The 144,179-nt window shown below is 46.1% G+C and overlaps 1 protein-coding gene and 1 long non-coding RNA gene across 4 annotated transcripts; one reads left to right on the forward strand and one right to left on the reverse strand.

Moving 5' to 3' along the window:
* Window positions 1-18,770: 18,770 nt before the first annotated feature.
* On the reverse strand, window positions 18,771-76,210 carry H6PD (hexose-6-phosphate dehydrogenase/glucose 1-dehydrogenase). Of its 3 annotated transcripts, none has more exons than XM_020974431.2 (6): window positions 76,108-76,206; window positions 63,093-63,198; window positions 53,168-53,796; window positions 51,200-51,317; window positions 32,511-32,780; window positions 18,771-29,568 (listed from the first exon to the last, which is right to left on the reverse strand). In XM_020974431.2, the coding sequence occupies exons 3-6, from the start codon at window positions 53,786-53,788 to the stop codon at window positions 28,211-28,213; spliced, it is 2,367 nt and encodes a 788-aa protein (XP_020830090.1). In that variant the 5' UTR covers window positions 53,789-53,796; window positions 63,093-63,198; window positions 76,108-76,206; the 3' UTR covers window positions 18,771-28,210. The 3 variants fall into 3 exon arrangements, with proteins under 3 accessions (XP_020830090.1, XP_078001817.1, XP_020830085.2); XM_078145691.1 differs by lacking the exon at window positions 63,093-63,198 and adding an exon at window positions 72,316-72,416 and having other exon boundaries at window positions 76,108-76,203; XM_020974426.2 differs by lacking the exon at window positions 63,093-63,198 and having other exon boundaries at window positions 76,108-76,210.
* A 45,240-nt stretch (window positions 76,211-121,450) lies between these two features.
* On the forward strand, window positions 121,451-130,429 carry LOC144454501 (uncharacterized). Its single transcript, XR_013482937.1, has 2 exons — window positions 121,451-121,556; window positions 128,612-130,429. It is a non-coding gene; the product is annotated as an uncharacterized LOC144454501 (long non-coding RNA).
* The last annotated feature ends 13,750 nt before the right edge of the window (window positions 130,430-144,179 follow it).

The raw sequence follows: 144,179 nt of genomic DNA on the forward strand, positions 1-144,179 counted from the left end.
TTCCTTCCTTCCTGTCTTCCTTCCTTCCTTCCTTCCTTCCTTCCTTCTTTCTTTCTTTCTTTCTTTCTTCTTTCCTTCCTTCCTTCCTTCCTTCCTTCCTTCCTTCCTTCCTTCCTTCCTTCCTTCTTTCTTTCTTTCTTTCTTTCTTTCTTTCTTTCTTTCTTTCTTTCTTTCTTTCTTTCTTTCTTTCTTTCTTTCTTTCTTTCTTTCTTTCTTTCTTTCTTTCTTTCTTTCTTTCTTTCTTTCTTTCTTTCTTTCCCCAGCATCTAGCACCATGCCTGGCAAACTCTCTCCACCCCAGCCTCAGCAGCTTCCCTGTAACATAGAATGATCTCTTTTGTCCCTCCCCGCCTTCAGAATCAATGACTCTGTGACTTCTGGAACGTTCTGCAAACTTGAAGGCACTACATGAGAGTCATTTCTCATCATCATCATCATCATCATCATTATTCCCCAAGCTACTGCCCTTATTCTTTCTTTGCTGGACGGCCATTTTATGGGGAAATGCTCTCTTTCCCAGGAGCCTAGAGCAAAGCAATATTGAGACTCAGTAAGGGAATTTGGGTTAAAGTGGATGATTCTGAGAGCGATTTTCATCACTCCCCTATTTCCACCTGTCCTCCCTAACAAGTTATCCCAGGATTAGTGGGATAACTCCCTCATCCTGAAAATTTTTTTAAATGAATCAAAGATTCCTTGAGTAATTCTGATATAAGGAAATCCCATTTGTAGGGCTTAATGGCATTTTGAAATGTCAGGGCCACCCAAAGTCAGGAAGTTAGCCACCCACCCAGGTCATCATTCTTTGACCATCTGCTGCTGCTCAGTCAAGGGCAGGGACCAATTTATCCGATCAGCCCTGTCCATTCACTGACCCCTGAGAGTAGATGCTAGTAAATGCAGATTCCCTTCCCTCTTCCTGCCACCTGGGGTAATTATACCTCATTGGCCTGAGTTTCCTCACCTGTAAAATGAGGGGGTTAGACGCACTGACCTCTGAGACCCCTTCCAGCTCTTGATCTATGACCTTGGTTCACAAAATTCTTTTTTTGTGGGTTCACATGTGGACAAACTGTTTATTGTGCTAAGTCAGACTTGTCTCCATTTGGATGAGGAGGAGAGGGGGATGAGGGGAGACAATGAGGGATTTCTCTTCTCCCTAGGCTAGTCTCTGACAGATGCCAACATCTGGCTTTAAGTAAGGGTTCTGTTTTTTGAAACCAACTCACCAGCAGAGCCGCCTGGAGCACCAGAAACAGCTTCCTGAGAGTCATTCAGAGTGGCAATTTGGAGGTTAGCTGCCACTGGCCTTGGGTCCTTTGTTCTAACCACCAGACCACCCAGCCAGCCAAGCATCTGAGGGTTACCAAAGGAGTGAGTTAAATAAGGCTAGTCTGGAAGCTCCATCTGGGAACCATCCTTCCCACCAGCTGCCTGAAGTCAGTGCTTCCCTGTTTTTAATAGGGAATCTTAGATCTGGGAAGCTGGACAAGGATCATGGAGGGCTCTAGCTGGCATCTACAGGTCTTATAGCTAGGGTGGGGGGGTGGCAGGGAAAGAGAAGAGCAGGCAGCTTCAGAACCTTGACCAGTCCCTCCAGAAGAACTCAGCTGTGGGATGATAAGCATCCTAGGTTAGAAGCGGAAGGGACTTTTGGGGCCATCCAGACCAACCCCCTCCTTTACCAATGAAGAAGAAATCCAGGGAAATTCTGCAGTGACTTGTCCAAGGTCACACAGGTCATAAGCAGCGGAGCCAAGATTCCAGTCCAGGTCATTAAGTCTTCAGCTAGCACTCTTGAACTCCTGAGGTAAAGTTACAAAAGAAGAAGTTGCCTACCTGGGATGTCCTCAGAAAGTAACTACTAAAATGTAAGCTTCTTGTGGGCTATTTTTGTCTTTTATTTATATTTCTTTATATGCAACAGATAAGGGCCCAGAGCCAGGAAGGCCTGAGTTCAAATCCAGCCCCAGACACTTTCTAGCCGTGTGACCCCTGGACAAATCATTTAACCACTTTTTGCTTCAGTTTCCTCAGCTATAAAATGAGAATCATAAGTGCAGGATTGTTGAGAGGATCAATTTTTTTTTTTTGCTTTTTAGTGAGCCAATCAGGGTTAAGTGACTTGCCCAGGGTCACACAGCTAGTAAGTATCAAGTGTCTGAGGCCAGATTTGAACTCAGGTCCTCCTGACTCCAAGGCCAGAGCTCTATCCACTGCTCCACCTAGCTGCCCCAAGGATCAAATATTTTTAAAATAATATTTATAAAGCATAGCATAGTGCCTGGCACATAGTAAACACTATATAAATACAGAATTTTAGAACTGGAGGAAACCTATAAGACTGTCCATTGAAACTCCATTATTATCATTATTACTGTCCACTTATTAATAACAAAATAATGAGAGTAATCATCTCCCCACCACCACCACCACACACACACATATTCCTATTGGAGCACGTGTGGAACTGAGCCAGAGCACATGTGGCTTAGGGGAGCCCAACTCAGAGCCACGCGTGGGCCAGTCACAAAGAACCCTTGATCACCCTCATTATAACAGCAACATATTTATCCAGTTTGCAAAGGGCTTTCATTTACATTCTGTCATATTGATTGATTGGTCGTTGTCCTTGGTGCTGGAAGAGGCTCAAAATGGCATCGGGTCAAGATGCAGTGTGTCCAGCTGTGGCTGATCAGACCAATATGAGCTTGGAAGGCTCTACCACAGGTCGGGCACAAATAGTGCACGTGAACATTTGGGGTGGACTCTCTAAATCGTACATGTTACATTTCTTTTGAGCTACTTCGGTTCTGCTTCGCACATAGAACACAGCGCCTTCTCTGATGAGGGCACACCATGCTGGATGGTGCCATTGTCTCCCATGTCTCACAATCGATTCCAAAGTTCTTTGGAGAGATCTTGAGAGTGTCCTTGTATCACTTCTGACCTCCATGTGAGTACTTCCCTTGTGTGAGCTCTTGTCTTTTCGTCAAGCATATTTTTGGCATTCAAGCAATGTGGTCAGCCTATCAGAGCTGCGCTCTCTGAAGTAGCATATTCAGCTTGAGAAAGGAGCTCAGTGTCTGATACCTTATCCTGCCAGGTGATCTTCAGAATCTTCCTAGGACAATTCAAATGGAAGCAATTTGGTTTCCTGGCCTGATCCTGGGAGACTGCCCAGGTTTCATACAACAATGTATGAACTTCAGTCTAATACCCCTTCTCTCCCACACTTTACTTCGGAGCCTCCCAAACACTGAGCTAGCTCTGGCAATGCGTGTGTCAACCTCATCGTCAACGCGTACATCCCTGGAAAATATACTGCCAAGGTAAGTGAACTCATCCACAGCATTCAAAGAGCTCTCCATTTGCTGTAACTGATGGTTCCACATATGGGGTGTGTGGTGCTGGCTGCTGGAGAGCCTGTTTTCTTGTGTTAATTATTAGGCCAAAATTAGCACAAGCAGCAGAGAATTGATCCATACTTTGATACATCTCAGTCTCAGAGGCTACATTGAATGCACAGTCAACTGTAAACAAAAAGTCACTCACCAGCTCTCCCTCCACTTTAGTCTTGGCTTGTAGCCTTTTCAAGTTAAATAATTTCTCTTTGATGTAGTACATTCTATCATGTAAGTATACATAGATAGATGATTATGATAGATGGATAGATAAAGAGGTAATGATAGATAGGGATAGATTATGATGGCTAGATATATACATAATGGATTGTGGATAGTTAGAGATTGGTAGGCAGGTGATAGGTGGATAGAAGATGGATAGATAGATAAATAGATAAATAGAGGTAGTTGAATGTATGGATAGAGATAGAAGAAGGGATAGATAGGTAGATAGATTGTGATGGATAGATTGATAATGAATTATGGATAGAAATTGATAAGCAGGTGAAAGTTGGATAGAGAGATAGATGGATAGATAGAGATCAATAGGCAAATGATAAGTAGATAAAGACATAGATGAGTAGAGGTAGATGGATATATGGATATAGATAGATAGATAGATAGATAGATAGATAGATAGATAGATAGATAGACAGATAGATAGATAGATAGATAGTGATGAATAGATAGAACATTTATTATTCAACTCTTAGAATGTCTGTCTGACACATAGTAGCAAGCTGATAAATATTTGTTAGATTGACATGACTATTCAGTACGTGCCAGGCACTGTGCTAAAGGTTGTAGATACAAATAAAGGCATGCTAGATAGTCCCTGTCCCCAGGAAGCTTACAATCTAATGGGGGAATATAATACATAAGATGTGGGGAAAAGGTTGGGATATGTCCAGAGCTGTCCTAGGAGCGCCAGGCAAGCTTGGAACTGAGCAAGATGAAGCCAAAGCTGGCCTATCAAAGACCAGGGCAGTTCTAGAGGCAGAGTCCAATTTTCTGGTGAGGAGGGAGTGGAGGTCATATCCCAAATGAATGAAAGAGCATTTGTTCAGCAGACCACCGTACTAAGTGCTAAAGATATAAAGAGAAAAGCAAGACAGTCGCTGCTCTCAAGGAGCTCACATTGTAATACAGCACAGAGGAAATTTCAGCTGTAAATTAGATAGGAAGACCCAGTGGTCCTCAGGGTGCAGTGGCAAAGCTGGTAGTATGCATCAGCTTTATTTACATTAATAAAACCATTTTGGTTTCTGGTGCAGAACCATTTGACAGTGGAAAGACTTTTGTGGCAAGAATTTTCTTTTCTTGCTCTTGAGTAGCTGCTGAAGATGTGGGCACCCCCAAAGGACGTTTGGGGTCCTCTTTCACACAGTTGAAGTCATACAACAATTAAGCATAAAGCAGGATTTGAAGCCAGGCCTCCCTTGATCCCAAGCTCTTTCCACTTTGCCAAACTATCCCATGCTGCTTTTTATTCAAATAAAAGGTCTTTAATTAATTAACAAGTGCTCCATGGACACACATTTCCAAGCTTGGCTCTGTCGCGGCATAACCCATAAAGGGAAGGAACTCACCCTCTGGTCATTGGTATAACTGAGCATTCCCAGCTCTCACCTCTGCATTCATTGCTTTTTGACTACACGCTCTGAGGCTCAAGAGGGGAGGAGTTGCATAGGGCAGTAGGATGCCAATCTGGGGCCTACAGGGCACCAAGGGACAGGCAAGGCTCTGACAGTGATTCTCTGATGGTAACACCTGGGCTTCCCCTCCTTGTCTGTAAAATGGGCCTATGCCCTGATGGAATGATCAGGAGGCCTCTCTAAAGTCTGAGAAGGGAGGGCTGCTACTTGTGGGCTAGAAGGTGAGGAGAAAAGCAGGTCTTTGGAAAAAAAAAACCTGATTCTCCCCGTGTGAACGTTCTGCTAGGGGCTGTTCCTGAAATGAAACAAATCCTTGGAACAGACCCTTTCTGAGTCAGGAGCAGCTTGTGGGTGGGTGGGGTGTTTCTCGGAAAGCTTGAGGAGCCTGTCAAAATACTGATGTCAAGGAATGAAACACAGAGGCTGCTGCTGATAAAGGGGAGATGCGAAGCAATCCCTCCGTCTCCTTCCTTCACCCCTCTGCTTTATTGCTGCCTCTTTCAGTTGCAAACGTGCCTGACCAGCTCTCTCCTGGGCCCCCCTGGAGATCCCTCAGCTTTATTTCTGAGGACACCCTTCAGCATTTGGTTCTCTATCTCTCACACTGGGTTTCCCAAGCCCAGGATGGATTGTGTGGCCCTTTGCTTCTTCCTCAGAAAAATGGAGGCATAGAAAGTTCAGATTTCTTAAGCAATATAAGGGTTACCAGGCTCTATAGATTGAGTAATGGAAGTATTTTTATTTTCTTCTGGTAAACCTCCCAGGTCTGACATTCTGTGTTCTAGCTCCTTCCCTCTATGTTCTAGGTGCCCTTCCAGCTCTGACATTCTCCATTCTAAGGGCCTTTCTCAATTCTGACACTCTGTGTTCTAAGACCTTCCCAGCTCTGACATCCTATGTTCTAAGCTCCTTCCCAGCTGGGATATCTTGTGTTCTAAGACCCCTCCCAGCTCTGACAGTCTGTGTTCTCAGGGCCCTCCCAGCTCTGACATCCTGTGTTCTAAGCTCCCTCTCAGCTCTGACATACTATGTTCTAAGGTTTCTCCCAGCTCTGACATTCCATGATAATCTAATTCTATGACTTTACACCTTCCATCTTCATCATAGGAGGCATTTTAAAACTTTTTCCCCTAGTCAAACAACTGACTTGACAGAAACCTGGAGTCTTAATTGTCAAAGTCCCCTCTTTGAGCGATCCTGAGCCTGCTACTTATTTGGGACTGTGACCACACCAGCTGCGCCCTCCAATAGTCCTGACCTCCAGTTTCCAATGGATCCCTTCTGCATTGGCATTAAGCAGGGGAGGGCCTGCTAAGAACAAATAATGTAAAAATGGGGCAGGAGGAGGTTGAGTCACTAGGTTAATCCAAGGTCAATAAGCAAGTTTCTGGAGTCTGGGTGCAGGGGTTTTCCAAACTGGGAAGTCTGCCTATATGTCCAGATAGGTGAAAGGAAGTGAAGGGACTTGCCTGTGTCCCTCCCATTCCTCTGCCTTGTCCCCCTTCTAAAAGAGATCCTGGCCCATCTGTCCCACAGCTGAGTAGCCAGTTTGGTGCCAGGGTTTCTAGCCCCCTATCTGTGTGGTATAACACAGAGGGCTTGTCTACAGACCTTGGGCATTGGGCAATCTGTGGGGCTGGATCCCTCCACTGGGAGAACATAGTGTCCTGGTCTCCAGCACTGGAAGAGTAGAAGAAAGGGGCAAACCAGTGCCATAATGCCAGCCTTGGGGCAGGAACACATCTTGTCCTGGGAGCCACCCTGAGTAAATAAACACATTGGGGAGATTTTAGGTGGGGGAAGCAGTGACCTGCCACTGGTTGAATTTCACCTGCTTTGAGTGTGTCGGCTGGGCAGAGCTTGTGGGAGAGATGGATTGGGGAGAGGCAGAGTGGGGGGAGGGAAGAGAGAGGAGAAAAGGAATGGGTCCCCTTTTAAGGAAAAACTGAGTCCCTCTCTGGTGCAAGAGTCACTGGGGGCATTCCTTCCAAGAAAGTCCTTAGCACCAGAGCCATCCATCAGGAAAGGGCATCCCAGAATGGAACAGAGCAGAGGTGATGCCACCTGGGGCTGGACTGTTTTGGACCGGTGGTATCTTGACCCCCTCCCCTACACTTTACATGGAGTACACCTCCTCCCCCCAACTCCCACCCGAAGAATCAAGCTCAGTCCACAGCAGTCTTCTGGAATGATGTAGGGGTCGGGACACACGTGCGTGGGAGCTCATATGCCTGTGCACATCCTGGATCTGTGCCCTATGGAGCACAGGGACCAGGGACTAGCTTCCTGCCTGCCCTGAACTTTGTGGATTTTAGTGAGAACACACACACACACACACACACACACACACACACACACACACACACACACGATACAGTCAAAATATTTGCATAGCCTCAAACCATCGCTAAGAATGGAGATGCTGTGACTGTGACGCACTGGAGCCCACGACAGTGGGGAAACCGAATGACCCAGCCCCTGGACAAGCTGCTTATTTTTGAGACAAAACAATGATATTTCTCAGGCGTTTGTCGCCTCCTTCTCTCCCTCTCCTCCCCCTTCATTGAAACACTGCTTTAGTACACACAGGGTGGGGTGGGGTGGAGGGCAGGGCAGGGCTCTGGGACGACTGGCTTTTATAAATATACACCACAAGCTGCTTTTTAAATAGCTTTATTACTAAAAGTCATGTTTGGATTGAAGCTATGCTCTCAGGAACGTGACCAACCAAGAGAAGGCTCAGATCTACGTGCAGGAAGGAAGGAAGGAAGGAAGGAAGGAAGGAAGGAAGGAAGGAAGGAAGAAAGAAAGAAAGAAAGGAAGGAGGGAGGGAGGGAGGAAAGGAGAGAGAGAGAGGGAGAGGGATAGGAAGAAGGAAAGAGGAAGGGAAGGAAGGAAGGAAGGAAGGAAGGAAGGAAGGAAGGAAGGAAGGAAGGAAGGAAGGAAAGTAGAGAGGGAAGGAGAGGGATAGGAAGAAGGAAGGGAGGAAGGAAGGGAGGAAGGAAGGGAGGAAGGAAAAGAGGGAGGAATGTAGGAAAAAAAGGAAGGAGGAAGGAAAAGAGGGAGGGACAAGAGGAAGGAACGAATGAAGCAAGGGAGGAAGAGAGGAAAGAAAGGAGGGAGGAAGGAAGGAAAAAACCATTTCCTATTAAGTGCTTACTATATTCTAAGCACTATACCAAGGGCTGGGGATACAAATAGAAAAAAAGAGCTACTCCCTGTCCTCAAGGAGCTTACACTCTAATTGGGGGAGACAGCTCATCATTCCTGTGTTTTGAACAATCAGTGGGCTGTTAGTTGAACCCCAGCTGAAAAGCTTTCATTAACTCAAGTGTTGGCCTAAGGCCCTGAAACTTAAGGGCATTGACTAACCTTTCAGCGCTCCAGCGGGATAGAAATAACTGAGCTTAGCATCTTATTATTAGTAAGACTAATTACTTCTCCCTCTCCCCACCACAAATCCAAGTACGGCTCCACAGTCCAGGATTTCTCCGAGCCCAACCACATAGCTATGGCTTCCTCATTAGCAACCAGCCAGTGTTCTGGAGTCTCTCTCCCACCCTCTATTTCTGCTGAATTGCATTGGTCTTAAAAAGCTGAAGAAAGGGTGTTTTATGTCACTTGCCCCAGAAACATTTTTAATTTTTTCAATTAAGCATTAATTTTCTTTCTCTCCCATCTCCCTGCCTTAATGGGGAATGCAGAACCCAAACCCTTGTTATTAATATGCTTAATCAAGCAAAACAGATTCCCATGTTTTGGTCATGTCCAGAAATACTTACAGGGTGTCCCAAAAGTCTTAGTGTGGCTATGAAAGCTTAACGCTGCACTGAGACTTTTGGAACACCCTGTATCTCATTCTTAATCTTGAGTTCCAGGCACGTTTTATGCTGCTTGTCCCAGACAAAGACCAACATAAAACAGCCCCCACCCCTCTATTCTATTGGCGATATTAGTAAAGTGGAAAAAGCCCTGGACTTGGGAGTCAGAAGAGCATGATCTGCATAATACCTCTTGCTCAGTAAACATGAGCAAGTCCCTTCACTTCCCTGAGACTCAGTTTCCCCATCTGCAAAATGGGGCCACAAATACAGGTCTTACATATATCTTACATATCACAGGGTTATTGGGAAGAAAGTGCTTTGTAAACCTCAAAGTGCTATAGAAATGGACCTAACCTAATTAGCCTGAGATTGAGCAGAAATTCAGGAGTTCAGAAATTTGAACTCTTCCCCTGGAAAACTGACCCACTGCAAACACAGTGCCTGGCAGCTAGGTGGCGCAGTGGATAGAGCACTGGCCCTGGAGTCAGGAGGACCTGAGTTCAAATGCGACCTCAGACATATAACACTCCCTAGTTGTGTGACCCTGGGCAAGTCACTTAATCCCAATTGCCTCACCAAAAAAAAGAAAAGAAAAGAAAAGAAAAAAGAAAGGAAAAGGGAATAAAGTTCCTGACATTGAGAAGGGAGTGAAAGCCACAGGAATCCAGGGGTCCCAGTATTCTAGAGCCTGGGTTCTAGGGCAGGTATTGCAAATAACTCAACATCAGTGCCCCAGGGAGGAAGGAATAATCTTCAGGAGAGTCCTTCCAGACCCATGCCACCAAAAGCTGAAACGAGGACTCATCCAGCTCATTTTACAGATGAGGAAACTGAGGTAAACAGGGTTACGTGACTTTATATACAAAATAAATACAAAGTTATGATGGAAGAAAGGCAATAGCAGCTGAGGGCTCAGAAAAGACACCTGCCAAACTCACGCACATAATCAATACTGTATTTGCCTTCTCAAAGGGGTGGGGAGAGGGCGGAGGAAGAGAATTTGGAACTCAAAATTTTAAAAAATGAACATTAAATTTTTAAAAAACATAGTTGGGAAATATAAGGAAATAAATAAAAATACATTTAAGAAAAAGGAAAAGAAAAGAGAAAGAAAAGACACATGCCTGTTTACTGATTGGTGCCACAGACTTTATTATTCCCATTTTACAAATGAGGAAACTGAGACTCAGGCAGGTTCAGTGACTTTCCCAAGGTCACTGAAACCAGGAAGCCTGAAAGGCAGAATTTAAACCCAGGTCTCTTGACTCTGACTTCATCACTCTATTCCCTGGCCAGAGATAAGACAGGTATGCAAATAAACTTGAACCCAGGGCCTCGGACTTTAAACTCAGTGTTCTTTCCACTGCATCATGTCGCCTCCAGAAGAGAGGTGAACCTCAGTGCATGGACCCTATTACCCAGCTCCCCTCTGGGAATAAACAAGGAGGAACTAAGCCAGCTCAACTATGTTTAAAAAAAGAATGCTCCCTCTGTACGTCTCTGTGTGTGTTTATGTCCTTTCTGCCTTAGTACAGAAGCTCCCCAGGGGCAGGAGTGCTGTTCCCTGGCTCATTCACTGATGAGCCTGGCAGGCTCATCATGAGGGAGACTTTTCCTCTTTTGCCTGGCCTTCTTTCATGACTTTTTACTGCCTAGTCACTCAGTTGTTTTTCTTCAGTCGTTTCAACTGCATCCAACAATTCGTGACCCTATTTGGGGTTTTCTTGGCAGAGATACTGTGGTGGTTTGCCACTTCCTTCTCCAGCTCACTTTTACAGAGGAGGAAACTGAGGCAAACAGAGTGAAGTGACTTGCCCAGGGTCACACAGCTAATAAGTGTCTGAGGCTGGATTCGAACTTAAGACAAGTCTTCCCGACTCCAAGCCCAGCGCTCTATGCACTATGGCGCCACCCAGCTGTCCCAGTCTCTCAGTAGGAACAAGCTTATAACAGTTTCAGGGAGCTCAAGGGCTGTGGAGTAGAAGGGAGCGGGTGAGTGAAGAGGATATGCCCCCGAGAATGATTGGGGCCAGTGAACCACTGTGAAATGTACAGACCTAGGAAATGGCCGCAGAGTTTGGGCCAATGAATGGTGAAGTATACCACTCCAGCATGCCTAGCTTGCCTGGTCAATAGCCATTGGACTTTAAGGAGTCCGTAGTTCTAGCTTTATTAGTGTCAACTGGACCGGAACTGGCCTCTAATCTGGGGGTGGCCGGAGCTGAAACAGAGCAGGCTGGAGACAGGAGAGTCAGGAAACAAACAAGTTTAATTAATTTCAGAGTGAAGAAAATGGCTTTTGCAGGCAGAAGCTCCCCTTCCCTCCCAAGAAGGAGGTGCTTATATATATAAAAACCACAAGTGGACTGGACCATGACATAATCATTTTTAGGTCTTGAGTTACTGTTCTCATGCTCGGCATTTCTTGGGACAGTACAGGCATTCTCGGGTCCTAGGAATAGTTATTGTCTCAAGTCTTGAGTCACGACCGTTCAGTGGGGTACAGAACGAGAGTTCTGTGATGGAAACAGGAATATGGCACAAGGAACAGGGATCGTGAACGTGTGATGGATGGCCCTGGGAAATACGGGAGCTAAATTTCTCAGTGAACACCTTGTGCTAGTCCAAGCAAGACGCTTTGTCAGAGGGTGAGGTCATTCCAGAGTGCAAAGGATTATTGTTATGCCAAGTGCTGGTCCTTAGCTCTGGGAAACCGGGTATCCCCAAAATACTTTGACATTTGAATGGGGTGGAATTATCCCTAAAGGGAATCATTAGCTACCTTGTGAATCCCTTTGATGGGTAATGCCAAAGGAGATTTTGAGAATTTTCAAACTTTAGAGTGGGAAGGGACGACTGAGGTCATCAAATCTAACCTGCCTCATTGGACTATGGGAGGCAACAGCCAGAACCTGGATTTGGGGTCATAGGACCTTGGAGTCAAGTCCTAGCTGTGTGACCTCAGGCAAGTTCCTTCCCCTCCTCTGAAACTTCAGTTTCTTCATCTGCATAACTGAGGCTAATAACCTGCTAACTGTGTCCTCTGGCTGATCATTTAAGATCAATGCACCAGTGGGGGCTCATGAACTATAGTTTTAGAAGTGAAGCCCCACAGAGTACCGTAAGCCTAATCACAGGGTTGGGGTGAGAAAACAGCTTTTTGCAAATATTAAAGCACTATCTGAACGTTAATTGTGAGTAAACCAGGGCTGTGAGAGGCAAACAGGTCTGGCAGCTTTGGCCATCCATCTCTTCTTTCCTTTCCTTCCCCTCTTTCCTCTTCTCCTTTCTTCTTCCTTCCTCCCTCTCTTTCTTTTCTTTCCTTCCTTGCTTCCCTTCTCTTCCTTTCTTCCTTCTTTCCTTCTTTCCATGTCTGTTCTGAACAATGCACCATTCAAGTTGCTGGGAGGGAGCTAAAATTGAATGATGCTGCCCTTATAGAACTTATAATCTACTGTGTAAGATAATAATTCCAACAACAATAAATACCAAATACTTTTATTTAACTATGAAAAGCAGGTATTTCAATAGTCTATAGAACATTAAATATTTTAAAAAATAGCAACTTTTCCTAGGACCATTTCTACCTGAACTCCATCAAAAATTTGAAAATGAGATACTAACAACTGACATCTATGTCACTTTAAAATTTGTAAAGAACTCAACATCTACTGTCCCATTTAAGACTCAAATCAAGCTGGTGAGACAGGTCCTATAGACATTATTATACCCATTTTACAAATGAGGAGGGGCAGCTAGGTGGTGCAGTAGATAGATCTCCAGCTTTGCAGTCAGGAGGACCTGAGTTCAAATCCAGCCTCAGACACTTGACATTTACTAGCTGTGTGACCCTGGGCAAGTCACTTAACCCTGATTGCCTCACCAAAAAGCAAGAAACAAAAACAAATGAGGAAACTAAGGCTCAGAGAGGTTCAGTGACTTTCCCAAGGGCATACAATCAGGAGGCCTCAGAAGCAGAATTCAAACCCAGGTCTCTTAACTCTGAGTTCATCAATTTATTCCCTGGACCAGAGATAAGACAATGAGGTGCCAAAGTCTTAATGAAGTGTAAATGAACATCAGCATTCTGTGACTGTTTTAAGAAGAAGGTCTTGCAGCTAGGTGGCGCAGTGGATAGAGTATTGGCCCTGAAGTCAGGAGGACCTGAGTTCAAATCCGGCCTCAGACCAAACACTTTGACACTTAACTAGCTGTGTGACCCTGGGCAAGTCACTTAACCCCAATTGCCTAAAAATTTACAAAAAAAAAAAAGAAGAGGGTCTTCACCAAACTTGAAGGAATTAAGGGCCGCTTGTTATTGGCTGGTCAAAAGCTCAGCCTTTTGAAAAGCAAGAGACTCTCTTTGAAGTCAGTCAAGAAAGGGGCTCTGGAAGTCCAGAAGAGAGTCCAGCTTCAGAGTCAAATTCAGATGAGACCTAGGGATCCTAACAGAGTGACACGTTCACAGATCCAGTGCACCCAGGCACAGAAGGTCGAGGACACTGAGAAAGTGAAAAATGCCAAGACCCTGCATTACCAGAGGAGTGGGTTGCCTTGGCCACATGTATTACCCATATGTGTACCTTTCTGCTACTGTACACTATGTGTGTGCCCACTCTTCCCATTGGCACTGTGTGTGTTTTGGGGAGGGTATCCCACAGGTTTATGAAAGGGAGGAAATGTTTTGTCATTACTGTCTATACTATGTCATTTCAGTAAATTACTTTGCTCTCTGCTAATTGTGTCCTCTGGCTGATCATTTAAGATCAATGTACCAGTGGGGGCTCATGAACTATAGTCTTAGAAGTGAAGCCCCACAGAGTACCGTAAGCCTAAGCTAACTGCCTGGGGAAGGGAGTGCAAGGTGGGGGATGACTCAAAGTGGACACTACATAGAAATTAGAATGTGAATGCAGACAAGGAATATAACCTGCTATGAGATCCAATGAGGAAGGAATCACTTCTAGAGCTGGGCTTACTTCTTCTGCACCTCTACTCCCCCTCTCCTATTCCACCCCCAGTGCCTAGGACAATGCTGGTAATGGGACAGATTCAATAAGGAAGACTTTGAGCTGGTTCTGTCCTAAAGGACAATCTCTCCTCTTAGATCAGATGATGCCATAGGTATCCCTCCTATGTTACCCCACCTTCTTCTTCCCTCCCCATGCCACTCCCAGTCCCCCAGCCAGGCTGGGTTTTCTCCCCTGCCCTTCCCTCCTCTCCCCAGGGCTGGGAGAGCACCCCTGAAGAAGCTTCGCCCTCACAAGTGTCTCCTCCCTTTTTCTTCCTCTCTCCCACGAGCCCTTTTGCTCCAGGCCCAATGGGGTGGCCTATCTTCCTACTCCCATTGCTTTCCAGTCTCCTTTTTGACTCATTCCAATGCTGCATATCTCAGATAGGCAGGTTCCTAGGGCTCCAACAGGCGTCACTCATTCACCCAGAGAAACACCGTTCTGCATCAGTTTCTCCTTGGGGCAATGCTAATTTTTCTGGGACAGGTGTGTCTATTCAAACTCTTGAAGGTCACCCTGGCTGAGAGGTCTAGGATATTTCTGCTCAAAAATCTTCAGTGGCTCCCCATTGCTTCTAGGGGCAGCTAGGTGGCACCATAGGGGATAGAGTGCCTAGGTGGCACCATAGGGGATAGAGTGCCAGGCCTGGAATCAGGAAGACCTGAGTTCAAATCCAGCTTCAGACACTTACTAGCTGTATGACCCTGGGCAAGTCACTTCACCCTGTTTGCCTCAGTTTCCTTATCTGTAAAATGAGCTGGAGAAGGAAATGGCAAACCACTCCAGTATCTTTGCCAAGAAGGGGGTCATGAAGAGTCAGACACAACTGAAAAGACTGGACAACAAGATAAAGGCATAGGATAGGGAGAAGCATTAGACCTATGGTTTCATTGATCAAAGGGAGCTCCCAGATGAGGAAATTCCCTCTACCAGTTCAGATTGGCACCTCTCTGTAATCTGTAGTCTTACGGAGTTCTGTAGAGCGATTAGAAGTTAGATGACTTGCTGAAGGTCATAGAACCTGCATGCGTCAGAGGCAGGTAGGACTAGAACCCAAATCTGGCTCTGAGATCTCCCATGCTATCTCAGCACACATGATAAGTTCATCAAGTTTGCAAGTGATTACAACCTTGGAGGCATAGCTAATGCACAGGGATGACACAGTCAGGATCCCAAATCAACAGCCTACATCACTGGACCGAATCTAATAAGATGAGATTCAAGTGTGGTCTTAGGCTTGATAGAGTCTTACACTTGGGTTTAAAAAACCAACTTCACATGAAACCAGTCAATAAGCATTGATTAAGTGCCTGTATTCTCTGTTTTCACTGTGCCACCTAGCTGCCCTAAAGGTCAGCCTATTCTTTCTTATTTTAATTTTCCAAAGGCTTCTTTTTAGGTGTGGCTTAAACTACACAGCTGCAGAGGGTCCTTCCAACACTAAATATTCTGTGACCTTCTCCCCACCTGCTTTGGTCTATTCTCCCTAAACCAGAGGATATCAGAATGGGACAGGCTGTCCAAGACCTGACAGTCCCACCTGGTCCTGGATGAGAATCCCCTCTCCACCACTCTTGACAAGTTTTACATTTGGCCTACTGCCGCGAGCGCCTGTATCCGCGGCTGTGTTTCCGGTTGAGTATGAGAGAGATACAGAAATAAGCGGGCCAGGTGGGTAGCAAGTCAAGAACCAGCTCCGTTTATTAATCTGAGGGCTAGGGTTTTTATACCTCATTCATGGGAACAGAACCCAGAGCAGCAAAAGGCAAAGTATCAACAATTATTTTTCTCATGGGAACAGTAACCAGGGGGAGTCCCCCCTGACTAGTTTCCTCGCCTCCTGTACTCTTCAAGGTCCTTCTGTTCTCAAGAGACACAGAGCAAGGGGGGTTGGACAGCCCACGTATCTGACTTAGGCAGCCATTGGACAGAGGACATGCAACAGGTAAAACCTGGCATGGCCTGAATCCTCTGACTCATCAGTGCTGGCCCTCAACAGCCTACATACCTCCAACAAAATGTAAACCCCTCACCCTTCTCCACCCTTCCAGGAGCTCATTCCTCTTTTGGATGACTCTTATTTTGGGGAAGGCTTTCTTTACCTCCCATCTAAATTCAGAGGTGTGTTGGTAAATGTTTAACAACCAGCTCCCCGAAGAGGAAAAAATGTACATATGATGTGCTTTTAAGCTTAATTTGAATTATTAACTTTTCTCCATAACTTTCTTAAGTCTAGACAATCAACAACACAATAAATCCAGCTCTGATCTGCAGCATTGGCCAATTTCCAAATTGTAAATGTTTATGCTGAAAATTTAACAATTGGCTGTCGCAAGCCGGTATGAGCTGCCTCCAGCACACAGCTGGCTTTTTGCAATGTCTGCCCCCTGGGGCCAAGTGAAACAAGGCTGGTCTCCACCACTGAGCCCTTCCACATTTAATCATAGCTAACATGTGTGCCCCCATCCCCAAGTCTTCATGACTTGTTCACAGTCACACAGTTATTAAATGTCTGAGGTAGAATTTGAGCCCAGGTCCTTAAGACTGAGTCCAGCACTCTATTCACTATACCAGACTATTTCTCTCAATGTCTTCCGTAAAATGTTCCACACTACTGAGCATAGTTAATCTGACTAGAACCTGAGTACAGCCCTTGCCTTTTCTACCCCTCCCCCTCATAGTCCCAGACACTATACCCTTCTTTAGGTAGCCTAGGAAAGCACTGGCTCTTATGGCTATCATGGCATGCTATTGATGTTTGGGCTTGTGGTCCACTAAGGTCCCCAGACCTTTTTCCCAGGACCTGTTGTCCTACCCATCCTGTACTTATGAAGCTAATTTTTAAGAACCCAAGTGTAGAACTTTACATTTCTCTTTATTTAATTTCCTCTTACTCAGTTTGGCCCATTGTTCTAACCTGTTTAGGTCTTTTGACCCAATGTCCTAGCTTGTTTAGGTCTTAACCAGTCAACCAATACACTCAATTATCCATCCCAAATTAAGTGCCACCTCATTCAAGCAATTCTTCCTGATTCTATCAGTTGTAAATGCTACCTGTCACTCACTGTATTTTAAATCTATCTATCTATCTATCTCTTGTATTTACTTACCTATAAACATATTGCTTCTTCCGGTAGGATGGAAGGTCCTTGAGGGCTGGGACCATCTTATTTTTTTTATTTCTATTCCAAATCACACAGTAGGTCTTTTTTTGGGTTTGTTTTTGTTTTTGTTTTTTGGTTAGACAATGGGGTTAAGTGACTTGCCCAGAGTCACACAGCTAGTAAGTGTCAAGTGTCTAAGGCCGGATTTGAACTCAGGTCCTCCTAACTCCAGGGCCAGTGCTCTATCCACTGCACCATCTAGCTGCCCCCCACACAGTAGGTCTTTAATAAATGTTTATTTATTGCAACAACCTCACAACAATCCTAAGAATACCACAGGTATTCTTACACCACTTTAAAGATGAGTAAAAGGAAGTTTGGAGACGTGACTTGCCTAGGGTCACACAGGCAATAAATCAAAGAGGAAAGACTTGAACCCAGGCCTTTCTGACTTCAAGTTCAGCCCTCTATCCATTATGCCAGGCACCCTCTTATCCAAAGGACTTTGCTTTTTTTTTTTTTATCTTCATCTTCAGTTACCTACTCTTGCTTCCACCTTCTACACATACCTTTTAAAAGCCAGCGCTGGGTGAGGAGTTCTCTGTGCAGCAACATCGGTCTCTTTAGACAACTCTTTTCTTCCACTATCTTTGAGTGCTATAGTGTATGCCAGTTTCCCATCATTTTTAATTCACCAACTAGTTTCTCCACATCTGTCAGCTCTAGATAGCAGTGTCCTCCCCCCAACCTTTTGTAACAATGAAATTACTATAAAGCAAAAATCACAAATGTCTAAGATGCTCTTTGGGGGACAGAGAACCAGGAGACATCTAGTGGGCTTGAAGGCTCCCATACTATAATATCGTGGCTTCGTGCCAAGTTTGTGATGTTTCCCAAACTCCTCATCCCAAACCCTCTTCTGACCAGGTGGTCTGTAAGACACGGTGATCACCATCGGTCACTTTTCTTTCTCCTTCTGTTGGTCATTACTCAAATGGTCTCCTCCATGCTCCAATCCTTCCTCTGGTTCCTCCACTTCCTCACATGATTATGTCTTCTCAATACCTAGTGCTATATACTACCATCCCTTGGACCTATTGTTTGTTTTGAATATGGGATACGTTTCCATCATTATAATTCCAGTCCTAAGTCATATCATACCAAATCTCAAAGCTACCCCTAAATTCGTTTGTCCCTTGTGTTGGGAGCCAGACCTTGTATATCCTATTAGATTCCCCATACTTTGTGTGCTTGTATCAAGACTTCAGAGCCCATGATGTTTAATCACTGGCCTTCTGGCATATAGTCTCCTTTGAATCGCTAGTCTTCTTCTCTGCTATTTTTTTCTCCTTTGTGTAACATGCCACTCTCAATGGTATCAGGCTTCAAAAATCCATGTGGGAAGTTCTTCCTGCCCCTTCCCTTTTCAGTTTAAATATATATCTCTATCTCTCTCTCTCTCTCTCTCTCTCTCTCTCTCTCTCTCTCTCTCTATCTATCTGTCTGTCTGTCATCTATCTATCTATCTATCTATCTATCTATCTATCTATCTATCTATCTATCTATCTATCTATCTATATGAGTTCCAAATTTCCTCCCTCCCCAATCCATTAAAGCAAGAAATAAGATACTCCAGTTTAAATCTCTCTTGACCACAGGTGGAAAACTAAGACAATAATCTGTCCTGCGCTTCCCTCCTCCCAGAATACCCACAGCAGAAATTAGGACTTTATGCCATTGCTACCAAATACTTTCCATAGAAGCACAAAACTTATTGGCAAAACATCTTTATTGCTTAAAAAATATACATTTTTACACTGAACATATGAAAATGCAGTTTTGCCTAGAAATGTGTCTTACAGCACATAAGATCTTTGAATTTCCAGTGTTTCCCCAGACCTAACAAACCCCAATGGTAAGTCCCTTGACACCTCTCTCCAAATAAGAAAACAAAGCTAATTCAGGTTGCCATAACTATGAAGAGATTGCATGCAGCCTGCCTGAAAGGGGCAGGTTATATGCTGGGGAAGGGAACGCTGATACAGTGTCCCAAAAGTCTGTGGGCAGATTTAAGCTCTTAAACCTTAACTGAAAAGCACTGGGGGACTTTTGGGAACACCCCAGATAGCTTGACCCATTGGGGAAAGTGCCCACTGGTCCCACTCCAGACTTGGAAAGGCATTGGTTTAGATCCTATCTTCCACCTTCTCTCACCCTGCAACCTAGTCAAGCCCTACATCTTGAGTAATCTGGCACGGGGTGGGCAGGGTTAGTATAATACATTATAGGAGCTACATGGCAGCAGGTCTTGGTTTCATGGTATTTTTCTTCTTCAAATCTTAGTACTCGGCAAAAGCCGTATGATACCGAAGAAAGGCTTCTCTCTTCCCCCACCATACTTGACTCTTCTTAGATCACAAACATGGCTTCTTCCACACCAACTTAAGAAGTGAATGAACTTTAGGCCAGTACCATAAGCCCCTCGTGATTATTCTAGCACCCTTCTGTTTTTAGATCTTGCCAAGAATTGGAGAGGATGGACTCCATTGGCCCTCCCACAATGGAAATGTTATTTTTAACTGGTTCCTTAGTTACGGAACTACATAGTTTGGAGAATTTATACATGAGACAACTGTTACTTATAAGGATACACAGTGACAGTCTTATAGATCCATGTGGGAATGGTTAAAGACCAAAGAATTGCAAATTCATGAATGATTCATTTTACACTTCTGTTCTCATAGCTAATGGATAATTTACATAAGCCTTATACAGCCATTAGTTCACGAATGAAGGAATACACTTTAGTAAGTTCCAATATTTCCTACCCAGGAGTCAGATTGTGGAAACACATGTGCCAAAGCTGTGATCCAAGCAGAAGGCCTTAATTAAATAGTTTAACCTTAGAAATAAAAGTATAAAAAGGAGCACAAATAGAAAATTAATTAATTATCCTTTTCTGCTTTACAAAACAGATGTGCTGCTGAAAATTTCAATGGAGTGACTATTTTCCCATTGGACTTAGTGATAATTTGTTATTATAATTATAATTATATGAAGAGATGTGCTTCCCCTTGCTGACAATGCTAGCTATTTGCTTCTTGGTGGCCACTAGCCCCAATCCAGCAGCAAGGAGATGTCCTCAAAGAATGAAATTTGTGTGTATACATATATGTATATATGTTATATACATGTGTGTATATAACATATGTGTGTTTATATGGATACATATGTTTTACGTGTGTATGTATATATGATGGTAAAGCCAGTTTTTTCAAGAGCCTACAGTAACTGTCCCCTATATTTCTAATTCCATAATGGCACATCTTCATAACGTGGGTTGCTATAAAATGAGGGAAGCCCATATACGGGGGGGGGGCGCAGGGAGTTAGAAAATGGAAGCAGTAAGGAGGAAGAAGGTTAAAAGACTGGGATCTTAAGAATTGTACATATAGGGAAGGTCAAGTGGTCAAGAAGAACAGGGAAAGCAAATGGATTGCCCGAGATCACAGAGCTAATTCGTGTTAAAGAAAGTGCTTGAACCCAGGGTTCCTGAATTTTCAGACAACCACCCCTACCCACACCCATATCTACCCATCTACACACACAGACATACACCCATTGGCAAAGGAAACTCCAGGGTCCAGGTCAAGGCTTCAAAACTAAATACACAGGGCAGCTAGATGGCACAGTGGATAGAGCACCAGCCTAGAGTCAAGACCACCTGACTTCAAATCCGGCCTCGGATTCTTACTGTGACCCTGGACAAGTCACTAAAGCCCAACTGCCTGAAAGAAATAAACTAAATACATGCAGCTCTGCAAGGGTTAATGCACAGGTAGCAATATGGAACCCCTGAGGAAATCCAAAGAACAGAAAGAAAGGATATCACCAGGGAAAAGCAGGATACAAAAAGGTGGGGTTGGTCACACAGTGAGGGTGAGGGATGGTGGGCTGGCAGGATGAGTGTTCTCCCCGAGCCATCCTCCATCAAAACATCCAGAGAAAGTGAGGTGGCCAATCCCAATGCCTTGAGGAACTTACAGGAAGAGGGGATCATGCAGGGTGGGGAATCATGGGTGGGTTTCAATCTGCCTCACTGGAAAGAACCAAAAATTTGTATGCATCTATTGAGACACAGCACAGGGATCACATTAACTTTGAGAGGAACATGTTGGATTTATATATATATTTTTAAAAAAACCAACCAACCAGAAGTAGGCTGTATGGAACAGAGATCCCCAGTTTCCTACAAGCAAACAAACAAAAAAAGCCCCAAGACAAAAACTTGCCCCATGTAGGACCAGGAGGTCCAGCTAGGAGGGATGGGTGGCAGCTGGGGATAAAGAGGTTTAAGTTTGCTGTAACAAAGAACTTTCTGCCAATGATCCAACATGGCAGCTCCTTTGAGAGGGAGGGGGCAGGTTCCTCTTCCCTGCTTTGGAGGTCTCCAAGAAGAGGCTGAATGATTCCTAGTTGGCAATGTCATAATATGGATTGTTTTAGTGTCTGTTGGACTAGATGGGGTCTGAGATCCAGTGACTGGTTATTTTGGGAGTGGGTCTGGGTAGCAGAGGAGGGTAAACAGCTCATGTTTACAGGAACCAACTTGGTTTTTTTCAAGACATCTCTTCTAACTGATATTTTCAGGTCTACTGTAGACCGGCCTGCCTTTCCTGAGATATTTTATTAGGTTACCAGTTAAAGCAACAGGTTTAATCAGGTTCTGATAAGCCTCCTGAAATCTTCGCCAAGTCCTGAAAAAACGAGAGGAAATTACTGTAGGGGCCATAGAGATGTCACTTGAATGAAGAATTAGTCCTTAAACGTCCTAAGAAGATAATACACTGTAGTCCCTGCCACTGTGTGGCTATCTGCATCCATCAGGGGCCAGGCTTAATTTGGGAAGGCCACCAAAATGCCCAGGGAGCAAAATCCAGCAGCCTGTTCATTTCCCCAAAGGGCCAGGGTCAACAGAAAGACTCACAGGGCCTTCCCAAACAGGCAGGCAAGAAGGATGGCCCTTGAGTATGAGAGGGGCAGCAGTGTGCCTACTGAAGGCCCCATGCAAAGCACAAGGGTGGATTTCTGGAGCATCCTCAAAGAGTCCTGTAGGCTCCTGGGGACTGTCCCCAAGGACAGAGGGTACTTCGAGTTTACTCAGAAGAGACAGAGCACCTATTTGGGCCAACCCAAGCACTTGCCAGCGTTTGGCGACATCCATCCTCACAGTCATCTCTTGGTACATTTTTTTTTAATGGAATGGCTATGCGCTTCTAATTCTAAACCAGGGACCCTAACAAAGATGCCCATAACTTCCCATCACTCACAAAGCATTTAGTTATTTTTTTCCTTCTATTTATTATTTTTTTTTTGGTGAGGCAATGGGGGTTAAGTGACCTTCGCAGGGTCACACAGCTAGTAAGTGTCAAATGTCTGAGGCTGGATTTGAACTCAGGTCCTCCTGACTCCAAGGCCAGCGTTCTATCCACTGCGCCACCTAGGTGCCCCTTAGCAAGCATTTATTAACCATGTGCCAGGCCCTGTGCTGGGAAAACATAAAAGCAAAACTCTCATGAAGCACCCTGCCAACTCCATTCCAATGAGTTATCACCTCAAGGTCGTGGTACCAAATACAGTAATATTCCAGTTTTTCTATTCGTCTACTGGTTGGTTTTGACTTACATAGGATCACAGATTTAGAGCAGAAAGTCATCACCTACCAGCTAAAATTCTGCCTTCTACAGGAAGCCATCTTAATTCTAGTGCCTTCCCCCTGCTGATTATTTCCAGTTTATTCTGTTTATATCTTGTTTGTACACATTTGTTTTCTTGTCTCCCCTGCTAGACTGTGAGCCCCTCAAGGGCAGAGAATGCTTTTCCCTTTCTTTAAAAATCCATCACTTAGCACAGTGCCTGGCATGCAGTAGGCTCTTAATAAATGCTAATTGACCGATGCCTCCCTAACTGATCCAGACACTAGAGGTCCATCAATCAGTCAATCAATACCCATTTATTAAGTACCTCCTGTGTGCCGAGTACAGGGGACCTCCCCACCTCAAAAAAAGCTACCTCCCTCTGGCTCCACAGCTATCTCACCACATAAGCCTCCATCTATTTCCATTTGTGGTTGCCTCTGAATCCACTTCCAGCCCCAACATTAGAATTCAGCTTGGAGCAGCTCGGAAAGTCCCTCGGTTCTTGCCACATAGCAGCAGTCTCTGCCCTTTATCCCAACAGCCTTACAGATGCTAATCACTTCACCCCAGCCTGGGAGTGGCATGGGTTGGGAAACACATTCCCCCTTTGTTTTCTGATAGGACATAGATTCGGGCAGAATTCAACTCCAGGGCACCCTGCTAGGCACAGGGGGCTGATGTAATGAGCCATGTCCTCAAGGGGCTGATGGTAGGTGACAGAGCTAGGCTCTCCAGCTTCTAGGGCAGCCCTCTTTCCACTGCCCCGTGGTGCCTCCCTTCTTCATGGCGGAAACAATGTGCTGGGGTCAAGAAACCAGGTTAGAAGAGAAGCAATCTGGTGAGATCTCAGGTTTCCCTGGCCAGGAGTGAGCCAGGCGGGATCTCTGCATTACAGATTAAAAGCCGGAAGATCACCTAGCCAAACCCCAAATATAACAGATTTAAAATAATTCTTAAAAATTTTAAATAATTAAAAAATTAAACCGATACTTTAAAAGCAAGGCCCAGAGAAGAGAAGCAATTTGGCCACCATTACAGGCACAGCTATTAAGTAAGAGGCAGAATCAGAGATTCGAACTCAGGTCCTCTGGCTCAAAGACCCAGCGGGCAGGGAGGGAGGAACACCAAACAGGAGGGTGCCATCCCTCATGATGGTCCACGTGCCCCGTCAGTAGGGAATATGCCACCCTCTTCTGTATGAGGCTGTATTCCCTGGCTGGGGTCAGAAGAAAAGTCTGTGGCCACAGAGCTGAGCAGTCATGGGTGAGGGGGTCAGGGTGAACCGAAAACCCTGGCCTTGGGTTCTGGGCCTCTTCTAAGATGCACCTGAGAACAATTAAGAGCCCAGACTGGCCAACTAGTGGATCAAAGTGTCTTAGAAAAGTACTGCTAAATGCCTTTGAAATGAGAAAGTTGGCTAGCTGCCTGCTTTTCAGGGCACAGCTGTGACCTGGGAGCGGGCAAGGGGACCCGGCATCCAGCACCCATGCGGGGCGGGGTCTGTTCTTCCACGACTGCCGCCCATCCCTACACCTGCAGGGCCTCCAGTGACAGGCCACACACGGCCCCAGGCCACCCCAGCCACAAGAATCCCTGGTTATGGCCCTCGTACAAGGCTAGAAGGTTTGGATTTTATCAGAACTTGGGAGTAAGAAAGGAAAGGGGGAGAGGTGTGTATGTGTGAAAATTTAAAGAAAGGAGGATTTCGGGCAAAAAGGGACTTTATGGGTCAGCCAGCCACAGGCCCTTAGAGGTGGGGTGCTCTTGGTTAAGAAACTGCCTCTACTAAGATAGGCCAACAGAAGCAGTGTTATATACAGTGGGGAAACCATTAGAGGTGGAGGCCCTGGGTTCAACTCTACCCATATGACCTTGAACAAGTCACCAGTGGACCTCTCTCTGGGCCTCAGTTTCCTCATTTGTAAAATGAGGGGGTTGCACCTTCTACCCCTATATCTATGAAACTCTCCCTCATTTATTATTATTATTGTGTACAATTTGAATCCAATCTAACAAACATTTATTAAACACCTACTTTGTGCCAAGCACTATGCTAAGTATTGGAGATGCCATCAATAAAAGGAAAGATAGTCCTTCCAATTCCAGATCCAACCCCCTCATTTTTGTGGATAAGCAAAGTGAGGTACAGGAAAGTGGATGCATGGGGGAGGAAACACCTTCCTTCAAAGAAGTTTCTCCTTGGATTTCTAGAGCTGCTCAGCTCCAGCAATGTGGCACGTACAGTTTTTTGGCTTTTTTGTTTTTTAACCTCCCCTTCTCCCTACAGACGTACAATAGATAACCTCTGACACGTTAGGACAATGAGCCAGTCTTGAGACAAGAAATTCTATTGGCTGAATGAGAACAGGACAGTGCGAGGCTGGGCTCTACTCATGATGACTCACAAAGCCCTTTGACACGCTGACCCACAGCCAGCTCACCCTGAGCCCCGGCTCTCTCTCCCAGGCATTTCAAAGCTTCTCTGGTGTTGCAAAGCTCAGAAAGGAATTCTGGACCCCACCATGCCTGCTCCAAGCCAAGGGAGCTGAGCGATCTGGCTTCAAGAGGTGGAGAAAGAAAAATCAGCTCTGGAGAAAGAACTCTGGATTTGGAGCCCGGGGACCTGGGTTCAAATCCCAGCTGGACTTCTTACTATCTGGGCAACCTTGGGCAAGTGACCTCCCTCCCTGGGCCTCAGTTTCCTGATCTGAAAAATGAGGGGATTGGACCTAATGACCTCTGAGGTCCCTTCCCACCCTAGGTCGGTGGTCTCTGGAAATTTGACCACCTGCCTGCTCCAGAGGGTGTGAGACACTCTCACTGCAGTTTGATTCCAGCTAAGAAGTTTGGAAAAAAGTTGTGATGCACTAGCGCCACCAAGTGGCCACCATAGGACTTGACATCAGAAAAAAATTCCTATTTAGGGCTGTCTCGAAGTGAAACTGGGTGGGGGGGTTCCCTCAAGCCAAGGATGAGCCACCACTGGCTAGGGGCGCTTCAGAGGGTCTTCCTGTCCAGCTACAGGATGGACTAAATGGACTTCTAGATCTGAGGGTCTGAGCCCACCATGCCAGCATCCTAGAACATCAGGACTGGGCTGAAGCTTTAAGATTATCTAGTCCATTCAAATCCGGCCTTAGACACATGATAACTCACTAGCTGTGTGACCCTGGGCAAGTCACTTACCCTCGATTGTCTGGCAAAAAAAAAAAGATTATCTGGTCCTCCTCCATATCACAGCTAAAACTAAAAAGCATAGGAGGGAACAGGGAAGAACAATTAGCAAACTTAGAAACTGAGATCCTGTCAAGGCTACTCATCTCTTGATTTGAAATAAGAATAAGAGAGTCTGCTCTGATTAGCCACTGGGCAAGGGTAGATGGGAAATTCACACCAGGGTGCTGGCTCAGACAATTCTCACATGCCTTAATCAAAGTCTTGTGACGATTAGCCTGGACGAGTCTAAACCATATCAGCTCATGAATTTGGCTGTGACATCATCCCCAGGGCATATTGTGTGTGTGTGTGTGTGTGTGTGTGTGTGACAGTGTGTACACCTGGACTCTCTTCTCCAGGTATTTCAAAGCTTCTCTGGTGTTGCAATGCCCAGAAAGGAATTCTAAATGTAAGTATATAGAGATACATACATGTATCTCTACATACTTATATACATGCATGTGGATATACACACATATGTATACAAAGACACACACCTATCTATATATTCATGCATGTACACACATATGTATACACATGTATGTGCTTACACGTGTGAATATATGTATATACACATGTGTATACAGAAATATATTTTCTGGGAAACATATGGAAATGTATATTTCTATCTACACATCTGCATATGTATACACATGTGCAGATATTCATATATGAACACATGCATTTAGATGATACAGCTAATAAAACCTCACCACTTTGTAAGTTATGACTCACATTTGTATGTGTGCATACACTATATTATTATCCCTCTCTTTTTTCTCTGTGTGTGTGTATATACATATACATGTCTATACTTACTCACTGACATTCTTATCTACAATAGCATACTATCTCTATGTGAAGGAAAGAGGATTAAAAAAATTTTTGTTTTAAAATTTTTACACTCCCTTTGAGATGACTAGAGATAACCCTGAGATTTTATGAAGCCACGGCCCAGAATTCCTGGTCCGTTCTAAGTATCCTGGAGCTTTCCTTCCCCCAAAAGTGAAATATTCGCCAGGAGAAGGCACGTTGAAGGTGATACGGCAAGGCTGAGTGATGGGAGGCGGCCCGGCTGCTGGTCCCATGGCCTTCCCCTGGCCCAGGTGATCCAGGTAAAGGCAGAAGAGGAGGTGGCTGCTCCTTCCAGATAAGAGAGAGACCACGAGCTCCTGGCTGATAGAATGGAGCTCCTGGGAAGGCATGGCTTGTGGCGTCAATTCCTAGTTTTTGAAGCTGGTGTTCAGTTCTCTTGGCCATGGGGTGGAGCCTAATGTGCTTGGATGTGGAGTTAGGAGGACTGGGCTCAAAACCAGCTTAAAACACTTCCTAGCTGAGTGACCCTGAGCAGGTGCCTCAGACTCTCTGGACCTCTGATTCCTATCTGTATAATGAGAATAATGATAGCACCTACTTCACAGGCTTTCTGTAAAGTACTTTGTCGACCTTTAAGGTCGATGGAAACATGAGGTATTGTCAGGCTGACCACCAGTAGCCTCCCATCTTTCTTCATCCCTGTTTCAGCATTTCACAGCAAGAATTCTTTTCTAGACAAGGCAGCTGACTTAACCGCCCTTCCCCAACAACAAAGAGCTCGCTACTGCTTCCTGAACCGACCCTTGACCATTTCTCAGTCCTAGTGTCCTCTCTGTCCCTTTTCCCAAGGCCAATGCCAAAAACTTGCCTCCTCCAGGAAGCCAGCCCTGATTAGCCTCACCCTGCTCTGACTGCCATTTTTCTTGGCATCCTGCTGGCTCAGCTCGCACCTTATTATCTTGGCACTTCTGGACATGGTGGTTTGTCCTTTTCACAGAAGGCATCTTCTCTCCCCAGGCAGAAGAAAAGTCTCTTGGAGGTATAGAAGGAAATGGTTTGTTTCTTCCATCTCCAGGCCCTGGAAGGGCTGGGTGGTTTCCTGTTCATAGTAGTCATTGAATTAATCCTCTAAATCACAGTTTCACAGAATCTCAGAGTTGGAAGGGACCACAGTAGTTACATATCATAGATTTAGAGCTGGAGGGGACCTGAGAGATCAGTTAGTCCAAACCCACCCCCCTCATTTGACACATGAGGAAACTGAGGCCCAGAGAAGTTTAGTGACTTCCCCAAGGCCACACAGCAGCATATTAGTGCCAGCATTTGAACTCAGATCCTCTGACTTCAAATCCAGCCTTTTTTGGACTGCTCCCCATCTTGTCCAATTCATAGCTATTACCCGCTCCTCTCCCTACCCTCTTGGGGGTATCGGAATGTACGGCCATCAGGCACGGAGTTCTTTGGGGAGCAGGGAGGGCCATCAGCCCAGAAAGGCTTCATAGTCCATGTACCAAACGAGCTGGCCAGAAGCAGGCAGGACCCCGGAGATGGGCCACTTCTCGGGCTCGTGGCCCACCCGGCTCACCTGGAGGGCGATGTCCCTCTTCCTTTTGCCCATCACGAGGACGGCCACCTCCTTGGCCCGGTTAATGAGGGGGAGGCTGAGGCTCATGCGCTGGTGAGGCTTGGCGGGGCTCTCGGTGAACACCACCAGCTTCTCCCCTCCCAGGCCACTGGGCGAGTGAGGGAAGAGCGAGGCTGTGTGCCCGTCAGTGCCCACACCCAGCAGCACAAGGTCAAAGCTCCTGTTGGTCACCAGGGCTGAGATCTCCTTGGCGTAGAGCTCGGCGCCCTGGTCCTCCTCCACGCAGAGCCGCCGGTGCAAGTGGACGGGCATGGGGTGGATGTTGCAGTACGGCACCCGGACGTGCTGGAGCAGGTGGACGTGCAGACCCTGGAAGTTGGATTCCGGGTCGGTCAGCGGGACGCACCGCTCATCCACCAGCCACAGGTGGGTGTGGCCCCAAGGGAAGCTGTAGTGCCTCGTGGCCAGCCTCTGAAACAGGGCCACGGGGCTGGCGCCCCCCGAAAAGGCCAGGTGGAATTCCCCGGAGCGCTTCACGGCCCGCTCAGCGGCCACCTCGATGTCGGACGCCAACCGGGCGATCAGCTCCTCAGGCCAGGCTGAGACAAGAGGGCTCTGCCGGAACTTGGCCTGCAGGACGCTGAAGTCTCTAGGCATGGGGCCGGGGCCGGACACCAGCTGCTCCACCTCCCGCTGAACAAAGACCACCTGGCTGCCCTCCTGCTCAAAGTCCAGCAGGTGCTCGTTGCTGGTCCCCCCCGGGTACTGCCGGGGCACCTCCTGAGCAATGCTGTCCAGCAGCGGGGTCCACACGTCCCAGGAGGCCAGCAGGTTCTCCGTCGTGATGAAAAAATCCTTCCGCCGGTGGAAGATGTGGGAGATCAGAACCGAGTAGGCGTCTCTCTCCTGGCGGGGGCGGTAGGCGTGGAAATCGGCCAGCTGTTGACCAAAGAGGTGCAGCGTGGGCATTTCCTGGATCTCCTGCCAGCTCCCAGGCGGCAGCGAGGGCTTAAATAGGTTCCTGCTGACCAGCACCGCGGGGCTGCCCAGCGTCCCGTGCCCGATATAGAAAATGATCTGTCTGGGCTGGCACTGGCTCTTCCCGGAGTCCCGGTGGCTCTCGCTCTGGGTGCAGTACGCCCGGTTCTTGAATACCACCCGGACGTAGCCCACCCTCTCATCCAGGGCCTTCCCGGACATCAGGATGAAGGGGACGCCCTCCCAGCGCAGGTTGTCGATTTGAAGAAGGACGCCTGAAACAACAAGAGGAGAGAATCTTGGACGCGGCCGACAGGATCATCTCGGGAGGGTTTCAGGGTCTTGGCGGCCAGCTAGTCCATCCCACACGCAAACAGGGAGGGATGCCCTTGACCACACACCCAATGGGTGGTCATCGGGACCCTGTTTAAAGCGTCTAGTGACTGGGAAAGTGTTCCTCCTCACCTCTGCCTCCCAGGTTCCTTCAAGTCCCAGCTAAAATCTCACCTTCCGCAAGAAGCATTCCGTCTGCTGGTTACTTCCAATTTATCCTGTTGTCTCCCCTAGACTGTAAGCTTCTTGAGGGCAGGGACTTTCTACGTCTTTCTCTGTATCCGCAGAGCTTAACCCCATGCCTGGCACACAGTAGGCACTCTGCCTTTCTCTGTAACCCCAGAGCTTAGCCCAGTGCCTAGCATACAGTAGGCATTTATAAAATGCCAGCTGACTGACCTCCCAAGGAAGCTCACTTCCCTTTAGGAGAACTAATAGTTGGGAAGTTCCTTCTGTCAGCAAACCTATATTGGTCCTAAACCTGACTCCTACCCATTCTCCCTAATTTTGCCCTCTGTGGCCAGGCAGAGAACAGGAGGCTCATTTTGAGGGCAGGCTTTTTTTATTTGTTGTTTCTCCCACTAAGCTCCTAGGAGGTAGGGGCTATCTTGCCCGCTTGTATCTACATTCCCAGCGCTTAGCCCAGGGCCTGGCACATAGTAGGCACTATATAAATGTTAGCTATTATTACTATTGGGGCAGCTAAGTGGTACAATGGATAGAGTGCAGAGCCTGGAGTCTGGAAGACTCATCTTCCTGCGTTCAAATCTGGCCTCAGACACTTCCTAGCTGTGTGACCCTGGACAAGTCACTTAACCCTGTTTGCCTCAGTTTCCTCATCTGTAAAATTAGCTGGAGAAGGAAATGGCAAGTCACTCCAGGACCTTTGCCAAGAAAACCCCAAATGGGGTCAACAAGGGTTGGACACAATTGAACAACATAGAGTTAGTATCAGAGGTGGGATCTGAACCCAGGTCTCTCCTGACATCAAGTCCAGAACCCCATCTTGGGTCATAGAATCATAGAACAGAGTTAAAAGGGGTTGCCATCTGGTGCTGAAGGACTAATGCCCCGTGAAATGACTTGCCGAAGGTCATTCAAAGGAAAGCATGGATATTTTTTCCACTGCGCCATGATGGCTCCTTAATACTTGCCTGAGGTAGACAAGGAGGGTTATGGGATAGGGGGAGGAAGGTGGCTTGCATATAGGATGGCAGGCCACTGGTATTCTGGACTATAAAGGTCAGCGTGCTGGTCAACTAGCACCAGGAGAGCGGCCTAGTCTGCCTGGCCAGCTTGTCCCCCACCAACCAGCCATAGTCCGACCAGATATGGCTGAGAAGCTTCTAGCACCCGTAGTCATTGAACCAAAGGGACACCACACCACTCCACTCCACTCCACTCCACTAACCCCTGGGGAGTGAGAAGGTGCCTGGCCACCAGGTCTAGGACCCAGAAGGATGTGCAGCTGGCCTCAGTCCATCCTCATCGGGCCAGTGCGGGAAGACTGCCATCAAGGATGTCCACTGCCCAGAAAAAAGCCAAGTAGTAACCTGGCTGTTTAGGTCAGCCTTAAAGGCATCCCAGAGGAATTTCACACATCCCACAGAGTCCTCATGAAAATCCCATGGCCATCATTGCCAGCCATATTGGAACAGCCTCTGGACTGAGAAGCCAGAGCCACCGAGGAGCTGGAAAATACCTTCAGGATGAAACTGACAGATCCAGAGAAACATACAAAGACTTATACAAACTGATGCAGAGTTAAGGAAGTAAAACCAGAAGGACAATTTACACAATCCCAATAGCACTGCCAAGACAAACAACCTTAAGAGACCTAACGATAACAATGCCCACAATAACAGCTGGCATTAATATAGTATTTTGAGGTTTACAAAGTACTTTACATATGTTCTCATTTGGCCCTCACAACAAGCCTGTGCATAAAGTGCTATTATTCTCCCATTCTACAGCTGAGAAAACTGACTGATACAATGACCAATCACAATTCCAGAGGACCAGTAAGGAAGCTGCTACCCACCCTCTGGCAGAGAGGCAATGGCCTCAAGATGCAGAATGAGACATGTGGCTTTTGATGTGGCCGATACAGGAATTTGTTTTGCTTGATTATATATATTTGTTACAAGAGTTTAGTTTTTCTTTTTTTTCTTTTTTTTTTTGCCAGCTGAGCAGGGGGAAGGTAGGAGGGAGAGAAAAATTAATGCTCATTAACTGAAAAAATATATTAAAGAAATAAGGCTTACCATGCTTTAAAGAAAAAAGGGAGAAAAATAGAAAATACCTCCAGGATCATCCAGTGAAGTCCCTGTATTTTTCAGACAAGGTCCAAAGGTGTCAAGTGAGAGGCAGAAGGGTACAGTGGAAAAAGCTTTGGAGGCAGAGGTGGTTTGTTAAGTCATTTTGCAGTCATGTCTGATTCTTTGTGACCCCATTTGGGGTTTTCTTGGCAAAGATGCTGGAGTGGTTTGCCATTTCCTTTTCCAGCTCATTTTACACATGAGGAAACTGAGGCAAACAGGATGAAGTGACTTGCCCAGGGTCACACAGCTAGTAAGTGTCTGAAGCTAGATTTGAATGCAGGAAGGAGTCTTTCTGCCTCTAGACCCAGCATTCTAGCCATGTGCCACCTGGGTTCAAATCATCATCATTCCTACCTACATGGCCTTGAGAAAAATCATTTCATTTCCCTGGGCCTCAGTTTCCTCATCTATAATGTGAGATAGCCTCTATGGTTCTTCCAGCTCAACACCAAAGATGCTATCTATGACTTGTCCAATGACTCATGGAGAGTTAGTATCAGAGGCAGCATTCGAACCCAGATCCCTTGGCTCCTGGTCCAAGGCACCCCAGCCAGGAAACCTACCTGCGAAGGTCGGCGTCAGGCTCATATACCCGGCAGGCTTCTGCAGCTCCCTCTGGACCTGCTCGTTGTATGCCTGGTACTGCCCGAGGACCGCGCTCCCCTTTTCCAGGCTCCGAAGGGCCCGGAAGGTCCGCAGCTTGGACCGGAGCAGCTCCTCCGGGTTGCTGAGGTTCCGGGGCAACTCCATGGCCACGTAGGTCAGGATCTCAGTCAAGTGGTTCTGGATGACGTCCCGGATGACTCCGTACTCTTCATAGAAGCTGGTCCGACCTGGGGGAAGGAAGAGGAGAGAGAGAAGTCAGGGGAGCATGGGGGGGGAGGGAGAGAGTCAGGGGGTCCCGGGAGGGAGGAGGGAGAAGAGTCAGGGGGTCCCGGGAGGGGGAGGGAGAGGAGTCAGGGGGACCTGGGAGGGGGGAGGGAGAAGAGTCAGGGGGGCATGGGAGGGGGGAGGGAGAGGAGTCAGGGGGTCCTGGGAGGGGGGAGGGAGAGGAGTCAGGGGGACCTGGGAGGGGGAGGGAGAAGAGTCAGGGGGGCATGGGAGGGGGAGGGAGAGGAGTCAGGGGTCCTGGGAGGGGGGGGAGAGGAGTCAGGGGGACCTGGGGGGGAGGGAGAAGAGTCAGGGGGCATGGGGGGGGGAGGGAGAGGACTGAGGGGGGCCTGGGAGGGGAGAGGACTGGGCCAGATGAGGACAAGGAAGGACCTGGTCAAGCCTCCAGTGTCTGTCAATTGCCCCCTGAGTCCAGTTCAAACACCTGAGACTCTAATATAAAAGCAGGTTGTTTTTTTCTACATTTATCCCCACCTCAGGATTTGCCTTCTCATATTCTTATAAGCCAACCAAACTGAATTCTGAAGCTTAAACTCATGCTTTCCCACCTCCGAGCTTTTGCTCACTCTGGTGCCTGAGCTTAAAACAGTCCCTCTTTCATCTGCTTGATTTCTTCCTTTTGCCACTCAAAAGCCAACCCCTCCTGGAAGGCCCCCTGAACCTTGTCCTGCACAATGCTGATGACTGTCTCCCTTCAATCTCACATTGTTTCCTGCCTCTCTGGTCCATGTGATAGCTCCTCCTGTGATAGCAAGTTCCTGGAGGACAGACTTATGTCTCATCTACATTTTGTATCTTCTCCAGCCCCCAGCATAGTGAGTTGTATAGAGTGATACTACTAACAACAGTAATTGATAAAAAGTAACATTTATATAGTGCTTACTCTATACCAGGACAGTTGGGTGGCTCAGTGGATAGAACACTGGGCCTGGAGTCAGGAAGACCTGAGTTCAAATGTGACCTCAGACACTTGCTTGCTGTGTGACCCTGGACAAGTCACTTCACCTTGTTTGCCTCAGTTTCCTCATTTGTAAAATGAGCTGGAGAAGGAAATGGAAAACCACTCCAGTTTCTCTGCCAAGAAAATCCCAAATGGGGTCATGCATAGTCAGACATGACTGAAACAACTGAACAACAAACATGTGCCTGGAACTGTGGCAATGTAACACGGTAGAAATGGATCAGATCTGCTGTCAGGAGAGACCTGACTCCCTCTTGGATTCCTCTTCCAACACTTGCTACCTGTGTGACCCTGGGAAAGTCATTTTAGCCTCAGTCTCCTCATCTGTAAATTGGAAGCGACAATTATCCTCACAGGGTTTTCATGAGGCTCAAATGAAATATTATAGACCAAAGTGCTTTTGAAAGTCACAAAGTTACATAGAAACTGTATAGAACTATTATTTTTACTATTACTACAGACACTTGTGCAAGGACATGGACAGGGAAGAGGGAATGTGGACCCCTGGGCCAGGAAGGCCATCCTTCCCCTCACTTTGTCCTTATAGAATCTTCTGGGCTGCTGCCTATACAAGGCCTCTCCTCATCCCCTCTCCCCAGGTATTTATTGGCAAATCTCTCCCTATTAAAATTTATTGGTCAATACATTGTATCCATTTATGTATGTGTTATTTTCTGGGTAGATCATAAGCTTCTTGAGGGCAGGCACTGTTTCCTCTTTTGTCTTTATCTCCACTTCCTAGCCCAGTGCTTGGTACATAGTATAGGGGATTAAGAAATACTTTTTGAGTTTAATTTGTTGAATTGAATGTAAGCAGCGCTGTTACAAACAACTCTGAGGTACCACCTCATACCCATCAGATTGGTTAAGATGACAGAAAATGAAAATGACAAATATAATGCATTGTGGGCGGAGCTGTGAACTAGTCCCACCATTCTGGTCATTTTTTTCTTTATTTTGTTTGGTTTTTGCTAGGCAATGGAGTTAAGTGACTTGCCCAGGGTCACACAGCTAGTTAGTGTGAAGTGTCTGAGACCGGATTTGAACTCAGGTCCTCCTGACTCCAAGGCCAGAGCTCTATCCACTGCGCCACCTAGCTGCTCCTAAGGAGCTGTTTAAGGATAAGCCAGGCACTGTGTTTGCAATGGCCAGTTTTCTAGGGGAAGAGTTCAAATTTCTGGACTCTTGAATCAGCTGAGGTGTGGTTTTGAATACTTATTTGACAGATCAGGAAATCGAGGCTCAGAAGCACAATTACTTGGCCAAGGACACACAGTTAATAAGTGGCCCAAAGTGGCTTGCAAACAGTCAGGTGGTATTATTGTTCAGTTGTTCTGTGACCCCATTTTGGGATTTCCTTGGCAAGGATACTACAGTGGTTTACCATTTCCTTCTCTAGTTCATTTTACAGATGAGGAAACTGAAGCAAACAGGGTAAAGTGACTTGCCCAGGGTCACACAGCTAGGAAGTGTCTGAGGCTGGATTTGAACTCATGAAGATGAGTCTTCCTGACTGCAGGCCCAGTGCTCTATGCACTATGGTGCCACCTAGCTGCTCTGGGGTTGGTATAATAGGTGCTTAATAAATGTTTGCTGATTGATTTATTGATTAGCCCTCTGTCCAATCTGAAACCTTAAGGCAGGAAACCACCTGTTTAGTAGCCAGGGAGTGTTTGTTCAAATCCCATCTCTACAATCCATGCCTGGGCAACCTCAGACAAGTTGCTTAGTCTCTGGGCCTCAGTTTCCTCATCTGTCAAATAAAAGGATTGGTCTCCACGGCCTCTTAAGTCCCTTTCAGGACTGGATTGATAATACTGTCACTTTCCCTCCCTCTCTGCCTCAGACACATCTGGTCTTGCATCCAGAAGAGGTTTCCAAACAAGTCTCATCTGCTGTCCCTGCAGTCACCTGCTGGGATCTTCAAAAACAGAAAAGCAAAGAGGCAAGGAGGGCCTGCGGGGAGGGGCTGGGCTCTCCTACCACCACCCCAGCCAGTCAGATCTGGCAGCTGGTCACAGCTGACTGGCGTTCCCTCACTCGCAGGAGGCACAGCCAGATGGGGGTGAGGGTGGAGGAGCTAGGTCCCCTGACCCTGGTACTGACCCTGCCGACAAACCCATGCTGACTGCAGCCCGAGCAGCCAGCCCACATCTGGCTGGGCTGCCAAGATCACTCTGCATCAGGCCCTATGACCAGTGACCTTCCTGTGTGGGCAGTACAGGCCTCCTCCATCCTGGGAAATTCTCCCTCCCTCCCCTTCCCCACCAAAGAAAGCCCCCCAAGGGCAAAGGCAACATTAGTCTCCACAGACAGGAGATGCCAGCTGCCTAGGAGACCTGGCAATAATGATAAAAATTCACATTTCTAGAGTGCCATAGGATCACAAAGGGATAAATTTTAAAATGACCGTATGGATGAGGCATCTGAAACACTGTCATCTTCATTTTACAGATGGGGAAAATGAGGCCCATAGAGGTGAGGTCACAGAACCCTAGCCCAACCCCCTCATTTTACAAATGAGGAACTCTTGACCAAGAGGGCTTTGAGTGATTTGCCTAAGGTCATGAAACTAGTGAGTGTCAGACCAGGCCCTTGGACTCCCAATGTGGCATGCCATTCTTTATACCACACTCTGCAAAGTGCTTCACATCAATTACCTCATTAGAACCTCACAATGACCCTGTGAAGTATGCGTTATCCCATGACTATATGTTATCCCCATTTTATGGGTGAAAAAACCAAAGCTAGATGGGGTTAATTGACTTATCCATGATCACACAAGTGCCAGAGTCAGGATATGGATTAAGAGTCATAATTTCCAGGAACAAGGAGATGACAGGGCCTCTGTCATCCACCCTGGTCAGATGACAGCTGGAACACTTTGGTCAGGTCTGGGCATGACATTTTAAGGACAGTGATAAGCTTAGGAGAGGGAGGGGGCACAACCAGAGAAAGGGCCTCAAATCCATGCCATATGAGGATGGAACTGGGGAGATTCAGCCCAGGCAGGAGAAGACCTGTCTGAAAGTTTGTCACATAGAAGAGGGATGAACATTCTTCCGTTTGGGCCCAGAAGACAGAGCTCTCACAGCAATGGGACAAGAAATTGCAAAAAGGCAAATGTAGGCATGATGTAAGGAAAAATACTCTAACTTGAACTGCCCCAAATTGGAAGGAGCTGCCTTGGCAGACGGTGAGCTGCCCCTCCCCAGAGAGCTCAAAGTAGAGGCTGGCTAGCCCTTGTTGAGGGCTTCCAGTGGTCACCAATCTATTACTCAATTAGTAAACAACAAGAATTCATTCACTAGGTGCTAGGCCCTGGACATACAAAGACAAGCAAAACAGCCCCTGCCCTCAAGAAGCTTACATTCTAACAAGGAAGACAACACATCATTTCAGCTGTGACCCCATTTGGGGTTTTCTTGGCAACAATACAGGAGCGGTTTCCCATTTCCTTCTCTAGCTCCTTTTACAGATGAGGAAACTGAGGCAAACAGGGTTAAGTGACTTGCCCAGGGTCACACAGCTGGTAAGTGTCTGAGGTAATATTTGAACTCAGATAGTCTTCCGGACTCCAGGCTCAGCGCTCTGGGCACTATGGCGCCACCTAGCTGCCTCATGTACCTCAGTAGTTGTAAAACACATACAAAGCAGAGAGGAGGGGGTTGGAGGGAGGGGAAGAAGAAGCCTCTAAGAGAACCAGGAACAGCTTTGTGCAGAAGGCTGTGCTTGAGCTGGGTCTTGGAGGAAGCCAGGGAGTCCAAGAGGTAGTGTTGATGAGACAGAACAATCCAGGCAGAGGGGACAGCCAGTGCAAAAGCAGGGAGGTGAGAGATGAAGGTCAATTGGGCCGGACCATGAGAATATGTAAGGGAATAAAGTGTAGAAAGGTAGGGTGGGACCAGGTGGTGAAGAGTCATCTATTAAGCACCTACTAAGTGCACTCTGGGGATACAGAAAGAGGCAAAAAAAAAAAAGACGACCCTGCCCTCAAGGAGCTCACAATCTAATGAAGGAGATAAAAAGCAAGCTAATGTAAAGGGGGAAAAAAGCTAGATACAAGATAAATAGGAGATAATTAGCAGAGGGAAGACACAGGAATTAAGATGGGTTGGGGAAGCCTCCCAGTAAAGGGTGGGATTTTAGTTAGGACTTGAAGCCAGGAAGAGTTTTAATGCCAAATAGAGGAGTTTATAATGGATCCTCCGTGGAAGAGGGAGCCACTGTGGGGGCGAGGGGACATAGTCATATTCGTGCTTTAAGAAAATTCCCTTGTGTGACCTTGGGCAAGTCACTTAATCCCATTGCCTAGCCCCCCAAAAAAAAGAAAAGAAAAGAAGAGAAAAGAAAATTCCTTAGATGTTCATCAACTGGGAATGGCTGAACGAGCTGTGGTATATGAATGTAATTGAATAATATTGCTGTATAAGAAATGATGAGCAGGCAGATTTCAGAAAAACCTGGAAAGATTTATATGAACTGATGCAGAGTGAAATAAGCAGAACCAGGAGAACATTATACGCAGTGAGAGCAACATTGTTTGATGATCAGCTGTGACTGACTTAACTCTTTTCAGCAATACAATGATCCAAGACAATTCCAAAGGACTCATAATGGAAAATGCTATTCACCTCCAGAGAACTATGGCATCTGAACACAGATTGAAGCATATATTTTTCACTTCATTTTTTTTCATGTTTTTTTTAAATCTATCTTTTTGTAACATGATTATGGAAATGTTTTACATGATTACACATATATAACCTATATATAATTGTTTGCTGTCTTAGGGAGGAAAGGAGGAAGGAAAAAAATTTGGAACTCCAAAATTTTTTAAATGAATGTTTAAAAACGTCTTTTCATGTAATTGGAAAAAAATAAAACAGTATTTAAAAAAAAAGAAAAGAAAAAGAAAATCCCTTAGAAAGTTATATGGAGAGTAAAAATATGTGTAGGGAAATATAACACCTACTGTACGCTAAGCACCATGTGCTTTTTAAAAAAATATTATCTCATTTGATCCTCACACTAACTCTGGGAGGTAGGAGTTGTTATTACCCTCATTTTCCAGATGAGGAAACTGAAGCAAGCAGAGGTACCCAGGGTAACACAGCTAATAAACAGCTGAGGCTAGATTTGAAGGGGGTCTTTCTGACTCCAGGGCCCAGCATTCTATCCACTGTGCCACCTAGCTATCTCATTAGAGGTTCTACAAAGTACTCATTAGTCAGGTCAAGTAAAGTCAACAAAATATTTACTGGGAATCTACTATATGCAAGGCACTTTATTAGGCTCTAGAGATATCAGGACAAAAATATAAGCAGTCTTCACCTTTGAGAAATGTATGTTCTACTAGGCCCACATTAAGTATAATATAGAATAAGGAATGAAGGCAGCAATAAAAAAAATCCTTGGTAATAGATAAGAAAAAAGAAAATCTTAATACTTTGGGAAATCTGGAGGAGTTGATATTTGCACTGAAACTTGAAGAAAAAAGAATTCTAAAAAGTGGAGGTGAAGAGGGATCATGTTCCAGGCAGTGAAGATGTCATGTTTTCATGCTTATGGTGGAGAAATGTAGTGCTGAGTTTGAGAACATCTCTAGTTTGGTTGGAATTTAGAGTGGAGGAAGGGACTAACGTAAAAGAAGCTTGGAAAGATAAGTTAGAGCCAGATTGTAGAAGTGTTTGGTGCAGTGGAAATAATGCTGAATTTAGAGTACTGAAGGATCTGAGTTTAAATACTGGCTTTTCCACCCAGTACTGATATAATCTTGGACAATTCACTAACTTTTCTGGGCCTCAGTTTCCTCATCCATAAAAGGAGGGAGTTAGACTCAATAACCTCTAAAATTTCTTCCAGCCCTAATTTTGTGATCCTTTGAAATTATAAGATAAGGAATTTATATTTTATACTACAGGCAATAGGGAGTCACAGAAAGTTTTTGTGTTAGGCAAGTGGCTTCATTAGACTTGTGTCTTGGAAAGATTGTTTTGGCAGCTATATAGAGGACAGATTGGAGTGGAAAGAGATTCACAGCAGACAACCCAATTAGGAGGGTATTAAAATAAATGATAAAAAGTGTGGATTACATTTACAATTAAAAAAAAAACATTTGCCAGTAGTATGTGAATCATTTGAAGCAAGCAATAATAATAAAGAGTATACTTCAATGGCTATTAGAGCCATTGTATTGATTTCTGATGTGGGAAAGTCAAGCATCTCAAGGATCATTCAAGCCCACAATGAAACACCAAAACACAAAGGAAAAATTGTTAGAATGTGAAAAACAACACCAAGGAGTGACACTGGTGGAGCATATTCCAACAAACATACTAATTAATTCCTCAGAAAACAAGCAAAAATTTTAAGACAAATGTAGCAAGTATAAAAAAAAGTTACATGGAGGATAGACTGGAGAGGGGAGAAAAGAGGGACTTGAGATCGGAAGGTCAATTGCAGGCGGGCACCAACATATTGCCATAGTTCAGGTGAGGGTGTTGAGGGCCTGAACCAAGATGGTGGCTGGGTGATAAGGGGATGGCGTCAAGAAAAGTTGGGGAACTACGAAAGACAAGATATGGTGGGCGATTGGCTAAAGGCAGCCAGGTCACACTTTGGGTAGAACCTAGAGTTCACTGAGTTCAAATCCAGCCTCAGACACTTCCTAGCTGTGTGACTCCGAGCAAGTCACTTCATCTCTGTCTGCCTCAGTTTCCTCAGTGGTAAAATGGGGATAATAATAGCACCTCCCTCCCAGGGCAGCTCTCAGATCACCTTCACACACTCATGATCCAGTAGGATCCACCTCAATGGTGGTCCTTTCTCTCTATACAGGGGTGTCCCAAAAGTCTTCAAGAAGCTAAGCTTACTGTGGGATTGGCCCACTTCCTTTCCTGACCTGACATTTTGTCTTCTGGCTTTATTTATAGAACATACACCCACAAAAACACCAGGACTGATAGGATTGAGTTCATAGGACTCTGGAGCTGAAAGAGTGATCTTGGAGGCTGACCCTTTTAATTTACACATGAGGAAACTGAGGCCTAGAGAAGGTGCAGCAGTTGCTGTAGGTCACACTGGTTAGTGTGAAGCGACCGTTCTCTGACTCCAAATTCAAGGATCTTTCCACTTCCTGGCCGTTACCAAATGGCCAGGGACTAAGACTTTTGGGATACCCTGTATAATTAGACAAATACGGTGTGATCAGACGAATCATAGATCCTGAACTGGAAGGGACCTGAGAAGTCTTCTACTCCACTTGTGTCAAATTCAAATCAAAAGAAATCCCTTTTGGCCAGCATTTTGACTTAGAAAACCACAAATTAACATCTATATTGTACAGTACTTGTATGTATTTGCAGTTCCAAAGCAGTGAAGGGTTTGACACCTTTAACAATCCAACCCACTCATTTGACAGATTAGGAAACTGAGGCCCAGAGAGGTTAGATGACTTGCCCGAAGTCATTCATTAAGTAGCAAAGCCAAGATTTGAACTCAGGATCTTAGGTTCTTCCCACTGCACTGTGATGCCTCTCCTTCAAGGATAATCCCAGGGACAGCCTGTGGTTACTTCCCAAGGACCAACCTAGCTGAGTATGGAGAAGGCCGGTCATTTGGTTATGAAATCTCTCACCATGGCAACCCATGAAGCAAAGAAAAAATATAAAATGGCCCTCGTGTCCTGAGTGACGCCCTTCATTCCTGCAGTGATGATGGCCAACTTAGAGAAAAGGGGGCTGAGGGCAGATGCTAAGAATCATGCAGCTTTTAGACTATAAGCATGAACTTAACTGTCAGTGCTCAAGAAGTGAGATCACTGTCCTTTGACCAACATGGGGACAACAAAAATAGCATGGTACAGCAAATGAAGGCGTAATTAAGTGCTTTTTAAAGTGCTATTTGCCAGGCACTGCATAAGTACTCAGGCAGCTAGGCGGTGCAGTGGATGGAGTACTGGGCTGAAGTCAGAAACACTCATCATCCTGAGTTCAAATCTGGCCTCAGAAACTTACTAGTTATATGACCCTGGGCAAGTCACCTCACCCTGTTTGCCTCAGTTTCCTCATTTGTAAAATGAGCTAGAAAAGAAAATGGCAAACCACTCCAGTATCTTTGCCAAGAAACCCCAAACGGGGTCATAGAGAGTGGAACAAAACTAAAAACAACTAGGCTTACAAAAACAAGCAAGCAAGATAGTCCCTGTCCTCAAGGAGAATCCACTCTAATGCGGAAAGACAACATGCAAAGGAGATATTAGAAAGGGGAGTGGAGAGGTGCACATACTGCAACATGGTTTGGTAACGGCCAGGAAGTGGAAAGATCATTGAATTTGGAGTCAGAGGACGGTCGCTTCACACTAACCAGTGTGACCTACAGCAACTGCTGCACCTTCTCTAGGCCTCAGATTCCTCATGTGTAAATTAAAAGGGTCAGCCTCCAAGATCACTCTTTCAGCTCCAGAGTCCTATGAACTCAATCCTATCAGTCCTGGTGCTTTTGTGGGTGTATGTTCTATAAATAAAGCCAGAAGACAAAATGTCAGGTCAGGAAAGGAAGTGGGCCAATCCCACAGTAAGAATAATGGGTAAATGAAGGATCAATAATTGTGCACCCATGCAAGGACAAGAGACCCAGAAGGTGTGAGCACTTTGGGAGGACCCCCTGGGAAGGATTTACGGGAGGAGATAGGCAAGACTCAGCCAGGCTGAGAAGGCATGATTGGGCTTCACTCCATAGCATTGGAAAGAATACTCATGTTGCTAAGGACATGGCTCCACAGAAGTAGGGAAGTATTCCGCCATCTTGGCTCAGAAAGGCAGGGACCAACTCTTGCCATTGCCACTTTTCAAACAGGGAGAATAGGGCATCAGAGGTCACAGAGCAGCAGGGGGAAAAAAAAAGAAGTTTGCTACCCAGAAATTCCACCGCTGGGCATATGCCCAACGAGAGCAAAGCCAGGCCCTATATTTGCCAAAATCTTCACAGCAGCATTTTTTGTGTGCTCTCTAAACTCTGGAAACAAACCGAGAGTCTATTGATTGAACAGCAGCTGAACAAACTGTGATATGTAAATGGAATGGAATATTATCGTCCCATCAGAAAGATGGGGCAGTGGAAAGAGTGGGGAATTTGAAATCAAAGGACCTGAGTTCAAGTCACTGTGGGACCTTGGATAAATTGTGAGCCTCATTTTCTCCCTCTTTTTTTCACAGCCAGTCTCAGATACTTAATAGTTGTGTGACCCTAGATGAGTCATTTCTCCCCATCTGCCTCAGTTTTCTCAACTGTAAAATGGGGATAATAATAGCACCTACCTCCCAGAGCTGTTGTGACAATCAATTAAGACAATATTTGTAAAGTACTTAGCACATTTCCTAGAACACAGTAGATCATTAATCTTTCCTCCCCTTCTCTCTCCCTTCTTTCCTCCCTTCTTTTCTTCTTTCCCTACTTTACTTCCTTCTTTTCTTCCTCTTTTCCTTCTTTCCTCCTTTCCTTCCTTCTTTTATCCTCCCTCCCTCAATCCTTCCTCCTTTCCTTCCCTGTTTTCCTTCCTTCTTTTTTCCCTCTCTTTCTTCCATCCTTCCTTCTTTCCTCCCTTCTTTCCCTTTTCCTCCTTCCCTCCCTTCCTTCCTTCCATCCATTCATAAGATGAGGGAATTGAATCACATGTATGATCCTATGAAATAACAAGAGAAGCATGAGAAGACCCGTATGAACTGATGCAGAGAGAAGCGAGCAGAACCAGGTAAACAACTACTTGTATGCGATGACCACAAGGAAGAAAACTCAAAATCGAAGCTGAATGCAGAGTTCGTTGTGGAGATCAGTCTTGGTTGCTGAGAAGGCATGAGAGGGTATCTCCCTGCTTTCCACAGAGAGGTGGGGAACTGAGGGTGGAATGTTGGAGATTTCTCTGTTAGTTTTGCTTGCCTGTCTTTGTTACGAGGGAGAGTTAATTTGGTCAGGGAGGTGTCTGGCCACGTATATACAGAGATGACTATACTATAAAAATAAAAGGCATCAATAAAGCTTTCCAATAAAAAGGTCATTTGAGTCTCCTAACTTTTAGACCCAGCATTTTAGTCACGAAGACGGCTTCACCCCAGAGGCACAGCCTGGGACTAGCTGGGAGGCCAGCAGGAGGCCCAAGGATGGACTCCAGAAGGGAACATCTGCTAGGGATCTGTGATCCTGGGGCTTTTACCAGGCAGCTGCCAACTCTGAGGTTAGTCAGCAAACATGCCGACCTGAATGGGCCCACCTGAGGCTGTCAAACATAACCCATCCCCCAGCTTAATCTCTTTTTTTGTCTGTTGGGGTTAAATGACTTGCTCAGGGTCACACAGCTTGTAAGTGTCAAGTGTTTGGTCTGAGACAGGATTTGAACTCAGGTCCTAGTGACTCCAGGGCCAATGCTCTATCTACAGTGCCCCAAAGGTATCTTAGCGAAAAATAATGATAATCATAGACAAAGTGCTGCCAAACTCTAAGCCAGGAAGTCATGAGTTCAAATCCCACCTCTGACACTCACTGGCTATGTGACCCTGGATAAGTGATGTCACCTCTCCTCATGCTCCTGGCCATACTATGATCACTGAGCCTCTTGAGTTTCAGAGAAAGTGCCAAACTGCATTGGTAGAGGTGACGTGGACCATGGTCCAAGAAAAAGACTAGTGAGTCCAACTAGATGACCTCCAGGGTCCCTCGCAGCTCTGGACCCATGATGATGTTAATATTGGGCATTCAGATAGCACTCTAAAGTTTACAAAGTGCCTAACATTCTTTTTCTCATTTGAGCCTTACAACAACCTGAGGAAGTGGGTGCTATTATTATCTCCATTTTACAGATGAGGGAACTGAGGCAGAACCAGGCTTAGAACCCAGGTGCTAGTCTTAAGATTCCATGTTCTTTCCCCTCATTCTTCTAGCCCAACACTGCAGCCTGCTCCAGACCTCAGCAGAGGGATGAGGAGAGGGGGAGTCTGGCTTCCAGGGTCAGTCAGAAGGCCAGCCCTCTAGCTGACCTTGTCTTTAAGAATGGATTTCCTGAGGAGCTCCCACATGGTGGAGCCTTAACTCCCCATCACCTCCCCAGCCCCACGTCCCAAGCAAGCCCTCGGGAGGTCACTGTGACCAAGGGAGACACCCTGGGTGAGGTTCAGCTCAGCTTCTCTCCCCAGGCCTTGAGAGTTTGCTCAGGGTGAAGAAGAGCCATGAGACATAATTAGGCAGAGGGATCACAATAACCATGACGACTCATTTCTGAGCGCTTCCAGGTGCTTCCAGGGTCAACAGGGTCCAAGCTGAGAGCTGGAACTCTTAGAGGTCATCCAGTCTGTCCTCACTCCCTAGTTGGGTGACCCTGGGCAAGTCACTTCACCCTGTCTGCCTCAGTTTCCTCCTCTGTAAAATGAGCTGGAGAAGGAAATGGCAAACCACCCCAGTATGTGACCCCCAAATGGGGTCACAATGAATCAGATCTGACTGAAAATGACTGAACAGCAAAAAAAAAAATCGGACTCTCTTATTTTACGGATGAGGAAACTGAGGCCTAGAGAAATTAAGTGACTTGCCCAAGTCACACAACTGGTAAGTGTCAGAGGCAGCATTTGATTTCTGGTCTTTATTGGCTCTAAGCTCAGTGCAACACTTAACTGCCTACTGCATACAACTGCCAGGCTGGTGGCTTTCTTCCTTCAGGTGGCCTCCGCACTTTGGCGTTTTTTCTGCGTCTGGCCTTCACTGTCCTCTTGGCTCTTGGCCGCGTTCTAGGCCTGCAGAAGGAGTGCATTCAGGCAGCCTCTCTTGGCCAAGAAGAAGCCAAGACTTTGGTCAAACCATTTCCCTTCCCTAGGGCTCAGTTGGATCATCTGTCAAAGAAGGGGCCTGGCCTTGAAAATGACATCCAGTCCATCATCTACTCAGCTGCCAAAATGATCTTCCGACCATGCCACCCCTCACTCTATAACTGCTTTCACTCCCTATTGCCTCCAGGATCGAGCGTCTGCTGGGACATTTAAAGTCCTTTCCAGTCTCCTCTCTCCCACCTCCGATGCTGACCTCCTTGCTTTCTCTCACCATAGCTCCCTTCATACCTTCTGCAGGATGCAGGAGGTCTTTCCCAGGCCCTCAGCCACCGCACTGGTGTCAGCCCCCGCCACTGGTGTCAGCCCCTGAGAGTACCTGTCATTTACACTGCATGCATCAACTGTATGTGCACTTCTTTTTACACATTGCCTCCCCTGGCTAAATGGTGAGCTGTGTCCACAGCTCCCTGCTCCTCCCTTCCGCCACAGACCCAGGGCAAAGAGGCTGAGCCGACAGGGCTTTCTGAGCAAGGCAGGAAGGGGACCCTCTTGGTATCTTTACCTTTCTTCATAGCAATTCCTGGTGCAGAGTAAGCACTTAATAAATGTTATTGATTGACTGACTGACATCCCTTCCCCCTCTAAAGACCTCACCACAACAGACAACATCTTACATTCATTCTCTCACTGGATCATATCTTATGTACCAGGACAGGCGGCATGTGAATACAGGGCTGGCCTCGGAGGCAATGAGATCTGGGCTCAAGTCTCATTTCTAACACATCCTGGCTGGGTCACCTTGGTCTAGCTAGCTCACACCTCAAACCCCCAGGATGAAAACACAGGCTTAGCTAATAAATAGGTAGGTAGATAGATAAATAGATAGATAGATAGATGGACAGGATGATAAACAGAAATAGATAGAATAGATAGGATACAAAATAGATAGCTAGGATAGATCGATAAAGATAGAGTAGATGGATAGATACAGAGATATATAGAGTAGATAGAGAAAGATAGAGTAGATGGGATAGAGATAGCTAGAATAGATAAGATAGATAGATAGAGTAGATGGGATAGAGAGAGTGTAGATAGGATAGATAGAGTAGATAGGATACAGTAGATAGGTAAAGTAGATAGGATAGATAAATAGACAGACAGATAGATAGATGATAGAAATAGATACACAGATACATAGAGTAGACAGGATAGATAGACAGATGGAGAGAGAAATGATAGAGATAGATAGATAGATAGATACACACATATAGACATACAGTAGATAGGGTAGATAAGTAGATGAGCAAACAAGTAATTAAATAATTAAATGGATGAACTACTAAACATATTACACATGTGCGTGTGCGTATACACCGCCCCACCCCCCAGGTCCTCTGACTTCAAATCCAAAACTCTTTCCACTCTGGCCCATGGCCCTCTTTGCAATGCCTACATCGCAGAGATTATTAGGAGAAAAAAGTACTTCTTTTGTTAGCCTGCAAACACTCAAAAATTGTCATGGTTATAAAATTATAAATAAAAGGTTGTTATAAAGCCTTCAAGTACTATTAACCCCAAACTGGGTCTCTTTCTCTTCCTCCATAATCCCAAGGCACATTGTCTCTGCAAACATGGGCTTTAAAGACCCTCAGATGAAAGATTACCAAAGTGAGGGAGGGAGGAAAACAGGGGCAGAGAACGCAGAGCTGATGCCTGACATGGAGGGCAGTGCCCAGGACCCCCAGACCCAGGGCAGACAGGCTGAGCCGACAGGGCTTTCTGAGCAGGGTGGCAGCACCGGGCCAGGAGTGTCCCACTCTCTGCTGAACACTGCAGACTAACTCTGCAGCCTCATTGCAGGGGGAGGAGGCAGCCAGGCCTGTCATTCTGCAGCAGCAGCGCCCACATGCCTGGCGCTGGCTCACTGCATCCCTTCTCTTGGTGGAAGAAAGGCAGCGGTAGTCCTTAGCCCCCATGCTGGGCCTCTCGCGGACAACTGGACTCTGGAAACTGGGAGAACAGGAACTAGACCAGCTGAGCTATGGCAGGAGACAGTGTTAGGGGCTGGGGACAGGAGTGACCTCCCAGAAACCAAGAAATAAGAGCAAATCAAGGGCTCACTAAGGACCTAATGCAGCCTGGTGACCTCTCTGCTCAAATCTGGGAACTTTCTAGGGTGCTGGGATGAGTCTATTAAGACAAAATTCAAGAGACATAAATGTAAAGTCTAACCTTTAGGTTCAAAAAATCAACCTCCCAAGGGCAGTATGGGGGAGGACTGGTTAGATGGCAATTAATCAGTCAGTCAACAAAAATTTATTAAGCACTTCCTACATGCCAGCTAGAGGCAGCTAGATGGCTCAGTGGATAGACTGCTAGGCTTGGAGTCAGGAAGACCTGAGTTCAAATCTGAACTCAGATACTTACTAGCTGGCTGACCTTGGGCAAGTCACTTAAGTCACTCTGTTTGCCTTAATCTACTGGAAGGAAATGGTAAACCATTCCAGTATCCTTCTAAGAAAACCCCACGGACTGCATGGCCCACAGGGTCACAGAAGAGTCAGACACTATTGAACATTGAATGTGCTAGACACCATACTAAATATTGGGGACACTAAGAAAGACCAAAAATCATTCCCACGTTTGACAGCATGTTAATGACTAGGTACAGGGAAGAAAGAATAGGGTAGAGATTAATTTGAAGGGGGATTAGCCCCTGGGGAGCAGAGACCAGGCCTCCTATGGAAGGTGGGATCTGAGCTGAGCCTGGAACGACAGCCAGAGAAACAGAGGCACAGGTGGGGGGGCAGATAATTTCAGCATTGGGGCACAGTTGGTGCAAAGACACAGAGATGAGAAATAGAGGGTCACGCTGGGATCTACAAGGAAGCCGGTATAACCGGATTGTAGAGTCTGAGAAGGGAGAAAGGCGTAAGAAGTCTAGGAAGATACAAAGGGGGCAGATCATAAAGAGTTTTAAATGCCAAACAGAAGATTTTGTGTTTGTTCCTAGAAATGAGAGGGTGCAGGGGTGGGTCACTGAGCATGGAGGTGGCCGGGAAGTCCCGGGTTAGAATGGGGAGAGATCTGGAGCAGGTAGAGTGGCCTTCTAACAGAGGATGACAGTGATCTCGGCGAGAGGTGACGGGGCACTGAATCAAGGCTGAGTGGCCAGAAGAGGACGTGGACAAGGGCTGCCGGGAAGGTAGCATCAAACCAGACGTGGGAGGGGGGATAGTGAGAGAGAGGAGTGGGCGATAACCCCCTGGACGCAAGCCTGGGTGACCAGCGGGCTGGTGGTGTCAGTAATGGGGAAATTAGGAGGAGGGGAGGGTTTAGGAGAAAAGATAAGGACGTTTCATTTTGGCCTCATTGAGTTTCGGGTATCTACAGGACACCTAGTTAGATATGTCCAGGAGGAAACTAGAGGTCAGGAGAAAGGTCAGGGCTGAATGAATAGACCTGGGAATTTTGTGCACAGAGATGACAGATGAATCTGTGAGAAATTACCGAGTGAATTAGTATAGAAGGAGAAGAGAAGAGGGCCCAGGACAGAGCCTGAAAAAGATCTGGGAGTTTCAGTGGCCTGCAAGCTCTGTATGAGCCTGAAGTGTTGAAGCAGCAGCTGAAAAAAGATATCTCAGTTTTGGACTGCATTGAGGGAGGGAGAGAATAAGCATTTGTTAAGTGCCTACAATGTGTCAGGCAGTGTGCTAAGTGTTTTATAATTACTATCTCATCTGATCCTCTCAACAACCCTCGGAGGTGGGTGCTGTTAACATCCTCACTTCGCAGCTGAGGAAATGGAGGCAGAGATTAAGTGACTTGCCCAGGGTCACACAGCTAATAAATGAAGCTAGATTTGAACTCAGGGGTTCCAAGGTCTTGGGCAACTAGCACTGGGTCTGGAATCAGGAAGACTCATCTTCAGCACTTCCTAGATATGTGACCCTGGACAAGTCACTTAATCCTGTTTGTCTCAGTTTCCTCATCTGCAAAATGAGCTGGAGAAAGAAATGGCAAACCACTCCAGTATCTTTGCCAAGAAAACCCCAAAATGGGGTCACAAGCTATCAGGCACGGCTGAAATGACTCAACAATTCTAGTGCACTGACCACTGTGCTGCCCAGTTACCTGAGAGACATGGTAGCTTCCAGGAAGAGGGAGATGATCATCCCTCATCTGAAGTGTTGTGTACAGTGCTGAATGGCACATTTTAGGGAGGACAGTGATAAGATGGAGAATTTCCAGAGCAAGGTAACCAAGAGGGCGGAGTACCACGGGTCCAGGCCATAGGAGGACTGGTTGAAAGGAACTGGAGATTTTGAGCCAGGAAATAAAAAAGCTCAGGGGAGACATGTTAGTTGTGTATTTATTTAGCTTGGCTTAGACTCCAGGAACACCACTCCTCACCCCTAACTCTCCAGCCCCAGCTGACCACCTGGAATCTCAGCACCACCCAGACTGACTCAGGTTGGGGATACTCAGCACATTCTTAACAGTGCCTCCCCGCCTCGGGCTGGAGGGAGGAGCACCCGTCCCGCCCTGCTAACGCCCTCACTTACAGAGAGCTTCCAGCCTTCTGGCTAACAGGGCGCTACCCCCTGTCTCCCCCACCCTTTTGAGCTTCCTTTTGTGTACTTGTCTTCCCCTTAGATTGTAAGCTCCTTGAGGGCAGGGACTATCTCTTTTTCTTATTTGTATATCTAGCTCTTAGCACAGTGCCTGGCACATAGTAGGCACTTTATAAATGTTTGCTGAGTTGAATTATCTGTATTGCCAGTGCCTAGCACACTGCCTGGCACACAGTAGGCACTTAATGTTTGTTGAGTTGAACTGAATTGTTTGTATCCCCAGCACTTAGCATACTGCCTGGCACATAGCGATAAATGAATGCTGACTGAATTGAATTGAAGGGTTGGTCTGTGGAAGAGGGATCAGTCTTGTTCTTCTACTTACCTCAGGAGAACAGAACCAGGCATGACAGGAGCAGCGGCAAAGATGCCAGTTTGGGCTTGGCATCAGGACAGACTTCCTAACAGTCACAGCCGTCCAAAGCAGAACGGTCTGCCTGACTCACTGGAGGTTGAGCGTATGGCAGAAGATTATAGCAGATTACTGGATGGCCTCTGAGCCCTTCAGCAACATAAAATTCAGAGATTCTCTGGTTCAAAGTGGGAAGAGGAAGAGCTGGGATTCAACCCAGGTCGACCTATTTGACTCCAAACTTAGCAGTCTTTCCCCCATACTTCATGTCTTCCCATGAAACATCGAGAGATGCCTGCTTTTTCCCCAGCACTCTCAGGGGGCCTCCTTCTAAGTGTTTGGACATCCATGGATACCAGCTTCTGGCTGCCAGCTTTTGATTGCCGACAGATTGAAATGACAAGAAACTAGCCAAGGGAAGACCCAAAGGACCTGCCCAGCCTGTAGTATCTTGGCAAAGTCAACCATCCAGGCTCCTGGTTCCCACGCACCACCAGCCAGAGACTTGAGTTAAGGGGGAGAGCCAGAGGCGGGGGAGAGCCAGTGAATGTCGCCCTCTCCACTCCTTCCTCCCTCTCTCCATCCATCACTCACTCACCCTCTGCATCCACCGTCTCCTTCATGACAATCTCTACCCTGTCCACATGGTGCCGGTTCCAAAGTCGGTCCAGGGCTTTCCAGTTCCGGTCTCGGAAGGGCAGGATCTGGGCCACTGCCTGTCAGGAGAGAAGAGGGACTGAGTTTGCCGCGTCCATGGAGAGCCCCCCAATCCTCCTGATTTCCTACCTGGGGACGGTCACTGGTCATTGGGACTGGATGAAGGATGGGTAGATGAACAGCACAAACCTTATGAATAATGCGACCTCATTCTTTTGGTCTCCTCTGATGGTGTCATCAGTGGAGGGAACTCCCAGTGTGGATTCTCCCTCTAGCAATGCAGATTAGTCATTTGTCATTTCTAGATCCTTGGGAGGAGGGGAGAGAGAAATTAAGGGCTCACACAACCAGCGTCAGATTAAAAGATGGGACATCAACCCTGCTTCTCAGGAACAGAGTGTTCGTCCAAGATGACCCAGGTAGCAAACAGCAGAGACGGAAGTGGAACCCAGGTTCTCCCCCTCCAGTCAGCCCCCTTTCCGAGCCCTTTCCTCTCCTTGACACCCTCCCTTTTATATTTTCCTTTCTTTTTGAGGGGGTCTAGACTTGTGATTTCAGGGCTTCCCCAGGAGGAGACTCCTTCTACCGAAAGCCCACAAGCGCTCTCTCTCATTTACTGCCTTAGTGAGTTATCTAGCACATTGAGGAGCTGAAGAGGGAGAGGAAGAAAAAAAAATATTTATTAAGCACCTACTATGTGCCAGGCACTGTGTGCTAAGCACTTTATAATTATTATCTCATTCGACCCTCACAACAACTCCAGGAGGCTGGTGCTGTTATTATCCCCATTTTACAGCTGAAGAAACTGAGCCAGACAGAAGTTAAGTGACTTGCCCAGGGTCACACAGCTGGTATCTGAGGCTGGATTTGAACTGAGGTCTTCCTGACTCCAAGCCCAGCCACCTTAATCGCTCAGAATTAGAGACAATATGTGTCAGAGGCAGTATGAGAACTGAGGTCTCCCTACCTCCAAGGCCAGCTCCCTATCTCTAGTGTGGTGAAGAATGCTAGGTGGCCTCTCATGTCTCGGTTTCCTCATCTGTAAAATGAGAAGGATGAATAGGTAACCTCTAATGTCTCTTACGATACTTCCTACCAGGCACTGCGCTTGGCCCTGAGGATGCAAAGAAAAAAAATCCCTGTTCTTAAGGATGTATTATAAGATATGTGTATATACATAATATATACATATATGCATATTATATTTCATATACAACACATTTTGTTGTTCAGATGTTTCAGTCATGTCTGGCTCTCTGTGACCTCATTTGGGGTTTTCTTGGCAAAGATACCGGAGTGGTTTGCCATTTCCTTCTCCAGTTCATTTTAAAGATGAGGAAACAGGCAGATAAGGTGAAGTGACTTGCCCAGGGTCACATAGCTAGTAAGTGTCTGAGGCCAGATTTGAACTCAGGTCTTCCTGACTCCTGGCCTGGTGCTATATCCACTGTACCACCTAGCTGCCCATATAATACATATATTATATATGTATGTATACATATATAATACATATATCAATTATATTACATATATAATACATGTGTTTTACATAATACATATATGTATGTAACACATATATATGATAAATGTATCTATTATACTACATATGCCATCTATGTGTATTATACATTTATTATATATTATACTTACATCACATGTAAATACAAATATCTACATATTTGTATTTTAACATTTATTCTGAATACCAAATTCTCTCCTTCTGTCCCTCCCACCTCTCCCCTCAACCAATGAGAAGGCAAACAATATGTATCACACAGTTTTAAAGGTTGGAGTACTGGAAGGGTGAAGACACCCTGACCCAAACCAGCTCTGCCTGGGTATGAAGCCAGTGGCCAAGCATCCCAACCAGGAAAACTCTAACCCCTGCAGGCCACCCTCCGTCTCTCACCTGCTTGCCAAGGTAGTGGTCTACACGATACATCTCCTCCTCTCGGAAGAAGCTTCCAAGCTCCTTGGAGAGCTCCTGGGCCGAGCGGCGGTCATGCCCAAAGGGCTTCTCGAGGACCACACGCAGCCAGGCTCCTGGGCCCGGCCGGCAGCTGCTGTTGATATGCTGAGCAATCTCTGCATAGGCGAAGGCAGGGACGGAAAAGTAGAAGATCCTCCCAGACTCCTGAAGCCCCTCCTGCTGGAGCCGGGCCTCAATGTCCTTGCTGAGGGTCACGTAGTCCTCGGCCGTCCACAGCTGCCGGTACTGGCTCAGCTGCAGAAACTGCCCTTTGAGCTGGGCACAGCGCTCGGGCAGCATGTCCGAGGGGCAGGAGAGCTTCTCCAGGGCCTGGGCCATCAGCAGCTGCCCCTGCTCGGGCCGCGTCAGGGCCGCCCCGTGGAAGCTGAAGCTGTGGCCGTCGCCCGCCTCGTCCAGGTACAGCTGGAACAGTCCCTGCCAGAGGTACTTTTTGGCCAGGTCCCCCGTGGCTCCCAGGAGGATGATGGAGACGTGGCCTCGGGGCTCCTGGGCTAAGATAGACCCCAGGATGGTGGCGGCACAGATGACAATCCTCAGCATTGTGAGCCCTAGGGACCAAGGGGACATGGGAGGACATTAAACAAGAAAAGATCAGATGTGGGGCTCGAGAGCTGCTGACGTGAGAGGTCCCAGCATCTCCTGCCTGCTGGAAAACATCTAGGCGTCGTTTATAACCACTTTACTACGTGGGAAATACCTTAGACTTTGGCCGCCTGGGTGCTGACCAGGGAGGCCTTCATCAGCAAAGATCTTCCGCAGCCCACCCTGGGGCAAAGCTCGAGTCTGCGGGGGGCAGAGGTGGCCACTGCAGGGACCACAGGCTGGGGCTGCCCCTGGTGGAGACTGTGCCAGGCAAGAGGGAGAGGCAGGCAGCAGCAGCGGGCCATGGGGGTCTAAGGTCATCGGGGCCCAAACCCCTCATTGCACACAGGAGGAAACAGGCCCCGCAGTGCAGTCACTTGTTCCAGGTACATAAGAGCAGAGACAGAATTCACCCCAAATCCAGATTCCAAAGGCAGGGCTCTGCCCAGCTCCACAGTGGCCTGCATTAACTTAGGATGCACCAGATGCCAGGGCAAAAAGGCAGGAACCAGGGCAGAGAAAACTGAGGGGCCACTGAGACAAATCATGACTCAGAGGAAAGGACAATGCAGCTCTGACATTCTGTGTTCTAAGGGTTCTCCTAGCTCTGACATTTCCTGTTCTAAGGGCCCTCCCAGCTCTGACATTCTGTGTTCTAAGGGTTCTCCCAGCTCTGGCATTCTATGTCCTAAGGCTCCACTACATCTCTGACATTCCATGTCCTAAGGGTCCTCCCAGCTCTGACATTCTATGCTCTAAGGGCCCTCCCAGCTCTGACATTCTATGTTCTAAGGACACTCCCAGCCCTGACGTTCCCTGTTCTAAGGACCCTGCCAGCTCTGACATTCTGTGTTCTAAGGGTTCTCCCAGCTCTGGCATTCTGTGTCCTAAGGCTCCACTACATCTCTGACATTCCATGTTCTAAGGGCCCTCCCAGCTCTGACATTCTGTGTTCTAAGGGCCCTCCCAGCTCTGACATTCTATGTTCTAAGGCCCCTCCCAGCTCTGACATTCTGTGTTCTAGTTCTTTCCCTTTATGTTCTAGGGGTCACTCTGGCTCTCATGTTCATGATGTGGTGAAAAGAGCACAGGATTCCGAGTCAGAGGACAAAAATAAAAATGAAATAACCCTGCTCTCAAGAAGCTTCCATTCCACTGAGGTAAACAGAAGACATCCCCCAAACAAATACAGAGCATTTCAGGAAGCACTAATGACTGGGGGATGCAGGGAAGTCCTCCCACAGGAGCCAACACTTGAGTTGAGCTTTAAAGTTGGGGATCCCAAGACGCTTAAGTGAGGAGGGAGAGCCTTCCAGGCGTGGGGTACTGCCCAAGCAAAGGCCCGGAGATAAGTGATGGATGGGATGGGGGGCCGTCGGCAAGCAGAGCAGGCTGCGGCAGAGGGCAGGCTGGGCAGTGACCCGGATGGGACGAAGACCATCGAGGTCCACCCACTTCACAGATGAGCAAAGAGAGGCCCAGAGAGGAAGTCACTCCTAGACTCAGAGGCCATCTACTCCAACACCTTCACTTTACAGATGAGGAAACTGAGTCCCAAGGAGGTTTAATGGACTTGACCAAGTTCATACAACCCCCCCCGGATGCGAATCCTCCACAGCCAAGGACTCACCAAATCTTGTTTTTTCTATCCTTACCTCTCTTGAATCATTCCCTCTCTCCACTGAATTGACTACCAAATTAGTACCACCTAGCTTCCCCTTAGCACGGATAGGGATGTACAGAACATGACAAAGCAGAGAAGGAAGCTTGGCAGCCAGGCGGCACAGTGCACAGAGTGCTGGGGCTGGAGTCAGGAAGACCTGAGTTCCAAGTCCAGCCTCAGACACTTACTAGCTGAGTGACCCTGGACAAGTCACTTAACCTTGTTGGCCTCAGTTTTCTCATCTGTAAAATGAGCCAGAGAAGGAAATGAAAAACCACTCCAGTATCTTTGCCAAGAAAACCCCCAATGGGGTCACAGAGAGTCAGACAGGACTGAAAAACAACTGAAATCTCCCCCTGAATCCATAGAACAAATTGTCTCCCCTATTAGAATGTAAGTTCCTTGAGGGGAGAGACTGTTTTGCTTGTCTTTGTATTGTCTAGAGCCTAGCACGGCAAGTAGTATACAATAAGTGCTTAATAAATGCTTGAACAAAGGAATGAAAGTATCCCTAGCACTTAGCATAGAGTAAATGGCCTGGCACAGAGCAGATACTTACTAAATCCCTGTCAAAGGAAAGCATGAAATGCATTCTCCACACTTAGCACAGTGCCTGGCATCTAATAGGTGCTTAATAAATGCTTGTCACAGGAAAGCATGAGGGGCAGCTAGGTGGACACTTAACTAGCTGTGTGACCCTGGGCAAGTCACTTAACCACAACTGCCTAAAAAGAAAGAAAAAAAAAGGAAAGCATGAAAGGCATCAACACTTAGCACAGTGCCTGGCATCTAGTAGGTGCTTAATAAATGCTTCTTGACTGACTCCAAATTCCAAGCTCCCCTGTATCTCATTCTTAGTGACCCCATGATAGCTTTACCCTTTTCAAGTACTAGGTCTTTTTGATTTAAAGTCTACATTCATTTTAAAGTGTATGTTGCAGGGAGCAAGGGTTGCAGAGAGGGGGGAAGACCTCAGTAGCTGAGGGGGGAGGGAGGGCATGTTCAAGGGTGAAAACCAGATGGAGTCCAGAACTGTATCAGACCGGGAAGGGAAGTCACAGCTTCTCCAAGCTGGCACTGTTGGCTATTTCACACAGATCTTTAGCACTAGTAGGAATCTTAAAGGTCAGAGAATGTCAGAGCTGGGAGGGCCTTAGAACCCAAACTGTCAAAGAGCTTAGAACGTCAGAGCTAGGAGGGCCCTTAAAACAGAGAATGTCAGAGCTGAGAGGGACATTAGAATGGACAATGTCAGAGCTGGGATGGGCCTTAGAACCCAAGCTGTCAAAGAGCTAGGGGCTCCCTTAGGACATAGAACGTCAGAGTTGGGAGGACCTTGCCAAAGAGATCATCACATCTAGCCCCTTCATCATGGATAGGAGGACACCAAAGTCCAAAGTGGGGCAATGATTTTGCCCAGCTCTGACATCGTGTGTTCTAAGGGCCCTCCCAGCTCTGACATCCTGTGTTCTGAGGCCCCGCCCACCTCTGACATTCCTTGTTTTAAGGGTCCTCCCAGCTCTGACATTCTGTATTCTAAGGGCCCTCCCAGCTCTGATATTCTGTGTTCTAAGGCCCCTCCCAGCTCTGACATCCTCTGTTCTAAGGCCCCTCCCAGCTCTGACATTCTGTGCTCTAAGGCCCCTTCCAACTCTGACATCCTGTGCTCTAAGGCCCCTTCCAACTGTGACATCCTGTGTTCTAAGGGCCCTCCAAGCTCTGTCATTGTGTTCTAAGGGCCCTGCCAGCTCTGACATTCTGTGTTCTGAGGGCCCTGTCAGCACTGGCATTCTGTGTTCTAAGGGCCCTCCCAGCTCTGTCATTCTGTGTTCTAAGGGCCCTGAAAGCTCTGACATCCTGTGTTCTAAGGCCCCTTGCAGCTCTTCATTCTGTGTTCTAAGGCCTCTCCCAGCTCTGTCACTCCATATTCAAAGGGTCCTTCCAGCTCTGATATTCTCTGTTCTAAGGCCTCTCCCAGCTCCGAAGTCCCTGATCTCTATAAAAAGGCTGTGACTATGGGCCCTCTGGTCACTGGTAGAGCCCTACAGTCCTGTAGCCCAGGTCTCCTGATTCCCAGACACAGGAAACTGAGGCCCAGAGAGATGACTTATCCAAGGTCACATAGGTAATAAACAGCAGGGCTAAGATTCAAACCCAGGTCCACTAACTCCAAATTCCTCCCAGTCCCCACAGTACCCCTCTATCTCTTGAGCAAGGATTCCCCCTGAAATATCTTTGAGAAGTCATTGGAAATGAATTAAAGAAAGGGAGACCTAGAAATACTGGCTAGAACCTCCATCCTTTCTTTCCTGAGGTGGGGGGCTATGAGTGTGGAATACAGCATGTTTTGTCTATTTTGGTTGGTTTCAATCAATAAACATTTATTAAGTACCTACTATGTGCCAGGCACTGTGCTAAGTGCTGGGGATACAGAGAAAAGCAAAAGACAGTGCCTACCTTCAAGGAGTTCCCGCTCTAATGGAGAAAATTATGTATAAATAAGATACATACAAAATTAACGAGATACTGAACAGAGGGAATGCACTAACATCAAGGGGGACCAGGAAAGGCTTCCTGGAGAAGATGGGATCTTAGCTGGGAGGTGGAGCTGAGGAATGAGAACATTCCAGGCATGGGGGACTGCAGGAGCAAATGCCTGGTGATGGGAGATGGAGGTGGGCCAGCCAGAGAGAATGCCTGGAGCTGGAGACAGAAGGTCTTGGGGATGTCTTGTTCTGGGAACACCAAGGAGGCCAGTGTCACTGTACTGAAGAGTATGTGGGGGAGTGGTCATTCTGCTGAGTTATTCCTTTTTTTGTTGTTTTTGTTGTTTTTTTGAGGCAATTGAGGTTAAGTGACTTGCCCAGGGTCACACAGCTAATAAGGTCTGAGGCTGGATTTGAGCTTCAGTCCTCCTGACTTGAGTGCCAATGCTCTATCCATTTCTCCACCCAGCTGTCCCTGAGTTATTCTTTAGTGTAAGTGATGTGATCTGGCCTTGAAGCCAAGAAGACCCAAGTTCAAATTCTGCCAGCTAAATAATCCTGTTCACTTAACTTCCCAATCCTCTTAGGCAACTCTCTTAAGATCATAATTTGCCCTAGAAGATGCTGACCCTCACTGGTGGAGGGATTTTCCTCATTCAGGAGCCCCTTCTATCCATGAAATCACACATACAGTGACTAGCCCATAAGAGATGGCTGCGGGGAGGCAGAGGGCTAAATTGGAAAATGCAGGTGAGATTAAAACTAAAGATATCTCAATAAAAGGAAAACCCAAGCACTACCAGCTAGGGCTGGCCAGGCTAGGGCTGACTAGCCCCATTTTGAATGAGCCTCTGGGGACCCTGCAGCCATAAGCAGCTCACCTCACTTCCTCTCTCCAAGGTGCTGGAGCCCTGGCTGGGAACCAGGTCCCTGCAGCCCCCTGGCGACCGGGCAGCGGAGAGAATGTGCACGGAGGCTGTACCCTGCGTCTGCCATCTGGCAGCCTCTGCCGTCGTTCCTCTGGCTATTCTGGGAGTGGTGGTTTGGTTTGTTTTTTTTTCTTTCCCTTCTCTGCTTCTCTCCTCACTGACCTTGCAGGTTTTTCCTTCTCTCCTAGGCAGAGGAATCTCTAGAGGGGAAACCTGCAGAGGACCATGGAATGGGGTGCAGGCAGACACGGCAATCCCACTCATCTACTGAGGTTGGGGTAAAGAGAAGGGTATGGATGAAGAGGTTGGAGCAGCACTGCCTCATTGTCCCCTCCTATGCCCCCATTCCCTTTTCCTCTGTCCCTTTCTCAAGAATTGACCAATGGAGGAGAGGATTACGTGTTCTGAAACACAGAGCTCAACCCCCGAGTCTTAGTCATAGTTAATAAATAGTGCCTAGCCCACCGTAGGTGCTTAATAAATGCACATCATTGGACTGAACTACATTAACTTGGTGACCTCTAAAGCAGGAGTTCTTTATGTCATGGACCCCTCCTCTCTGGCAGGCTGGTTAGTATGGTGTGTGTGGCCCTCTCAGAATAATGTTTATAAGTAATGGAAGGAAATACTAATGTCATACATTAGTGAAAATTGGTTTTTCCCCTCCCCAGTTCAGAGACCCTCTAAAATCTATTCAGGCCTTTCAGGTCTTAGCCCAATAGGTCCTCCTATAATGGAAGCCGGCGTCCTGATCTCTGAACAGTGTTTCACAGCCTCAGAATGTGGTATAGACAGAGCCATGCACCTCCTTCCCTACCCACCTGCCCACCCCATACACAGTGCTTTGCAGAAGTGGGGGGACTATGAAAATGGGACACTGCATATAATATCAGAATGTAGGTTAGTTTTACTGAACTGGTTTTCTTCCCATCTTTTTTTATTCTTTGTTATAAGAGATGGCTCTCTGGGAGATGGAGGAGATGGAAAGGTCAGAGGAGACACATTGAAAAATGTCAATGACATAAAAACAAAATAGAGTAATAAGTATTTATTTATTTCTTTGGAAGCAATCAGCGTTAAGTGACTTGACCAGGGTCACACAGCCAGTAAGTGTCTGAGGCTGGATTTGAACTCAGGTCCTTCTGACTTCAAGGCCAATGCTCTATCCACTGCACCACCTCATTGCCCCATAGTATTTAATTTTTGTTTTTGGCTAGGCAATGGGGTTAAGTGACTTGCCCAGGGTCACACAGCTAGTAAGTGTTAATGTGTCTGAGGCTGGATTTGAACTCAGGTCCTCCTGACTCCAGGGCCAGTGCTCTATCCACTGAGCCACCTGGCCGCCCCTCTTTGTATTTATTTTTAAAAGAAAAGGGTAAAACCAAGCAAATGCTTTCCTCCCTCTACAAGAAACTGACCAAGTAATAAGCATTTGTTAAGCTCCTACTGTGTGCCTGTCAGTAGGTGCTATTTTCTAGAGACCTAAAGTAAAAAACACAGTCCCTAACCTCCAGGATCCACATGCTAATGGGAGAGACAATTACTCTACAATCTAATCCTACTGGCCGCACAAAGGACTCTGTAGCTTTCATCTCCTGCTTTTGAAGCAACCGTCCCCCAAGGCTGGAATGTTCCCCCTTGGCACCTCTTAAAAATCCTCAGCTTCCTTCAGAGTCCAAGTCAAGGGGCCACTAGGTGGCACAGTGGATAGAGCACTGGTCCTGAAGTCAGGAGGACCTGAGTTCAAATTCAGGCTCAAACCAAACACTTGACACTTACTAGCTGTGTGACCCTGGGCAAGTCACTTAACCCCAATTGCCTAAAAAAAAAGTCCCCATCACCAGAGTCCAACCCAAGTGCTACCTCCTACAAGAAGTCTTCCCTGATCCCCCCAGCTGCCAGTGCCTTCTCCCCCTACCCCAAATTACCTTACATCTATTTGGTATAGAGAAGTAAACTGAGGCACGGAAGGAAAAAAAGCTTGCTCAAGGTCATATAGCAAGACTGAGGCAGAATCAGGGAAAGAAGGCAGATAAGTGAGCTCCAGGATCAGTTCTGAACAAGGGACACGGCGGGGAGCGGGAGGGGCAGGGAGGAGGGGAGCTGAGGCACGTGCATTTAGGATAGATAGGACAGACACAGGCTCTGGCACTCAGGCTGGACACAGCCAAGCTCACAGGTTCCCTTCCTGAAGTACAGCCTCTCCCACCTTTCTGGCCCTACCCTGGCCAGCTACTGGGGGGTCTGCGGAAGGTGGAGGCATGCTGCTGCCTATAGCTAAATCTCTGGACTGTCAGGCCCTGTTCTTCACCCTAAGAGGGAAACCATCACTCTGGACACTGGGTGATAACCGTAGAACCCACATAAAAAAACCTATTCAAATTCTGCCAAGGGAAATGGTACAAGTCAGTGTCTGGGAATCAGGAGAACTGGGCTGCAGGCCTGTAGGCTCTATCAGTGACCAGAGGGCCCATAGTCACAGCCTTTTCACAGAGATCAGGGACCTCAGAGCTGGGAGAGGCCTTAGAACAGAGAATATCAGAGCTGGAAGGGCCCCTTGAACATGGAATGTCAGCTGGGAAAGGCCTTAGAATATGGAATGTCAGAGCAAGGAGGGCCTTAGAACACGGGATGCCAGAGCTGGGAGGGATCTAGAACAGAGAGTGTCAGAGCTGGGAGGGACTTAGAACAGAGAATATCAAAGCTGGAAGGGCCCCTTGAACATGGAATGTCAGCTGGGAGGGGCCTTAGAATATGGAATGTCAGAGCTAGGAGGGCCTTAGAATACAGGGTGCCAGAGCTGGGAGGGATCTAGAACACAGAGTGCCAGAGCTAGGAGGGATCTAGAACAGAGAGTGTCAGAGCTGGGAGGGCCCCTTGAACATGGAATGTCAGCTGGGAGGGGCCTTAGAATATGGAATGTCAGAGCTAGGAGGGCCTTAGAATACAGGATGCCAGAGCTGGGAGGGATCTAGAACAGAGAGTATCAGAGCTGGGAGGGCCCTTAGAATGTGAAATGTCAGAGCTGGCAGGACCCTTAAAACACAGAATGTCAGAGCTGGGCAAAATCATTGCCCTACTTTGGTTTTGGTGTCCTCCTATCCATAAGGAAGGGGCTAGATATGATGATGATCTCTTTGGCAAGGTCCTCCCAACTCTGATGTTATCCATTCTAAGGGCCCTCCCAGCTCTGACGTTATCCATTCTAAGGGCCCTCCCCGCTCTGACGTTATCCATTCTAAGGGCCCTCCCAGCTCTGACATCCTGTATTCTAATGGCTCTCCCAGCTCTGATGTTCTCTGTTCTAAGGGCCCTCCCAGCTCTGACATTCTCTGTTCTAAGGCCTCTCCCAGTTCTGAGGTCCCATGATCTCTATGAAAAGGCTTTGACTATTCATATTATAGAAGGACTTTTCCCTTTCCAAAAATCCCCTTAAGAATTCCCCAGTGAAGTGAGTGTTTAATCCCACTCATTACCTACCCAATGGGGCAAAAAAAAATTAAATAAAAGACTAGGAAAGGAGGCCAATATCAAAAGATCATTCCATAATGATGCAGCAAATCTGAAATCATGACATAGCTGGGGCTCCATTTACAGAACTACTCTGCTGGGCAGACTGCCGGTCGGTGGAGAAGATGTGTCCAGTAGGAATTATTTGGCATCTGGGTCTGCTAGGAACAAGTGACCCTGGACAAGACCTTTCACCTTTCTGAATGTCACTTTCAAGGAGCAACAGAAAACCACAGATTTCAGCTGGAAACGACCTTCGGGGGATCAATCACCCAACCAATCAATCAGTCACCAAACTCTGTTAAGTAACTAGATGCCCCAAAAGACAAAAGACCGTCTGCCCTCAGAGCTCACAGGAGCTCACAGGCTAAAGGAGAAAGCTCTAAATCATCAAATCATTGGTCTGGAGCTGGAATGGACCCCAGAGACCACCTAGTACAACCCTCTTACTTTACAGATAAGAACACCAAAGCTCATCAAGGTTAAGTGTTTTCCCAAAGTTTACATAGACAGGATTTGAACTCAGGTCCCACCTCAGGAGCCAAAGTCCTTATCTCTAAAATACAAAGACTAGGATTGATTCCTGTTTCCTTAGAGGATCCTGGGGAAGTTTTCTCTGCCCCTCTACCTTGGGCTGGAGAAACCCCATCCAGTTTTTTGGGGAACAGACTCACCTTTGTGAGGACTGGGATCTGCCAGGCTCCCAAAGAGTCTGTGGGGATGTGGGCCCCACAGAAGGCTCCCGATGGGATTCAACACCCCTTCTCCCCTCGGCTCTCCCTAGTGAGAGAAGTAGAGGGCAACTGTTGCTCATCAGATCTGAAGCATTCTCGGATCAACTGATTACAGATCAAACAGAAGCCTGGGCCAGGGCCCAGCCAACAGTGGTTTCTGGTAAACTGGATGAGGAAACGGATCTAAGGATCCGTCCCGAGGGAGGGAGGGCCTGAGAGAGGAGGGTCCGATTTGACCCCGCCTCCTGTTCCCAATTCCTCCCCCACCCCTGCCCTTTCAGTCTGCCTAACAGGGAGCCTGATGCAAGAAGGAAGGGCGGGCAGCTTTCTGTTAAACCCCTCATTTGGCCCTGGAGGGTTTTTTTGGGAAAAAAAAAGATAAACTTTGAAAGAGCAGAACAGGCATGGTGACTATGAAAGCTAGGGTCAGATTCAGAGGCCTGCCTCTGACAATAGTTGTGAGAGCCTCAGTTTCCTCATCTATAAAAGCAGGAGACAGGGACTAAAACAGTGATTTGCTTAGTCTAAGGTGCTCCCAGGTAAGGAAGCTCCCACTAAAGATGCAAGGTGGTCTGCTGGGCAATTTCCAGTCTTAGACAACTGCCTTGGGCACTGAGAGACAGTCAATAGTCTACAAACATTTATTGAGAGTCTATTATAGAACACCGGTCCTGAAGTCAGGAGGACCTGAGTTCAAATCTGGACTCAAAACCAAACACTTACTAGCTGTGTGACCCTGGGCAAGTCACTTAACTCCAATTGCCAAAAACTAAATTAATTCATTCATTAAAAATAAAAAAGAAGAGTCTATTATGGCCCAACAGCAAGAGATAGGAAGAGAAATTCCATTTAAAGTTACTGTAGACATTAAAAATATTTAGGAGTCTACCTACCGAAACAAACCCAGGAACTCTATGAACACAATTACAAAATACTTTTCACACAAATAAAGTCAGATCTAAATAACTGGAAAAACATCAGTTGTTCATGGGTAGGCAGAGCTAATATAATAAAATTGACAATTCTACCTAAGCTAATAATAAATAATAAATAAGCTAAGTGCCATACCAATTAAACTACCAAAAAATTATTTTATAGAGTTAGAAAAAATAATAACAAGATTCATTTGGAAGAACAAAAGGTCCAGAATATCAAGGGAACTAATGAAAAGAAATGCAGGGAAAGGTGGCCTAGCCATTCCAGATCTTAAATTGTATTATAAAGCAGCAATCATCAAAACTGCTTGGTACTGACTAAGAAATAGGGAGGTGGATCAGTGGAATAGGTTAAATCTACAAGACACAGTAGTCAATGACTATAGTAATCTATTATTTGATAAACCCAAAGACCACAGCTTCTGGGATAAGAACCCACTCTTTGAAAAAAACTGCTGGGAAAACTGGAAAAGAGTATGGCAGAAACTAGGTATAGATCAAAATCTCACACCATATACCAAAATAAAGTCAAAATGGGTTCATGATTTAGATATAAAGGCTCATACTATAAGCAAACTGGGAGAGCCAGGAATAGTTTACCTGTGAGATTTATGGAGAACAGAAGAATTCATGACCAGACAGGAGACAGAGAACATTACAAAAAGCAAAATGGATAACTTTGATTACATTAAATTGAAAAGCTTTTGCATAAACAAAGCCAATGCAACCAAGATTACAAGGAAAATAGAAAACTGGGAAAGAATTTTTACAACCAGTCTCTCTGATAAGGGCCTCATTTCTAAAATATATAGAGAATTAAGTCAAATTTATAAGAATACAAGCCATTCCCCAATTGATAAATGGTCAAAGGATATGAACAGCAGTTCTCAGATGAAGAAATTAAAGCCATCTATAGTCATATGAAAAAATGCTCTAAATCACTATTGATTAGAGAAATGCAAATCAAAACAACTCTGAGGTACCACATCACACCTATCAGATTGGCCAACATGACAAAAACAGGAAAATGATAAATGTTGGAGAAGATGTGGGAAAATTGGAACACTAATACATTGTTGGTGGAGTTGTGAAATGACCCAAGCATTTTGGAGAACGATTTGGAACTATGCCCAAAGGGCTATAAAAATGTGCATACCCTTTGATCCAGCAATAGCACTTCTAGGGCTATATCCCAGAGAGATCATACAAATGGGAAAAGGACCCACATGTACAAAAATATTCATAGCAGCTCTTTTTGTGGTGGCAAAGAATTGGAAATTGAGAGGATGTCCATCAACTGGGGAATGGCTGAGCAAGTTGTGGTATATGAATGTAATGGAATACTATTGTGCTATAAGAAATGATGCACAGGTTGACTTCAGAAAAACCTGGAAGGACTTATATGGTCTGATGCTGAGTGAAGTGAGCAGAACCAGGAGAACATTGTACACAGTAACAGTCACGTTGTGCAATGACTAACTTTGATAGACTTATTAGCCCTTCTCAGCAATGCAAGGATCTAGGACATCTCCAAAAATCTCATGATGGAAAATGCTATCCACATCCAGAGAAAGAATTATGGAGTTTGAATGCAGATCAAAGCATACTATTTGCTATTTTTTTTCCTTCTGTTGTGTTTTGTTTCCTCTTTCTGGTAGTTCCTCCTATTAGTTCTAATTCTTATTTACAACATCACTAATGTGAAAATATGTTTAATAGGAATGTATATGTATAACCTATATCAGAGATCCCTCTTTAGGGAGGGAGATGGGGAGGGAGAGGGAGAAAGATTTAAAACTCCAAAGCCTATGGAAGTGATTGTTGATAATTCAAAATAAATTAATTTTTTAAAAAAACCAGTCTATTATGTTCCAGATACAGCAAGTGCTGGGGGTAAAAATACAGAGGAGAAAAAAGACATCCTTGCCCTTAGGGAGCTTCCAATCTAAAGGGGAAGACAGCTGTGGTTTGTCCTTCATTCTGGAAGAGGACCATGACATCAGGGAGGTGATGCCACAACTCCAAGTGAATTGGATTTTAATGAGGGAGGGCTATGCAAAGTCACCAGCCTCACTTTCTCCTCTGGAGCCATCTGGGTCCAGTGGCAAGATACAGATCAGGATGACTGGAGATGGCCCTGGATGTAGTGGGAGACCTTGGCTTTTTTAAGCCAAGATCTTTAATAGGTCTCAGTTTGAGTGAGGCAACACCTATTCAGCAAATAAGCCTCTTTAAGGAGTCATGGGATGGCCTCTTTAACAATAAAAAAAAAATCAAACTGGGAGGGGAAGATCCTCAAGGTTGCTGGCCAAAAGAGAAATGGTTACCATTTACATTCACTCTGAGCCAGGTGGCCCAAAAATAACCACTGAGTGGTGCTTGGGAGGCAGAGAACTATTGCGGTTCAATGGATGAGATATCCAGGGTGAACTGGGTTTAACGGGTGGTCTTGGAGAAAGAGATCTAGCCAGTAAACTCCAAGTGAACTAGGCAGCTTTTGGACATCAAAATTCACCTTCCATTGATTGGACAGCCATAGGACTCCTCAAATGGAGGCTCCGTTAGCCAAGTTGGTCAATAAGCATTTATCAAGCACCCGCTGTGTGCCAAGCACTGTGCCAAGTGCTGGGAATTCACAGAAAGGCAAGAGACAGTCGCTGCCCTCGTGGAGCTCACAGTCTAATGAGGGAAACAAGCCTGGTTTTCATTGAATTTTCCAATTCATTCCTTCATTCGCACAGCTCTGGCTCACTTAAATCCATCTGCAAGACACGACCTCCCCTCCTGACGTCACTGGTCCCCTCTGAGAATGAAGGAGGAATGACTCCATTTGGATTATCAGAGAGTCTTGTTATCAGAGACCTTGATGAGGAAGGGTCCTCTTTTGTTGTTGTTTAGTCATATTCAATCATGCCCAACTCTCCGCGGTCCTGTTTGGCGTTTTTGTGAGCAAAGACACTGGAGTGGTTGGCCATTTCCTTCTCCGGCTCATTTTACAGATGAGGAAACTGAGGCAAACAGGGTTAAGTGACTTGTCCAGAGTCACACAGGCCAGATTTGAACTCAGGAAGATGCGTCTGTGCACTATGGAGCCACCTAGTTGCCCCTAGGGGGCCTCAGCAACCCTCTATCCAATGCCCTCATTCTACAGAGGAAGAAACTGAGCATAAGTGATGACAGCACTTAGTCACCAATAAATGAACCAACATTTACTAAGCACTTACCGTGTCAGTAGGTGCTTAAGCAAAGCTCATCCACTGACTGGCCAAGGTACCATGTCTGATAAACGCACAAGGTTGGATTAGAACGCAAACCCTGCCCGGTCCTCCTTTCCTAAAGCCCTGTAAAGGCAGGATGGGGTTGTTCAGAAGGTCTTCCTGCCAGACCCGTCCCCCCCAAGCAGTAGAGGTGACCCCAGGTTCTCCAAGGCTATGCCAGCAGAGGCCAAGTTCTAGCCAAGTCCCACTAGGGCCAGAAAGGCTTTGGGCACAGGCCTGGCAAGGATCAGCAGAGCTCTGTTCGGAGACTGGCCATCAGAAGATTGGCTATGGCGTGATGGAGTTTTTGGCTTCAAAAACTCTGCTAAAGCATCAAAAGGTTCCAGTCTGCGTCAGTGGAGAAAGCCCAAACCATGGCTTCTGAAGGACATGCTGTCCGGGGAGAAATCAATATATCATTTCACAGGTTGAAAATGGGGGTCATTCCCATTTCTTCAGCATTTTCAAGGTTGTTGATTTTACTTTTTAACTTTGCATTCTGGGTGCTTAACACCTATTAGATGTTTAATCATCTCTTGATGATTCATTGATTTACTTTCCTCAGACTAACTCTGCAATGGAATGACTACAAGTCCCCATTTTACAGATAGGGAAACTGAGGCTCTCAGAAGTAAAGAGATTTGTCCAAAGTCAAACAGCTCAAAAGAGTCTCAACTTTCGTCTCTATAATCCATCCTCCACTCAGCTGACAAATTAATCTGACCATGACATCCATTCCCCTGCTTGAAAATGATCGGTGAAAAAGCAAAAAAAAAAAATTAATTAGGGGCAGCTAGGTGGCACAGTGAATAGAGCTCTGGCCTTGGAGTCAGGAGGACCTGAGTTCAAATCCAGCGTCCAACACTTAACACGTACTAGCTGTGTGATCTTGAGCAAGTCATTTAACCCCGAGCGCCTCACCAAAGAAAAATAAAAAATGATCGGTGGTTCCTTGTTGCCACTAGGATCAAATATAAAAATCCTCTGCTTGCCATTTAAAGTCCTTCCCAACATGGCACCCACCTCCTTTGCTGGTCTTTGAAAAGTATAGAACATGACCATGTGACTGTCAGACGCTAGGTGGCGCCATAGCGCATAGAGCACCAGGCCTGGAGTCAGGAAGACTCATCTTCCTGAGTTCAAATCCAGCCTCAGACACTTCCTAGCTGTGTGACCCTGGGCAAGTCACTTCACCCTGTTTGCCTCAGTTTCCTCATCTGTAAAATGAGCTGGAGAAGGAAATGGTAAACCACTGCAGTATCCTTGCCAAGGAAACCCCAAAATGGAGTCACAAAACAACTGAACAACAGGACCACCTGACCCTTTGCAAGCCACTCTGAGCCACTTATTAACTGTATGTCCTTGGCCAAGTAATTGTGCTTCTGAGCCTCAATTTCCTGATCTGTCCAACAAGTATTCAAAACCACACCTCAGCTGCTTACAGCCCAGTGCTTTTTCTCCAATACACCCACATCATATGAGGAAGTCAACCTGATTGGTGCAGGGAGAAAGATAGAGCTAGAGTTTGGAATCTGGATTCAAATCCTGACTCTGATGCTTACAACCTTTTGTGACGCTGGGCAAGTCACTTAACCTCTACTGTGGGTCAGTAGGCACTTAATAAATGCTCATGGATCGACTGGACCAGGTACCGCATCTGGTAAATGACTGAGCCCGGACTGGAGGTCCTTCACTTGCAAAATAAGGGACTGAGACCAGTCACTGCCCAAAGGCCCTTCCAGCTCTCAGATGATGACAGCCTATCTCATAGGGCACAAAGCAAGGAATCCAGACCAGGCACCCATGGCCTCACAGGAGGCCAGGTCCCCCAGACCCAAAGTTTGGCCCAAGTGAACTGGGAGGGTGGCCAGGAAGGCCACACCAGCAGGTCCCCAGGGCAGGCCCATAAGGAAGCTGGACAGGATTGGGCCCCAAGAATTACGGCATTGTCTCTGCTTCCCTCTCACGGTGACCCAGACAGGGGTATCTGGGGGTGAGGGAAGGGAAGGGGGCAGGAGGGGAGGAGAATCGTCAAACACTTCTATTTGGGTAGCGATGACTGCAGCCCTTGGCCAGACGGCCTTGCACTGGCCTGGCCAAGTGACATTCCTTGTCCACAGAGTCATTTACCCAGAGGCCCTGGGCAACATCTGAAATCAGGGACAGCTCCTTTCCACTGAAAAAATGTATGAGCAGAGGCTCCTAAAACACACAGGACTCACACCCCCCAAACAAACACTTCCCTCTGCCACGGAGAGGGGAATTTTCTGATGTTAAATATAACCCATCTATTAAAAAGCCATAGCACAAGTCCTTCCTTATTGTCACTCCCTGCCTGGTACATCATGTCCTCAAAACTGCCTGCCTGACTGCCTTCTCCTAGCTCATCCTCCTTCCAAACTGGTCCTCGCAGCTTGGGCCAGATCTGGAGCCAGGAGTCAGACCCTGGAACATACCCATGAAGGCATCGTGTGCCTCCAGACATCACCAGCCCACCCTCTCTGCACATACTCAAAGGGTATATTCTAAGCATATTCTGCATAGAGTATACATTTTATGTTTTGATGTTATTTTTTCTCAATTACACGTAAACAAAAATTTTTAACACTCTTTTTTTAAATTTTGAGTTCCAATTTCTCTCTCTTCCTCCCCTCGCCTCTCCTTGAGAAGGCAAGCACTTTGACATAGGTTATACCCGTACAGTCATCTGCATACAGAGTATAAAAACCACCCCTCCCTTCCCAACAGCCCTATTTCTGTTGAGGGACCCCATCCTACCAGTCACCCAGGTTCACTACATTAGAGTCATCTTTGCCATTTTCCTTTCCCTTCTGCCTCATTTCCAAACATCTGCTCATTTTCTCTGCCTGTCTCTCCATACATAGAACACTCTTCCCATCCCCCTCCTCTCTACCTACTGACCTCTCTGGCTTCCTTTAAGTCCCAACTAAAACCCCACCTTCAACAGGAAGCCTCCTCCAAGCCCTCTTAATTCCAGTGCCTTCCCTCTGTTAATTATTTCCCATTTAATCTGTATATAATCTGCTTTGTACGTATTTGTTAGCATGTTTTCTCCCCTGTTAGATTGTAAGCTCCTTGCGGGCAGGGACTGTCTTTTGCCTTTTTTTTGTATCCCTGGTGCTTAATGCAGTGCCAGGTGCATAGTAAGTGCTTAATCAATGTTTACTGATTATATATTGATTATAGATTTTGTCAAAACTGTCACTACAAACTCTTGCATCTCTCTCTCTCTCTCTCTCACATTATCCCTTTCCTCTCTCCCCTTCTCTCTCTCTGTCTGTCTCTGTCTGTCTCTCTGTCTCCAAACACACACACACACACACACACACACACACACACACACACACACACACACACACACCCCACCCTGGTTCACACCCTCCTTACCTCTTGCCTGGACCATCATGATCTCCAGCATCTACCACTCACTCTCCCAAATCCTTTCTCTACAAAGCTGCCATGTTCCTCCCCTCCTCCTGTACATCAGCAGTTCCCCGTTGCCTTGGGAATGACACACAAAGTCCCCAGGTGGGCATTTAAAGCCTCTATCACCAAGCTCCCACCTATGTCTGCCATCTTATTTCCCATCCCTCCCCTTCACACGTTCTCCATGCCAGTCCAACTGGCCTGCCTCCAGCAGCGGAGGATAGATTACAGGTGCAGAAAGGCACATACACTTAACTGTACCTGCTTGTTATAAGGGAAGGTTCTATCGACGGGGGTGGGGGGGGATAGAAATCTTCAGAAAATGACCCTGACGTAAAAAAAAAAGAACATCAGTAAACTTTTAAAACATCAAACTACGAAGAATACATACGGGAAGTAAACAAACAAACAAACCGTAAACCATCCTGTTTGTTCTGCCTGATCAACACTCCCCGACCCACCTTCAAGCCTTTGCAGGACTGGTTCTCCCAGGCCTGGAATGCACTCCCTCCTCCCCTCCTCTCTCCTGAAATCCCCAGCAGCCTTTTTAAAGCCCAGTTCAGGTGCCCCTTCTCCCCACCCCCTAGTTATCAGCTCTCACTCTCCCTCCTGAAAAATACTTCTTTTTTAAACACACACACACACACACACACACATCTGTGTGCGCACTTGTGTGTGTGTGTGTTTGTTTCTATAGCTTGGATACCAAACCCTAATCAGAGATATTTGATTCAAAGACTTTTTCCCATCAGACAACTTTCTTCTTATCTTAGGTGCATTAATTTTGTCTGTGCCAAAGCTCTGACAATACTTTGTATCTGTGCATACATTGAGAGGACAAGGATTATTTCCTCTGTCTCTATATACCCAGAACCTAACAGCACCTTGGACGTTTGTTGGGGGGCCACTTATAGGCACCTCCCTCTCCCAAAGCAGAGAAGCTCCTGTTTTGGGTTTAAAGTCCTAGGGAGCAGCCTGGGGCACAGACAATTTAAATGACTCACCCGAGGTGTCACAGCCAATAAACTTCAGAAGCAGGACTTCAGTCTACAATCTTATGTTGGGGATGTGTCTCTCATAAATATATAGATAGCACAGGTGCTGAACTAGCAAATGTTTGCTCAGTTGAATTAGGAATACAAGCCTGGACCTGTAGAACAAGTTCCTGATTTGGAGTTGGAAGACCTAGGTTCAAATCCTGCCCTTCCTTCTTACTACTGCAGTGACTGGCCCTGGAGGCAAGTCCCTCCTTCTCTCACTGGGGACTCGATTTACTCATCTATGCAATGAGAGGGGACCAAACCCCCTTCAGACTTAAGTCCACTAAGAGATTCCACCAAGAAGCAGCAAGGTGGTCCCTATCTGGTGATCCCCAAACTCCTGCTAAAAATTCTTCAATGGAACCTTAAGTAGTAAATAATTGCAGAATATCGTGAGTAGTATGGCAGCGAGGGGGCGCCATTAGTGCACATAGCAGCAGGAAAACTCATCTTCCTGAGTTCAAATCTAGCCTCAGATACTTACTAGCTGCGAGACCCTGGGCAAGTCACTTCATCCTGTTTGCCTCAGTTTCCTCATCTGCAAAATGAGTGGGAGAAGGAAATGGCAAAACCGCTCCAGTATCTCTGCAAAGAAAACCCCAAATGCAGCCACAAAGAGTCAGACATGATTGAAATGACCGAACAAATGAGTAGTATATTCAATTATCCCAGGAGTTCACAATATATTTTTGTGGTTATTGAAAAGGAACCAAAAAAGGTTGGGAAGCACTGATGTAGTGAATAGAATGTTGGCCTTGGATTCAGGAAGACCTGGGTTCAAATCCTGCCCCAGTCTGGACATACACATTAAAATGTGTGACCACAAATGAATTCCTTAACCTCTTAGAGTCCTGGATTACACCTTAAGACTATAAACTCAACTCCACAAGCACATTCTAGGCACTGGGGATTGAAAGACAAAAAGAGACAGTCCAGGCAACAGGTTCTGATAAGAAAATATTGCTGGAAGATGGCTTCATGATCAGAGTTAAACACCAGTTATTATTGATGCTGCTCCGGATGTTAGGAGTTTCCACACTGGGAGTACGCCATGATCTGTGCTTTCCTCCACAGATTCAAGAGGAGGCCTTAAGCCCTAACTTGTTAGGCCTGAGCAAGACCAGAGCCACAAGGTGGCATCATTCCATGAGCTAACACTGCAGCTCTCAGCCCTCCGCAGAGGCACCACTCAGTGACTGATGGCCTTTACCCTCCATGAGGACACTTCACCACCGGCCGACTGCCAGGGGCGCACTTAGAAATGGTGGAAAATTAAACGTGAGCTGCCAACAATGAAGCAGAAAATTACACGAGCCCTGGCAGGCATTCAATCCAATTAAACCAATGGATGCTAAACTCCTACCATAGTAAAAATGAGAGGCAATCTGTCCTAGTGGATAAACAGTTCCCTCAGAGTCAGGAAGACCTGGGTTCAAGTCCTGACTCAAATGCATACTCAATGGCCTTGTGACACCTCAGGACCACAGGCAGCTAAGACAAAATAAATTGCAGAACAGTCACTAAAGTCTGTATAATGGGTATCATACTGTTTTGTCTTCTCCATGGGTGAGAGAGAATTTGGAACTCAATATTTTAAAAAAGGAATGCTATAAAATAATTAAATAATTAGAATTTTTTAAAATAACAGTTGCTAATGTCTGTATAATGGGTATCATATTGTTTATCTTCTCCATGGGTGAGAGAGAATTTGGAACTCAACATTTTAAAAAATGAATGCTATAAAATAATTAAATAATTAATTTATATATAATAAATATATAATAATATAAATAATAAATATAAAATAAATAATAAATAAATATGAATAAAAAATTTATATATAATAAATAATTAAATGATTAGAATTTTAAAAAATAACAGTTGCTAATGTCTGTATAATGGGTGTCATATTGGAACTCAAAATTTTAAGAAATGAATGTTATAAAATAACTAATTAATTAGGATTTTAAAATTTAAATTAAATAGGATTTTTTTTAAATTGCAGCTCGGTACATGTGAAAGGGAAAGTCAGAAGACCTGGGCTCAAAGTCTACCTCTGATACCCACATGACCTTGGGAAAACCACTTCCTGGGCCTCACTTTCCCTCATCTGTGAAAATGAAAGGGTTGAAGTAGATCACCTCTGAGGTCCCTAAGATCTATGATCCTGTGATCTGCATTGCTAGAGAGTTTCCTAGACCAAAGAATCCCAGGTCAGGACCAAAAACACACACACACACACACACACAGAGGTACACCTATATACAATGCACATATGCACACACATGGCTATGTATGCATACATATGTGTACACATACTACATATACATACATGTGTGTATGCATGTGTGCATCATATACACATGACAAGCGCTAGAGTTATAAAGATGGACAACACAGAGAAGACGCTAACCATCAGTGGAAAAGAACACTGGACTCAGAGAGGTTCAAAGTGAAGCTCTGTTACTCAGACTCAAGAGTCCTACAATGGAAAGTGCTTGGGCTTTTAGAGTCAGGATCTGGGTTCAAATACTGCCACAGTCAGCTACTAGCTATGTGACGCTGGTCAAATCATCTGACCTCTGGGCCTCTTTCCTTGTCTATGTAACGAAAAGACTGGACTTCATGACTTCTGAGATTCCTTTCAGCTCTAAAGCTAACAGCCTGTGAAATGTCATGCCCTTTCTACTCTTTGGAGGCAGAGGAGCCTAGTTTGAATTCTGACTGTAGCCCTTAATCACTGCACCACCTAGGGGAAGTCAGTAAATTTCTTTGATCGTCTTAGGACCACAGATGTCAGGGAGGAAGGGACTTTGAAGGTCATCTACTCCAACCCCTACATTTTACGGGTGAGGAAACTGAGCTGCTGAGAAGTTAAGTGAGCGGCTCACAAGGTTGCACTGGTAATAAATGGCTTGGCAAAGATCTGAATTTGGCCCTTTCCAAAACAGAATGTAAGTTGCTCTAGGCTCAAGGTGGTTTTGACTTTGCAGTTTGTGTGTTGGTATCCCCAGTGCCCAAGCATACAGTAGGCATTCAATAAATGCCTGTTGGATCTGCTTGGCCAAAGCAGATCCTAAGAGGCCTAGTTTCACATTCTACCAAAACGCTGCTACTGGTGGGGTGGCCCGAGGTTTGTGCCACAGGAAGCAAAACCTGACTGTGCTGGGAGGTAGCAGGGAGGAGGGGAAGTGGGCTGCAGTTTATTAAAGTCTGCAGAATTCGCTCATAGGCCTGGGAATGTGACGGAAAGGCTCTCCTCCACCCTGCCAAGGGATCATTTTAATCACCAGGAGTGCACAGACTCATGTATCATCGGGAGACGATGCATCCACTCCAGCACGCCCATGCAGTCAGCTTATAAATAAAACCTCTGGCTGGAGGAGTCCAGCGAAGGGACAGCAGGGGCACGGGGCCGACTGCAGCCCACTGCGTCTGAGCCGGTCAGCGCCAGACCAGCGCCAGGACAAGCGGATTTCGGGAATTATCAAATGGTTAAAGCAAAGATTCTGCCGATTAAGTGCAGAGGTGGGGGGTGGCGCGTGGGGGAGGGAGGAAGGAGGCTTTTCCAGTCCAGGGCCCTGGGGGAAAGGGCGAGTGGACAAATTGTGAGCGCTGTCACCAGTGGTCGTCCCTCTCCACGTGACCGTTCCCTCCTCCCCTTCTCCCCAACACACACACTCCCAGTTCGGCTCTAGAGCCGTAAGCGTCTCGCAGAGAGGGTCCGCAATCCCCCGAGGGGTGCACTGATGCTCAGCCTACGAATTTTATAGAAGAAATTACAGAAAGTGCTCTGAGCCCTGGGTCTCTATCACAGAGAGGGGAGCCCGGCAGGCACCCAATTTCAAGGGTAACGGGAACTTTCAGGGTGCTGAGACTGGGCCTGGGGGAGTAGCCCTGGAAATGAAGACCCCCACCCTCAATCCCGGACGCTCCCGTTGGGGCTACCGCCCCCTCCCTTGAACTAGGCCGGCTCTGAACTAGCCCCGGGGCGAGGTTGGTCCAAGAATGCCAAGCAAGCCTCTGGTGCAGTGCACCAGGTTTCCTGGGCACAACAGGTGCAAAGGTCTCCCAGCACAATTTCGTTTTGCAAACGCGTTGGGGTGTGGGAGAATCAAGAGGGCCGGCATGAAACGGAGGGCTCCCCCCACCCCCCTCTTCCTGCCTTCCTCCCCAGGCCTCTCCTTCGCGGCTCTCCCCCAACTAAGGATGCGCTCGTCTTCGGGGCTTCGCAGCAACGGGAGGGTGCATGCGCTCAGCCCGGGGCCGTACTCACCCTGGGGGTGCGGAAGCGCAAGGGAGCCCGGGCCAAGGCGCGCACTGGGGGCCCCCGGCTGGCGGCAGCGGCAGCAGCTGGGAGGGCTGTCCCCGCCCACTCGCGGGTGGCCCTGGAGGAGAGGGCGGGCCCTGCGGGTAAAGTCTTTGGTTTGGGGCTCCATTACGCTCTCCTCGTCCGCGCGGGCGGGTGGTAAAGAGCCAGGAAAGGCTGAGCATTCATTCACCCACCCACCGCCCCTACCTTCAAGCGCCTGCCACGGAGGGCTAAGATGAGCTGGCTTCCAAGCCAGAGGGACGCGGGTTCGAGTGCTGCCTCTGATACATACTGACGCCTAATCAATGCTGAGTGATTGATTGTGTGAGCCTGGATAAGCCTTACTGCTCTCTACATGGCATCTGGCCTGCATTGGTAGAGGGTCCTCTAATAAGGTCACACCCCTTTTTGCACCCTCTCCCATCTTTTCAGGGGTTATTGATTTAGGTCTCATCTCAAATATACAGAGAACTTTGTCAAATTTATAAGAATAGGAGTCATTCCCCAATTGATAAATAGGCAAAGGATATGAACAGGCAGTTTTCGGATGAAGAAATCAAAGTTATACATAGTTGTATGAAAAAATACTCTAAATCATTTCCAAATATATTCTTTTCCTTCCTCTAGCCAGCAACCCATCCTTTGTAAATATGTATTTTATATATTTACATGTATGTATACATTTATGTATGTGTATGTGTGTGTGTGTGTGTGTGTGTGTGTGTATGTGTGTGTGTACAGAGAGGGGAAGGGGGGGGCGGCCGGCCGGCAGGGAAGTGGATAGGGTACCAGGTCTGGAGTAAGGTAGATCTGAGTTCAAATCTAGAGTTAGGCACTTAGTAGCTGTGTGACCCTGGGCAGTCACTTCACCCTGTTTGCCTCTGTTTCCTCATCTGTAAATGATGGAGAAGAAAATGGCAAACCAATCCAGTATCTCTGCCAAGAAAACCCAAAAAGGGGTCAAGAAGCATTGGATTCAACTAAAACAAAGACAAACATACACACATGTATATATGTATGCGCATGGGTGTATATATGTGGGTATATCACACACATACACATATATATATGGAAAGCAGCTGAGCAGAGCCAACCTAATAGTATATTCAACATTCCACAGCTGTAGTCCCCCGTCTCTACAAAGGAGAGATTTCTATTTTCTATTTATTTTCTTTTTTTATTTTCTTGAAATTGTGTCTCTGTAGCTCATCCCAGCTAAGAGCACAGTGTAAATTCCCACTGCTGATGTGCACAGGATTTTTGACCTGCCCTGTTTCTGGCCTGGGCTGATTCACCCTCTCCTTAGGCAGCATCTCACCCTGCCCCCAGCTCCCAGGATCGGTGCTAAACTTAGTGTAGATGTTAAATGTTAGCCCTTCTGCAGCACTCAAGGGACCCAGCAGCCTCAACCTCAGCCCCTAAGCAGGGATTACAGGCGTTAGAATAGGCAATGAAGAAACAACACTACTACTCTTTGCAGATGATATAACGATATACTTAGAGAATCAATTTTTAAAAACTACTTGAAATAATTAACAACTTTAGCAAAGTTGCAAGATGTAAAATAAAGCCACAAGGTCACACTGAGAATAAGTGGCTGTGTCAGAATCTGAACCCAGGTCCTCTGGTTCCATGATGCCCTTTATGTTCCACGTAGGGAAATATTCCCCAAGATTTACATATGCTGAAAGTGTAATGGGCTGCCTCAGGAGATAGTGAGTTCCCCGTCAGCAGAGGTATATAAGCAGAGACTGTCCTGACCATTTGTTGGGGATGTTGAATTTCCTCAGATTCAAGTTCAATGACTTGACCTCCAAGATTCCTTCCAACTCTGAGATTGCTACTCGAGGCCAATGAAAATCTACCCTTGGTTTAAAATTGTTCCCTCCTCCCATCTCCTTCCCACTTATCCTAGGTTATACTACCTTAGTGCTTCTAATGAAGGTAGGATAGGGACGGGACAGGACTTCTTTGTTAGAGGAAACTAGCTGTCCCTGCACTTCCCATTAGTTGGAGGAGAGAAGGGGGTGGAGGCAAAAGGGCAGAAATACAGGGTGGGGATAAGGAATTGGCCAAGAGAAATTATCCGTCTGAGCCAAGAGGGGTGGAAGAAGTCAACTCCCCCATAGCTGTGTGCCTACCCTCCTGCCTGCTTCTTTGACCAACGGTTGTTACCACACAGGGTAAGATTAAGCAAGGGGTTTCCAGGAAGGTTGCAATCTCTGGGGCGGCTGGGGCCAAGCCAAGCTGCATGCCCTTCCCCACCCCATTCTCAGGACAACGGGGCCATCTAAAAGCCCCCAGCATGGGATGTTCCCTTCTGAGAAATAACTCAGGACCATGCTGAGCAGGTGCCCCATAGCTGGACAAATAAGTCATGGGACTGTTGGCTCATTTCCCAGCCACACCCCCAGATTGGCTCAGTAGAGCTGGTAGGAGAATGAAAAGGGGAGAGGGGTGGTCAGGGAGTCAGGCTTTGGGCAGCCAAGGACTCTGGACTCTGGGAGCCTTCTCAGATTTCCTAACACGCACCCCACCCCCACAGAGGGCCATTCTGTCCACACGCAGAGGCTGGAGCCCCAGCCAAGGGAGGGCTGGTAGCAGAGGTCAGGTGGCTATAGCAGGCCAGCCTGCGTGTTCCTGGATGCCAACCTGAATGTCAGCCTAGCTGGCAGAGGTCATAATCCCTCTCCTATCCCTCCCTTTCTCTGCCGGGCTCACCAGAATCCAGATCTTTCATAGCCTGAATTGGCTATGATTAAAAATAAGTAAAAGAAATTCTCTCAGACAAAAATCAGCCTGCACTAATGCGTTCCAGGGCCTTACTGTAGAATGAAGATGACTGGAGGGTCCTAAAGGTTCTGCCAGAGGAACCTAAGCATTAATCAGTTCTACCAAACCCTGGCACAGAACTCCTCCATTTGGCATTTAAATCTCTTCACAGCCTGACCCATCCAGACTATCACCCCCTCCAGGAACTATTTCTCCAAATCAACACTCATAGGTATGCAGGTTGGGTCTCTACCCAGCATGAGGATCAGTTGAGGAAACTGGGAAGGTTTTGTCTGAAGAACTGAAGGCTCAGGGGATGTGAGAGCTGTCTTCAAGTGTCTAAAAGGCTATAGTGAAGCAGAATGAGAACTAGGAGCGATAGAAGATGCTTCAGAAAGAGACATCGAGGTTTCAGGCCAGGAAGAACTTCCAAATGACTACTATGCCAGACAGGAACAGGCTACCTCAGGAGGTGATGGATGGGCTCCCCCTTATGGGAGGTCTTCAAACAAAGAACGGGTGACCCTTTGTAAAGTATGTTATCATGGGGATTCCTTTTTCAGCACGAGTTAGGTGAGATAGCTGCTGAGATCCCTTCTAACTCAACTTTCTGGCATTCTGTGAAGGTTTGATGCAGCTGGTCCATGGGGTCCTGGGTGGGGGAAGGGGTGGGCATGGGCCCAGGTAGGGATCATGGGAGGTTGCCTTTTGAATATGACAGATCATGCCAGGGGATTGGGGGAGAACCATGAGGTACAGGGATGGTGAGCTGGAGACCTCCTCAGGAATGAAAAATGCCTCCTCTAAATTTTGGAAGCCTGGGACAAAGCCTCAGTCATCCCACCCTAGTTCTAGTTGAAAAGGCACATTATCAAGTTTGTCACAGGGCAATGAAATACTTCTCCATGGTAAGTGGTGATGACCCTTTGCTCAGTCATAGAGGGAGTCATAATTTGCATCAATTCAGGAAATATCCATCCACATTGAGGAAATCACTCATCTTTGAAGGGGCAATGAAAGGAATTCATGCCTCAACATTTTTTCAGGAGTAAGAAAGTCCTATGAAATGAAACCAGTCTTCTTCCTAAAATACACTCCATAGTGCTTAAGTGCTTAAGAGGCAGTGGAAAGAGCGTTGTTGATGGAGTCAGAGGACCTGAGTTCAAATCCTACCTTTGACACTTGTGTGCCCTTAGACAAAACCCTTAAACACCTTAGGATGTATATGGCTTCTGTGATTCCCAGGGTTCCAATGGAAGCCTAACATCTCCCAAGCATGGTAGCTTGGCTAAGGGTTTTGTTTTCATCTCTCAGCATCTTTTCCTTCCTCCTGCGCAACAGGCAACTTCCTTCTTATCTCTGTGCTCATCTCAGGCTCCAGTCTGACTTCTGGACCAGCCTGGTTTTCCTTTCCTCCTTCCGCAAGAAATTTGAATGTGTGAAACATAGCCTAGATGTGAGGACACTGCCACTGAGGAAACCACAGGGTGCAAACTGCCGGGAGACCAGCCTGGGAGAGAAGTCAGAGAAAGCTCACCTCCCTGACCTTTAATTCCTGTGTGGATCAGCAATGGCCAGAGACATGCTGTAGCCAGCCAAGGTCAGGTGGCAAGAGGTGCAGTGGAGACAGTGTCGAGCTTAGAGTCTTAGCATCTGAGTTCAAATCCCTGATCTGCCACTTTCTACCCATATGACTGCGGGCAAGTCATTTTAACTAATTTAGCATCATGCTCCCTTACTGTGGGTATTCCCCAAGGTTCTAGGGCAGATCACCGTCTCTTTTCTCTTTATTTTCTCTTTCTCTTCTTCTTTCTCTCTGTCTCTCTCTCCTCTCTCTTTTCTCTCTTCCTCTCTCTATCTCTGTCTTTGTCTCTCTCTGTCTCTCTGTCTCTGTCTCTCTCTGTCTCCCTCTCCTCATCTCCCCTCTCTTTTCTCTCTCTCCTCTCCTGTTCCTCTGTCTCATCTCCTCTCACTCCTCTCTTCTCTCTCTGTTCTTTCTCTGTCTCTCTCCATCTCTCTGTCTGTCTCTATCTTTGTCTCTCTCTCTCCCCTTTCCTCATTTCCCCTCTCTTCTCTCTCCTCTCCCTCTGTCTTTCTCTATCTCTCCTTCTCTCTCCTCTCCTCTCCTTTTTCTCACCTCTCTTTTTTCTCTCCTTCTCTCTCTGTCTCTCTCCATCTCTCTGTCTCTCTCAGTCCCTCTCTTCTCTCTCTGTAACTTTGTCATTTCCCATGAATTTAATTATCATCTCTATGCAGATCTCACACACACACACACACACACACACACACACACACCCTCATGTCTGCCCCAAGTTCCAATCCTGGATCCCGTCTGATAGTTGCCTATCAGACATTTCAAACCAGATGTCCCAGAAATAGTCTAGTTCAACATATCTAAAACTGACCTCACTATCTTTCTCCCCACACCCTCCCCTCTTTCAGACTTCCCTGGTTCTGTCAGAAGCACCACCATACTTCCAGTCTCAGGTCCCTGATCTTGATCTTGTCGTGGGCTCTTTCCTCTCCCTCACCCCACGTGTCTAATCAGTTGCCAAATCTTGGCATGTCTACCTCCAAGACAACCCTCTCATCCCATCTCCTCCCTCCATTCACTTGGCTCACCCAGGCTCTTTTCACCTCTCAGCTAGACTATTCTTACCTAGCCCTTAGCCACTGAATGGACATTGTCTCAGACAAACTGAGGCCTGAGAAAGACCTTAATTGAGAAACACCAAGGTCACCCACTGCATCCCGGGCCATTACCGATTGTCTTGACTTTGTCTCACCACTGGATTTAGACAACCCTGAAAGAGAGAGTAAGGCTGATGACTTTGCCTCACTTAAATCTAATTGGCTCAAAAGTCAAGACATTACCCCGTGATGTCACGGATCCTCTTCCATAGCAAAGGATGGACAACAACAACAAAGACCGTTCTAACAGCCTTCTAACTGTCCCCTCTGCCTCAAGTCTCTCCCCACTCCAGTGCATCCCGCATACGGCTACCAAAGTGAGTTTCCTTAAATACAAATCTGGCCATGTGACTCCCAGACTCAATCAGTTTCCTGTTTCCTCAAGACTCAAACATAAACCCTGTTTAGCTTTTAAAGCCCTTCCAACGAAGCTGAGAAGAGAGGTAGGGTCAGGTCCGCCCCCCCCGCCCCTCCCCCCTGCCAAACTTTTCAATCCAGAGGAACTGGCCTTGTTTTATAACATTACAATTCCTTTTTTTTCTTTTTTTGGTGAGGCACTTGGGGTTAGGTGACTTACCCAGAGTCACACAGCTAGTATAACATTACAATTCCTATCCTCACACCTTTGTCCTTCCTTCTTACCTTATTTCATAGAGCCCCTTTCTTTCCATAAGGTGCAGCTTAGACACCAGTGTCTGATCAGGCCTTTCCTGAACTCCCAGACGCAGGTGTTCTTCCTCCCAGACATCATCATCTTCCTCCTCATCAATCACCATTAGCATTTATATGGTGCTTTAAGCCTTAAGGAAATACAATATTGAATTTGAGGGTCAGCAAATAGGCCAGTTTGATTAAAATATAGAGTACATTAAAGGAAGGAGTGTGAAAGAAATCTGCAAAGTTCGGGTTGATACCAGGCTGTGAAAAGCCTTAAATGCTAGGCTAAGGACTTTGTATTTTATACTAACGGTGATAAGCAAGGGACCCCTGAAGAGTCTCACTTGAGCCAAGGTCAGACCTGGGCTATTATAACTCACTCTCTAGTGGCTCGGAGCAGATGAGTCCATGTATTTCCTCAGCAGATGGAGCAGTCACAGCATCCCCCTGGGTTTGGTCAGAGTGCTGGTTGGGGAGTACTTTGACACCCTCAGATGAAAGAGGCAAAGGCCTCATTGATATTAGAGGAAGTATTGCTCCTAAAGAGTCACAAGGAAGGTGCTTTAGGCTGCTTGGGGAATGAGGGGGGAAGGAAAGGGAAGATTATCACCAATTGGCCAGGGAGCTGAACCTGGGGAAGGGACCACCACCTAACCCAGGCAGATGCACTGGTACCCTACATCTCTTGCCTTAAGCTTCAAGATGAAGGAGCTAGCAAAAGCTCTTGGCTTGCAGATAAAAGGAACAGATAAAAGTATTGGCAGTCACCCCAGAAATCCCTTCACTGGCAAAAGAAAAAGCCGCATTCTCTCCTTCAGGCCAAACGGAGGAGACACATGCAGCCTGGGTGAGAGAGAGAGAGAGAGAGAGAGAGAGAGAGAGAGAGAGAGAGAGAGAGCTGGCCTCACAGAACCCAGGGCAGGTGATAGGGAGTCTGCAGCAAGGACAGGGCATTTGGGGAAGGAGGCCTGCCATAGCCTGGGTGAGAATCAAGACACAATATACTCAGCCTTTGCACCCCTCTGCTCTCCACGGAGGGATATAGACAGGGGAAATTCTCCATCCTTCCATCCCCACCCTCAAGCCCCATCAAACTATTCAGAAGAACTGCAGTAGCCTGGTTAGGAGCCAAGACCTTAGTTCAAGGGGCCTTTCTGAGATGGGCCAGGAAGAGCAGGCTAGGTGGAACGCCTCACCTACTTCACCTTCTCCCACCTTTCCTCTCTGGGTCTCCAGTGCTGGAAATACAGGGCAGTGCTCTTATTCATGCAGTATCAAAGCAGTAGATTGGTCTCAGATTTAGGGTCCAGGGGGCCTGGGTTTGAGTATCTACCTGTCTGACCTTTCACTGCTGTTCAGTCGTTTCAGTCATGTCCAACTCTTCCTGACCTTATTAGAGGTTGTCTTGGCAAAGACGGTGGAGTGGTTGGCCGTTTCCTTTTTATTTTATTCATTTTACTCATTTGACAGATGAGGAAACTGAGGTAAACAGGGTTAAGTGACTTGCCCAGGGTCACACAGCTAGTAAATATATGAGGCTGGATTTGAATTAAGGTTTTCCTGACACCAGGCCTGGTCCTCTATTCAGTGCACCCACCACCTAGCTGTTCCATTTCACCTTGAGTAAGTCAATTCAAAAGTCAACAAACATTTATTAAACCCCTGCTATATGCCAGGCATTGTGCTAAGCACTGGAGATACAAATATAAAAAAGAAAAGCAGCCCTTATGCTCAAGGAGCTTACAGTCTAATGGGAGAAGGTACATTGGGGGGGGGAGCTGAAAAGGGAGATGAGAAGGGGCTGGGGAGGATGGGGATATGGCAGAGAAATAAAATAAATCCCCCGATGAATGCATCTGGGTGGGAAAGGCTCCTGTTTTCCCTTATTAAATGGAGGTTGAGGAGTTCCCAGCTCCACTCCCACCCCCCAATCAGAGGGGCAGAGGGCTCTGATGAAGTGTGAGTACCAAAGCTGATTTTCCACAGATGAGTTTACTGGGGGCATGGTGGAAAAGCCAAAGAATTTCAAATTGATTCACCCTTTCAGGCCTCAGTTTCCTTTTCTGTATCTATGACCAAACCGAATTAAGCTTGAGCACATTTTCCCCAGAAACAGAGGTGGTCTAGGACAGAAAGTGCCCCCCACCCAGGTATTGGGAGAAAATGTTTGCACTTTTATGCTGGCTGCACCTTGGAAGTAAATATCCTTTTGGGTATGCTAATTGATGTTAATTGGTTAGACTGAGTTGAGGCATTAATCGCTGTCATCTAACAGTGATAGTGTGGTAGGAACACACCAGAAGGGGAGCTCAAGTCAAAGGCTTTAAAGAGGAGATGTCTTTACCCCTCCAGGGTACCCCTAGATCCCGGGGGGGGGCAGAGATGCAGCCTTCCTTGAGCTGTGATAGTGAAGAAAGAGCCATCACCATGTTTGAGAAGGAGGTGGTTAGATTTGAAGAGCTGAGGTACCATCCTGCTCCAGATCTATGATTTTAGGAACGTTATCTGTTTCCACTGATTGGGCACTATTCTAAGCATTTGGGTACCTAGGGGAACCAAAGACAAATAAGATACAATCTCTGCCCCTAAGGAAGCTGTCCTCAAGTACACACATATGTCAAAAGTTTGTTTGTGATCTGTACCTTGGGTGGAGTAGCCTCTGAAGCCCGTCCTTGCAGCATGCACAAATATTCCCTGCCTGGTTTCCGTCCAAATAACCAAATGGATGACTCAGGGTTTGGTACTGTGGGACAAAGAAAAGTCTTCTAATTGGCCTCCGAGCCCGAAAAATGATGACAGAGCTTGCTGAGTAGGCATGCAGAAAGGGAGACCTGTCCTTTGTCTTTTTTCTTTTTCTTTTGCAGTTTCCAGGAGGCAGGACTGCTCTAAGCTGCCCCCTGAGACCAGGGCAGGGGGCAGGGCACCTGCCTTTTTTCTTACCTGGACGTGATGGCTGTGAGCATGTGGCTGTTTGCATTGCTTTGTATTTTTCCCTAATGTTAGGGTGATGAGTATTATAAGGTGAAAGCATTCCGTTGACCTTGTTGAGTCAGATAACCCAGTGGTCCTATCAGAATTCCTGGAGGTCCCAGAACCCAAAGGCAATAGGAGCTAAAGGGTGACAGCAGCAGTGAGCTACAGAAATGGAGATGTCTGCAGAGAGTTATAGAAAGACATGGAGGACAGAGGCAGCTTCAGGGACAAATTGTGACCCCTGAGAAGTGCTGGCTGTGGAGTCAACACAGGCAGTAATTCTCAGAGCCCACTGGGACTCTCCACCCAGAAGGGCCTTTACCTAAGGGGGAACTTGTTAAGGATTCCATGAAAGAAGAACAGAATTCTCAGTGCCTGGAGTAGCAAGGTAACCCTCTGTCCCACATGTTCTTTACCTGTGCAGCTCATTACATTTGTATTTTAAAGTTGAGTCCACTCTCCCCAAGGACTCTGTGTGTGTGTGTGTGTGTGTGTGTGTGTGTGTGTGTAAGAGGCAACTGCACTCCAGGTTTGGTGGCACTGTTTTGTAAAAACTATTATTGTTATAGATTCCCAATAAATCCCATCTCTTTTTTTTAATGTTACACTAACTTTATTCTTTTACATTTAATTATTATCTTTTCTCAATTACATGTAAACAAATGTTTTTAACATTCTTTTTTTAAAAATTTGAATTCCACACTTTCTTCCTCCCTCCCAACCCCTCCACTTGAGAAAGCAAGAAACTTGAAGAATACGCAGAAGAATGTTAGAGAGAGAGGAAGGAATATGGTTGCGAAGAGTTTTAAACATCCAACAGAGATATTTATATTGGATCCCAAAGGTAATAGAGAGCCCCTGGAGTTTTTAGCCTAGAGGATCACATGGTCAAACCTGCATTTTAGGAAAATCACCTTGGCAGTGTTGTGGAGGATAGATTGGAGAAATCTGAGCCAGGGAGACCAACTGGAAGGCTGTTGCAATAGCCTAGATAAGAATCAGTGAGAGCCTGAACTAGGCTTGTATGGCCAATCAAAAATTAGGATCACATATTTATCCAAATATTATGTAACTCATTTACAAGTATAGATTATACATGTGCAGTCATGTAAAAGATTTCCACATTAGCCAGTAAATCCCTTGTCTGGAAGCTACTGAGGACCACTGGCTGATTCTTGATGGAGAGCAAACCACTGGGGGCTTGTTAGCAACAGTACAAAAACCACAGTTTCTCCAAGTTACCCCTAGAATCTCCCTGAGATCAGGAGTCAGCCCCTTCTCTAGGGATGCAAACTTGTGAATAGAAGTGCCTGGCTAGGGGAGTGGAGGCAGAGGGGTGCCACAAATACAAGGTGGGGTGTTATTGCTGTCCCTTGCTTTATGACCTAGAAGAGCTACTGAAAAGCACATTTCCTGGTGTTCGTTATCATTAACTCATTAGTTTATTAAGAATCTTACACTTCCAGATTTGGAGAAGTGCCTTATCCTAATTTCTGACTGGCCATATGGGTCTGGTTTGGGCTCTCACTGATTCTTGTCTGGGCTGTTCCAACAGCCTCCGAATTGGTCTCCCTGCCTCATGAGTCTCCAGTCCGTCCTCCACAACGCCTGCTTAAGTGATTTTCCTAAAATGCCAGTTTGACCCCTGTGCTAAAAACTCAGGGGCTCTCTATCACCCCTGGAATCCAGTATCAATATCTCTGTTGGATGTTTAAAACTCTTCACCTCAGGTACCTTCCTCCCTCTCTACACTTCTTCTACATTAGTCCCTACCATGAACTGGACAATCTAGCCCTAGACACCTATTTACCATTTCTTACACACCAGGATTCATCTCCCACAGCCAGACTTTTGCCTTGACTGTATCTCCTGCCTAAAATGCACTCCCTTCAACTCATAGAATCCCTCCCTCTCTTTCTTTTTTCTTTTTTCTTTTTTTCCTCCCTCTCTTTAAGACATAGCTTTAGGGGCAGCTAGATGGCACAGTGGGTAGAGCACTGGCCCTGGAGTCAGGAAGACCTGAGTTCAAATCCAGCCTCAGACATATAACACTTACTAGCTGTGTGACCCTGAGCAAGTCACTTAACCCCATTGCCTAGCCCCTCCCCCCAAAAAGCCATAGCTCTATGTGAAGCCTTTCTTTTTCCTCTCAACTGCCAGTACCATCCCTCCCAAAGTACCTTGTATTTAACTTTTGTTTTTGTTTTTATTTATTTTCCAAATATTTATTTTGCAATGCTTTTTCATTTATTTATTCATATAGTTCACATACTTAAATATTAATGTATTCTCTCCCCCAGTAGACTGAAAGATCCTCGAGGCCAGGGATTGTTTCATTTCTGTCTTTGTTTCCTTAGTATTTAGCATTGTGTCTTGCAAATAGTAGGGGCTTAATAAATATTGTTTTACCAAACACTTGACACTTACTAGCTGTATGACCCTGGGCAAGTCACTTAACCCCCACTGCCAAAAAAAAAAAAAAAGAAAGAAAACATGTTTTATTGGTTGATCAACTGATTGACATTATTCTTGTTCTCAAAGAACTTTTATCAAGCTAGACTGTGTTCGTGTGTGTGTGTGTGTGTGTGTGTGTGTGTGTGTGTGTGTGTGTGTTGGGTGTGGTGGGGACTGGGGAGGTAGGATATACAGGAAAGCTAGAGATAAAGTACTCCAGGAAAATTTTAAACCAAAAAAAATTCTTTCAGACAGGAAGAAGATCACAGAAGGCTTCATGGAGATGGTAGCACCTGACATGGGCCTTGCAGGAAGAGAAGGAAATTGAAGTTGGAGATGAGAAAAGATTATATTCCAGGCATGAGGCCAAGACCTGTGCAAATGCTGGGAGGTGGTAGATTGTGTATCAAGCTTAAAGAAGAACTAGTAGGGCAGTGTGGGGAGAAGGCAGCATGTGTAAAAGGTAAGTAATGTGCAATAAGGCGGAAAGGTAGGTTGGAGCTGGTCAATGGAGGGTTTTAAATACTAGAACGAGGAGATTGTACCTGATCCTGTAAGTAATAGGGAGCAATTGAAGGTTTTTGAGCTGAAGAAGGATGCGCCCAGACCCATGCACTAGGAAACATGTTCACGTACCTGACCAAAGGTTGGAGTGGAGAGAGAAACCATTCAACAGCGATACTTTTTATAAAATGATGAATAGGTTTATAACGAAAATAATCTCTTAACTTGTATGTTATAGATGATCATGGATCTAGAGCTGGGAGGGCCCTCTGAGGTCATCTGGTCCAATCCTCTTCATTTTACAGATGAGGAAACTGCGACCCAGAGAGGGGTTAGGCGCCCAAGATTAACGGGTAGTGGGTGGTAAAGTCAGAATTAGAATTCGGGTCCTAGGATAGCAAATCCTGCCCTCCAGGTTCAGAGCTCTCTCTCAGCAATGTGATCTAGAGCCAGAGGATCTGGGTGTCCTTTAATCTTTCTGGGCCTCAGTTTCCTCATCTGTAAAATGAGAAAGTTAGACTAGGGGATTTCTAGGGGCCCTTCCAGCTCTGAAGCCTTAATTCTACATTATCAGAGTGAAGAAAATGACATCACCAGGTGGGCTGAAAACTCCCACACAGTCGGCATTCAGTGGATGTTTAATTTTAATCTGGTTCTGTTCTTCCTTAACTTCATAGCCCATGGGGAGGAACAAAATAGACCTCTCTGCAAAGCTGTAATGATATCACAGAAGCAAAATCTCAGAGATGAAGGGGCCTCAGGGGCTTCTAGTCCAACCAATATCCAGACCCTGTTTTGCGTGTTTACAGTCTGATCTCTGACCACCTTCCCCCTATTACCCAGTCACCCACCCTGATCTCTCCTTTCTTTCATTGTATTCTGGTATCCCCAAGCACATTTTTTGGGGAGTTAGGCAATAGGGTTAAGTGACTTGCCCAGGGTCACACAGCTAGTAAGTGTTATGCGTCTGAGGCCAGATTTGAACTCAGGTCCTCCTGAATCCAGGGCTGGTGCTCTATCCATTGTGCCACCTAGCTGCCCCCCCAGCCCCCAACCCATCTTGACCCTTTATAGGATCAAAGGAATTATTTAGAACTGGAAAGAAACTTCTCAGTCTCTGCTTAAAGAGCTCCAATGATGGTGAACCTTCCACCATCTAGAATCGAAACTGGGGTAAGGCAAGGGGCAGCTAGGTGGCACAGTGGATAGAGCACCGGCCCTGACCTGAGTTCAAATCCAGCCTCAGACCAAACACTTCACACTTACTAGCTGTGTGACCTTGGGCAAGTCACTTAACCCCAATTGCAAGAAAGAAAGAAAGAAAGAAAGAAAGAAAGAAAGAAAGAAAGAAAGAAAGAAAGAAAGAAAGAAAGAAAAGAAAGAAAGAAAGAAAGAAAGAAACTGGGGTAAGGCAACTGGGGCTTTTCTCTAGGGCACTGAAATTTAGAAGGTGTTGATAGAACTTTCAGGCCTTCAGCAGTGTGGAAACAACTGAGCTTAGCATCCAATTTGCAGAAATAATTTATTAAAACAGGAAGCTATAGGACAGGCCATGCCTGAAGTGAGCTCCTTCTTCATTTGCACCCAGTTCCCAGGTGTAAAAATGGATAATTACAGTTCTGCTACCTCAGAAAGTATGCCATTATACATTGGGATGGCCCTAATTGTCAGGAGGTTTTCCTTGACATCAAACTGAAACATTTGAGGCAGCTAAGTGGCACAAGTCAAGAAGATCTGAATTCAAATCCTGCCTCAAACACTTATTAGCTGTGTGACCTTGGGTAAATGACTTAACCTCTCTCAGCCTTAGTTTCCACAAGTGTAAAAAATAGGTATAATAATAGCAGCTACCTCGAAGGGTTGTTGTGAGAGTCAAATACGAATAAAGAGCTTGGCACATAGTAGGTGCTTAATAGATGCTTATGTTATTACACCTTTTTTGAGACTTTCATCCATTGCTCCTGGTTCTACCTTCTAGGGCCAGACAGAGCAAGGCTAATCCGTCCTCCGTATTACAACCCTTGAAATATTTGAAGATCATTACCACATCCTCCCTACCCGCACCCCATGCCCACTCCTAAGTCATCTCTTCTCCAGTTCTTTCAATTAAGCCTTATATGGCATGGTCCCCAATTACCTCCTCTGGATATGCTCATGCAAGCATTAGGATTTTCATTTTACAGATGAGGAAACTGAGGCTTAGAAGAGTAAAATGATGTTGTATTCTTTCCTAGAACTGAGCACTAGAGTGGTGAGAGTCCAGGCAGAAATACCTATGCTCAAGGTGCTCCAGGCCTCACTAATTCAGATTTCATGAGACACTTATTGTACATGCTCAGTGTTGACTAATGGCAAGAATTCTGGGCCTTGAGGTTTGGGGGGCTCCTGAGCAGATGCCATGACTTCCCCTGGCTCACTCCACCTGCTCACTCTTTCTGGTCTTCATTCCTGTTCCTCAGCTCTTATATCCACTCACTCTGTGCTTGTACAGAAGTTGCATCTGCAGTTAGAGTAGTGGGAAACAAGATGGCGGCCCAGTCGTGCAATGGGCAGAAGTCACAGAAGGGAAATTGAGGCTAGATCTAAGGAAATGTCCTGTTAGAGCTGTCCCAGAGCGGAACCTGCAACCTTAGGATTCAGAGCTGTAACTAGAATGGGTCAAGAAGGACTCTGTGCCAGGGTGCTGCCATGGAGGGGTATATTTTGTGCAATTTGTGGGCTTCCTCCCCAGGGTACTCACTGTCCTTGTGGTGACTACCTCCGCAGGGATTGGCCCCCTTCAGGTCCTATCACCCCTCTCTCACTCCCCCAATTCCTGCAGGCAGGAAGAGGCAGACCGCTGTCCAGCCCCACTATGAGCAGAGTTGGATTTTATATGTGTGTGTACACATACATATGTGTACATGTATGTATGTATGTATAATGTGTGTGGTGTATATATATGCATATACACACATTACACATACATATGTGTACATGTATGTATGTATGTATGTATGTATAATGTGTGTGGTGTGTATATATATGCATATACACACATTATATATAATATATATATAATGTGTGCAGTATATGTGTGTGTACCCATACATATGTGTATATATGTATATATAATATGTGTGGTATATGTGTATATATAATGTATGCAGTATATACATGTGTACTCACACATATATATGTATATACACAGATTCATAATGTGTGATATATGTGTGTATGTGTGTATGCCTATACACACATACACACTGCACATACATATACATATATGCTTATATACACATACGCTCGGGTACACATGTATATATGCATATGCACACACATACACCCAGGACATACTTAAGTTTGATCTGAATCATTAGCTTTTCTCCCCGTTTAAGTGTAAACGCCAACAAAACAAAAAGCCAAACCCTAATTTGTGTTGATTTCTGAGGCATAAATTCTCACTCTGAAAATTTGACAAACTGACTCAACCCACCCTTGCCCTCACTCAACTGTTTTTCCTGGCTAAAAATATTCCTATTGACATCTCTCTCAGGAGGTAGTGAGCTCCCTGTCACTAAGGGTCTTCAGGCAGAGGCTGGGTAACCACCAGCTGGGTATGCTGTAGAGACAATTTTCATTCAGGTATGGATTGCCACCTCAATATCCTTCAATTATTCAACAATCATTTAAGGGCCTCCTATATACCAGGAACTGACCAGGGTGTTGGGGAAATAGATAAAACTGAAAAGGATCCCTGCCCTCAAGGAGCTTACAATCTAGCCAAGGGAAGTAACATGCTCCCATATAAAGCCCAAAGCCCACTTGACTTGTGTGTGACAGAAGCTCTCTGGGCACCCCCTGCTATCCAGCTGCCCTCCATCTCTCTCTCTCTCTCTCTCTCTCTCTCTCTCTCTCTCTCTCTCTCTCTCTCTCTCTCTCTCTCTCTCTCTCTCTCTCTCTCTCTCTCTCTCTCTCTCTCTCTCCCTCTCTCTCTCCAAAGCAATCAGGAATCAGAGGTTAAGTCACTTGTCCAGGGTCACACAGCTACTAAGCTTCAAGTGTCTGAGGCTGCATTTGAATTCGAGTCCTCCTGACTCCAGGGCCACCTGTGGGTCAGCATACTGCTTTTATACCTTGGAAGCATGAGACATGTGAAAGAGGAATTCCAAAATTAAAGAAAAAAAAGACCAAAATCTTTATTTAATTTAAACTTTCAGAAACCAAATACTAGCTTTGCTTAAGTGGGGAAAGGGGACCGAGGGGAATTACGAATCTTATTGCAAGATCGTTTCTCAACCTTTTCAAAGACCACAGGCAGATGGGACACTGTCCATAACTGTGAGCTGGAGAAGTCATTGTCCTGAGGTCCAGAGAATCTTCAGCTTCAGCTCGGAGTGTTGGAAGAGGGCAGAGAACTGGGGTCTCCCTACAGTGAGCTCCAACATGCTGTTATTACGTCAAAATACAAATGTCGAGCAAGAGACCTTGGCAAGCAGCTGGATCTGGGGTCAGTGCTGGTTCCATTCGGGTAGCCTTGGGTAGATCACGTCCTCTTTCCAGCCTCGGTTTCCTCATCTCCTCACCTTTGCAAACGCCCAGAACGCACTCCGCTTTCCCTTCCGCCTCGTGGAAGTCCTAGCTTCCTGTAAAGATCAGCTCATGGACCATATCCTACAAGAAACCTTTTCTGATTGATTCCCTTAGTCATTAGTAATTTTTCCCTCTTCCTCCTTAACTTTCCAGTTGGACGGAGTCCAACATGGATCTGTATAAATATTCAATTTCGCTGGGCTGAACAGTGGATGTCCCAGTGTACTAATATTATAGGGTCTTTGGTGTGCTTATGCTGTGGTCAGGCTGTGGGATCTTAGAGGATCGTAGATCCCTAAGAGACAAACCTCCCCCGCAAAAAACGACCTACAAACAGGCACACTTTTAAGTTTAATTTGCATTGTTTACATTTTCTCCATCACTTTCTTAAATCTAGAGACAATCAACAAAATAGTAACTCAAGCTCGCACTTGTAGCGATTGCTGATTTCCGAGATGCAGTTTAACCATCAGCTCCCCTTCAAGCTGCCTCCAGCACACCCAGGGGGTTGGTTGAGTTCCGGGGTGAGGAACCGCTTCTGTTAAGGGGATTTGTTCTATAAGTTTGGATTCAGTCAAAGGGCTGCACTTGAGGACCTAGAGGATGATATGTAGCCTCCAGGCCAAAAGTTCCCCACCCCTGGCCTTGTTCAAACTCTAGCCTTGAGACCCAAGGAAAAATGGGTTCAAATCTTGTCTCTGACACTCATCAAAGGATCAAAGATTTGGAATTGGAAATGACCTCAGAAGTCATCAACTTAATCCCTCTTTTTTTTTTTTTTTGTAGAGATCCCTAGAGAGAAGTAACTTGTCTAAGGTCACATAGGCAATAAGTCAGGATTAGAACTCAGGTCCTCAGACCCCAAATGTAGTCTTTATTCATTTGTACCATTGTGGAAATTCAGACTCTATCCTTTCCAAACACGTCCTAATGATTGCTAAAAGCTTGGAGCTAGATTCAAATAAACACACAATTAGAGGTGACAAGAAAGTATAAACAAGGTCCTAATTGAAGAAGGTGCTAATTGTTCTCCCTGCACTCAGAGGTTGTAAAAGGGAGGAGGGGAGCAGATATAGAAGCAGGGACTGGTATTTCTTGATTTTATTCCACTCGGGCTCCCAGGCAGAAAGCAAGGGGCCCAGGGCAGTCAGTTAGTCAGTCAATATTAACAGTCTACTACGAGCCAGGTGCTGTGCTAAGTACTGACAAACAAAGAAAGGCAAAAGACAGTCCCTGCCCTCGAGAAGCTTACAGTCTAATAGTGGAAGACAGCATAGAAAGGGAGAGATGTGATGGAGAAGTCCAGAGGAGCGCAGCTGGGTGGGAATTGTAGCGATGGTTGACCTGGGCTCCCTCCTTATGGAGGTTCTGCAAGGAAAGGTCTCTGCCTCACCATTAGAAGGAGGGAGGGCTTGAGGGGCAGAGGCTACCCCCAGAGAGGGGGTTTCAGGGCTGATGTGATCTTGCAGAGTGACAAGGTTCGTGGGGCCCCGTGAAAAAAGTCCCAAAGAGCAAAACGCAGGGGGAAACGAAACAGATGACTCCTGGGGGCAGACACAGAGCCCAGAGAACTACAGCCAGATTAGAAGTCCAGCCACTGATCACTGCATGAATACCTCTATCTAGGAAAACTAATGGGTCAGCACTGAAGGACCTCAGATCTCTTATCAATTCAGTGTCCACTTGTGACTTTAGAGGCCTGCCTCCTACCACTGGGGAGAGAGGTTAGACTAGGGAGAGCCAACTATTGAATTTTCAATTTGAGCTGTAATTACAGCTCAGAAATTGGCAGACTAGGGCTTGACTGATTCTTTTGTTGATTGTCTAGACTAAGAAAGTGACAGAAAAAATGTTGATGACACAGATTGAACTAAAAAATGTATCCTGCCTACATTTTTCCCCTGAGAGCTGATTGTTAATTTTTACCAGCGTACCCTTGACTATAGGGCCAGAGCTAGGAATACATTTTCAAACATGGTGAATGTGCTGATCTGTTTGGCATGGCATTATTTATTGTTACAAGGGAGGATGTTATGGTATGAATGACAGAATCGTTGAAAAGTGACTGCTTTTTTTTTAGGGGGAATAAAATAAAACATTGAAAAAGGAAACAAAGTTTCATTCAAGCTTGCCCTTTTATTTAAGTACCCCACAAACATACACATTGGATCTTTCCTCCCCTATGCTCAGTGTTAAGGATTCAACTCTTTTTAAACTAAAAGATTGAGAGAACAGAATCACAAAGTGCAATGTAAATTGGATTTGACCTCTGAGGACCTGAGTTCAAACCCTACCATACCACTTACCACACATACGACTTTGGACAAAGTGCCTTCACCCTTCCAGGTCTCAGTTTCCTTATCCGTAAAGTGAGAGGATTGGGCCAAATTACTTCTAACATTTCTAACATAATTGTTCTGTTGATTGTGTTTTCAAATACAAAGAAAAAACAATTTAGTTATTCTTTTGATTTAGAGGGGTAGAGTAATTGAGGATAGTGGTTCTCACAATGTCCTGGGGACTTCTAGGAATCCCAAGACTCTTTCAGGGAGTCCAGGAGGTCAAAAATATTTTCATAATAATGCTAAGATGTTTTCATTTCTAATACGGTAAATGCCAATTATTCCACAAAAACAAAAGCTCTTTGGGGAGGAGGTCCTCCATGATTTTTAAGAGTATATGGGATCCTGAGATCAAAAAGTATGAGAACCTTTAGTACAAGGGATAAACTACAGGACTCAGAAAAGAGTCAAGATTGAATCCCAAACCTCTAATTATTAGGTGACAATGGGCAAATCACTTAAACTCAATTTACCCCCAGCCTTCTCACTTGGCGGTGTCCTCCCCTAATGAGGTGAAAAGGAAGAGGAAAAGTGAGGGGTGTGGAGAGAGCAGGGGAATGAAGGTGAGGACATGATATAGAAAGTTCAGGAAGAGAGTCAGGAGGGTAGCTGGGAGAGGAGTGAAGACATGGCTGGCCTGGGAGTCCACCTGAAAGTGGACTCTGGGAGAAACCAGCCAATCAGAGAGAGAGGCTTCAGGGGCACAAAAGGGTCAGGTAGAGCTAGCCAGCTCTCTGAGAGCCATAGGGAGGTTGGCAGTCCTGCCTTGAATCTTTCCCTGATCTTTCTCCAGCTTTGGGGGGAATATATTACAAGAGGGGGGACTTGATTCTGCCATTCTCTGACCCTCAGCACTGAAGAGAGTCAGCCACCAGTACCACCTGGTGACCAAGTATGTATTGGATTTAGAGTCAGAAGGAACCGGATGCCAATCCTACCTCAGACCCTCACTAACTGTGTGACCCTGGGTAAGCCTTATCAGTAAAATGAGGGAGGTGGAATTAATAGATTTAGGAGGGGGCAGGGAAGGAGAGAACAAGCATTTATTAAGTGCCTACTATGTGCCAGGCAGCTGGGTGGCGCCCTAGTGCTGAGTGCTGGGGCCAGGAAGACCTATCATCCTGAGTTCAAATCTGGCCTCGGACACTTACCAGTTGTGTGACCCTGGGCAAATCACTTCACCCGGTTTGCCACAGTTTCCTCATTGTAAAGTGAACTGGAGATGGAAATGGCAAACCACCCCAGCATCTTTGCCAAGAAAACCCCAAAGGGGGTCACCAAGAGTCAGACACAACCGAAATGACTGAACAAGGTGCCAGACACTGGGCTAAAACCCTTTACAAATATTATCTCAGGAAGCCATCTCATCCAACTCCCATTCTACAGATGAGGAAACTGAGGCCCCGGGAGATGAAATGACTTGCCAGATGTCATGGAGAGATGGGAATGAGCCCAGGTAGTCTTCCCTCAGGGTCAAGGTTCTTCCCACTGTTCCAGCTGGCTCAGGTGGATGGGCGGCAGTCCCAGCCTATTATAATAAGGCAGCAACAATGGAATCGGGGAAGGACCCGATTTAAATTCAAGACATGAAATCGACAAGATCTGGTAACTGATCAAACACGAGAAGCCGGGGAGAGGAAGAAGCAAGATAAATCCAGTGTGTTACCGGTACAGAAGTCAAAAGATTCAGTGAATAAATAAACTGGCGGAGAAGCCGCGTAAATAGGGGGCTGGCAGATCTCACGGCAGATAAACTGTTTTCCAAATGTAAAGAGGCTGTTTTGGAGAGCGGAAGGCAATACAGCCCGGGTCTCAGGCTAGGCAGGAGAAGCATTTCAAACGCTGAGGATGGCAGGGTCTTTTCAATTACACAAGTGAGGTCTAGCCACGCAGCATCCTCGTCTTCCAGTGGTGTCTGATGAGCCAGCAGTGAAGTCACGGGTACCAGGATCCCTACCTCCCCAATTAGCAGAGCAGAACAGCCCCTGGGCCTCAAAGCCTAAACTGGCGATGAGCATCTAGACTTGGGGGGAGCCTCTGTGGTCGAGATCTATTCAAGGCTGGAGCCGGCGGGCCTCTGCCCCTCTCCTGGGTGTCTGTGGTTTTCTGTGGGTGGAGAAAAGGGTTTGGTCATCACAGACTGCTTTACTCATCTTGAGAAAAAAGCCACCCATGATGTCTGCAACTTTGGGCAGCCCTTTGTGAATGGGGGAGGTGGGGAGGGAGCGGGAGAGGGGGGTTGATAATCCAGATGTTTTGCTTTTTAAAGGAGATTTTCAAACACACACACGTGTGATTTAAGAGACATGGAATTCCATAACTAGGAGGGTTTAGTAGGAATTATTTAGGCCATCGCTCTGGCTCTAGGCAGGTCTGGGCCTTGTCATCCAAGGTGTCTGCCCCGTTTTTAAATGACAATGAAAGTCTGCAACCAAAGGAGGGAGTCTGCTGCAATATTTAATAAACCTCAGGTTAGAAACCCTTTCTTTCGGGATTGACTGAGATTTTCCCAACAACTTTGGATGAAGGAGGAGGGAATGGGAGGAGAGGGGTAGAAAGGAAGGGCTGTGTGGTTTGCACATCCATCACCCACGCACGCACCCCTTTTTCTGTTTCTCCTTCTATGTTATTTTCACCCAATTAGATTATGAACTCCCTGAGGGCAGAGCCTATCTTTTGACTTTTCTTGCACCCCAGTGCTTAGCACAGTGTCTGGCATATAGGATGTGCCTGATGAATGTTTATTGACTGACTGACTGACCATCAGAAGCTAACCGAGGAAAATGCCCCATCAGCATCTTCCTTGCCTGCTCATGCTTATAAGCCAGCTGTAGGTTGAAGTCTTAGGAGCCAGCCGCCCACATGTGTCTGGGCAAGATTTGTCAGAGCTGTGCAGGGCACATCAGAACCAGGGTGAATTTGAGAGCTGGAAAAAAAGTTACAATTTATTTTTCTTTTTTAAAAAATCGCTTATGATTTCTTTTTCTTTAAAAAAAATTTATTGTAGCCTTTTTATATCACAGTCATATGAAACACCACCCCACCCTTTCTTTTGCTGTGATATTTCCTGTGAATGAGAACAACGGATGGCCAATATATGCCCTTTTGGCTCAGCTGGTAGCCAGGCAGTAGTCCTTACCTTGGGGTTCAGCGGCTGCCAATTAGGTCTGTAAATAGATTTTAAGAGATCTATCAGCTTGGAGGGGGGAAATGACATCTTTATTTCAATATCATTGGTTTCCTTTGTACTCCTATGCATTTGAAAACATGATGCAAAGAAGGGGTCCATAGGCCTCCTCGGACTTCCAAAGAGGAGAGGAGAACAACCCTGGATTAGAGGAATCCAACCAACCAGGCAACATTTATTAGAGTGTCTGTTTATTAATGACAGCTACTATGTACCAGGCCCTTTGCTAGGCTAAATGAATACAAAAGCGAAGTTGATCCTCTTCTCTAGGAACTTTCATTCTTCTAATGGATAGAATAAGGTCAGAGATAAGGATATACAGATATAAAACATATATATATATATGTATATATATATATATGTACATGTGTATGTATATGTGTATATTGTGTACATGTATACACACATGTATATATGTGTCGTTTCCCTTTTAAATTAATTTTTTATTTTCAACATTCACTTACATATGATTTTGAGTTTTAAATTTTCTCTCTCTCCTATTTCTTCCCCCCTTCCCTCCCCATCCCCCACCAAGATATAGGCTCTACATATACATTCCTGTTAAGCATATTTTCCCATTAGTCATGACGTAAAGAACAATTAGATCTAACAGGAGGAACCACGAGAATGAAGCAATAAAACAAAACAACAAAGGAAGAGGAGAGAAAATAGTCTGCTTCCACCTGCACTCAGACTCCATATTTCTCTGAGTGTGGGTAGCAGTCTCCATCATGAATCTTTTGTAGTTGTCTTAGATGCTTGCATTGCTGCAAAGAGCCAAATCTATCAAAGTCAGTCATCCCGCAATGTGGCTGTTACTGTGTACAAGGTTCTCCTGGCTCTGCTCATTTCACTCTGCATCAGTTCATGTAAGTCTTTCCAAGTTTTTCTGGTCTGACTGCTCATCATTTCTTACAGCACAATAGTATTCCATTACCTTCATATACCACAACTTGTTCAGCCAATCCCCAATTGATGGGCATCCCCTCAATTTCCAATTCTTTGCCACCACAAAAAGCACTGCTATAGGCAAAAAGGGGGGGGGCAGGTAGGTGGCACAGTGGATAGAGCTCTGGCCTTGGAGTCAGGAGGACCTGAGTTCAAAATCTGGACTCAGACACTTGACACTTACTAGCTGTGAGACCCTAGGCAAGTCACTTAACCCCATTGCCTAGCCAAAAAAAAAAGCTGCTATAAATATTTTTTCCATATGGCTCCTTTTCCCATTTTTATGATCTCTTTGGGATACAGCCCTAGAAGTGGTATTGCTGGGTCAAAGGGTATGACAATTTTATAGCCCTTTGGGCATAGCCTGAAATTGTTCTCCAAAATTTCACAACTCCACCAACAATGTATTAGTGTTCCAATTTTCCCACATCTTCTCCAACATTTATCATTGTCCTGTTTTGTTATGTTAGCCAATCTGATAGGTGTGATATGGTACCTCAAAATCGTTTTGATTTGCATTTCTCTAATCAATGGTGATTTAGAGCATTTTTTCATATGACTATAGATGGCTTTAATTTCTTCATCTGAGAACTGTCTGTTCCTATCCTTTGACTATTTATCCATTGGGGAATGGCTTTCGTTCTTTTAAATTTGTCTTAATTCTCTATATATTTTAGAAATGAGGCCTTTATCAGAGAGACTGGTTGTAAAAATTCTCTCCTACTTTTCTGTTTCCCTCCTAATCTTGGATGCATTGGCTTTATTTGTACAAAAACTTTTCAATTTAATGAGATCAAAATTGTTCGTTTTGCATTTCATAATATTCTCTATCTCTTGCTTGGTCATAAATTCTTTCCTTCTCCACAGATCTGAAAAGTAAATTATTCCTTGCTCTCCCAGTTTGCTTATAGTATCCACCTTTATATCGAAATCATGTATCCATTTTGACTTTACCTTGGCATAGAGCGTAAGATGTTGGTCTATGCCAAGTTTCTGCCATACATTTTTCTAGTTTTCCCAGCAGTTTTTGCTAAGTAGTGATTTCTTATCCCAGAAACTGGAGTCTTTGGATTTATCAAATAGTAGATTAGTATAGTCATTGACTACTGTGTCTTGCATATTTAACCTATTCCACTGATCCACCTCCCTATTTCTTAGCCAGTACCAAGTAATTTTGATGATTGCTGCTTTATAATACAATTTAAGGTCAGGTACAGCTAGACCACCTTCGCTTACATTTCTTCTCATTAGTTCCTTTGATATTCTGGATTTTTTATTCTTCCAGATGAATTTTTTTTTCTAGCTCTCTCTCTGTGTATGTGTACTTTGAATGAGGATGAACACGGCATGAAGGTCAGCTACCGAACTGATGGTAAATTCTTCAACGTGAAAAGGCTACAAGAAGAAAAGGTCTTAGGCTGACTACCACACTGAAGGTCTACAGAGCCACTGTGCTGACCTCATTGTTGTATGCCTGTGAAACCTGGACAGTCTACCAGCGCCATGCCAGGAGCTGAATCGCTTCCATTTGAATTGTCTTAGAAAGATTCTGAAGATCACCTGGCAGGATAAGGTACCAGACTCTGAAGTCCTTTCTCAAATTAAACTGCCAAGCGTTCAAACTCTGCTTTAGAGAGCGCAACTCTGATGGGCTGGCCATGTTGTTCAAATGCCAAACATATTTGCCTAAAAGACTACTTTGTGGAGAACTCACACAGGGCAAGCGTTCACATGGTAGTCAGAAAGAAGAGATACAGGACACTCTCAAGGTCTCTCTTAAGATCTTTGAAATTTAAAAAAATTACAAAAAAAAAAAGAACTTTGGAATTGATTGTGTGACATGGGAGACTCTGGCACAGGACCGCTCAGCATGGCATGTCCACATCAGAAAAAGTGCTGTGCAGAATTGGAATAACTCAAGAGAAAAGCAAGATGCACATGGCAAGCAAATCAAAAACCCAGTCCCTGTTCTTAAGGAGCTTGACTTATAATGGAGAAGACAGTATACAAACAACTATGTGTGTACAAGATAGATATGGTGTAGAAAGGAGGTCATCCGAAAGGTAAGAGCACTACGTGTGTGCAAATAATTCATATGCATTAATTTTTTTTTTTAATTTTTAGGCAATTAGAGTTAAGTGACTTGCCCAGGGTCACACAGCTAGTAAGTGTCAAGTGTTTGGTCTGAGACCAGATTTGAACTCAGGTCCTCCTGACTTCAGGGCCGGTGCTCTTCCATTGTGCCACCTAGCTACCCCTATGTATTAAATTAGAAATTATTTTGTAAATATATAAAATCATTTATTAGAATTATTATTAAATGATAAATATATTTGCTTATTTATGGATTGACACGTGGATTCATGAGCCTTTGCAATAATCCCTCAGGACCTCTCCCCTCAGAGGTACAATGTCCTGAAGTTTGGATGCCATTATAGTACATGCCTTTTACGGATGGCAGAAAATAAACAATTATTAAGCAACCCACTACGTTCCAAGCACTGGGCTAAGCACTAGTAATAGTATCTCATTTCATCCTCAAAACAACTCTGGGAATTGGGTGCTGTTTTTTTCTCCATTTTCAGCTGAGGAAAACGATGCAGACGGAGGTTAAATGTCATGTGCTGGGTTACACAGCTAATGAGCATCTGAGTTAGGATCTGCACTGAGGTTTTTCCAGGCTCCAGGCCCAGAGCTCTACCCACTGCCCCACCCTGGTGCTTTTTAAGGTCCCTCAGCCAGGAGGGTGTGGGAGCCTGCTGATGGTGAACATTTCACGTAAGCCTGTGTCTTGGAAATCGCAAGTGCTACCAATAAGTTGATTTATTGTTTTGCTGGGTTTTGAGACTTAAGAAAATGATGGAGAAAATGTTTATAACACTTGTTAAACTTAAAAGTGTGTCATGCATATAACCGGTTTCCCCCTCCTCAAAGCTGGGTGTTAATCAGGGACCAGCACACTCCAGCTTCCAGCTCTATGATCGCATGAACATGGCCATCTTTATCCCCAGGTTCCTCTCTGTTCATTGATTTCTAATGAGTGAATGAATGCTTCTTAATTACAATAGTGGTGGGAGTAGCTGACACTTGTCTAGACGTTCAGATCGATAAAGCCATGTATATTCACGGAGAAGAATTGTCTTGTGGTTCATAGAGAGCTAGCCTCAGAGTCAGGAAGACCTGAGTTCAAGTTCCGCCTTGGACCAGTACTAGACGTGTGACTCAGGGCAAACCGAATAACTTCTTAGGGCCACAAGGAATCCTCTAAGACCATAATTTGGAGAGCAAGTGCCAATCTGCCTGGGTAGAGGGAGCCTCCTTATCTGGGAGTTCCTTAGGCCACTGAAATCACAGGTTCCATCCCTATCCTTACATCAATTAACTCTTTTGAGCTTTAGGACAAGCCATGACAGTATATACTAGAGGTATGATTCTCGTATTTTACAGATGAAGAAACTGAGGCTGGGGGAGATAAAGTCACCTGTCTATGGCCTCACAGTCATGGGGAAGATTCAAACCAGGGCTTCCAGACTCCTGATCCTACATCATACCATATAATGGTGGTGCAGTGGAGAGCATATTTGAAAGCCTGGGTATGAATCTACTGGCTATGGGACCCTGAGCCACTTAAATCCCCAGGTCCACAGTTTGCTCATCTGTAAAATGGGGACAATAATATCACCTGCCCTGTAGGGTAGTTATGGGGATCAAATGAAATAAGGTATACAAAGCTTTGGACACTCTAAGGCCTCACGTAAACAGGAAGCACAGTCAGAATCTGCAGCGTGTTTGCTACAGTAGTAGGTGTTCAGCCTAACTGCTTCTGTGGGTAAAACGTGGGACACCAAGACCCTTGCTCTGCCTAAGTCAGCACTTTCCAGCACCGTCAGGAAGGTCCCATGAGTGAAATCCATCAGCTGGCTGTCCTTTACTTGGGCTTCTGGTTTGGACAAGGAAGCCAGGCCAGGGAATGCCATCAGCCAGAGCCCCGCAGGTCCTCAAGGCAAAGACACAGCTAATGAGTGTCTGAGATGGGAATTTGAACTCAAGTCTTACAGCCAAGCAGGGCAGTCCTCGCAGCTAGAGAAATCCACATCCTGGTGCCTGCAGAGGCAGAGATGGGATGAACGGAAAAAGGAAGCTGCCTGGTGAAAAACACCAGTGCTCATGGTGCTCACTGGAAGATTCATTAAGTGTGGCTGAGTGGAAAGGGCACTGGGTTTAAAGGCAAATGATCTGGGTTTGAATCCTGGCTCTCCTACTTTTCTCCCTTTGTGATATTGGATAAATTGCTTCCCTTCAGTTTCCTCATCTGTAAAATAGGAACACCCAACTAGATGAACTCTGACATCCCTTCCAATTCTAAATCTGTGATTTGGATACTAACTTCAAAAAATGGGGGCACTGAAAAGGTTTCACAAAGTCATATGATTGAGAGCCGGAAGGAACCTTAGAAATGACCTCTAACTCCTAGCTCCCCTCCCCCTGAAAGCATACCTTTTTTTTTCCGGCTAGGCAATGGGGTTAAGTGACTTGCCCAGGTTCACACAGCTAGTAAGTGTTATGAGTATCTGAGGTCAGATTTGAACTTAGGTCCTCCTGAATCCAGGTCCTACACTCTATCTACTGCGCCACCTAGCTGCCCCAAAACATACCATTTTACAGATGAGGAAACTAAGGGGTAGAGAAATGTAAACAATTTGCTTAGGTTTCCACAAGTGGTAATGGCTGAGTCTGGCTTTGAACCCAGATCCTCTGAGCCCAGAGCCAGAGCTGGTCCTCGGCATGATGATGTTGCTGTCCTCTCTGGGACTTGGATAAGGTCTTCATTATGATCTAAAAAAACAAAAAAAAACCCAAAAAAATAAAATTCGTTCTTCTTCCTCCTTGGCAAAAACATGGGCTACTTGGACAAGTGGTTTAAAAAAAATTGTGTTGATATCTTTTATTAGTGCATTACCTCCATTTCCAAATCTCTTCCTTCCCTTCCCATAGTCAGAGAACCATCCCTTGTAACTAAGAATTTACAGGAACAAGAAGAAAGAAATCCCATTTCAGCGGAGCTTTGTCTGGCAACGTGGACTGTCTTCCGCATTCATCGTCCCCACCTCTGCAGAGATCAGGCATGTTTTTAAATCAACTTTATAGAAGAGCAAACTCTGGGGTGGAGCAGAGAAGCAATTTTGCTCAAGGTCGAACTGAATGAGCATCTGGACCAGAGCCCTGCTCTCCCCCTTTGGGGGCTCCTAGAGTTCATAGGAATAGGTTGTCATCATTTAGAAAGGACTGGGAGCTGGAAGGGACTTAATCCAACTCTCTCTTACAGAGGAGGAAACTGAGACCCAGGAATGGAAGTGACTTGTCCAAGGTTACACCAGTAGTTAGAAGAAGAGACTTCCTTCAAAGCCAGGTCCCATGATAATAGCTAACATTTCTATAGCACAATGTACCAGGCACTGTGCTAAGTGCTTTGTAATTATGATCTCATCTGATGCTCACAACAGTCCTGAGAGGGAGGTGCTATTTCAGTCAGGTCCAACTATTCATGATACCATAAACCAAACTGTCTGTGGGGTTTTCTTGGCAAAGATACTGGAGTGGTTTGCTGTTTGCTTCTCCAGTAGATCAAGGCAAACAGGTTAAGTGACTTGCCCAGGGTCACACAGCTAGTAAGTGTCTGAGCCACCTAGCTGCTTCTTAGAGGTGCTGTTATTATCCCCATTTTACAAAAGAGTGAACTGAGGCAAAAAAGAGGCTAGATAACTCACATAGCTAGGGTCACATAGCTAGTTAGTGTCTGAGGCTGGATTTGAACTCAGGCTCCAGGCCTGGTGTTCTGTCTACTGCATCCTTTAGCTTTTCTATAACTTCAAGCCCCTGGGTTTTTACAGGATAACACACTGGCCCCATTTCTTTACATAGCATTTTCCACAACAGTCCAATGAGGCAGAGCCATCACTAGACAAGGGTCATGAGGACTTTTCCCCAAGGCACCAACATCCAGGGGGCACATCCATCCTGAATAGAACCCGCGTTACCGATGGAGCCTTCTTTTCTAACCTGTTTAACAGCAAAGCAGAGATACCAAAGTCCATTCCACTCATGACATATAAATGGAATCCATACAAAGGGACCTCCCCACATGCTTTATTTATAGAGAGAAGCATGGTCAGATTTCTGTTCCTGCCTCCCTTTGCCCCTTGACATTGTCCTATTCCAAACTAGGGAACACAGATGTCCTTCCTTCCTCATTTCCCTCCATGGCCCAAAGAGACTCTTGTAGTTAGAATGAACATTACAAGGCACTTTCAAGACCTTTGATTCAGCCCTTTCCCTAGCCCCACCCACACCCCAATTTTTCTCAGTTGAATTTCTGTCTCAGTTTTGCATCATGTTACTTTGCAGTGGGACCCAAAACTTGCAGCATCGAAGGAAGGCATGTCACAGTTACACTTTGCAGGCATCCTTCGGATTCATATGTGTGGGTTCCCTCCTCCCCCCCATATAATTTTCTCAGAGGGGGCAAAAAAAAAATCATGATTCATAGGGCTGTTGACAATTTGCCAGAAAACTGTGTAGCATTTTCCTGTTCTTCATATCCTCTACCTCTCTTATTTTTTAAAATGATTGTTATTATTGCCTTCTGGTCTCTAAAACAAAGCAGATTCTCCTTGTGTTAACACTTGTGCCCCCCACCCCAATCCTGGCCTATGCTCTGCGATTCTAAACCCCAGAATGAGTTCCAGCTTGCCCCAAAAAGTGGCCCAAGAAAGAGAAAACAAAAATCTCTCCAGAACTCTGTATTTGTTTCCCCCTCACCACCCACCCCACTTTCCCCCCAAGTGGAGCACCTTCAGGGGAGCAGGGCTAGGCACTTTAGGCTCTCGCTCGAGGGGGGAGAAAGAAGGTGGGGGGGAGGCAAAATTGCTGCTCTTAAGGTGCATTTCTATAGGAGGAATGATTTTGCAATGTCAGGGCTTTCAATTAAAAGGGAAAAAAAGGCAGACAGTTCTGGCTGCCTGCGGCTCTGGACTCCCCCGGCATCATCTCAGTGCAGGGACCCAGCTGACATTTCTCATTTCAGCGCCTGCCTCCTCAGCAGCAGTCTGCAAGTTGGCCAGCTCCAGAGAAGAGCTTGGGACCCACCAGCCGACTGAGAAGCTTTGCAGAGCCCAAGGACGGAGGTAACTTTCTGGGGGAAGGCGAAGGTTAGGGGGTGGGGGGAAGGGTGTGAATAAACGAACTGCTTATTCCCAAGGAAGCTGATGGATGGATACTTTTCTGAGAAATAATTCGGGTCAATTTCTTTTCTGACACTTTTCTGGGAAATAATTCAGAGAGATCTTTTTTTTCTTCTCAAAAAACAAAGTCTGCCAAAGACAAGAAGCCTGTCCTGTAATTTATAAAATTAATTTATTTTGAAGTTTGTCGTTTAAACTGTGCATTGAATATTGTAATGAACTCAGTCCGGCTCCGTTTCTACATTTCTGTCTGCTGTGGTCTCTACGTGGAAATTTGAGTCAGTTTCTCCCAGGAGTTTCTACATGTGTGTGTTATATGCGTGTATGTATATGTATATATTTGCACGCGTTTGTGTATTGGGTATATTATATTTATGTACTAAACTGCATTCTATTACCTTTTTAAAAATAATTTGATTGCTTCCTGGGCCTCCTGTTTATGCCTTGTCCCTTGATGAAGATCCCAGAGAAGCAGTAACTTTGCTGGGGAGGGAGGGGTGTGGGGGGCCAGGGGCTCGTCGGGAAAATGCAGCTCATGGCAGCTCTGCAGTTGTCCTGGCTTTCCTGCTTTATAACTGCAGAGGCGGCCGCGGTGTAGTTAAGCTCGTCTCTGCCTTTGCCAGAGTGAGCCTAGATTCTACCCACCTCTACGTTCTGCTCCTTGCTTCCTCATCTACTCCTCTCCTCCCCCGCCCTTCCATTCGGCCTGCTCTCCCACCCACCCAAAGAATCTTGACCGAGCTCGTGGGCTCCTTGGCAGGGAAGGCTTGGGGTCTGAAGGAGAAATTGGACACTGCAGCTTTAAGAGTGCCGTACTGCGAAATCTTTCTCCTTCAAGTGATCTGCAGAGCAGCAGCAGAGGCAGCAGAGGCGGCAGCCGCAGCAACAGCGGCAGCAGCCGCAGAAACAGTAACCCCGGAGGGCTAATGAGACTAGAGGAATCCCCACTTTTCTCTCGGTCGCTTTTCCCAGGACGACAGAACAGGGAGAGATCTCTGCAGAATGGCAGATCTAAGCCCCAGTTAGGACTTGGCAATCTCCCCCTTTCGTCTCCCCTTTCCCAGACTCACTGGGAGATGGGAACTCATTTGGGAGATGGAGAAGTTTTAAGCCCGGCTTGCGTCTGGGGTGGACTTTTGGCTTGAATTTCAGGGTCAGTTTCATCAGCTCAGCCCTGCATGCCTTTGTCAGTTTCACCAAATGGCTGGTTTAGGTTCCAAAGTCTTTGTTCAGTCTTGGGTTCAGTCGTAGACGCTATCATACCAACTCTTTGAACCTGGTTTAAAGATGAATGCGTGCCTCCAATCAATCAGCAACCATTTATTAATGCAAAGAGAGAAATGAGATAAGGAATTAGACAAAGCTTGATTTCGAATGGGATCTTTTAAGCCCACAGCTCCTGGAATGTCTTCAGTGTCCCTCCCTTTACAAAATGTTCGTCCAAGGATGTTTTAAGGAGGGATCTCACAGACATGGGTTTTAGTGGAATGATTTGTAGCTTGCAGTGGTTGAGGAAGTGAGAACAGTTTGGACTTAGGAAAACTGTTTCTGCCGTTAGCGTGTGTTGCTGCAGCAATAACCCTGGCCAATGGTCCATGGTGTGCCCATCTTGAGTTCTGAGGGCCCACTGTGGGAGAAATTTGTCTCTACGGGACTTTCACTAGAAAAGGAGGTAGGGGAGAAGTTGACTTGGAGCCAGCATTCATTCTGGAGAAAGGCAGTAGCGCTACAAGTCAACTCCTCCCTGGGTCCATATTTCATGTTCTCCAGATCCGGTGCGTAGCAGGGCAAAGGGCTGCCCCAGAGCCAGGAATTGCCTTGTGTTGCCACATCTGTCTAGGGGAGCTTCATGGCTGGGATCGCTGGAGAAGCAGATCTGGGGACAAAATGCCCAGATTTGGGTCTGCACTGTGGGTGATGTCATGAGGTTCTAAGGCCAACTGGAATTCTTAGTCTTCTTATAGTCCTTCCAAAGTAAAAGCTGTTCCTTGAAAAAAGTCTGTATTTTTAAAGAAGATCTTTAGGGGTCTACATAAATCAGAAGACTAAAAAAAATGACAAGTAATGGACTTCAAGGTCACAAATCAACTGAATCAGCAACTGGCTAGTAAAATGTCCAAATCCCCTGGGGCTGATGGTATGAGTTGCCTTCTCTAGCTTCACATATTGTGCTCTGGTCTTGTGAATAAGAGCAGATCTCAGAGGCTTACCCTTAGGGGAATAGCCATACATTCTGGCAATGAGTCTGTCTAATCCTGGGAGTTCCTGCGTAAGTGACAGCAAAGGCATAGTCCTTACTTTCTGGTCACTAAAGGAAGTAACAGGGAAGAACATTTTTGCCTATCTTTCAGAATAACACAGAGCAAGAGAATGACCTGGTGTAGGTCATACCCCATGTTTGGCATCAGCAGCTGTCTTTCAGTTCCTAACATCCTACCTTGTTTTGTTCCCACTCTTAAGGATATCTTGAAAACCCTTTTATATTTCTAAGCCATGAGATCGTAGATTTAGAGCCAGGATGGACTTAGAGACTAAGCCCTTGCCCTATTTTTTAAAAAAGAGGGAACCAAAGACGAAAGAATAAAGATAACTGATCCCAGGTCACAGAATGGCTTGGATTGAGATTCCACCATCTGATTCCCAGTGCAGAGTTCTTTCTAACTTATAAATCTATGGTGCAGAACTCTAGGCTATACCTGAATAACATGCGACTTGCCTTTCATTTTTCCAGCCTTCTTCTGGATCTGCCCAGTTTATAAGCCAGTGCTCACAGGCATGTTATTGAGGGCCTGAGCACCAAGTGCCCTCTGAGGACAAAACTGAGTTGTGAAAGGGGGAGCTTCCCTTCCTGCACCACCCAGAGCATACTTCCCCAGGTCCCTTTCCACCTGGGGATTCCAAGTCTTAGCCCATAATCCACAGCCACTCTATCCTTGGGAGGGAGAGAAAAATGTGAGCTGAGAAATAGAACTGGGCTCCCCCAACAGATGTGCCCAGGCTCCTGTCAGGTACTGAACTAACCTGAGGTCCTCACACCCAACTAGCTGCTGGCCTGCGGGGGACAAGTGATGTCCAGTATCTACCTGGCCAGCATGGGAGTGTATCACTCTTCATTTCTGCCATCAGCAAGGAATGTTCTCTGGATAAAACAGTCCAGAACCAATGGCCTCGCAGTGCCCTTAGAGAGGGTTCCCCTTGGCACTGCACCCATTCTTCCTTCTACAGGGGATACAAAGCCCATGCTAGGGATGTGTGTGTGCATGTGCACACGTGTGTGGTGTGTGTGTGTGTGTGTGGTGTGTGTGTGTGTGTTGTGGGGGGGGTGATTCTTGAGCTCATGGTCCGGCATTTGGAAAGACTGAAAGCTGGTGAAATGAGTGATTACACCTGGCTGTTCAGGGTATGAAACAGTGAGCCTGTCTCTGGACTCCCTTTGCTCTGTTCCTCCATAATTTAGAAGGGGCTCCATTCCTCCTGCCAGGGAGCTCAAGTAACTGCATTCCTGAAGACAAAGTGGTTATGAAGGGAGGAGTGCCAGCCACTGCAGAATTAAGAAGGGGGGCTCTCCTTCCAGGATAGGGGACTCAGCCTTTCCATGTCACAAAGATGAGTTGAGAAACAAATCACCATTATAACTGGCCTGGAAATGGTGAAAGTGATTTTTTCCCCACCTTGGGCACAAAATTCCAAGAATGTCACACCATAGGAAGGAAGCCAAGGTGCAAAGATCCCTGTTATTTAGTTTTCTTAGGACCCAGATTCTGCCTCCGACATTTACTAGCTGTGTGACCTTGGGCAAATCACTTCACCATCTTTCTGGTCCTTCTCTATAAATTGAGGGCGTTCCACCAGGTGATCTCCAAGGTACCTTCCCGTTCTAAATCCTCTCGCCCTGCTCCAGAGTAGGGGAAACAGTGTAGATTTGCATCCAGGTCTCTCCTCTACCAACTTGCCTTACACCCTTGTACCTTCCTTACTACACAGTACCGTCTGGTGATTGTGTAGTGAAGACACAATCTGAGACAGTTAGGTGGCTCAGTGGAGAGACCTTGGAGTCAAGAAGACCCAAGTTCAAATTCTAACATTTATTAGCTTCAGTTTCTGTATATCTACAATGGGAACAGTAATAGCACCAGGGTAGTTGTGAGGATAAGCTAGACTGAGATTTGCAAAGTGCTTTTTAAAACTTAATGTGTGATCAATGTGGTCGCTATTATCTAGAGACCACGACACCTGGGCTGTGCTTAGAACACAGTTCTCCATTTGTGAGAAGCAGTATGGTACAGTAGAGAGATCACTTCATCTCTGCCTGCCTCAGTTTCCTCAGCTTTAAGATAGAGATTTATCATCTCTATTTTAATTTTGCTAATATTAAAATTGATATTTTCTAATGTTAAAATCAATGTGTTGACAAAATATTGTTAATGAAATCATTGATAAATGGATAGTGTTGATGAATAAATTGGCACTGTTAATATATTTATTAATAAAATATTTAATTTAAAATAAAACATTTATTATTATTCTAATATGTGCCCTCCTGACCTTGCTCCTATGAGGAAATGACTTGATAAGATGGTAGCGTAGCAGCGGACACATCAGTGGTGTGGTCTTGACTTCTGTGTCCCATATTTACTAGCTGTGTGACTGTGGTTCTGAATTTCAACTTCCTCCTTGGAAAAATAAAGATTATGAAAAGACTTCACAGGATTAGGCTTAGGGAGTCTAAAGGAAATAATGTCTGGAAAGCATTTTGAAACCTTGGAGCACTATGCAAAAGTCGTCTTTTATTCAACTGTTTTGAAAACTTTAAAGTGAATTATTACGATTTTTTGGTTACAGGATGTGAGCCCCCTGTAATTAATGTCTTTGTCTCCCCTGGGGTGCCTCTCACAGTGTCCAGCATATAATAAGTGTGTGCACAAAATATTTAGGCTTCTATGTCAAGATGGATGGTCTCTGGGAACCTGTGCAGGGCTCGTTAATGGGAATGGAGGAGAAGGGTATATGTGTGGGACTTTGGGGCCCTGATTTACCCCCGCTAGAGGCTAGACAGCAGGCCTGCCCCTCACTGCCCCACTGCTAATGGAGATTATGGAGCCCATTTTCTCTGTCTTCCTCTCCCCCCTTCTTCCCCCTTCCAACTCCATCCCAGTGTGACTCAGGTTCCTGTCCCCTGCATGGGCCTCTTGGGACTCAGCTTTGCAGGGAAATGGACCCCTACCTCTGCCATCTCTGGCTGGCTCAGCAGTGGGCGCTGCCAGCCTCTGGACTGCAGCAGTAGGCTGGTAATGCAGAGGCCCTGCACCAATGCTTCCCCTTGGCGTTTCTGCTGCCAGCTGCCGCTGTAGTCCCATTGGCTACATCCCCGGGGGCTCCATGCAGCCTCTGCTGAAGGAGGAGGTGAGCTGCCCTGGATTGGTGCAGAGTTCAGTTGGGGTTTTTTGGTTTTTGGTTCTTCCTTTGCCAGCCCAGGATGTTCTGGTGGTGAACTAGGGATGAGAGGCAGCAGATCTTGGTGGTGGGAAGAACGGTGAGACGGGAAATTCTGTTCCAGGCCCTTCTCACCGCATGTGACCTTGGACATGGCTTCCCTCTCCCCATCATCTTCGTCAACATTTCATAGGCTCACACGTTTAAAGCTAGAAGATGCTCTTAGACCAGTGTTGTGGGAAAAGTGTCAGATCTGAAGTCAGCATTGCAGCTCTGCTATTTCCTAGCTATGTGACCTTGGGGCAGTAACTTATACTCTCTGGGCCTCAGTTTCCCCTTCTGAAATGAGAGAGGGAGTGATCATTCTAGATGGCCTGAATCTGATTCTATGGACCCCTCATTTTGCAGAGAAGGAAACTGAGACTCTGACACTCTCCAGGTGACTTGCTCAAGGTCATGCTGGGTAGCAAATGGGTACAAGCCAGATTCTCTGGCCCTCTGTCAGCCTTACTACATAGCCTTTCTCCTGGTGCCACCCTCCTCAGCAGGTACTTCTCTTTAAATTTAGCTCCCTTGGGGCAGCTCTTCTAAAAGAGAAATGTTGACCCCAATAAGATGAAGCCAGAAGAGTCAGTGTTCACAAGTGCTTTGAGACCAGACAGTGGAAATCCTATCCCAGCTGTCACTGGGTCTCCTTCATTGACCAGAATGAAGGCAGTTGGCAATGAAAGTCTATTTTATCAGTTTCAGGTCTGTTGGGAGGTCATGGGTTACCTCTGGGCCAGCTTGGAAGGACCGTTTTAGAGGCGTATGGAAGAGGCAATGTACTTGGGGCATCTACACTCATTATCTGGGGTCCTCCAAGGTTCTGAAGTAAAGGGCAGTGGGAGAGACAGATTAGGGGTTTCCTCCTGGAGTGGAACTGCTGGAAAGGATTCGTGGAGGGGAAAAGTGGGACTGCTGAGGTGTTCCCCATACAGAGAGGAAATGAGGAGCCCAGAGGAGCTGCTGAGTCAGCAAGGATCTAGTGTGCCCCTTGCTGGGATGGGGGGATGAGGCTTCAGAGCTTGGGGAGGAAGGCAGAAGGGGAGTGCCAGAAATTGATTTAAATTGGCCCTAAGTGATTTCTGGGGGATAGTTCTCCTTGAGACAGCTCTCTGTCTTGTAGGGCCTTTCGGTCAGCAAGGCAAACCTTTCTCCATGGGCCTTCTTGGCAAAAGCCCTGCCTCCCAGAAAGATGGGACAATGATGTCACACTGCATTCTGGGCACCAGAGACTAATGCCCATCTGTGCCCTGGCACACTGGCTTCAGTGGTTCTGAGGCCGAGTGGGCCCCCCATCCTTGTCCTCTGCCTTAGCTCCCCCCTCTTCCTGCCTTTTTAGCTCCACCTTGGAGCCTGCCCTTGGAGTCCTGCATTGCGCTGGGGGAAGGGGGGAGGGATGGGGAGGAGAAGTGGGAAGGAGGAGAAGAAGGAGGAGGAGGAAGGGATGCCAGGGGGAAATAGAGTCTGCAGCCCCTGCTCCTTGCTGACGTCATCAGCTTCTGTAATGTGCTCTGGATTGTGGCTGCCCCAGGCAGGCTAGAAGCAGAAGGGCTCCTGAGCTTGGACCAGAGAGAGCCTGTCTGCCCTCCAGGGGACCAGCCCTGAACCTTCCCAGACTGCAGCTTCTACAGGGAGTTAGGCTGAGGGGAGAGGAGGGGACTTGGAAATGAGCCTAGCTGGATTTCCACTGGATTAGCAGAGAGACAGCTCCTGGGGCCTGGGGAAGAGCAGATTCACCAAAGGCCTCCTTCCTCCTGCCCATGCCGGCAGCAACCCCCCACCCCCATCCCCTATCAAGGCTGTCAAGGGCCAACGAATCATGGGCCTTCCCAAGGGGACAAGTTTCAGGAAGATGAGCATGTGGAAATAGGAAAAAGAGATCAGTCAGGAATGTTGCTCTTCAGATCTTAGGATACATGGGAGCAGAGATCAGAGACTTAGACCCAGAAAGGAGCTCAGGTCCTGGCTTAACCCCATCACTTTACAGACCTAGAGAGGGAAGGTAACTTAGGCTCATGAATCTGGAAGGAACCTCAGCTAGTACAACCTCCTCATGTTACAGTAAAGGAAACTGAGGCCCAAAGAGGGGAAGGGATTCGCACAAGGTCACAACAGTGGCAGAGCTGGGATTTAAACCTAGGTTCTCCGATTCCAAATCCTGGCACACCAGGGGAGCCTAGTAGATTCTCCATTGATTTAATGATTGATTCCAGTTCTGGGATCACGTAGTAGGGTCCAGAACCTTCCACACCCAGGGCTGAGCTCCAGTCTCCATTACAGTCCCAATCTACATAGTCATAGGCCTATCACGTGATAGGAGTGAGAGCTGGAAATGACCTTCGAGATCATCTCATCTGAGCTCCTCATTGGAAACTGGGACCCAGAGAGGTTAAAATGCAGGCTGGACTTCCACTCGCTCTGAGATTCTGTGACTTGACTGGGGACACACATGGTAAAATTCCTACTCCAGGCCTGGCACTCTTTCCGCTGTTCCTAACTGCTGCCGGTCAATTAATTGGTTAATTAATTAATTGATGCTCCTATTTATATGAAAGTATTAATATGAGAGGCATCATGAAGGAGTGGATAGAGGACCAGCTTTGAAGCCAGGAATACCTGGGCTGACATCCTCTCTCTGACCCACCCTGGCTGTGTGACCCTGGCCAAGTCACCTAATACTTCATTGCTCTGGGCAGCTGCAATAAAATGAGAGAGCTGAAGCAGCCAGCTTTAGAGGTGCCTTATACCTTTAGGTCACAGCATGATAGATTTAGTTTAGACCTGGAAGGGACCTCAGAAGTCATCGAGTCCAACTGCTTCATTTTACAGATGAAGAAACTGAGGCCCAAGGAGGCAGAGGGACTTTCCCAAGGTCACACAGGCAACAAGCGTCAGAGGCTGGAAACCGGGTCCTCAGATTCCAGAGCCAGGGCTCATTACACTGTCAAGGTCTCACACACACACACACACACACACACACACACACACACACACACACACACTCCATGACTCCAAAGCCAGCTCTTTTGCAGCCATGAACCAGGATGCCTCTGGCCTACACTCTGGCCCCATTCCACACTCTGACTGACCCTGTCATAAACAGATAAAGAGCTGTAACGGGGACAAATCTTAGATGTGGGATATCAGACGCTCCTGCTGTGGGGACCAAAGGGCTCTCATTGAGCAGAACCCCAGGCAGGAAAGGCCAGGTCAACCAGGGGTGCAGTGCAGACTTTATCCAGCAGAGGTCTCCCCAGGATGCAGAATGGAAGCAGGCAACAGCACCTGTCCCCAGGAAGGCCTATGTACAAAGGGGTTTATTCTGTCCTCTGGGATCCTGAGAGGACAAATTATAGTCATTTGCTTTTCTTGACAATAGCTTAGGATTCTCCTGGGAAGTCAGGGTCCAAACCATCTATTGGGCTCTCTCCGCATGTCTCACTTTCATGCTTTGTAAAGAAAAGTCTTCCTAGGCTCAGAACAAACATATTCTGTGCTTTTCATAGTCAGTTAGGCTGATGATAACCGATATTGACATAGTGCTTTGGAGGGAGGAAAAGGTTGGTGGGTTTCAACCTGTGTGACAGAAGGGCAACCAGGATCATGAGAGGCAGTGTCATATAACAGATAGAGCTTTGGACAAGGAGTGAGGAAGTCCTGGGTTAACCACCTGCCTTAGACAGTTACCATCTGTGTGACCTTGGGCAAGTGACTTAACTCCTCTGGGCCTGAGTTTCCTTACCTGTAAAATGAGAGGGATTAGATTTGATGACCTTTCAGATCCTTTCTTTCTCCATATGATCTGAAGCTGAAAGGGACTTCATAACTCATCCTTTTCATCCCTTTCATTTTAGTTTAGACCAGTCCTGTGCTATTACCAGAGCAGGAGGTTCTGGGTGAGGGATTTTCAATGCAGACGGGCACCTTCTCTGTAACATATAATCCTTGGGAGTTTAGGTGTTAAGTGACTTGCTCAGAGTAACAAGCCTAGCTCTTTATACCCTCCACATCCTACATTTCCAGCCCTCTCATTTCCCTTGACTCTGTACATGCTGGTGGGAGAGTGTCCCAGACTCCGAGGGGACACTTAGTACCAACTGTATCACCTTGCTAAATACTGACCATTTCTGAAAGGAAATTGTCTGATTAATGAATTGATTCCAGCTGAAAATGGTGGCAAGGAAGCACACCAATAGGGACTCGTCAGCTATGATATTACAAAGATCCTCCTAACCCTTCAGAAGTCCCATTAGAGCCCTGAGGGGGCATACTAACCATTGCCTGGGGATCCAGCCTCGGAGTGAAAGAAGGGGTGCACAGGCCAGTATATGGTGCATACAGATGAGAAAATGGAGACTGAGGGGGCCCAGATGCTAGATTTGAACCCAGACCTTCCTCTATCCTCCAGGAAATGGTCCCTTATGGAAAGGAGGGGAACGTCAATGAGGAACATTGATCTGTCTGCTCGTCCTCTGTGTTCATTGTTCAGTTGTTTCAGTCATGTCCGACTCTTAGCGACCCATTTGGGGTTTTCTTGGCAAAGGCGCTGGAGTGGTCGGTCATTTCCTTCTCTGGCTCACTTGAGGCAAACAGAGTTAAGGGTCACACAGCTAGTAAGTATCTGAAGGCTGCGTTTGAACTCAGAAAGATGTCTTCTTCTTCCCAAACTCAGTGCTCTATCCACTGTGCCAATTAGCTGCCCCCTCTGCGTTCTAGGGAAGACCAAATGCATTTTGGGATGCTCAGGAAGCAATATACAAAGACATAACAATCTATGCGATATGTACCATCTATATAATCTATGGTTCCTAGACTTACAGGTAGAGGGGCCCTTAAAGGTCACTTATTCCAACCCCCTCATTTTACACATGGGGAAACTGAGGCGCAGAGGAATGTAACTTCCCCAAGCTTGTGCAGGCAGTAAGTACCAAAGCTGGGATTCTAATGCAGGTCCTCTGACTCCAAATTCAACCCTCTTTCCGTGGGATAGATGCCTACAGGGTCACTCAACTAGTGAGAGTCCAAGGAAGGAACTGAACCCAGCCCTCTCTGACCCCAACTCCAACACCCTATCTACTGCTCTACGATGCCTTTCTAAGACAACATTGTTTAGGGGACCAGACTGTGATTCCAGCTAGGTGGTGCAGTAGATAGAACCCTGGAATCAGGAAATTGTTTAATCATTCAGTCGTATCTGACTCTTTTGTGACTCCCACAGACCACAGCACACAAACACTATTTATGGGACTTTCCTAGCAAAGGTACTGGAGTGGCTTGCCGCTTCCTTCTCTAATCGTTTAAAATAAACAGAGGTTAAGTGACTTGCCCAGGGTCACACTGCTAGTAAGTGATCAGAGTCTGTGTTTGAAGTCAGATCTTCCTGACTCCATCCCAGTGCTCTATTCACTGAGCAATGCAGCTGCCCCAGAATCATGAAGACCTGAATTTAAATCTAGCTTCAGACATTAGCTGTGTGACTTTGGACAAGTCACTTAACCTCTGTTTGCCTCAGTTTCCTCATTTGTAAAATGGGGGTGATTGATAATAGTATCCATCCCCCAGGGTTGCTGTAAGGATCAAATGGGATAATATTTTGTGTCTGACACATAGTAGGTGCTTACTAAATGTATATCCCTCATCTCGGGAATTCCCTGTGAGGAAACTCCCTCTACCAACATACATCAACACATACAGTTGCAACTGAGTTGCCTGAGGGCACTGAGAGGTTTAAGTGACTTGCCCAGGGACATACAGGCAGAGGAGAGACTGGAACCCAGTTCCTGGCTCCTGGGTAGCTCACTAACCAGTGTACCATGCTGCCTATTACTTATCCCCAATAGCAAACCCAGAGAAATAGGCCCCCGGAGTTGGGAAGCAAGGTCCTTTTCTGTGGTCATTTTAACTGCTCGGCTGGTGCCCCCTGCACGATCTGAGTTTCCCTCCTGGGCGCTGTTCCTGGTTAGAAGAAAACGGAGACCATTAGGTCTGGGGCCGTTTGGGGACCCCACCATCCTCAGCCCCAGTCTCTTAGAATATCACCAACCATCTTGTGCATGGACAACTTGTCCCCTTTCCTAATGAGGAAGTCCTTGAGGCCCAATCTGAATACCCTGGAAGATGATCATTTGCATATTCATGAGCTCTAATTACCCCTCGGTGAATGGGAGTGAATTACTGTAACTACAGGAGCCGGCCATCTCCATGCATGCTCAGAGGATCTTCTTTCCGCACCATGGTCAAACACGGTTCTCAGACCTCATGGCGCATTCACATCTCGTCCATCGGAAGCTTTATTTCTTTTCCTCCCGGTTAGGAAGCTTTCCTGTTCCAGGCTAGGGTGTGAGTGTGAGTGAAGATGTGAGTGACCCTTGCCTTTTCAGATGGCCTTCCATTGCCCTTTCTTACACATGTATTTGCATGCTGCCCCGCCCCTACCCCCATTTAGATTCTAGGCCCCTTGAGGGCAGGGGCTCCCTTTTGCCTTGCTTTGTATCCTTGGTGCTTAGCACACAGTAAGCCCTTAATAAACGTTTTTGGTGTTGATTGGCTGATATTGTATCTGTGCAAAGCACACAGTGGATAGAGCTCCCCTACCTGGAGTCAGGAAGACCTGAGTTTAAATCTGACTTCAGACACTTAGCTGTGTGATCCTGGGGCACAAACCTCTATTTGCCTCAGTTTCCTCATCTGTAAAATGGGGATAATAATAGCAGGGTCATTGTAAGGGTCAAATGAGATAACCATTGTAAAGCGTTTAGTGTTAGCTATTATTATCATGTATGGTTACTGCTACGTCAGCGTAGGGGTAGAGACAGGGTGGGATAGTGGACAGAGAGCTGATTCAGAACCAACAAGGTCATTGGATCACAACAGACTTAGAGCTGCTAGTGATCTCTGAGGCCATGTGGTCAAACCCCCTCTTTTTCCAGAAAAGAAAACAGGGGAACAGAACAATGAAAGAAAAGACTTGTCCCTGGTCACAGAATAATAACAATAAGGGCGTTTGAATTCCACCCCTAGGAATTTACTGAGACTTTCTGAACCTCAATTTACCCATCTGTAAAATGAGTATAATTACCCTCCTCCCTCCCAGGGCTGATAGAATGAGATAATAATAATAATAATAACAGCTAGCATTTAATAATAATAATAATAATAATAATTTAAAAATAATAGCTATTTAAAAGCTTGTTAAATATCATACATGTGTTATCCTGTTTGAGCTTCATAACCATCCTGAGCAGGAGAGGTTATTATTATCCCCATTTCACAGAGGAAGAAACTGAGTCACTTCTGAAAAATGATTTGCATACCTGATGGTGTTCTATATAAAAGTCAGTTGTGGCTATAGGTTGTGGCTGGCCTGAGAGGAAGGAGAAGATTTGAATTTCAGCAGATAAATTCATAGGATTTAGAACTGAAAGGGAACTTAGAAGTTATGTCCAATCTCCTCATCTTACAGAGCAGGAAACTGAGGCCCAGAGAAGTAAAAATGACACATTTAGTAAGTGACAGAACCTTGATTTGAACCCAGGCCCCCTGGCTTCAGGCCTAGGTCTCCTTCCACAGTGCTGTGGGTACTTTCATAGAGGTTAGAGCTGAATAGGAGGTCAGAGCTCCCAGTCCAACTACCTCCTGGTAGAGAGAAGGAATCTAGGTCCCAGAGAGGGGAAGAAGTGACATCTCTAAGGTCCTACAAGAACAGAGCTAGATTTCCAGTCTAGGTCCTTTGCGTTTAAATGGCATGAGTGTTCTTATCCCAATTTTACAGATGGGACAATTGAGGCTCAAAGGTAAGGGGACTTCCTTGGGGTCATGTCATGGGCAAGTATCACCAGCAGCGTGTAACTGGCTAACTTTGCAACTCTTTCCCCTTTGGCAAGTCAAGAAGCATTTATTAAGCACTTACTGTATGTGGGGTGCTAAGCAATGGAAATATGAGTGCAAGTGCCATCCCACTGCCTCTTCCAGACTTTCTATCCATGTTTCTTCCCCTTCTTGGGGAATACTGACCTTATCCCCACCCCAGCTCCAGGAAACCCAGAATCCTCACTCCACTCTGAACCTTAGGCTCACCCCCCCCCAGGGGTGGTTGGCTTTTCCCCCTCCCTTTGGAACAAACACCCTGATGCAGCTGAAGGACTCCTGAGTCCTACCATCGACCCTGCATCTGCACCCTCCTACTTTGTGATCTCCTCTAATTAGACAGCAGGAATTGTTTTCTTTTTCATTTGGAGCCCCATTACTTAGCACAGTGCTGGGCATACAGTAAGCACTTAATAAGTGCTTTCTTTCATTCATTCATGAGTATGAGGTTGGCCAAATGGCACTGAAGCAGAGTCCTTGACCCCCTGGCTGGCCCCCTCACTGCCCATCGTCAAATGAGATATTTATAAAGTACGGCACAGTGCCTGGCACATAGCAGCCCTATAGAAATGCTCATTGACTCCCATGCTGCAGTGAAATAGACTTTCTCCCAGAAGAGGCTGAGTGGTTAAATGAAAGAATCTTGGATTTGGAGTGTAGGGACCTGAGTTCAAATTCTGAGTCTGCTATTTACTAACTTTGTGACCTTGAGTGCCACTCTAAATATCTCTGTGCCTCAGTTTCCACATTTACGAAATGAGGAGGTTAAATTCATTGGCCTCTGAGGGCCTTCCAGCTCTGGATCTTTAATTTTTGGATTGTTTACAGTGCTAGGGGAAACAGAACACCAAGCCCTACCCTCAAGAGCTTACATTCAACAGGCTAGGTATATCAGAGGCATATTTCCTATATATTTTTTCTGTGTCCCTTAACTTTGTCCTCAAAGGGCAGCTAGGTGGCTCAGTGGAGTTAGGAAGAGCTGAGTTCAAATTTGGCCTCATACCTTTAATACTGTGTGACCCTGGACAAGTCACTCAACCCCATTTGTCTCCTTTTCTTTATATATAAAATGATCTGGAGAAGGAAATGGCAAACCACCCCAGTATCTCTGCCAAGAAAACCCCAAATGGGATCACAAAGAATTGGATATGACTAATATGAATGAACGACAAAAAGGGACATTAGAGGTAAATTTCTCTTTTTTTTTAATTCTGTATCACTCAAACTTTGTCTTCAGTAAAGAAAAATAGGTCTTAAGATCACAGAGGCAGAAGGAACCTCTGAGATCACCTAATCCACCCCCATCATTTTTCAGATGAGGAATTTAAGGTCTGGGGAAATTAAATCTTTTTCCCAAGGCCCACAGATATTAGCATAGCCAGGGTCTGAACCTCGGTCCTGAAGCTGACTCCACAGTTATCTCTTTCCACTGTGCTTGCCGGTCTCCACTGGGCTCCTCTCCAGGCTGCACTGCTGATTCTCCTGAACTTCCTCTACAATGCCCTATGTCTCCAATGTCCTCATGCTGGGACCTTCAGCCACTCCCACCCCCACCCCATTTCCAGCTTCCTCTTATGTACTGTTTCCCCCAATTTGAATGTAAGCAACTGAACACAGTCGGCATTTCATCAAGGCTTGTTGACTCGACTTGATTTCCAAGGTCTTCTCCATAATACCATGAGGTTTTGTTTGACAGCCTGAGCTTATGATGCCACCCCAGAAGGAAAGGTTGGTGTTCTCCTGGATAATTCAGAGTGATTCAGTAAATCTCCAGGCTGTGCCCACAGTGTGCTAGGGCACTGGGGGGGGGGGTCAGAAGGGGAAGGGTATAAGGTGCAAAAAAATGTGTAAAGGAAAGTTTCCAGTTCAGCTGACCCAGAGGTCACTGGGGTCCCAGGCACCTCTTATGCTTGTGGTCTGATGTTCATACAATGTAGCTTGACTTCATTTTCATCTCTCTGAGTGGGGCTGTGGAAATAGCTGTGAATATGGATTTGAATATGCTCATCTTACTGATGAGCAAATGAAGGGAGTGTGTGTGTGTGTGTGTGTGTGTGTGTGTGTGTGTGTGCATGTGTGTGAGAAGAGAGAGAGAGAGAGAGAGAGAGAGAGAGAGAGAGAGAGAGAACGAGAGAGAGATGGAGAGAGGCAGAAAGAGAGAGACACACAGAGAGAAAGAGAAATGAGGAGAGAGACAGAGACAGAGAGGGAAAAGTTAAATGACTTACCCAGGATCAGTCATTTTTCAGTCATGTCTGACTCTTCATGACCCTATCTGGGATTTTCTTGGCAAAGATACTTGAGTGGTTTGCCATTTCTTTCTCTAGCTCATTTTACAGGTGAGGAAACTGAGGCAAACAGAGTTAAGTGACTTGACAGGGTCACACAGCTAATTAAAAAAAAAAGTCTTAGGCAGGATTTGAACTCAAGTGCTCCTGACTCCAGGTTCAGGATCTAGCTGCACTATGCTGCCTAGCTGTGTTCAGATCAATTTACAACCTGTGTGACCTTGAATGAGGTACTTTAGTGGGGAAAAGGCAGGAGGATGGGCTCAGATCTAAAAACTTCACACGTGGAAGGGACCTCTGAGGTCTTCCAGCCCACGCCCTGCCTGCACCAACTTCCCCTTTACAAAATTCCGCACAGCTGTTCATCCAGCCTTAGTGAGAAAGCCTTCCATGTGCAATGTGAGCAACGGCACTGCCTTCTGAGGCAGCTGGCCCCACGGTGCGTCAGCTCTCATCATCAGGACGATGTTCCTTTCTCTTCATGCCTTGCTCCCTTCGCCCCCAATTCCATTTTCTAGGGTGGGGGTTCTGAGCCTTCCTTTGCCATCACTCTGGTGAATCGTGCTCAGGATCATGTTTTTCAATGCATAAAATAAAATCCAGAGGGTTACAGTGGAAGCCAGTTATCATAAAAGACAGTTATCAAAATAGTTAAAAAGTCAAGGTCGCTGACCCCAGGATAAGAAGTCTAGGGCTGACAAGATTGGATCCAAGCCGTCACCCCCCAGGACAGACAGGAGTCTCCGTTCCTCCAGGCAAACACCTCAGATACTTCAGCTCTCCCCGCCAGACATCCCTCCAACATCCTCCCAAATCACCTCCGTTTTGCCCTGACTATCTCTGGTATGTACATGGATCTCCCTGGAGAGAAGAGACTGGGTTTTTGCCTTTCTTTGTATCCCTAGCACTTAGCATGCAGTTCCTGGCACACAGTAGGAGCTTCATAAATGCTTGTTTTCTTGTGGTTTTTTTTTTGGTCTCCTCCATTAGAATATGAGCTCCTCAAGAGTAGGGGCTAGGTTTTTGTTCATTTGTTTGGCCTTTCTTTGTATTTCCAGCACTCAGTACAACGCCTAGAACATAGTAGGTGCTTTGTTGTTGTTCAGCAGTGGAGTCTAACTCTGCATTTTCCTGCCAAAGATAGTGGAGCTCTTTTCCAGTGTGTTCCCATTTTTTACAGATGAGGAAACTGAGGCAAATAAGGGTTGAGTGACAGTTCATATCTGAGGCGGGATTTGAACTCAGGTCCTCCTGTCTCCAGGCCTATGCTGGATCCATTGCACCATCTTAACACATGTTTAATTTCTTGTTTCCTTCTCCTTCTCCCCTGTTAGAATGCAAGCTTCTCAAGAACAGGGGTCGGGCTTTTTGTTGGCTGGTTTGTTTTGTCTTGCTTTGGATTTCCAGCACTCAGCACACAGTAGGTGCATACTAAATGCTTGTTGACTGATTTGACTTGACCATCTTGACTGGGCTCCTCTGGACGTCCTCCAGCTGGGCTGTCGGTGGCTACCTGTCCCTGCCTGTCCCTTCACAATGCTTTGGGCATGTTAAGAGCCCAGAATCAGAATCAGAAAGCTGTGGCTGGCCAGGAGTCAAAAACAATTCACATTTCAGTAGCATGTTAGGGTTGGGCTTATAAAGCATTCAACTCCCCAGTATCCTTTGAGGCAAGGCAGTGGCAATGTGTCTGTTCCCATTTGACAGATGAGACAACTGAGGCTCAAATGATTAAAGGCCCCCCTATCAGGGCCACACAACTGGTACCAAAGCAGGGATTTCAAACTGAGGCCCAATCTCCAGCTTCTCCCACCACACCGGGCTTCCTTTCACATCCCCAGGTAGATACCTACGCAGGTGATGGTTTCCGTGGTAACATCAAGCTTCAAAAGATGGCAGCTTGCTAATGAAAATCCCCTCCACATTTTCATTAAAGTGGATTAGTTGTTGAAGTGCCTGCCTCCCTGGAGGAGCATTATATGAGGTCTTTCTTTTTTGGACAGTCTGTCTCCTAGTCTGAATTGTGCCTCATCATTCTGTTAAGAGAGAAATCTATTCTTATGAGAGGACACTGGGCTTGGGGCTAAGAAGAACTGGCTTCAGGGCAGTTAGGTGGCACTGTGGCGCTGGGAGTCAGGAGGACCTGAGTTCAAATCCAGCCTCAGACACTTACTGGCTGTGTGACCCTGGGCAAGTCACTTAACCCCAATTGTGAAAGAAAGAAAGAAAGAAAGAAAGAAAGAAAGAAAGAAAGAAAGAAAGAAAGAAAGAAAGAAAGAAAGAAAGAAAGAAAGAAAGAAAGAAAGAAAGAAAGAAAGAAAGAAAGAAAGAAAGAAAGAAACTGGGTTCAAATCTCACCTTATTAGTTGTATGACCTTGGGCAAGTCATGAACATCTCAGGCTTCTAGGCAGCTCTCTAAGACTCTATCTTATGATGAAGGTACCAATGAGCATCAGTGGAGGAATTTCCCCAAGGGAAAGAAATCCTAGGTGTAGACCCTGTCCCCATTTAGTATTTTTTTGTTGGTGTCCGTGTAACCCCACTGGAAGGGGAACTTCTCAAGGCCAGGCGCTGTTCCATGTTAGCCTTAGCATCCAGCACTGGGCACAGGGCTGGTCCCCCAGGACAGAGGGACCCTCTACCATGAACAATGAATCTTTCCATGGGCTCAAATGTGTAGGTGCTTAATTGTTTAAAATAATTTTTATTGATATTTTCTGTTTCTTACATCGGTAGGTGCTTAATTAGATACTTGTTGAATTAAACAGAAATGGAAGAGGCAGAGGAAGGCCTGGGAAAGAATCTTAAGAGATTCAGAGTGTGAGGACGTGAGTTCAAACCTCATTTCTGCTTCTCACACCCTGTCCAGTCGTGGGTGAGGCCTCCTCTTCTGAAGGCCCCCAAATCTTCACCCAGAGACTGAGCCGACTGAGCTCAGTCTCTGATTAGACTGATTAGATGGTCCCTAAATCTCTTCTGGGCAGTTAGGTGGTGCCATAGTGCACAGAGCGCTGGGCCTGGAATCAGGAAGACCTGAGTTCAAATACAGCCTTCGGAGCTTACTAGCTGTGTGACCCTGGGCAAGTCACTTCACCCTGCTTGCCTCAGTTTCCTCATCTATAAAATGAGCTGGAGAAGGAAACAGTAAATCACTCCAGTATCTTTGCCAAGAAAACCCCAAATGGGGCCACAGAGAGTCAGACATGAAGAAACAACAGAATCTCTTCTAGCTCTAGAAAGCTTGACTTTCTCCTGCAGGCCTTCACCTGGGGCTCCGTGTTCTCTGGCAGATGGAGCTTTCCAACATTCTTGCCTGGAGAGGCTCGGAGGAGGGCATTAGCTGCCTCCTCCTTGGCCCAGGGCCAGGCTCCCCAGGGACACCGACTCCTTGGTGGCTCTGAGCCAGGTTCCCTGCAGGGAAAAGGCTTGAAAAGGTAAAAATGCCTGATCTTGGTGCAGCCTCCTCCAAACTAATCTCATGTCTCCGATACCCCCAACTGTGTAAACAGGAGTCTGTAAAGAGAGACTGGAGTTTTGTGATAAGCGGTAATCTCACCTGGCTCAGATTTTCTTAGGTTGTTTCTGCCCAGATCCCTCCCCTTTGCCCGTATTCCATTTGGGTCTTTTATCACAGAGCTCAATTCAATTGGGTTAATTCAACAACCATGGTTTCTTTTTCTTTTTAATTTGTAGTGATTTCTTTGGTTCTCACATCACCTTCATTTTGGGATGTTTCCTTCCCATCTTCCTACCCAGAGAGTTGTTCCTTATAACAAGTCAAGGAAGGGAAAGGAATAAACGTTTCTATAGCGCCTACTACATGCCAGGCACTATACTAAGTGCTTTGCAAATATTATCTCATTTGGTTGATTAGATAACAAAGAATAAGAAAGACGGAGAAGGGCAAAGCAGTTCAGAAAACCCAGCCAACTGGGTCTGACGATGTACGCAATGTTCCATATCCATAGGCCCCCACTTTTGCCAAGAAGGGAGGGAGGTACAATTTCTTTTCTCTCCTTGCAATCATACTGCTTGAATTTCTTTTTTCCTCTCTTTTTTAAGTCTTTGTTATAGGCTAGGAAGGGAGGAGTGATGTATTTGGAAATGAAAATGTAAAAACAAAAGCTATTAAAAATAGTAATAACTATATACCCTAACACATATCTTTCAAAAATTGTCCACGTGCCAATCACGTGTAGCGCCAAAGGATCTTGGTGGTCATCAGATCAGACCCCTGCATTTTTTTCAGATGAGGAAACTGAGTCTGGAGACATGAAAGCATCATAAGTTTGTAGCTTTCGAGCCAGAAATGACCTCAGGGACAGGCTAATTCAACTCCTTTATTTTACTGGGGTGGAAAAAAGGGACCAGGGTGGTTAAATGTTTTGGCTGAAGTGATGCCTGCAGTGAGTAAGCAGCACAGCTGGGCTGGAAGTGGAAATGAAATCCCTTCTACTGGCTTTGGTTCTCTGTCTTACTATGCTGACTCCCATCATGCTCTGTGTTCATGGCTTATCTCTTCCCCTACCTAAAGGGTAGGGATGCTAGGATATGTAGAAATAGAAAAGGTCCCAAAGCCCAACCTTCTCATTCTACAGATGAGGAAACTGAGGCCAATACAGGTCACAGGACCAGGCTGAGCTTATGCCGGTAGTCCATGACGGAGATGAGGTCATGGCCTCTTACTCCAAATCTGACCTTCTTTCTCCTGGTGCTTTTCATCCTTCTCTCCCTAGAGATTAGGGAGGGCCTAGAGTCCCTCGCAGGGAGGCTGCTTAGCCTCCCATATACCCAGATGATTGTGTGGGATTTAGTGCTGGAAAAAACCTTGGCAATCATCTAATGATCCAAACACCTCTTTTTACAGAGGAAAAAAGAGGCAGGTGACCTGGCCAGGGTCACACAACAGGTAAGTAGAGACCGTATTCAATGACTCTGAGCATCGGTTCATTCCACATGCTTTCTCTGGTAGCAAGACCTTAATTGTTGGTGGCAGAATTGTTGTGGAATTGGGCTGCCTTTGAAGAGCATTTTAATGTGGTTATTTTAAAAGAAGCCTTGAGGGGTGGAGGATATGCTTCTTAGTAATGATAATAGCTCTTTAAAAGTTGCACCAAACGCCTTGTTTCAGAATGGCTGCATCTCCACACAGCCTGGAGGTCAGGACTCCTCTGTCCTTTCCCAGACCACCTCTAAGTTTCCTCATCTGTAACCCAAAGATAATTTCCCTCGCCCTTCAGGGTGAGGCATAATGAAGAACATTTGCAGCACATTCTGAGAACTCAGTCATGAAGCTGCCAGGAACCCTGCTACTCCTTGCACCCTAATGATTTAAACCCCAGACCTGCTGCGCTCCCAGACGGGCTAGCGCTGGAGTGATCTCACCAGACCCTTGGCATCTCTGTCACCGGGGCTAGAGGAAGAGGCACAAGACACTTAGGGACGGAGGGTGGGAAACTCAGGAAGGCCTTGCTAGCTGAAAGGCCTGCCCACCATCCTGGCTGAGGAGGGAGGGGCTGACCTGGCAAGGAGAAGGCAAATTATAGGCACAGTGCATGTTAGTGTAGGCCGGAGGGGAGAGATCATTGAGTTCAAAAATGTCAGAGCTGGGAGGGCCCTTAGAACATAGAATATCAGAGCTGGGAGAGGCCTTAGAACAGAGAACGTCAGGGCTAGGAGGGGCCTTAGCACACAGAATGTCAGGGCTGGGAAGGCCTTTAGAACAAAGAGTGTCAGAGCTGGGAGAGGCCTTGGAGTGGAGAATGTCAGGGCTGGGAGGGCCCTTAGAACACAGAATGTCAGAGCTGGGAGAGGCCTTAGAACATAGACTATCAGAGCTGGGAGGGGCCTTAGAACAGAGAATGTCAGGGCTGGGAGGGCCCTTAGAACACAGAATGTCAGAGCTGGGAGAGGCCTTAGAACAGAATGTCAGGGCTGGGAGAGGCCTTAGAACAGAGAATGTCAGGGCTGGGAGGGATCTTAGAACAGAGAATGTCAGGGCTGGGAGGGATCTTAGAACAGAGAATGTCAGGGCTGGGAGGGCCCTTAGCACCAGGATGTCAGAGCTGGGAGGACCCTTAGAACACAGAATGTCAGAGCTGGGAGAGGCCTTAGAACAGAGAATGTCAGGGCTGGGAGGGCCCTTAGCACACAGGATGTCAGAGCTGGGAGGGCCCTTCAAAATTACTGAATTAACTTTACAGAGGAAAAACCTGAGGTGGGCCCCAGATGTCCAGAAACAAAGGGAAGGTGTCCTCATGTGGTTTCACACTAGATGACTCACCACAAAAACTTTAAGGGGAAGGGGGAGAAGGGGGGAAGGGAGGAGATGAGAAACTGAGCATATTTCACATGGGCCTCATTGAAAATGCGTGACTGAGCTTTAAAACAGAGCCGTTCTCAGAGTCACCTTGGCCATCTCTCCCCCCAACCCCCAGTAGACTGTATGCTCCTTGAGGTTAAAAAGCAGTTTGTTTTTCTCTTTCCATTGCCAGTCCCCAGCACAGTAGCTGGCGCACAGTAGGCATTGAATAATACAGAAAGTTCAGAGAATGAAATGATCGCCAAATAATCCCAGCAGCCCTTTCTCAGAGAGCGAAGACCAGGAAATGACGGGGGTGCCTCTCAACGAAGAAATGACTGAGCAAACTCTGGCATATGGAGGTCACAGAATATTCACCGCTCAGTAAAAAAATGGCCAACAGGAGGAATTCAGAGGAATGTGGGAAGGTTTGTGTGGACTGATACAGAATGAAACAAGCAGAAGTGAGGAAGCTGTGTTCACCATGAGTGCAAAAATAGGAAGGAAAGGAGAGCAGATAATTAAGCATAACTCCTTCCTCCTGGCAGAAAAGCTGAGGCCTTTACTAGGGCAGAATAGCCTACCCACTGTCAGACCTATTACTGTTTGTGCTTAATTGTGTTTATTTGATCCAGGGGGACATGGAAGGGGGTGGGGGGAGAAGGTTCCCAGAAACACCTGTGATAGAAAGCCAGAAGGCTTCGCCAAAGCATATTTTTAAAAATAACAATACATTGCCTTCTCTTGATAAGAAATCGGTCAAAATTGGACTCGGGCTAGTAGAGTTCTCATGGTTCTGTGTTTCCCTGACATTGTGATGAGTCACATGTTAGCTGTGGCCAGGTGTTGAGGGCTCTGAAAAGGAAACCTGCCACACAGCGGTGGGAACCAACCAGATCTGGGGGAGGCCCAGGGTGTGAGCAGCCGACGGTGACCCGCTTCCCTACACGTGCCTGGAGGTGTCCTGTCTCGCCTGGCCACCCCCCTGATCCTTCACTTGTTTTTCTAATAAGGATCTCAAAGTCTGCTGCCATCTCACCTCAATCAACAAGCATTTATTAAATGTACCTATTTATTTATGTGTTGTTTTACCCATTAGAATAGGAGCTCCTTTGGGGCAGGCAGGGACAGGTAGCTAGATAGTACAGTGGATAGAGCACCCAGCCTGCAGTCAGGAAGATTCCTCTTTCTGTCTTCAAATCCAGCCTCAGACACTGCCTAGCTATGTGACCCTGGGCAGGTCACTTCACCCTGCTTGCCTCAGTTTCCTCATCTGTAAAATGAGCTGGAGACGGAAATGGCAAACCACTCCCGTGTCATTATCAAGAAAATCCCAAAGGGGATCACGGAGAGTTTGGACACCACCGAAAAATGATCAAAATAAACAACAAGGTGGGTCTGGGAGATTATAGCAGGGGATAAATAGGTCAGCCTTTCTAACGAAAGGTAGCATGAAGGGGCAGCTAGGTGGTGCAGTGGATAGAGCTCCAGCCTTGAAGTCAGGAGGACCTGAGTTCAAAACTGGTCTCAGACATACAACACAAGACACTTACTAGCTGTGTGACCCTGGGCAAGTCACTTAACCCTGTTTGCCTAGCAAAAAACAAAAAAGGCAGCATGAGGTGGCGGCCAAAGGCCTGAATTAGGAGTCCAAGGCTGTATAAACAGCTGTATAATCTCAAACAAGTCACTTCTCTGTAATAGGTGAAAATTTGGCTAAATGGGGTACAATGGAAAGAATCCTACATCTAGACTCAAAGGATCTGGGTTCGAATCTCCCTTCTGCCATTTACTACCTATATGTTCTCAGACAAATCACATACCCTCTCTGGGCCTAGGGTTTTCACATCTGTAAAATGAGGACGTTGAACTGGGCATCTTGAGAAGCCTTTCATATCTAAATCTTTGATCCAATGATCTCTCTGAAAACCTTGTCTGGAGGAGATGGAACTCCTCCAGCAGTCTGGCCCTGTCATCCACTCATGTGGTAACATTGAACAAACAATTTCAACCTTCTGTGACTCAGTTTCTTCATTTGTCATAGAGTGACGATCATTGCTGCCCTGTCGACCTCCCAGATTGTTGCAAAATGCTCAGGGATGTCGAGAGGCAAGTGGGGTAGTTGAATAGCAGCAACAACATTATTATGATTAATTAATAGTATCTGGGTGGTACAGTGGATAGAGCACTAGACGCAGAGTCAGGAAGACCTGAGTTTGAATTCTGCCTCAGATACTTCCTAGCTGGGTGACTCAGGACTTCTCTCAGTGAGGACCCATTGAAATCATATTTACAAAGCACTTTAAGATGCTAGCTATTGTTATCATACGGCCTCCTTTTACAGAGAAGGAGAATGAGACCAAGAGAAGTTAAAATGAGGGGCAGCTAGGTGGCGCAGTGGATAGAGCACCGGCCCTGGAGTCAGGAGGACCCGAGTTCAAATCCGGCCTCAGACACATAACACTCACTAGCTGTGTGAGGCTAGGCAAGTCACTTAACCCCAATTGCCTCACACGCAAAAAAGAGAGAGGTAAAATGACTTTTCCAAGGCCATCAAGATAGGAAGCTCTAGGGGCAGGTTTGAACTCAGGTCCTATGACTCTCAGTGCAGGTTGCACTGTACCATTGCCTCTGGGAGCCAGAACTTAAACCCAGGCCTCCTGACAACAAATTGTATCTTTTTACATTACACCACAGTCTCTCATTTTTCTCCCTCTTTACAAGGAGAGGGTTGGACCAGACGGTCCCTTACCCATTGTTTTCTGAGGCTCAGAAAGGGTCTTGGTTTTTGAGGTTGGGTTGGAGGTCTAGTCCAGTCTTGGGATGCTGCCTTCCTTCACATAGTCTTGTTACCCTGCTCTTCCCCCCCCCCCCGCCCCTGCCTTTCTCCTATTATCTTGCCTCTATTTGCTTTAAATCTTTTCCCTTTTCTTGGACTTTCCTATAGATTGGGGGCTGCAATGACAGCCTAGGTAGGGAAGTCTCCTGAAGCCTGGTCCTCTATTAAACACTGCCAAGGGACTAAGCCAATAACCAAAGCTTCCATGCTCTTCTGTAGCCATGTGTGCTGTTTGTTTTGTCTTCTTCTTTCCTCCTTCTCTGCAGACTGAGGGGAAGGAGACAGGGGTAGCTCTTGTGGAAAGGATGTTCATTTTGCAGGGACAAAAGAGAAAAGGGACAGGTAGGGGACACCATAGTGCACAGAGCCCTGGGCCTGAAGTCAGGAAGACCTGAGTTCAAATTTGGCCTCAGATACTTCCTAACTGGGTGAGAAAAAAGAAATTTGGGATAGAGAGAGGGAGGAGGAGGTAAAAAAAGAAGAAAGGAATGAAGAAGAAGAAAAGGAGGCAGTAGAGGAGGAAGAAGAAAAGTAAGAGTGAGTAGAGGACAAAAGAGAAAAAGGGAGGGAGGAGAGGAGGAACTAGATGAGCAAGAAGAGGTAAAACTAGATGAGGAGGAGGAAGGGGAGAAGGAGAAAGAGGAAGAGAAGGAGGAAGAGGAAGAGAAGGAGGAGGAGGAGGAAGAGGGAAAAGGGCAGAAAGTTTATTTCAGGCCTCTTTAAGCCAAAGGAAAACAGGAAAAAGAGCAGAGGCTGTTCTAGGCAGGAGGGACATTTTGACTTTCATGTTGGGGTGCCCATTCTGTTGTTCAGATTAGGGGGTCCAGGTCAGGTGATAGGTATTGCAGAGAAGTAGGGTGCTATAGGGGAAAGAGGGAAGGATTTGGAGTCGGGCCAGGATTTGCATTCAGACTCTACTACTTACTACTGGTGTTGTTCCTTTGTGAGCGTGTTATTTGACCTCTCTGGGCCTCAGGTTTTTTATAATAGTTAACATCTATATATTATAACGCATATATAACTTACTTAAAACATTTATATAGCATTTATGTGCTAGGCATTATGCTAAGTGCTTTATAATTTTATATATATATATAATATATATACATCCAATCTATATTTGTGTTTTATGTATTATATATGTATATATGTATGTGTGCATGTGGTATAAACAATCCTATATAAAATGAGATTTGGGCTGAATGACCTCCAAAGAGCTCCTCCCAGCTTTAACTTGTATGATCAATTTCAAGCCAAGATCATCAATGATGCGTTTGTCCGAGGTTTATGTGGGTGGAGGAAATATTCTATTGAAAACCTTAACCATGCTATTTTATTAAATGTCTTTCATTGTGTTCTCTGGCTGACTAGAACCCATGGGGGTGGGGCTCATGAGCTCTTGCTTTCAATGGAGGTATACCTCTAGAGGACCTCGAATCTGGGGTAGTTCTGGGTACCCACATGTAAGAGCAGGGTGCCTGAGGTGCCACAGGTACATAGAGGAGGTTTGGATGGACTGATTAAATGAAGTGAGGGCCATCTTCCCTCCCCTATCTGCTGACCCTAGACAGGGGTCTCTCATTTCTGTCCTATTGGTGTGCCTGTCCAGCTCAGGGACAAATATTTAAGATCAAAATATTTTTAGATATTTGAAAATAAAATAAATAGAGTTTAACTCTCTTCCCTTTCTGATTCTATTTGCTTAATCAACCAACGAACATTTCTAAAATATTTGCCACGTACCAGGTACCTTTCCAGGTTGCGAGGTGCTTGAGGTCCAGTACCCACCTAGATGAGGTTTGGATGGACTGGTTAAATGAGGGATGTGCTGGAACCAGATCAAACGGAGCAGATTGTTACAGTTTTTGGTGTGAGTATTTATATCTTGGAAATCAGCAAAAGCTACAAAATCAGGGCTTGATTTATTGCTTTGTGGATTATCTAGACTTAAGAAAGTGATGGTGGTTGTTCAGGTGGGTCCAACTCTTTGTGAACCCATTTTGGGGTTTTCCTAGCAAAGATACTGGAGTGGTTTGCATTTCAGTTCATTTTACAAATGGGGAAACTGAGGCAAAGAGGATGATGTGACATGCCCAGAGTCACACAGCTAGTAAGTGTCTGAGGCCTTATTTGAACACAGGAAGATGAGTCTTTCTGACTCCAGGCTCAGCGCTCCCACCTAGTTACCCGAAGAAAGTAATGAAGAAAATGTAGATTAAAGTAATAGGTTGTTATTTACCAATACAACCCTAGTTCTGGGGCTACAAAGGCAAAACATGATACCATGCCTGACCTCAGAGAGCTTACATTCCATTGGTGGAAACAATACATATACACACACAAGTACTGGGGTGGGGGAGGGAGGGGCGAATTAGCATTTGGTTGTGGAGAAGAAGCCTCTTCATATAGGAGGAGGCTCCTTGAAATGCCACCTCCTCCAAGAAGGCCCCTCTGATCCCTCCTTCTTCCCCAACCCCCTCCCCCTCTGGCTTCTCTTTATACTGTGGAAACACAGCTTAGGAGCCACCTTCTCAGAGAAGCCTTCCTTGATTCACCCAGCCACAAGTGTTCTTTTCCTCATGCAATGACTATTTCTGTGTATATACTTTGCATTGAATTCTTTTGGGACATATTGGCCTTTCCCTTGGTAGAATTTAAGTTCACCGAGGGCAGGAACTGTTCTGTCTGTATCCCCAACTCTTTTCATTAGGGCCAACTCCCATTTCTGTAGTCCTTTCTCCCCAAATTCTCCCAACAATCCTGGGGGGCAGGCTGCATAAGCGTATTAACCCTCTTTTAAATACATTGGCAGGGGAGTTGACTTGCCCAGGGTCACGAAGTCCGGAATTGTCAGAGCTAGGGCCTCTTCTCCCAACATGCTGTCTTCAGGGCTGGGGCCTCCTCATAGAATTGTAGGGTCTCAAGCTGAAGGCGCCTTAGGGAACATTTGTTTGGTTCCCACACATTTTATAAAGGAAGAAACAGGCCCAGGGAACTGAAGTAATTTGACCAAGGTCACCACAAAGTAAGAGAGGCAAGAATAAACCCAGCTTTGTTGATTCCAGGCCCCAATCCTTCCCCAGATGCTGGTGGCCTTCACACCAGGACTGGATTACATATTGTTCCACCTACCAAGCCACAAACATTGATTGGGCCCCTGCTGTATACCAGGCACCGTCCTAGGCACTGGGGATGCAGATGGAAAGGTTCCTCTTCTCTGGGGCTTGCATTCATTGGAATAGTTATACAGAATAAATGAAGACTAAATCAGAGGTGATTCACCCAGCAGTTGGGAGGGGAATCTGTGTGTGACCCCAACCCCCACCCACTGTCAGTGCCCTGAAGGCAGGGGACGTGGGCACAGAGCTCATCTCATATTTAATGTTTCTGGAAGGGAATTGCTGAATTTCACACGGTAACTCCCAGGCCTAGTTCCTCTTCTCCTCCCTCTGGGGACTGGTGGAAGGGAGGTTGAGGGGTTGAACAATTTAGAGCGCTAAGGAACCTCAGAAGTGAGTACTCCAATCTCCCACCATCCTCGATCCTTTTGCGGATGAGCGAAGAGAGGCCCAGAGAGGTTGAACCACTACCCAAGGTCACACAGGCATCAAGCAATGAGTCAAATTCGAACCCAGATCCTCGCCACTGCAGCCAGTTGGGAGGAAACAAGGTCCCTAACCTTGATGCTCTTTTCTTTCTGCCCTTGAGATTCTGTAATACAGTTTGGCCGGCAGCTACCCCCTCCACCTCCCCCATCTCCCACTGTCCCTCCCCCCACCCCTTCCCTCGCTCGGCAGCTCGCTGTCTCCGTCCTCCCCCTTCCCCCACCCTCAGAGGTTGCATTCCCCTTTAAAAGTCCCAGCACATGCTAAGATGCGGAGCTCCTGCAGGCTGGGCTGCGACACTGGGGAACTCTGCTGAGCTGGGCAGTTCGCGCAGTCACAGCTTCCCAACAATGTCATTGTGTGCGGGCTGCGGGCGGCGGGCGGCCACTGCACCAGCTGCTCAACTTTGCCCGAGCCCCCGCGGCCCGCTCGCCCCCTCTGCTTTCCGGCCGCCTCCCCTCGGCTCGGCTCGGCTCGCCTCTCCTGGGGGTGTCCTGCGGCGGAGCGACCCCAGCCGCCGGACGAAGCCCTGCGTCCTGGAGTGCCGCAGCACCGCGCGCCCGGGGCGGGTAAGCTTGTGCGTCCTCCCCGGCGGCGGGTGGGCATCAGTTCCAGGCGGGGCTGCTCGGTCAAGCCCCGGGATTCTCGGCCGCCTTCACCTGGAGAAGGAGGAGCTGGCTATCCTGCCGCAGCCGGGTCCCCCCAGCCTCTCCCCGAACCGCCTCCTCCTCCCCTGGCTCCGAACTTGGGAGAGCCTGCCGGGAGTGTGGGATAGGCTAAGGAACCTGGGGGAGGGAAGCCGGAGGAGGGCTGGCCAGAGTTGGAGAACTCTCCGGGACAGCGGGTTCGAATCCGAGCCGGGTGACCTTGGGCCACTCATTAACCTTTCGGGTCCTTTTTTTTTTTTATCCCCTCTTCGTTAGAATGTTTGGAGTGGTGACTTAACCTCTGCAGTCCCTTCCTGTTCAGTGCCTTATGTTCCTACTTTTTTCTTCTCTTTGACTCAAGGCGGTCGGGGAAGGAAACGAACATTTATTAAGCACCCACCGTGTGCTAGGAATTGTACTGGGATTTCAAAGCCAGCCGTGGAGCAAATTTTATTCCTTTCCAATGCATCCATTAAACCTGTGCACAGTAGATCTGGGCTATACTACTACGATCACTACTACGATTACTACTATTAGATGCGATTCATATTGCACGTTAAGGTTTGCAAAGCTTTTTAGGGAAACTAATTCTTTAGAAATTTTCCTTCTAAACTACTGGGAAAATAGTGAAAGAGCAATTTTTAAAAAGATTGAGAAAAAACTTGAGGTCCCCCTCCCCCTTCCCTAGTGAAAAAAGCTAGGCGGTAGAGCACTTTGGGAAAACTTCAGGTTTTGTTGTTGTGGTTTGGTGTTTTGTTTTTTTTTTCTTTATGAGAATCTTGTTTCCCTCCTGCCGCCGTCGCTGCGCTAAGCTCCCGACGCGATGGGGAATCGGGAGAGGCTGGCCATGTCTTATGCTTCAGCCCTTGTGTCTGGGGCCCCGGGCCAGGGCATTGGCCGTATTGGGTCTGGGCTGGGGAGCGGCGGAAGCTCGCTGCTTCGCTTCGTAAAGTAGAGGAGGTAGGTACGCGGAGCGCCCGGGATGGCCCAGGAAGTCCAGGTGCCGAGAGGGGACCAGAGGACACGGCAGGCGGAGGATTTGGGTGCGCATTGCCTGCCTCCAGCTTGCCCTCTGTGGGCTGCCAAACCGCCGGGACCAAGGGGAAGAAGAGCTCAGAGAGCCTGGGACCGGGCCAGGAGCTATGAGTGGGCTCAGCGGGGACCGGCCCGATCAATGGCTTGTGTCTTAACCTCCAGTTCTTGGGGCTGGTGGTTCCGTGATGTAATTGCTGCAGTATTCTTCTCCGTCGCCAGTTTTGCTTTTTCCAATCACCAACGAGTTGCGGGTTCCCTGCCTGCGCCAGTGACCCAGGCTTGAGGAATCCCTGCCTCCTTCCACTTTCACCAGCAGCCCTAGCCCCAGCCCCCCACTCCATTCCTCTCCACCCCCTCCCTGCTGCTTCTTCCCTTAGCGTGTCCAAGGAAGCTGCAGCCAGCCGCCACTCCTTCCATCTGGGGCCGGGGCAAACCACGGCCTGAATTTCCCTGGCCTCCAGACAGCAGGCAAAAGGGCTCCCCTACCCCCTCAGCATCGGGGCCTGGGAAGTGGGAAAGGAAATCTGATTTCTGAGGCTGTGCCTGGGCTTGTCCGGGCTTGTCGAAGCCTCTCCCAGGGACTGGGCAGATGGGGTGGATCTTCAGAGCAGGGAGCCAAGCGGCTTTGCTGCCTAGGCCCTGAGGCTCGGGGTGTCTGGGTGGGACGGGGGTGGGAAGGGGAGAGAGAAAGAGGGAGGTTACCAGTCACTTTGCAAAGTGTGCAGTGCAGAGAAACTGTGGGAAACACTCCTGGTCAGGATTTCTGCTGCTTAGAAACTTTGTATGTGTTTGTGTCCCTTTGTGTAAGCCAACTGGCTTAATCGGGATAAGAAGAAAGCCCTTGACAGAAATTAACTGAAGCCTCATGGCTTAAGGGACTCAGAATTAGGGAGACTTGGATTCAGGATCCTGCCTCAGACTTGTGCTGGCTGTGTGACCCTGGGTAAGTCATTTATCTCAATCTGCAAAATGGGAATGAGACCTTTAGTGGTTCCCAGGAATGGGATCTTTGTGGGAACGAGGCAAACCTTAGAAAGGCTATTCTGAGGGTAGAGTGGGTGCCAGCCTTGAAGTCAGGAATTGAGGCAGAATGAATGACGCAGTAGGAAAAGTGCTTTATTTGGAGCAAGAGAACCTGGGTTCAGATTCAGGTTCCAAGGGCTAGTTGGGTGGTACAGTGGTTAGAGCATCCGCCCTGGAGATGGAAGAAGCTGAGTTTGAATTCGGCTTCAGACACTTACTTAGCAGTATGACTCAGGGTAAGTCAGTTAACCCCAATAGCCTCCCCCAAATTCAGGTTCTACTTCTTTCTACAACTGTAACCTTGGGCAAGTGGCTTGACTCTCTGGGCCCCGTTTTCCTCACCTGTAAAATGAAGGGCTTAGACGAGACAGGAAGCTCTGATTTCCCTTTTAGCTCTAAATGTGTAATCCTATATCCTGGGTTCAAATTCTGCCTCTGACAGTTCCTAGTTCTCTGACCATGGGCCAATTATTTAGCCTCTTTGTAATACCAAATAATAACTAGATTTTCCTGTAGCACTTTCAGTTTTGCAAAGCCCTTTATATATGTTAAGTGATTCGATCTTCACAACAACCCTGGGAGGTAGGTACTGTTATTGCCTCCATTTTACAGATGGGGAACCTGAGGCAGACAGAGGTAAGTCATTTGACCTTCTATTTCCGATTAAACAACTAATTCTAAGACTGCAGAGACAGTGTATTGCAGTAGAAGCAGCCCTGGCTTTGTTTGGGGCAGTAGAAAAGGAGTTGGACTTAGTGGCTCTACCTGTGTGATCTTGGACACAAGTTCATTTCATCTCTCTGGGCCTCAGTTTCCCCATCAATAAAATGAGGAGGTAGGCTGGATGACCACAAGATCCCTTCTCCTTCTGAATCTGTGATCCCGAGTTGTAGATTAGGGTGGAAGGAGTTTCTTTTCTGGGAGTTCCATATACCAGTACAGTGACTTGGCTGTACCCTAAATACCATGATGAAGATAATATATAGACTCAGAGCTATAGAAAGAATTCCCAGCCCTGATATTCTTTTATTAAACAATCTCAGGAAGTGGGGTTCCTGGGTTTTGTTTTTAATTTTGTCCATTTTGTGTTGTTTTTTCTTTTTTCTCATCCCCAGTGGCCCTCTGTACATTTCATTCTACGGCACAATTTTCTGTCCACTTGGTGTTTTGTGGCACGTAATAGGAGAAGAGACTGTAGAAATGTCCTGCCTGCCTTCAGGATGAATACTGGAAGGGGAGGGCTGGAGGTGCCACCATCTTGGTCCAGTCAGCTGAAGGGAGGGGGACTGTGGGTTTCAGTGGAGCTGGGCTGGCCTTGGGTGCCCTGGCTAAGGTCATTCTAGAACCTTGCTGGGAAGCCAAGAGGCAATCGATGGGACAGTTGTGCCCTGGCTGATCTTTCTAGTAGATTAGGATGGTGGCTGCAATTGGTGACCCTCTGTGCTGCTGCCCTAAGAAGTGGACAGGGCTGTGCCAAAGGTGAAAGGATCAGGGAAGGGGAAATCTACTTTTGTCAAATAGAATTGATTTTTTAAAATGTTTAAAAAAAGGAAAGGAACAGGGGAAAGAAAAAGAAGCAGGGGACCGTTAGGTTGTTGCTTCCTGGTCAGAAACTAAAGAAATGAAGTGTCTCATGTTTGTTGATCTGGCCTGTGAGTAGCCTAGGCAAGATAGGGAGAACTCAGCTTTAATTGTATTTTTTTAAGAACAACATTGACACAGTATTCAACATTAAATATAACCAATTATCTTCTTTAAAAAATTTTTTTAAAGTTATAAACAGAACCATTAAAACAAAAGCAAGCACATAACATGGTGCAGTATAAATGATGGATTTCTTATCACTCAACAAAGCATTTTTTAAAAATGTATTTTTTTTTGTTTTCAACATTTGCTTTTATAAGATTTTGAGTTCTAAATTTCCCCCCTCCCTCCACTTCCTTCTCCTCAAGATGGCATGCAGTCTGATATAGACTATACACAACGAAGCATGTATTAAGCATCTATTAGGTATCAGGCACTGAGCTCAGTCAAAAAAGGCAATAAATATTTATTAAGCATCTATTAGGTACCAGGCATTGAGCCCAATCAAAAAGGTTTTTTTTTCTTTTTAAAAAATATTTTAGTATTTTATTTTCCCCCAGTTACATGTAAAAACAATTTTTTAGCATTCATTTTTAAAAATTTGAGTTCCAAATTCTCTTCCTCCCTCCCTCTCCACCCTACTCATTGAGAAGATAAACAATTCGATATAGGTTACATATGTGTAGTCATGCAAAACATATTTTCATATTAGTCATATTGTAAAAGAAAACATAGACCAAAAAAAAACCCTTCAAGAAAAAATTTTTTTAAAGTATGCTTCTATCTGTATTCAGACACCATCAGTTCTTTCTCTGAGGGTAGATAGCATTTTACATGATAAGTCCCTCAGAGTTGTCTTGGATTGCTGAGAATAGCTAAGCCATTCCCAGCTGATCATCCTACAATTTTGCTATTACTGTGAACAGTGTTCCCCTGGCTCTGCTCACTTCACTCTGTATCTGTTCATGTGAGTCCCTCCAGGTTTCTCTGAGAGCATTCTGCTCATCACAATCATATACACAATTTGTTCAACCGTTCCCCAATTGATGGACATCCCCTCAATTTCCAACTGTCTGCCATCAGAAAAGAGCTTTTATAAATATTTTTGTGCCCATGGGTCCTTTTCCTTTTTTGTTTGTTATCTCTTTGGAATATAGACCTAGTAGTGGTATTGCTAGGTCAAAGGGCATGCACGGTTTCATAGTTCCCTGGACACCATGTCAAATCACTTTACCGAGTGGTTTAATCAATTAAGTTCACAACTCTGCCAACAGTGAACTAATGTCTCAGTTTTTCCACATCCCCTCCAACATTTGCCACCTTTCCCCTCTGTCCTAAGAGCCAATCCAATATGTTTGAGGTAGCGCCTCAGAATTTTTTAATTTGCATTTCTCTAATCAGTAGTGATTCAGAGCATTTTTCATAGGGCTGTAGATAGCTTTTTTTTTAAGTAGATGAATAGAATTTTATTTATTCATTTGTTTTTAGTTTTCAACATTCACTTTTATAAGATTTTTGAGTTCCAAATTTTTTCTCCCTCCACTCCTCCCTCTCCCCAAGATGGCATGCAATCTGATATAGGCTATACATGTGCAATCCTAGTAGACATATTTCTGCATTAGTCATGTTGTGAAGGAAGAATCAGAACAAAAGGGAGAAACCATAAAAAAAGAAAAAGAAAAAGGAGAAGATAGTATACTTCGATCTGCATTCAGACTCCATAGTTCTTTCTCTGGATATGGATGGCATTTTCCATCTATAGATAATTTTGGTTACTTCATCTGAAAATTGACTATTCGTATCCTTTGATCATTTATCAACTGAGGAATGACTTATTTTTATAAATTTAACTCAGTTCTCTACGTATTTGAGAAATGAGGCCTTTATCAGAGAAACCTGGCTTCAAAAATTTTTTCACAGTTATTATTGCTATTTCCCTCCATCCTCTTCTTCTTCCCTCACCCCGTTTATTCTATTCTCTCTCTTTCACCCTGTACCTCCTCAAAAGTGTTTTGCTTCTGACTACCACCTCCCTCAATCTGTCCTCCCTTCTATCACAACCCCTTTATCTTATCCCCTTTCCCTCCTACTTTCCTGTAAAGTAAGATAGACTTCTGTACCCAATTGAGTGTATATTCCTTCTTTGAGCCAGTTCCAATGAGAGTAAGTTCAAGCATTCCCCACCACCTTCCCCAGCTTCCCCTCCACTGTAAAAGCTTTTTCTTGCCTCTTATGGGAGATAATTTACTCCATTCTACCTCTTCCTTTCCCTTTCTCCCAGTGCATTCCTCTTCCTTACCCCTTAATTTTATTTTTTTAGATATCATCCCTTCATATTCAGCTCACACCTGTGCCCTCTGTCTATATATACTCCTTCTAACTACCCTAATAATGAGAAATTTCTTATGAGTTCCAAGTATCAGCTTCCCATGTAGGAATGTAAACAGTTTAACTTTAAGTCCCTTATGATTTCCCTTTCCTATTTCCCTTTTTATGCTTCTCTCCAGTCTTGTATTTGAAAGTCAAATTTCCTATTCAGCTCTGGTCTTTTCATCAAGAATGCTGGAAAGTCTTCTATTTCATTGAATGTCCGTTCCACCCCCCCCCCATGAAGGATTATACTCAGTTTTGTAGGATAGGTGGTCTTGGTTGTAGTCCTTGCTCCTTTGCCCTCCAGGATATCATATTCCAAGCTCTCCTGTTCTTTGATGTAGAAGCTGCTAAATCTTGTGTTATCCTGACTGTGGCTCCACGATACTTTAATTGTTTCTTTCTGGCTGTTTGCAGTATTTTCTCCTTGAACTAGGAGCTCTGGAATTTGGGTATAATATTCCTGAGAGTTTTCATTTTGGGGTCTCTTTTAGGAGGTCATCAGTAGATTCTTTCAATATGCATTTTTTCCTCTGGTTCCAGAATATCTGGGCAGTTTTCCTTGAAATTTTTTTGAAAGATGATGTCTAGACTCTTTTCTGATCATGGCTTTCAGCTAGTCCTATAATTTTAAAACTTTTGTCTCCTGGATCTATTTTCCAGGTCAATTGTTTTTCCAATGAGATATTTCACCGTCTTCTATTTTTTCATTCTTTTGGTTTTATTTTATTGTTTCTTGATTTCTCATGAAGTCATTAGCTGCCATTTGTTCAATTCTAATTTTTAAGGAATTATTTTCTTCAGTGAATTTTTGTGCCTCTTTTTCCATTTGGCCAATTCTGCTTTTTATGGCATTCTTCTCCTCATTAGCTTTTTGTACCTCTTTTACCATTTGGTCTGGTCTGTTTTTGGTTGTTGGTTTTGGGGGTTTTTTTGCCTTTCTTCCCCCTCCCTTTGGCAGTTGGGGTTAAGTGACTTGCCTAGGGTCACACTGCTAGTAAGTGTGAAGTGTTTGGTCTGAGGCCGGATTTGAACTTAGGTCCTCCTTACTTCAGGGCCGGTGCTTTATCTACTGTGCCTCCTAGCTGCCCCTTTAGTCTGTTGTTTAAGGTGTTATTTTCTTCATTATTTTTCTGTGCCTCCTTTACCAAGCTGTTGACTTGTTTTTCATGATTTTCTTGCATCCCTCTCATTTCTTTTCCCAATTTTTTCTCTAACTTTCTTACTTGATTTTCAGAATCCTTTTTGAGCTCTTTTGTGGCCTGAGACCAATTTGTATTTTTTCTTTGAGGCTTTGAATGTAGAAATTTTGACTTTGCTGTCTTCTTCTTTTGGTCTTCCTTATCACAATAGTAACTTTCTATGGTCAGAATTTTTTCTGTTGTTTACTCATTTTTCCAGCCTATTTCTTGACTTTGAACTCTTTGCTAAAGTAGGGCTCTGCTTCTAGGGTGGAAGGCTTACTGTCCCAAGCTTCAGGTTTTTTTGTGCAGCTATTTTCAGAGACACTGCTAGGGACCTGTAAATTTTCAGTTTTTAAAGGTGGTATGATTTAGGGTAAGGTGGGTTTACTACTCTCCTGGCCTGTGCTCTAGTCTCTGAGTGACCACAAGTACTCTTTTCTGTCCTGGAACTGTGAGAAGGGTTCTCCCTGCACTGCTACCACAAGCTCTACCATACTAGTCTTCCTCCTGGAAGTGCCTGGAACTGCCACCCAGGACTGTGATCTGGATCTGAGTATGGGCAAAGCAACAGAGTCCTGCCTCAGTGCTAGCAAAGAGACCCCTATAATCTCCTTCTGACTAATTGTTCAAACCCCTTACCACCTGTGGGCTGAGAGCTCCAGAAGCAGCCACTGCCCCCGCTGGTTCAGTAGTTCACAAGGCCTTCTCCTAGTTTGCTGGGGCCGGGTCTGCACTGAATGCAGATCTGCTCAGGTGTGGCCTCTACTGGACTATACTCCACTCTTACCCAGGGGTGACAGACCTTTCCTGACAACCTTCTAAGGTGTCTTCTTCTAGAATATTATTTCACCATGTCCTTTTGTGGGTTCTGTCACTCCCAAATTTGTTAGGGCATTATTTAAAGGTGTTTGGAGAGATTTGGAGGAGAGCTCAGATGAGTCCCTGCCTTTTCTCCGACATCTTGCCTCTACCTCTTTGCAGAGTTAATAATAATTTATTAAATGTGCCAGGCACTGAGCTAATTCAAAAAAGCCAGTAGACATTTATTAAGCACTTGCTGTGTGTCAGGTACTGTACTAAGTACTGGGGATACAGAGAAAGGTAAAAGACAGCCCCTGCCCTCAGGGAGGTCCCAGTCTAATGGGAGAGACACCATGCGAACAACTATGTACAAAGAAGATATAGACAAGATCAACTGACGATAATCAATAGAGAGTAGGGCCTAGGATTAGGAGGGCTTAAGGAAGAAGTTGAGGAGCACTGGGAAAAGAGATGAAGGTGAGGCAAGGCAGGAGGGGCCTTGCCTCATTCCATTTCTGCCATTTATAAGCTTTGTGATGCTGGACTTGTCTCTTCTCCTGTCTCTGAGTCTGTTTCCAGTAAAATGAGGGGCCTCTGAGCATCTGGATGGCCCCTGAGATCCTGTTTAGCTCTTAAACCTATGAGAATGATCATGATAACTAGCATTTATATA

The sequence above is a fragment of the Phascolarctos cinereus genome, unplaced genomic scaffold, assembly GCF_003287225.1.
Source record: "Phascolarctos cinereus isolate Bilbo 61053 unplaced genomic scaffold, phaCin_HiC Scaffold_726;HRSCAF=1367, whole genome shotgun sequence".
Taxonomy (NCBI): Eukaryota; Metazoa; Chordata; class Mammalia; order Diprotodontia; family Phascolarctidae; genus Phascolarctos; species Phascolarctos cinereus.

Excerpts from the sequence above, each read along its gene's own strand:
- H6PD (XM_020974426.2), bottom strand. The coding sequence starts at position 53,788 with ATGCTGAGGATTGTCATCTGTGCCGCCACCATCCTGGGGTCTATCTTA. Across the intron at positions 32,781-51,199 it reads GGAGACGGTGGATGCAGAGG|GTCGGACCAGCTTCTATGAA; the intron begins GTGAGTGAGTGA and ends TCCTTCCCCCAG. Across the intron at positions 29,569-32,510 it reads CCTGACGCCGACCTTCGCAG|GCGTCCTTCTTCAAATCGAC; the intron begins GTAGGTTTCCTG and ends TTGTTGTTTCAG.